Source organism: Xenopus laevis, chromosome 7S (assembly GCF_017654675.1).
Source record: "Xenopus laevis strain J_2021 chromosome 7S, Xenopus_laevis_v10.1, whole genome shotgun sequence".
In the NCBI taxonomy this organism is placed as follows: domain Eukaryota; kingdom Metazoa; phylum Chordata; class Amphibia; order Anura; family Pipidae; genus Xenopus; species Xenopus laevis.
Window position 1 is genome coordinate 28,358,488 of NC_054384.1, and position 132,390 is coordinate 28,490,877.

General features: G+C 41.5%; 4 protein-coding genes and 2 long non-coding RNA genes across 14 annotated transcripts; 2 read left to right on the forward strand and 4 right to left on the reverse strand.

The window, feature by feature from the left end:
- Window positions 1-240: 240 nt before the first annotated feature.
- On the reverse strand, window positions 241-2,702 carry LOC121396259. Of its 2 annotated transcripts, none has more exons than XR_005962920.1 (2): window positions 2,592-2,702; window positions 241-410 (listed from the first exon to the last, which is right to left on the reverse strand). It is a non-coding gene; the product is annotated as an uncharacterized LOC121396259 (long non-coding RNA). The 2 variants fall into 2 exon arrangements; XR_005962919.1 differs by having other exon boundaries at window positions 241-407; window positions 2,592-2,696.
- An 11,849-nt stretch (window positions 2,703-14,551) lies between these two features.
- On the forward strand, window positions 14,552-72,723 carry LOC121396258. Its single transcript, XR_005962918.1, has 5 exons — window positions 14,552-14,663; window positions 47,958-48,055; window positions 59,353-59,459; window positions 71,444-71,542; window positions 72,664-72,723. It is a non-coding gene; the product is annotated as an uncharacterized LOC121396258 (long non-coding RNA).
- Window positions 18,097-23,002, reverse strand: LOC121396257. Of its 2 annotated transcripts, XR_005962916.1 has the most exons (10): window positions 22,986-23,002; window positions 22,299-22,340; window positions 20,797-20,866; window positions 20,645-20,684; window positions 20,432-20,519; window positions 20,283-20,336; window positions 20,120-20,179; window positions 19,748-19,818; window positions 18,900-19,352; window positions 18,097-18,332 (listed from the first exon to the last, which is right to left on the reverse strand). XR_005962916.1 is itself a non-coding variant. In XM_041571054.1 (8 exons), the coding sequence occupies exons 1-8, from the start codon at window positions 22,329-22,331 to the stop codon at window positions 19,166-19,168; spliced, it is 603 nt and encodes a 200-aa protein (XP_041426988.1). In that variant the 5' UTR covers window positions 22,332-22,460; the 3' UTR covers window positions 18,840-19,165. The 2 variants fall into 2 exon arrangements, 1 of the variants encoding a protein (XP_041426988.1); XM_041571054.1 differs by lacking the exons at window positions 18,097-18,332; window positions 22,986-23,002 and having other exon boundaries at window positions 18,840-19,352; window positions 22,299-22,460.
- Window positions 41,168-46,112, reverse strand: LOC121396255. Of its 2 annotated transcripts, XR_005962915.1 has the most exons (10): window positions 46,096-46,112; window positions 45,409-45,450; window positions 43,863-43,932; window positions 43,711-43,750; window positions 43,498-43,585; window positions 43,349-43,402; window positions 43,186-43,245; window positions 42,814-42,884; window positions 41,971-42,423; window positions 41,168-41,403 (listed from the first exon to the last, which is right to left on the reverse strand). XR_005962915.1 is itself a non-coding variant. In XM_041571053.1 (8 exons), exons 1-8 carry the CDS (start codon window positions 45,439-45,441, stop codon window positions 42,237-42,239), a joined length of 603 nt encoding a protein of 200 aa, XP_041426987.1. In that variant the 5' UTR covers window positions 45,442-45,570; the 3' UTR covers window positions 41,911-42,236. The 2 variants fall into 2 exon arrangements, 1 of the variants encoding a protein (XP_041426987.1); XM_041571053.1 differs by lacking the exons at window positions 41,168-41,403; window positions 46,096-46,112 and having other exon boundaries at window positions 41,911-42,423; window positions 45,409-45,570.
- Window positions 72,724-83,345: 10,622 nt separating the features above from the next.
- LOC108705258 (MMS19 nucleotide excision repair protein homolog) lies at window positions 83,346-131,495 on the forward strand. 4 transcript variants are annotated; one of them, XM_041571047.1, is made up of 30 exons: window positions 83,346-83,406; window positions 84,065-84,563; window positions 94,858-94,956; window positions 101,547-101,616; window positions 102,329-102,457; window positions 103,041-103,102; window positions 103,229-103,315; window positions 104,051-104,125; window positions 106,232-106,309; window positions 106,393-106,531; window positions 108,276-108,430; window positions 112,080-112,172; window positions 116,573-116,648; window positions 116,739-116,864; window positions 117,881-117,962; window positions 118,167-118,264; window positions 118,418-118,573; window positions 118,767-118,922; window positions 119,929-120,022; window positions 120,159-120,261; window positions 120,871-120,945; window positions 122,060-122,186; window positions 123,033-123,133; window positions 123,585-123,641; window positions 124,264-124,450; window positions 125,671-125,753; window positions 127,189-127,353; window positions 127,967-128,026; window positions 128,945-129,045; window positions 130,790-131,495. In XM_041571047.1, exons 4-30 carry the CDS (start codon window positions 101,553-101,555, stop codon window positions 130,815-130,817), a joined length of 2,757 nt encoding a protein of 918 aa, XP_041426981.1. In that variant the 5' UTR covers window positions 83,346-83,406; window positions 84,065-84,563; window positions 94,858-94,956; window positions 101,547-101,552; the 3' UTR covers window positions 130,818-131,495. The 4 variants fall into 4 exon arrangements, with proteins under 4 accessions (XP_041426981.1, XP_041426979.1, XP_041426980.1 ...); XM_041571045.1 differs by lacking the exon at window positions 84,065-84,563 and having other exon boundaries at window positions 83,369-83,406; XM_041571046.1 differs by lacking the exons at window positions 84,065-84,563; window positions 112,080-112,172 and having other exon boundaries at window positions 83,369-83,406; window positions 130,790-131,494.
- On the reverse strand, window positions 88,370-93,241 carry LOC121396254. Of its 3 annotated transcripts, XR_005962914.1 has the most exons (10): window positions 93,225-93,241; window positions 92,538-92,579; window positions 91,068-91,137; window positions 90,916-90,955; window positions 90,702-90,789; window positions 90,553-90,606; window positions 90,390-90,449; window positions 90,018-90,088; window positions 89,172-89,624; window positions 88,370-88,605 (listed from the first exon to the last, which is right to left on the reverse strand). XR_005962914.1 is itself a non-coding variant. In XM_041571052.1 (8 exons), the coding sequence occupies exons 1-8, from the start codon at window positions 92,568-92,570 to the stop codon at window positions 89,438-89,440; spliced, it is 603 nt and encodes a 200-aa protein (XP_041426986.1). In that variant the 5' UTR covers window positions 92,571-92,699; the 3' UTR covers window positions 89,112-89,437. The 3 variants fall into 3 exon arrangements, 1 of the variants encoding a protein (XP_041426986.1); XR_005962913.1 differs by lacking the exon at window positions 93,225-93,241 and having other exon boundaries at window positions 92,538-92,699; XM_041571052.1 differs by lacking the exons at window positions 88,370-88,605; window positions 93,225-93,241 and having other exon boundaries at window positions 89,112-89,624; window positions 92,538-92,699.
- Window positions 131,496-132,390: the final 895 nt, after the last annotated feature.

Sequence of the window (132,390 nt, forward strand, 5' to 3'; positions counted from 1 at the left end):
AGGACACACATTGATCGCCAATGATTGGAAGGAACTACAAAATTGCTTTACTCCATAGGCCACAATGTAAGCATTTCCCTTCAAGTCCGTTGCCCCTTTCTTAACATTGGAATTCCATCCACTTCCCACCAGCCTATTTATCCTATACCAGACATTTAGTATATGAAGGTGCTTGATATTGGGGAACACCTATGCTGCATTTGTTTTTTGGTTTGAAGAAGCAAGAGGCTGGCACACGGAGCGATTTAAACCGGGGTCCTACCCCTGGTGTGTTTATTGCATCAAACAACGTTTCGGAGGGCGTTCCCCGTTCGTCAGGTGAAATTCCGCGTGAATTCTTTGCACTGTTTGTTTTTTGGTTACCACTCTCTCCAGGTTACGAGACATCCTTTTTGGGTGGGGGATTCCTGCTAAAGCGATGGAGGATTATTATATTTCTTCTTGCCCCCACAATGACACACTCCATTGTTTGCTAGGCGAGCAAGAGCTTTGAGGGGTAATAAGGAAGGTAGGTGCAAGTTGGGCCACCCTGCCACTGGACCCATGACCCCCCCCCACTCAGTACCAAAGTTCACATGGACATGAACTGGAACAGTAACTTTTGGTCAAGGTCGACTCTTTAAGCAGTTACCTAACTCAACCTAAATCAAATGTATTAGTAGAACTTTTCTGCATTTCTGATGTGTAAATATGAGGCAGTAGGTTAAATCCTTTGGTCAAACACTAGCCGGTCCTAATAAAGGCAATGACAAATGTGTTGCCCCCTGGAAATATGTGCTACTGTCAGGAGAGAATATACTCATGAAATGACCTTCCCCTTCTTTAAATCTTAAATGTTAAAAAACATTGGTGGCTTAGGGCCCTAAGCGTTAAAAACATTGGTGGCCTGGGGTCGTAAAAGTTGAAAACATTGGTCACCTGGGGTCCTAAAAGGTAAAAACATTGGTGACCTGGGGCCCCAAGAGTTAAAAACATTGGTGGCCTGGGGCCCTAAGAGGTAAAAATATTGGTGGCAAGGCACCATAAGAGTTAAAAACATTGGTGACAAGGAGCCCTAGGAGTTAAAAACATTGGTGGCAAGGGGCCCTAAGAGTTAGAAACATTGGTGGCAAGGGGCCCTAAGAGTTAAAAACATTGGTGGCAAGGGGCCCTAAGAGTTAAAAACATTGGTGGCCTGGGGCCCTAAGAGGTAAAATATTGGTGGCAAAGCACCATAAGCCCTAAGAGTTAGAAACATTGGTGGCACGGGGGCCCTAAGAATTAAAAACATTGGTGGCAAGGGGCCCTAAGAATTAAAAAACATTGGTGGCAAGGGGACCTAAGAATTAAAAACATTGGTGGCAGGGGGCCCTAAGAGTTAAAAACATTGGTGGCAAGTGGCCCTAAGAGTTAAAAACATTGGTGGCAAGGGGCCCTAAGGATAAAAAACATTGGTGGTAAAGAGGCCCTAAGAGTTAAAAATATTGGTGGCAAAGCACCATAAGCCCTAAGAGTTAGAACATTGGTGGCACGGGGGCCCTAAGAATTAAAACATTGGTGGCAAGGGGCCCTAAGAATTAAAAAACATTGGTGGCAAGTGGCCCTAAGAGTTAAAAACATTGGTGGCAAGGGGCCCTAAGGATAAAAAACATTGGTGGTAAAGGGGCCCTAAGAGTTAAAAACATTGGTGGCAAGGGGCACAATGAGTTTAAAACATTGCTGGCAAGCGGCCCTAAGAGTTAAAAATATTGGTGGCCTGGGGCCCTTAAAATTAAAAACATTGGTGGCCTGGGGCATAAAGAGCTAAAAACAATTGTGGCAAGGGGCCCTACTACTAATATCCTTATCATCTACAGTGGGGGTATATTATCCCTTATTATACATGAGTGATACTCAGAGTTCCCTGTATAACTGAACCTGCAGCGTTCTGTCTTTTTATGGTAACAAAACTCCTCAATGACTTCTAATATCCTTATCATCTACAGTGGGGATACATTATCCTTTATAATACAAGTAATAAGCAGAGTTCCCTATATAAGTCTGCAGCCTTGTGCCTTTATATGGTCACAGAGCCCGTCAGTGACATCTAGCATCCTTAATCCATATCATTATCCCTTATAATCAATCAGTGATAGTCCCCTGTATAACTCAGCCTGCAACCTTGTGCCTTTATATGGTTATAGAACCCCAGTCCAGCCCCCAAGGCCCACCCCAGATCCACCCAAGCCTACACCACAGTAAAAAGGCCACATAGATATCAGCGCTAAAAACGAAATCCCTCCCACACAAAATTTATAAAAAGCCATTAGTGGGTAAAACAAAAACATTGTTGGCTACGGTCCCACATAACAGTTTTTAAAAATCATTGGCGGTCAGGCCCCCCATAAGTTAATAAAAAAAAAACATTGGTGCCAGGGCCCCCCATAAAAGTTTAAAAGTTAGTGGTCAGGAACCCCAACAAGTTAAAAAAAATCATTGGTGGCCATGGCCCCATAGAATATTTAAAAAAAACATTGGTGGCCAGGGGCCTATATAGTATTAACATAATACATTGTGGACAGGGGTTTAATTAATTAAAAAAACAAAACTCATTTATGTTTAGTGGAACTTACCTTAGACTCCTTTCCTTACTTTGGGTCATTTCGAGGCTTCAGGACTTCAACTTCAGGTCTTTTCATGACTTTGGGTCTTTTTGCAGCTTTGGTCTGTGATTTCAGGTACTGCAAATCAACACATTTGCAGCATTCATTTGAGGGGCAAAGATAGAAAAAAATAATGTTCACCCCAGAAAACCATATAATTTTCAGAAGTAGACATTCCCCTGAATCCAAATTGGGTATGCTTGTCTTTCTACTCCAAGCTGCAAACATTTCGTAAATTTGTGATTTTGGTGACTTTTACAAAAATCACCTCATAACTTCTAACTGGCAGCATCTTATCTACCACATACTATTAGTTACCAAGATAAAACACCCCTTAATATGAAAGCCTGGGGTCCACTGAACCGTTTGATACCCAATGTACATAGGTTTATTGAAGTACATAGCATGTAAAGACACAAAATCTACCTTGTGCATACTTATTTGATGGCTTACACTTACACTCATGTATAAACACTGGCAGTTTTATGTGGAATAAAAGCTACAATTAGGGTGACCCCTGAAAACCATATAATTTAGTAAACTACACATTACGATGACTCCAGAATGGGTGAATATGTATTTCTACTCCAAACTGGGAAACTGCAAAAAAGCAATGTAAGAAAAAAACTGCAATAAAATCATAAAAAAATCAAATAGAATTAGGCAAATCAATAAAAGAACTGATCCGATAGCGTGATCAGAATACTCAAGGCAAAAGTCACGATATGAAATCAACAGTTTAAGGGGGAAAAAAGGGAAAATGATAAAAATTAAAAAAAGCCTTATATGGTCACATACCCCTCCGTGACATCGATTATCCTAATCATTTACAGTAGGGGGTACATTATCCTGTAAAATACATGAGTGATTCTCAGAGTCCCCTGTATAACAGTCTTGTGCCTTTATAAGGTTAGAGAGCCCTTAATGACATCTAATATCCTTACAATTTACAGTGGGGCAATATTATCCTTAAAATATATGAGATACAAAGAGTTGTCCATATATATCACATCCTGTAACTTATGTCTTTATATGGCCAGAGAACCCCATAGTGAAATATACTATCCTCATCATTAACAGTAGTGGGTACCTTATCCCTTATACTGTATATGGCATATGATAAGTGATTATGGCTTAAGAGAGGGGTTACATTATCGCCTATACTACAAAAGTGATACTCAAAGTCCCCTGTATAACACAGCCCGCAGCCATGCGCCTATATATGGTCACAGACCCCCTGACCTCTAATATCCTTATCATTTACAGTAAGGGGTATAATCCCTTACAAAAAGTGAGTGATACCCAGAATTCCCTGAATAACTAAGCCTTCAAATTGTGCCTTTATATAGTCACAGAACCTTACAATTTACAGTAGGGTACAATATCCCTTAACACACATGACTGATAGTCAAAGTCCACTATATAAATTAGTCCCCAGCAATGGTCACAGAATTCATTATAAAATGCTTATCATTTAAAGTAGGAAGTACAGTATCACTTATAATCAATGAGTGATAGTATTCTTCATATATCAGTCTGTAGCCTTGTGCCTTTACATGGTCACAAACCGTCAGTGACTTCTAATATCCTTTAATGTACGATAGGGGGAACATTACCCCTTATAATATGTGAATGATACACAGTGTTCACTTGCGGGTGGGCATTTTCCCTTATAATATAGCATTGATACTCAAGTGTCCTCTGTATAACTCAGCCTGCAGCATTGTGCCTTTATATGGTCACAGAACCCCACAGTCCTTATAATTTAAAGTAGGGGGGGGGATATGATCACTTATAATACATGAGTGACACACAGTGGTCCTAGAATAACTCTGTAACCCTGTGCATTTATCATTTCAGAGAACCCCTCAGTGACTTTGAATATCCTTATAATGTACAGTGGGGGTATAATATCCTTTATAATTCATGAGTGATAGTTCCTTAATTCAGCCTACAGCCTTGTGTCTTTATTTGGTCTCTTAACTCCTGAGTAACTTCTAATATCCCTACAATTTACAGTAGGGGTAAAGCATCACTTGTAATCTATGAGTGACTAACTCAGCGTTGTGCCTTCTGGTCACAGAACAGAACAGGGGTACATTATGCCTTAAATTCTTGCGTGATAAACGGAGTTCCCTTTATAACTCAATCTGCAGCCATGTGCCTTTATATGGTATGGGAACCCCTCAGTGACACATATTATCCCTATAATTATATTGGGGCAATACTATACCTTAAAATATATGAGAGATACAAAGAGTTCCCCGTATAAATCACAGCCTGCAACTTATGTCTTTATATGGCCACAGAACCCCACAGTGACATCTACTATCCTTATCAGTTGGAGGTACCTTATCCCTTTTATGTAAGTGACACTCAGTATACGGTAACTCAACTTGCAGCCGGTCTCCTTTAAATGGTCACAGATCGCCTTAGTGAATTCTAATATCCTTATTTACAGTAGGGGGGAAATTATCCTAACATTAAGTGACACCAAGAGTTCCCTGCATAACTAAAACTTCAACTTGTAGCTTTTTTTATAGTCAGAGAACCCCTCAGTGACTTATAATATCCTTATAATTTACAGTGGGGGTACAATATCCCTTATAATACATGAATAGTAGTTCTCTGTATAACCTTGTGCATTTATACAGTCACATAACCTCTCAATGACCTCTAATATCCGTATCATTTATAGTAGGGGGTACATTTTTCCTGTAAATTAGGTGAGTGATTGTCAAGCGTTCCCTGTACAACTCAGTCTGCAGTCTATTGCCTTGAAGTGGTCACAGATTTCTAACATCCTTATAATTTACAGTGCGGGGTACATTATACCATATAATACTTGGGTGAAACAGAGATCTCTTTATAACTCAGCCTGCAGCGTTGTGCCTTTATATGGTCACAGAACCCCTCAGTGACATCTGATTTAATTATTATTTAAAGTAGGGGGTACATTGTCTCATAGTATATGAGTGATGCTCAGCATTCCCTGAATAACTCAACCTGCAGCTCATGAATTTTTAATGGTCACAGAGCCCCTCAGTGAAAGCGAATATCCTTATGATTTACGGTAGGGGGCACACAATCCATATAATACCTGTGTGATACTCAGGGTCCACTGCATAACTTGGTCTGCAGTCTTGTCTCTTTATGGTCATAGAACTCCTCTGTTACATCTAATGCCCTTATCATTTAGGGGGTACAGTATCGCTTATAATCAATTAGTGAGTGTCCCCTGTAAGCCTGTAGCTTTGCACCTTTACATGGCCACATGTACATTTACAGTGGGGGTTACAGTATCCCTTATAATACATGAATGATAGTCAACAGACTAACTCAGCCTGCAGCCATGTGCCTTTATATGGTCCCAAACCCCTCAGTGACTTTTAATATCCTTATAACCGTAAGGGGTATATTATCCTGAAAAATACATGAGTGATTCTCAGAGCCCCCTGTATAAACTTAATCTGCAGCCTTGCGCCTTAAAATGGTCACAGTACCCCTTAGAGATTTCTAACACCCTTATCATTTACAGTGGGGGTACATTATACCATATAATACTTGGGTAACACAGAGATCTCTGTATAACTCAGCCAGCAGCCGTGTGCCTTTATATGGTCACAGAGACCCTCAGAGACCCCTATTATCCTTAAAATTTGCAGTGGGATATAATATAACATACATGATACTCATAGTTCTCTGTATAACACAGTCTGCAGACTTATGCCTTTATATGATCATATAAGTGACATCTAAAATCCTTATCAATGACATTTGGGGGTACAATATACCATATCATACATGAGCAATGTTTACAATTCAATGTATAACTGCAGCTGTAGCCCTGTGTCTATATATTGTCACAGAACCCCTCAGTGACATCTTATAACCTTATCATTTACAATAGGGGTACATTATCCCTTGATTTGTAATGAATGATCATGGGCCATTCCCTGTATAATTCAGCCATCAACTTTCTGCTTTTACATGGCCGCAGAACCCCTGAGTGACTTCTAATGTCCTTATAATTTACAGCGGGGGCACATTATCCATTTTAACTACATGAGTGAATCTCAGAGTTCCCTGTATAATTCAGCCTGCAGACTTGAGCCTTTATATGGTCACAGAACCCCTGAGCGCCATCTCATTTCCTTGTGATTTAAAGTAGGGGGTACATTCGTTATCCCACTTTGTAACAATTAATTGTTACTATTTTGATACTTAAGAGTCTAGTGTACAACTCAGGCCTGCAGCTTTGTGGCCTTTTTATGGTCACAGAGCCCCTAGGTGACATCCAACATCCTTATTAAAGTAGGAGGTACATTATCCCATATAATACATTTGTGATGCTCAGCGTTCCCTGTATAACTCAGACTGCAACTTTGCGCCTTTATATGGTGACAGAACCCCTCAGTGACTACTAATATCCTTATCATTTACCGAAAGAGGGTAGGGGTAAATAATCCCTTATACAACATGAGTGATACTCAGAGTTTCCCTGAATAACTCCGTCTGCAGCCTGTGCCTTTACATATCGTTACAGAACCCTTCAGTGACTTCTAATATCCTTATGATTTAAAGAAGGGGTTACATTATCCCTAATACTACATTATTAATACTCAAGAGTTCCCTGTATAACTCAGTCTGCAGCCTTGTGTTTTTATATAGTCACAGAACCCTTCAGTGACTTCTAATATCCTTAGCATTTACAGTAGGTCTTACTTATCCCTAATAATACATGAGTGATACTTAACCTGCAGCCTTGTCCCATGAGGCCCTAATTCATATATAATTTCAATAAATATTGTCAGTGTTGGACTGGCCCACCGGAATACCAGGAAAACTGCCGATGGCCCCAAGTGTCAGTGGCCCTCCTGCTTCTAAACATTTGGCTTATTTCATGGTCATTATCAATTTCTATGAGAACAAAGAAGCGAAATAGACGGATTAATAGATTATAGTATGTAAAGAAAAAAGACTAGGAGAATAGAGGTTGAGTGAGGAGAGGAAAAAATAATATTACTGAGAGTGGCCCCTGGTCTAAGGTTTTTGGGTGGCTCCTGTGTCCCAGTCGGACACTGTGTGCGGGCCCTGAGGTATCAGTCCCAGTGGGCCCAGGACCCCCAGTCCAACACTGAAATTTGGGTAAAACAAGCAGTGGGCTTAACTAGATGTACTGGCCCCAAACAAATTAACCCTAGGGCCCCCAACATATTCAAAGGTTGTCCTGTTTTATCCATATATGTTGAAAGTGCACATGAATTAGGGCCTTACGGGCCCCTAATAATTTATGGGCCCCTCTGCAGCCGCAGGGTCTACTTGCTCTGTTTCTCCTGATTCCCCAGCATTGGTAGTTCAATGGTTTCCAAGGCTCCGTGTCAGTTCCCTGAGAGATTGATTATCTTTTTTCCCTATTACCATTGGATCAACCATCATTTTTACCGGCCGGTAATCCTGGAACCCGCCAGCGACCCGAGGATTTGGTGCAGGAGTCGGCCAGAACCCACCCAACCCCGCGGGTTTCAGGCAGGTCCGGAATTCACCTGCACATTTTTGCTGCGCACCAGCGAGACCGGTGGGAAGTAAGGAGAAGGAGTGCAGGAAACGGGTCTGGGCCCAGCCAAACCCTGGGAACTGTCCTATCCTGAAACTATTGTGGAACATCAAGACAATTACTGATACAGATATCCCTCACACTTCAATCACAGTTGTCTTAAATATTCCTCCCTCTCTTGCTAGCTGTACAGAAATGATCCATTCCTGTGATACTGCAAAGGCCCTCATCCTAAATGAAACGGAGACAGACTGAAGCCTAAGAAAAACTGACCAATCAACTGCTGAAATCCAGAGTTTAGACCTACCTCAACAAAAAAAAAACCACAGAGGTGCAAATTAATTAGTTTTATTGGATTAAATTCACAAACATGACCCAAAATGTATAGTATCCCCTGACTAGTACAATTCAGCAGGAAACATCTCTAAGTGGTAGTTGCTCATAGGCTGTACAGAGAGTTACACAAAACTATAAACTATTACAATTATATCCCCTGTACTAAGCACAATTCAGCAGGGATAATTAGTACATAGTTATAGTTTTATGTGAACTCTCTGTACAGCCTATGAGCAAACTACCAAACTTAGGGACTGTTCCTGCTGAATTGTACTTAGTACAGGGGAATACCTATAATTTGTGGGTCAATGTTTGTGAATTACATCCAATAAAACTATTAATTTGCAAACCTCTGTGGTTTTTTTTAGTTGAGGTAGGTCTAAACTCTGGATTTCAGCCAGTTGATTGGGTCAGTTTCTTAGGCTATCAGTCTGTCTCCGTTCATTAGGATTGAGGGCCTTTGCAGTATCAACAGGAATGGATCATTTTCTGTACAGGCTAGCAGAGAGGGAGGAATAATTTAAGACAACTGTGATTGAAGTGTGAGGGATATCTGTATCAGTAATTGTCTTGATGTTCCACAATAGTTTCAGGATAGGACAGTTCCCAGGGTTTGGCTGGGCCCCAGACCCGTTCCTGCACTCCTTCTCCTTACTTCCCACCGGTCTCGCTGGTGCGCAGCAAAAATGTGCAGGTGAATTCCGGACCTGCCTGAAACCCGCGGGTTGGGTGGGTTCTGGCCGACTCCTGCACCAAATCCTCGGGTCGCTGGCGGGTTCCAGGATTACCGGCCGGTAAAAATGATGGTTGATCCCAATGGTAATAGGGAAAAAAGATAATCAATCTCTCAGGGAACTGACAACGGAGCCTTGGAAACCATTGAACTACCAATGCTGGGGAATCAGGAGAAACAGAGCAAGTAGACCCTGCGGCTGCAGAGGGGCCCATAAATTATAGGGGCCCGTAAGGCCCTAATTCATGTGCACTTTCAACATATATGGATAAAACAGGACAACCTTTGAATATGTTGGGGGCCCTAGGGTTAATTTGTTTGGGGCCAGTACATCTAGTTAAGCCACTGCTTGTTTTACCAATATTCAGTGTTGGACTGGGGTCCTGGGCCCACTGGGACTGATACCTCAGGGGCCCGCACACAGTGTCCGACTGGGACACCAGGAGCCACCCAAAAACCTTAGACCAGGGGCCACTCTCAGTAATATTATTTTTCCTCTCCTCACTCAACCTCTATTCTCCTAGTCTTTTTTCTTTACATACTATAATCTATTAATCCGTCTATTTCGCTTCTTTGTTCTCAAGAAATTGATAATGACCATGAAATAAGCCCAAATGTTTAGAAGGCAGGAGGGCCCACTGACACTTGGGGCCATCGGCAGTTTTCCTGGTATTCCGGTGGGCCAGTCCAACACTGACAATATTTATTGAAATTATATATGAATTAGGGCCTCATGGGACAAGGCTGCAGGTTAAGTATCACTCATGTATTATTAGGGATAATGTAAGACCTACTGTAAATGCTAAGGATATTAGAAGTCACTGAAGGGTTCTGATAACTATGAAAGCACAAGGCTGCAGACGGAGTTATTCAGGAAACTCTGAGTATCACTCATGTTGTATTAAGGGATTATTTACCCCTACCCTCTTTCGGTAAATGATAAGGATATTAGTAGTCACTGAGGGGTTCTGTCACCATATAAAGGCGCAAAGTTGCAGTCTGAGTTATACAGGGAACGCTGAGCATCACAAATGTATTATATGGGATAATGTACCTCCTACTTTAATAAGGATGTTGGATGTCACCTAGGGGCTCTGTGACCATAAAAAGGCACAAAGCTGCAGGCTGAGTTGTACACTAGACTCTTAAGTATCAAAATAGTAACAATTGAATTGTTACAAAGTGGGATAAACGAATGTACCCCCTACTTTAAATCACAAGGAAATGAGATGGCGCTCAGGGGTTCTGTGACCATATAAAGGCTCAAGTCTGCAGGCTGAATTATACAGGGAACTCTGAGATTCACTCATGTAGTTAAAATGGATAATGTGCCCCCGCTGTAAATTATAAGGACATTAGAAGTCACTCAGGGGTTCTGCGGCCATGTAAAAGCAGAAAGTTGATGGCTGAATTATACAGGGAATGGCCCATGATCATTCATTACAAATCAAGGGATAATGTACCCCCTATTGTAAATGATAAGGTTATAAGATGTCACTGAGGGGTTCTGTGACAATATATAGACACAGGGCTACAGGCTGCGTTATACATTGAATTGTAAACATTGCTCATGTATGATATGGTATATTGTACCCCCAAATGTCATTGATAAGGATTTTAGATGTCACTTATATGATCATATAAAGGCATAAGTCTGCAGACTGTGTTATACAGAGAACTATGAGTATCATGTATGTGTTTATATTATAATCCCACTGCAAATTTTAAGGATAATAGGGGTCTCTGAGGGTCTCTGTGACCATATAAAGGCACACGGCTGCTGGCTGAGTTATACAGAGATCTCTGTGTTACCCAAGTATTATATGGTATAATGTACCCCCACTGTAAATGATAAGGGTGTTAGAAATCTCTAAGGGGTACTGTGACCATTTTAAGGCGCAAGGCTGCAGATTAAGTTATACAGGGGGCTCTGAGAATCACTCATGTATTTTTCAGGATAATATACCCCTTACGGTTATAAGGATATTAAAAGTCACTGAGGGGTTTGGGACCATATAAAGGCACATGGCTGCAGGCTGAGTTAGTCTGTTGACTATCATTCATGTATTATAAGGGATACTGTAACCCCCACTGTAAATGTACATGTGGCCATGTAAAGGTGCAAAGCTACAGGCTTACAGGGGACACTCACTAATTGATTATAAGCGATACTGTACCCCCTAAATGATAAGGGCATTAGATGTAACAGAGGAGTTCTATGACCATAAAAGAGACAAGACTGCAGACCAAGTTATGCAGTGGACCCTGAGTATCACACAGGTATTATAATGGATTGTGTGCCCCCTACCGTAAATCATAAGGATATTCGCTTTCACTGAGGGGCTCTGTGACCATAAAAATTCATGAGCTGCAGGTTGAGTTATTCAGGGAATGCTGAGCATCACTCATATACTATGAGACAATGTACCCCCTACTTTAAATAATAATTAAATCAGATGTCACTGAGGGGTTCTGTGACCATATAAAGGCACAACGCTGCAGGCTGAGTTATAAAGAGATCTCTGTTTCACCCAAGTATTATATGGTATAATGTACCCCGCACTGTAAATTATAAGGATGTTAGAAATCTGTGACCACTTCAAGGCAATAGACTGCAGACTGAGTTGTACAGGGAACGCTTGACAATCACTCACCTAATTTACAGGAAAAATGTACCCCCTACTATAAATGATACGGATATTAGAGGTCATTGAGAGGTTATGTGACTGTATAAATGCACAAGGTTATACAGAGAACTACTATTCATGTATTATAAGGGATATTGTACCCCCACTGTAAATTATAAGGATATTATAAGTCACTGAGGGGTTCTCTGACTATAAAAAAAGCTACAAGTTGAAGTTTTAGTTATGCAGGGAACTCTTGGTGTCACTTAATGTTTAGGATAATTTCCCCCCTACTGTAAATAAGGATATTAGAATTCACTAAGGCGATCTGTGACCATTTAAAGGAGACCGGCTGCAAGTTGAGTTACCGTATACTGAGTGTCACTTACATAAAAGGGATAAGGTACCTCCAACTGATAAGGATAGTAGATGTCACTGTGGGGTTCTGTGGCCATATAAAGACATAAGTTGCAGGCTGTGATTTATACGGGGAACTCTTTGTATCTCTCATATATTTTAAGGTATAGTATTGCCCCAATATAAATTATAGGGATAATATGTGTCACTGAGGGGTTCCCATACCATATAAAGGCACATGGCTGCAGATTGAGTTATAAAGGGAACTCCGTTTATCACGCAAGAATTTAAGGCATAATGTACCCCTGTTCTGTTCTGTGACCAGAAGGCACAACGCTGAGTTAGTCACTCATAGATTACAAGTGATGCTTTACCCCTACTGTAAATTGTAGGGATATTAGAAGTTACTCAGGAGTTAAGAGACCAAATAAAGACACAAGGCTGTAGGCTGAATTAAGGAACTATCACTCATGAATTATAAAGGATATTATACCCCCACTGTACATTATAAGGATATTCAAAGTCACTGAGGGGTTCTCTGAAATGATAAATGCACAGGGTTACAGAGTTATTCTAGGACCACTGTGTGTCACTCATGTATTATAAGTGATCATATCCCCCCCCCCTACTTTAAATTATAAGGACTGTGGGGTTCTGTGACCATATAAAGGCACAATGCTGCAGGCTGAGTTATACAGAGGACACTTGAGTATCAATGCTATATTATAAGGGAAAATGCCCACCCGCAAGTGAACACTGTGTATCATTCACATATTATAAGGGGTAATGTTCCCCCTATCGTACATTAAAGGATATTAGAAGTCACTGACGGTTTGTGACCATGTAAAGGCACAAGGCTACAGACTGATATATGAAGAATACTATCACTCATTGATTATAAGTGATACTGTACTTCCTACTTTAAATGATAAGCATTTTATAATGAATTCTGTGACCATTGCTGGGGACTAATTTATATAGTGGACTTTGACTATCAGTCATGTGTGTTAAGGGATATTGTACCCTACTGTAAATTGTAAGGTTCTGTGACTATATAAAGGCACAATTTGAAGGCTTAGTTATTCAGGGAATTCTGGGTATCACTCACTTTTTGTAAGGGATTATACCCCTTACTGTAAATGATAAGGATATTAGAGGTCAGGGGGTCTGTGACCATATATAGGCGCATGGCTGCGGGCTGTGTTATACAGGGGACTTTGAGTATCACTTTTGTAGTATAGGCGATAATGTAACCCCTCTCTTAAGCCATAATCACTTATCATATGCCATATACAGTATAAGGGATAAGGTACCCACTACTGTTAATGATGAGGATAGTATATTTCACTATGGGGTTCTCTGGCCATATAAAGACATAAGTTACAGGATGTGATATATATGGACAACTCTTTGTATCTCATATATTTTAAGGGATAATATTGCCCCACTGTAAATTGTAAGGATATTAGATGTCATTAAGGGCTCTCTAACCTTATAAAGGCACAAGACTGTTATACAGGGGACTCTGAGAATCACTCATGTATTTTACAGGATAATGTACCCCCTACTGTAAATGATTAGGATAATCGATGTCACGGAGGGGTATGTGACCATATAAGGCTTTTTTTAATTTTTATCATTTTCCCTTTTTTCCCCCTTAAACTGTTGATTTCATATCGTGACTTTTGCCTTGAGTATTCTGATCACGCTATCGGATCAGTTCTTTTATTGATTTGCCTAATTCTATTTGATTTTTTTTATGATTTTATTGCAGTTTTTTTCTTACATTGCTTTTTTGCAGTTTCCCAGTTTGGAGTAGAAATACATATTCACCCATTCTGGAGTCATCGTAATGTGTAGTTTACTAAATTATATGGTTTTCAGGGGTCACCCTAATTGTAGCTTTTATTCCACATAAAACTGCCAGTGTTTATACATGAGTGTAAGTGTAAGCCATCAAATAAGTATGCACAAGGTAGATTTGTGTCTTTACATGCTATGTACTTCAATAAACCTATGTACATTGGGTATCAAACGGTTCAGTGGACCCCAGGCTTTCATATTAAGGGGTGTTTTATCTTGGTAACTAATAGTATGTGGTAGATAAGATGCTGCCAGTTAGAAGTTATGAGGTGATTTTTGTAAAAGTCACCAAAATCACAAATTTACGAAATGTTTGCAGCTTGGAGTAGAAAGACAAGCATACCCAATTTGGATTCAGGGGAATGTCTACTTTCTGAAAATTATATGGTTTTCTGGGGTGAACATTATTTTTTTCTATCTTTGCCCCTCAAATGAATGCTGCAAATGTGTTGATTTTGCAGTACCTGAAATCACAGACCAAAGCTGCAAAAAGACCCAAAGTCATGAAAAGACCTGAAGTTGAAGTCCTGAAGCCTCGAAATGACCCAAAGTAAGGAAAGGAGTCTAAGGTAAGTTCCACTAAACATAAATGAGTTTTGTTTTTTTAATTAATTAAACCCCTGTCCACAATGTATTATGTTAATACTATATAGGCCCCTGGCCACCAATGTTTTTTTTAAATATTCTATGGGGCCATGGCCACCAATGATTTTTTTTAACTTGTTGGGGTTCCTGACCACTAACTTTTAAACTTTTATGGGGGGCCCTGGCACCAATGTTTTTTTTTTATTAACTTATGGGGGGGCCTGACCGCCAATGATTTTTAAAAACTGTTATGTGGGACCGTAGCCAACAATGTTTTTGTTTTACCCACTAATGGCTTTTTATAAATTTTGTGTGGGAGGGATTTCGTTTTTAGCGCTGATATCTATGTGGCCTTTTTACTGTGGTGTAGGCTTGGGTGGATCTGGGGTGGGCCTTGGGGGCTGGACTGGGGTTCTATAACCATATAAAGGCACAAGGTTGCAGGCTGAGTTATACAGGGGACTATCACTGATTGATTATAAGGGATAATGATATGGATTAAGGATGCTAGATGTCACTGACGGGCTCTGTGACCATATAAAGGCACAAGGCTGCAGACTTATATAGGGAACTCTGCTTATTACTTGTATTATAAAGGATAATGTATCCCCACTGTAGATGATAAGGATATTAGAAGTCATTGAGGAGTTTTGTTACCATAAAAAGACAGAACGCTGCAGGTTCAGTTATACAGGGAACTCTGAGTATCACTCATGTATAATAAGGGATAATATACCCCCACTGTAGATGATAAGGATATTAGTAGTAGGGCCCCTTGCCACAATTGTTTTTAGCTCTTTATGCCCCAGGCCACCAATGTTTTTAATTTTAAGGGCCCCAGGCCACCAATATTTTTAACTCTTAGGGCCGCTTGCCAGCAATGTTTTAAACTCATTGTGCCCCTTGCCACCAATGTTTTTAACTCTTAGGGCCCCTTTACCACCAATGTTTTTTATCCTTAGGGCCCCTTGCCACCAATGTTTTTAACTCTTAGGGCCACTTGCCACCAATGTTTTTTAATTCTTAGGGCCCCTTGCCACCAATGTTTTTAATTCTTAGGGCCCCCGTGCCACCAATGTTTCTAACTCTTAGGGCTTATGGTGCTTTGCCACCAATATTTTTAACTCTTAGGGCCTCTTTACCACCAATGTTTTTTATCCTTAGGGCCCCTTGCCACCAATGTTTTTAACTCTTAGGGCCACTTGCCACCAATGTTTTTAACTCTTAGGGCCCCCTGCCACCAATGTTTTTAATTCTTAGGTCCCCTTGCCACCAATGTTTTTTAATTCTTAGGGCCCCTTGCCACCAATGTTTTTAATTCTTAGGGCCCCCGTGCCACCAATGTTTCTAACTCTTAGGGCTTATGGTGCTTTGCCACCAATATTTTTACCTCTTAGGGCCCCAGGCCACCAATGTTTTTAACTCTTAGGGCCCCTTGCCACCAATGTTTTTAACTCTTAGGGCCCCTTGCCACTAATGTTTCTAACTCTTAGGGCCCCTTGCCACCAATGTTTTTAACTCCTAGGGCTCCTTGTCACCAATGTTTTTAACTCTTATGGTGCCTTGCCACCAATATTTTTACCTCTTAGGGCCCCAGGCCACCAATGTTTTTAACTCTTGGGGCCCCAGGTCACCAATGTTTTTACCTTTTAGGACCCCAGGTGACCAATGTTTTCAACTTTTACGACCCCAGGCCACCAATGTTTTTAACGCTTAGGGCCCTAAGCCACCAATGTTTTTTAACATTTAAGATTTAAAGAAGGGGAAGGTCATTTCATGAGTATATTCTCTCCTGACAGTAGCACATATTTCCAGGGGGCAACACATTTGTCATTGCCTTTATTAGGACCGGCTAGTGTTTGACCAAAGGATTTAACCTACTGCCTCATATTTACACATCAGAAATGCAGAAAAGTTCTACTAATACATTTGATTTAGGTTGAGTTAGGTAACTGCTTAAAGAGTCGACCTTGACCAAAAGTTACTGTTCCAGGTTCATGTCCATGTGAACTTTGGTACTGAGTGGGGGGGGGGTCATGGGTCCAGTGGCAGGGTTGGCCCAACTTGCACCTACCTTCCTTATTACCCCTCAAAGCTCTTGCTCGCCTAGCAAACAATGGAGTGTGTCATTGTGGGGGCAAGAAGAAATATAATAATCCTCCATCGCTTTAGCAGGAATCCCCCACCCAAAAAGGATGTCTCGTAACCTGGAGAGAGTGGTAACCAAAAAACAAACAGTGCAAAGAATTCACGCGGAATTTCACCTGACGAACGGGGAACGCCCTCCGAAACGTTGTTTGATGCAATAAACACACCAGGGGTAGGACCCCGGTTTAAATCGCTCCGTGTGCCAGCCTCTTGCTTCTTCAAACCAAAAAACAAATGCAGCATAGGTGTTCCCCAATATCAAGCACCTTCATATACTAAATGTCTGGTATAGGATAAATAGGCTGGTGGGAAGTGGATGGAATTCCAATGTTAAGAAAGGGGCAACGGACTTGAAGGGAAATGCTTACATTGTGGCCTATGGAGTAAAGCAATTTTGTAGTTCCTTCCAATCATTGGCGATCAATGTGTGTCCTTAGTAGAACGAGGCACAGGAGCCCCTTCCCTCAATATTCACCATAGAGATTAAAGAAAAACGCTGAGACATATTTATGGGGAAACCTGGCAGGGAGCACAGGATTTATTAAAATGAATAGCTAATTTATATTTGGGCATCCCTAACGACCAATGATCCAGAGGAAGGAGAAAAACCCTAGAGTACTATGAGGACCAATCTGCACTGAAGGTAAAAATGCCTTCCTGACTCCTAGAAACGGCAGTCGGTTTTACACCCTGGATCATGCTAAGCACCCCCTCCTATACACACCCCTTCAACCTCTCTCTCCTATACATAACCATCCCTACTGTAGATATCCCCCCATCATTACTCCTACCCTCCCTCCTGTACATAACTCCGACCCTTCCTCCTGTACATAACCCCTCACTCTCCCTCCTGTACATAATCCCTCACCCCACTCCTGTACATAATCCCTCACCCCACTCCTGTGCATAACTCCCACACTCCCTCCTGTATATAACTCCCACCCTTCCTCCTGTACATAATCCCTCACTCTCCCTCCTGTACATAATCCCTCACCCCACTCCTGTACATAACCCCTCACTCTCCCTCCTGTACATAATCCCTCACCCCACTCCTGTACATAATCCCTCACCCCACTCCTGTACATAACTCCCACACTCCCTCCTGTATATAACTCCCACCCTTCCTCCTGTACATAACCCCTCACTCTCCCTCCTGTACATAATCCCTCACCCCACTCCTGTACATAATCCCTCACCCCACTCCTGTACATAACTCCCACACTCCCTCCTGTATATAACTCCCACCCTTCCTCCTGTACATAACCCCTCACTCTCCCTCCTGTACATAATCCCTCACCCCACTCCTGTACATAACCCCTCACTCTCCCTCCTGTACATAACCCCTCACCCACTCTTGTATACAACTCCCACACTCCCTTCTGTACATAACCCACAAACACACAGACAGACAGACACACAGACATACGCCCTTGGGAGAGGTAAACCGGAAGGATTTAGGCCATGGTGTTGGGTCGGCAGCAGCAGTTGAGTCTTTGGGTGGAATGCTGAAAAGAAAAGATTTAGAAAGTGTTGACATAAGAATAAAGACAAATACTTGTTTCATTATGATATTAAAGGCTCGGTCTTGCTTTAAGAACGCACTATTCATTGGGCCTGTGGGGACTGTTTGGGTCTCTCTACACATGGAATGCCTTGGCCTATTATGAATCTCAGTCTGAGCCTGCGCCATTTATTCTTTTATATGCTTTGATCACCTGGTGCCAGTCTATTACCCAGTAGCAACCCATTTCCAAAGGTGGATATCTAAGGCAGATGTCCAGCAGCCCTATAAGCATTACCTACCTCCCCTGTTATTGGCCTGCTATAGAATCAACACTTTATCTGCAGACTTCGATCTCTGTCAGCAACCTCTTACAACCTAAAGGCAGCCAAACATCGGTCTATGGGGTGCCCTCAAAGTAATCAGCCTGCGGGCTCAACAGACGGTGTATGATTTCCTTTTATTGTTCTGATTGAAAATGCTCAGAACTGCAGGAAGTAAAGTGGAGCTGCACTGGACAACATGAGGCATCTCTAGATAATGGGTAATTGTCAGTAAATTGATACATTACCCATACTCTCCGGAGCCTCTTCATGATGGCCTTCCTAAGCTGTTTTCGCAGGGTTGGCCTCTCCACCACCGGAGGATCTTTGATGATCTCTTCCACCTCAGGAGCTTCTTCTTCTCCATCCGCTCCCTCTTCTTTCTCCTCCGCTACAGGAGTTTTCTCTTTGTTTTCTTCAGGAGGTCCTACCTGTTCTTCTTCCCCTGCAGGAGACTGCGCCTCCGTCTTCTTCTCCTCCACTGCAGGGGCTTGATGTTCTTCTGCAGAACCTCCTACTTCCGCTCCGTCTTCTTTCTCCTCCTCTTCACGAAGTTGCTTATCTTCAGCGGGAGCGCTTTCCTCTTTTTCTTTATTGGAGCTTCCTCTTCTTCTTCTCCAGGAGCGGCTTCCTCTTCTGCTGCTGCTGCAGGGGCTCCATCATCCTCCTCCTCTTCTTCAGCTGCAGGACTTTGTTTCTTACTAGGTTTGAAGGGAAGAAAATGTAAAAAAAAAAAAAAAAAAGGGTCATTATTGTAATTTGTTTCCAAAGTATTGCAACTACAATTCTGATCACTGGAGGATTAAAATAGCCAGATAGCCTTGTACCTAAGAAATAACATTATGCCTGCTACACATCTGTCCCTACTGTAACACATTGGGCAGTTACTGAGCTGAGTAAGTTCCATGCTAGACTTCACCCAGTGATACATGCTGAAATACATGCTATGTTTGTAGGGACCTAAAAAAGTTCAACAAGTTTCTGTGCTATTTACTATTAGTATGGCCAAAGCACCCAGAGGTACGAGAAAACATCTATTTTTTGAACGTTATGTGCCAGTAAGTGTAATTGAAAGTGTTAATTGCAAAATACATACCGAGCAGCTTCCTGTAGCTTCTGCTCTCTCACAAACTCGTTGTGCAGCTGGTTAAGGTGTTGGTTGATGGTCTGTGAGCACATGGGAGGCACAAGGATAGGAGCAAAGGGGAAAGAAAGGAGACAGTTAGGATTATGCCTGTAGATGTGCTGCTAATAGTACCTTTATATGCTGAGGGCAGTGAGGGTGTGGGATTCCCTGCCGGCAGCTGATGATGTGATATTGTTCAGCCTTTTCTCATCATAGGGAGAAAAAACCCCAAATCACCCCGTGTGCAGTTGTCCTGATTGCAATGGACCAATCAAAGTTCAGTATCTAGTTGTTAAAACACCCAAGAAAAGCATCAGGGACAGTGATCCCAGGTGAACTTACATTCTCCAGCCGCAGATACTCAAGTTGCTGCCTCCGGTTTTGGACTCGAGTTGGATGATCCTGTGGAAGAAGAGAGTCAATGTTAAGCGCTTCTTTGTACCAATTATTATAGAGACACACAGTGAATAATAACCTCTCCCATAATAATACTAGTGACACTTACAGGAGGCAGCTTGGCAGACTTCCTGAGGGCGGCATATTCCCTCTTGATCACTTCCTGAAACATAAAGAAAGAAGCAGTGTGAGATAAGAGCTGGCAATCTAATATTATTTGTTCCCTATTTACCTAAACATCAATTCTGCATTACATACCAGTGAGTTGAGCATTTTCCAGTACAGGATAATGTTCTCCTTGGCCCTCATCCTCGGGTCCACTTCGCACGTAAGAAGGAAGTGCTTTCTGAAAAAGAAAGATATCACTGAATGTTAATTAAACATTTTCCAGCCTTATTGCCCTTGCAGTTACCCCTGGGGCAATAGCAAATGATTCCCAACATGTAACAAGTCCATTTATGGTTTACTTACAGGACGATGTTCTCGCTGTATTCGACCCGGTAGTGATGTTCTGCAGGAAAAACACATTTCTGTTAAATACTGAGCTATATGGGGAAAGGAATTCACATATGATAAAACAAATGGCACAACCTTAGGAACTGATAAATTATATAGGATTTTACCGTAATAAGAGGCGAGGGCCTCAAAGTCCGTATGTTCCCCCCTGAAGTCCTTCAGGACGGAGTACAGCGTCTGTAAGTGAAAAGAAAGAGCATTAGGGACAGAATACTAAATGGCTCTAAATGCTGCTCACAGTCAGCCTGGCTCTGAGGAGAAAAGAGACAGAAAAGGGTTTGGGTTTTTATGGGGCAAGCATGCCAGTAATAAGGGCATTTTATTCTGAAAATTAAATAAACGTAGTGATTGGATTCCCTGGATGTCAGTTCTACATGCACAGAGGCAAAAGGTTTGGCAGCTCCGACATATATATAATATATTTTTTTTATTTATTTTTTTTTTTTTCCATACAGCTGGAGCACTCTTGTAAATAGGCAATTGCCCAGGTGCAGGTTATAGTAAATTATACATAGAACAACGAAAAATCGCACACACAGGACTTATAAGGTGCAAAAAATAAAAAAAAGATTTATTGCAACGCTTCGGCTCCTGTACTCGAGCCTTCTTCAGGTGGCCTGAAGAAGGCTCGAGTACAGGAGCCGAAACGTTGCAATAAACCTTTTTTATTTTTTGCACCTTATGGGGCAAATTCACTAAGGCGCGAAGCGCCGAACGCTAGCGTTAATTCGCTAGCGTTTGGCATTTTCGCTACTGCGCAAATTCACTAACGAACGCTGCCGTAGTTTCGCTAGTGTTACTTCGCAACCTTACGCCAGGCGAATTTTCGCTAGCGACGAAACTACGCAAATTCACTAACTTGCGCAGTGTACTGAACGCTACCTTTTACGCTAGACTTCCTTCGCCACCTCAGACCTGGCGAAGCGCAATAGAGTAGATAGGGCTTGTTTAAAAAAAAAAAAATTTTTTCTAAGTCCCAAAAAACGCTGGCATGTTTTCTACATGATGGGTGATAGGCTGAAAAAGAAAGGCTCCCCTTCCTCCCCCCTACATTTCCTGACTCATGGCAACTTACCTAGACAGTGGGCACATGTGTAGGGCAAAATAAATTTTTTATTTGCTGATTTGAAGGTTTTCTAGGCATTTGTAGTGCAGATACGTATTCCTCCATTGAAATTTGAATTTCGCGCCGTATGCAAATTAGCCTTCGCTAGCGTAACTTCGCTTTATATAGCGAATCAACGCTAGCGCAACTTCGCAACCTTACTTTTGCCTGGCGAAGTGCGGCAAAGTTGCGCCTGGCGCAACTTCGCATCTTAATGAATTTGCCCCTATAAGTCCTGTGTGTGCGGTTTTTCGTTGTTATATCTATATATCTATCTATATATATATATATATCTATATATATCTATATCTATATCTATATCTATTCTATATCTATATATATATATATATATATATATATATATATATATATATATATATATATATATATATATATATATAAAAGAAGCAGTGCAGACAGACAGTTTAAGTAGAACTTATATAGAAGAGAGAAAGGGAAACACCAGTTCAGATGAGAGAGGATTGTTTTACACTGAGGCATTACCAGAAGAGATGGATTTCTCTGCACCTTGTCCATCGTTGAAACCTACAGGGACAAATAGACATAATCAGCCAAAGTGAAGGCAAGAGTTGTTTCCCTTTAAATGAACTTTTAGTATGATGCAGATAGTGATATTCTAAGACAATTTTCACTTGGTTTTTCTTTTTTTATTATTTGTGGGTTTTGAGTTATTGAGCTTTTTCTTCAGCAGCTCTCCAGTTTGCAATTTCAGCCATGTGGTTGCTATGGTCCAAATGACTCTAGCAACCATGTTCTTTGAAGAAAAGTAGCAATAACAATAAATGTGTAGCATTACAGACCATTTGTTTTTTGATGGGGTCAGTGACCCATTGAAAGCGGGAAAGAGTCAGAAAAATATCGAAAACATTTAATGAAGACAAGTGAAAAATTTGCTTAGAAGTAGCCATCCTGTAACATACTAAAATATACATTAAAGGTGAACCACCCATTTATGTATTTCCTTATCTATATTCTCCCATTTGTATGAAACAGTGTTCCAGTAAATGATTAAAGCCCATTATTAATGCTGCTGATGAATTGGCTTCTTATAAATACCATATACAGTAGCCGTATGGGCTCATATGCACAAAGCCGACCCCCCGAGTGAATTTACGACAGACTCTCTGAAGAAGAAATCATGTGCTGAATCAGTTGAATTTGCAAGATTACCTCTTAAAGAAGATTCTCCGATGGGGGGAAAAAAATAGGGGGCGGCACAAGGCCGGGGCACCCCAAGGGGGGTCTCCCTAAGGAACCCCTGGCTCTCTCTTTCACTGTTCAGATAAAGATGTAATTATATGAACAATGGAGAAGCCAAAAAAAAACTCCCAGGTGTTAATGGGCAGGTGTGAATCACCGAAGTCGCGGTCCAAAAATGCAGGAAAGGCACTGTAGCAATCTGTATAGAAAAGAGAATATAAAGGCAAGTTAAGGAATTTAGCGCTTAATATTTCCTATTTAATACAGAGGAAAGCAGAAATGTATTTTCCCCTAAACTTTGAGCTTTGTATCAGTTCCAGCAGGTACTGAGCCTCAGTCTCTAGAATGCTGGAAGTTTCCTCACACAGTCAATTAGCAGAGAGCCCTAAATAACTGCCAAAGTCTGTGTCTCCCAACCAGCACTAACATTAAAGGCTTCTCCCAAGCACATTTTAGGGGAAAAATCTCCAAATTCACTAAAATCAGGGAGAGGAGCAACATCTGCTAGTCTGAGGGGCGTCACCCAACCTTTTCCCCTCTTGTTTTTACTATAGTAAAGGTTATTTGGCAAAATATCTCTCAGAGGGAATATACACTTAACCAACGGACTAAACCAACTGTCAAACCCTAGGTGTAAAGTCTCCTCTCTTCTATGGGACCTGCTGTATGTCCCCCACTCATCACCCCCAACTGTCCCCATGGCACGTGCCTCTGCTTCCCACCCCTAGTTCCTTATGGTGTGCTGCAGGGTCCCCAAAAGTTTCCTTCTGAAGATAATGTGAATATTTGCTGGCAGCCCTGCATAATGCCAAATGCACAAAAAGTCTGTGTCTCCCAACCAGCACTAAGATTAAAGGCATCTCCCAAGCACATTTTAGGGGAAAAATATCCAAATTCACTAAAATCAGGGAGAGGCACACCACCTGCTAGTCTGTGGGGGACATTGCCCAAATTCCCTCCTCTTTTTCCATTAAAATAAAGGTTTTTTGGCAAAAAATCTCCCAGAGGGAAAGTACTCTTACCTCTCACCACAGGGCCAACCAACGGACTGAACCAACTGTCACACTCCCAGGGGGAAGTCACCTCTGTCCCCTGCTCTTAAAGGGGAAGTGTCCCCTGTTGATGAGTGAGGTTTATATGGCATTTATTTCTAATTAGATGTGCAGCACATACACAGACTATTAAGTACACAGAGCATTGCTTTGTATGTGTGGCCTATTGAGTCAGTGCAATTACTGCGCTGCCATATCTGTTGGGTCCATTCATTCATCAGCCATGGTTTTGGGGGGTCCTTTGCTTATAGGGGGCACCTTAGCCTAAATAGTGGGTAGAGATGGTGGATCTCATTGTTCTTGGTATTTATTGCTTATTGAGCATTTTGTGATTATTTGGAATAGTCCGGTAAGTTGGGGTGTTTGTGCTCCAACAAGACCTTGTACGTTAGAGAGAGAGTTTGTGTCGGTGTATTTATAGAGCTATATGTTTCAAAGCCGTTTAGTGGTCTTCACACAGTATTTCCTATTGATATAGACGTCATGTAATGTTTCAGCTGTCGGTACCTCCACTTGTCCCCAACTCACCGCTTTTCTTTGTTTTTTAGGAACATGGGGATCTGGTCTTTTTTCCATGCCTAGCAGTTGCCTCGATTGAAGATTCTGGAGCCCAAAAGCAGTTTCGTATCCCTTATGTTCAATCCCAGGTAAGTAGTCAGTGTTGTTTCTTATTGGGGTCAGTGGTGATGGATATGGAGCCAGTGAACAGTTTTTGTTTAGCTGGTGCCATATACTTAAAGGGGTTGTTTACCTTCCAAATTTTCAGTTCAATTGTTTTCAGATTGTGCCCCAGAAATAAAGACTTTTTTCAATTACTTTCCACATTATATGAAGAGCATATGTCAGATTAAAAGCCATCTACATGTTCTTCTCTAAAGCTACCACCTAGCATCTGCAGTGGTCTCTGCAAATATTGGGGTCCTTGCAACACATTTGGGAAGGGAGTGTGGCTTTGGGATAGCAGCTATAGTAGGTAGAGATGGTACCGTAGTTTTATGGGATCCCTCTGTACAGGCTATGAGCAAACATAGGGGCTGTTCCTGCTGAATTTTGCCAAGTACACTGGAATACCTTTAATAATTGAATAATCAGCCAGTTGATTGGGTCAGTTTCTTAGGTGGCTATCAGTCTGTCTCCGTTTCATTAGGATGAGGGCCTTTGCAGTATCAACTGGAAGGAACCATTTTCTGTACAGGCTAGCAGACAGGGAGGAATCATTGTGACTGTGATTGAAGTGTCCGGGATATCTGTATCAGTAATTCCCTTGTAGTTGTCTAAGTCTAGGTGAGGAGAGAAAGTAGGATTGCCAAATCTGGGATATGGAGAGCGGGGGCGTTAATCCACTTCCCAGTTTTAGAAAGTGTCCAGTAACGTCCCTGAACTAGTTGGCTTGTTACATTGTAGGTAAGGTGGTGACCTCATCACCTCACTTTACTTTGTATCACAGTGTTGGTTTCTAATTAGTTTCTATTTTGTCCCAACTTGCGGGGAAGTTGTAGAGTACACTGTCTAGTTCCATGTATCAATATATGTTTTATCTTGTTACCTAATAGTATGTAGCAGGTAAGATGCCGCAAGGTAGAAGTTATCTCCAAAATCGCCAAATTTATTAAAGGCTCGCAGCTTGGTGCTTCAGAGTAGAAAGACATGCACACCCAATTTGGATTCAGGGGAATGTCTACTTTCTGAAAATATATTTTTTTGGGTGAATGTACATTTTTCTATCTTTGCCCCACAAATTAATGCTGTAAATGTGTTGAATTTGCAGTACCTGAAATGACAGACCATGTGGGGGGTCTTCAAAGCTGCGAAAAGACCCGACGTCACGAAAAGACCCGAAGTTGAAGTCCTGAAGCCTCGAAAGGACCCAAAGCCAGGTAAGGAGTAAGGTCCACTGAACAGTGTGTTTTTTATTTTATTAAACCCCTGTATTATGTTAATACTATATAGGCCCCTGGTCACCAATGTTTTTTTAAAAATATTCTATGGGGGCCGCTGACCACCAATGTTTCTTTTAAACTTTTAAGAGGGGGCCATGGCCACCAATGTTTTTAGAAACGTTTTTGGGGAACCAGGTGCAAAGGTTTTTTTTTTTTTTTTTTTAACTTATAGCGGGAGGGCCCTGGCCACCAATGATTTTTTTAACTTGTAAGGGGGTCCTCACCACCAATTTTCTTTTGCAAAAAACAAACAAAAACAAAAAAACGTTTTGGGGGGCCCCTTGCACCAATTTTTTTATCTTATGGGGCCCTGACCACCAATGATTTTTTAAAAACTTGTATATGGGACCCTGGCCAACAATGTTTTTGTTTTAACCACCAATGGCTTTTTAAAAATTATGTGTGGGGGTTAGTTTTAGCACTGATGTCTATGTGGGCTTTTTACTGTGGTGTAGGCTTGGCTGAATCTGGGGTGGGCTTTGGGCACTGGGCTGGGGTTCTATAACCATATAAAGGCTGCAGGCTGAGTTATACAGGGGACTATCACTCATTGATTATAAGGGATAATACACCCCCTTCTTTAAATGATAAGGTTGTTAGATGTCACTGACTGGCTCTGTGACCATATAAAGGCACAAGGCTGCAGACTAAGTTATACATTGGACCCTGAGTATTACACAGGTATTATATGGTATTGTGTCCCCTACCGTAAATGTAACACAGAAAAATAGGGAGCCTATAAGTAAATAAGTAAGTAGCATTAAAGGACACCGCAGGTTTGTAGAGACATAAATTTATATAACAAAAACCATGGAGCTTGGGGGACACTAACATGTAAAAGTATCCATCCTACACTCCAAAAGCAAACCAGTTCAGTGTCAAATCTTAACAATGTATCCAATATTTAAAACGTAACATTTAATCAACTGATTAAAAAGTTGCAAAGCGCTCCAGACCACACACCCACTGCTGTTGAAAAGTTACAGCAGTGCTGGACAATTGTCCATAAAAACACTTAATTAAAAACTGCAAATGGTGGATCAATGAGGTAAGTATCGTCTAAAATGCAAGAGCCACAATAAGGCCAAATGTGCATAAATCACAGGGTAGCAACACCCACTCCCACCCTTCCGTTTTCTGCCCCACAGTGCTGACACTACCTAGCTACGTAGGGACAGGGTGAAAGCTAGACTTCTCACCGTCCACCAATGCCGCCCAACGCGTTTCGCCGATTAACTCGGCTTCTTCAGGGGCATTAGTGGCGAGCGCTCCTCGTCCCAAAGTTTAAATAGAGAGCCATTAATCATTTACTCGCGTATCGCGAGATTTCGCATATAGCCTATTTCCGGGTTTGTGACGTCGCGCAAGGATAGATTTAACTGGCCGCATACTTCCGGACACCTACGAAGATGCGGCTTAAGAGGGCAGGACTAGCGATGCGTCTGCAAAATCTTGCCTCACTCTTCCTTATTGCGCATGCGATGTCTGTAAGTGCCATAATAAGCAAAATTCTCCTACAGGGATATTATAAATAAAGTAAATAGCGTATAACACAAAATAGCTTGAGAAAAAAGTAATAGGTTATTCATATAAGGGAAAATAAAGGGTTTACATAAATCTCATCCAATTTATAGAAACGGCTTAAAAGTGAATCCCTCATTTAGACCATTGGGGGCCCTGCTGTTAAGCCAGTAAATCCATTTCGCCTCGCATTGCAGAAGTTTCTTATCAATGTCTCCAATTCTCGTAGTATGTTGAAAATGTTCAACCGCAAAAAATTTCATGGTGTCAGCCTTACCCCCATGTTTCTCGTTGATATGAACTGCTACCGAGGTGTTTCGTTTGTTTCTAACATCACCAATATGTTCAAGAATTCTTCTCCTAAATTCCCGGCAAGTTTTTCCCACATATAGTTTTGGACAGGGACACCTCATGATATAAACTACACCTGTTGTTTTGCAGTTCATAAAGTGTGATAACTTATATTCCTCTATGTCCATACGACCCTTGACACTCAAAGTTTTTTCAATATAAGGGCACGCTAGACAATTGCCACACTTATAGCATCCTATCGTACGTTGTGCCAACCACGAGGATTTGGTGGTAATAGTAAGATGGCTATGTACTAAATGATCCCTCAAATTCCTACTCCTCCTAAAAGTAATAGTAGGGCGTTCTCCTACATATTGTTTTAGGACATCGTCCTGTTCTAAAATATGCAGATGTTTAATTATTATACGTGTAATGGCATCATGTTCAGTACTGTAATCCCCAATTATTCTCACTTGATTGTTGTTTTTTTCTTCATTATTGATACTGCTAGTCAATTTCTTTGGAACCAGCAGAGCATTCCTATCGATGGCTAATGCTTTCTTATAAGCCCTCTTTAGAGAATTGTGACTGTAGCCCCTAGCTTTAAATCTATCATAAAGTTTTTTAGCTTCAATTTTGAAGTCCGTGATAGTATTGCATAGTCTCCTTACCCGTAGATATTGCCCTGTAGGGATCCCCCTAATCGTACTTTGTGGGTGTAAACTATTAGCATGTAGGAGGCTATTTGTAGCTGTTTCCTTACGATATACAGTGGTGTGGATGTTATGATTGATGCCTCTGTAAACACGTATATCTAGAAAGTTGATATTCTCCTTTTGGATTTCAGCAGTGACTTTGAGGTTGATATCGTTATTATTAAGTATATTTACAAAGTCAAAAAAGTCTTCTTGTGTACCCGACCAGATCAACATTACATCATCGATGTAGCGCAACCATAACGTTATAAATTGCGTATACTGATGTAGTTCATCATTGAAAACTCGATTATGCTCCCACCATCCTAAGTACAGGTTGGCATACGAGGGGGCACATGTACTACCCATCGCGGTACCCCTTAGTTGTTGATAGTATTTATTATTAAAGGTAAAGTAGTTGTGTGTTAAAATAAATTCCAACAACTCTATAACAAGTGAATTGTGGGTGCTAAATTGTTGGCCTCGTTGGCTTAATATGTCACTCACTGCTGTTAAGCCAACGCTATGCAAAATGCTTGTATAAAGCGACTCAATGTCCAAACAAGCTAACCACTGATCTTCCCCCAAAGTGATCCCATCAAGATGTCGTAAGGCATCACTTGTATCTTGAATGAAGGACGGGAGGCTATTCACAAAGGGTTTTAGAATTTCATCCACATAGATACTTGATGGTTCGGCCAGACTTCCTATCCCCGATACTATAGGACGGCCTGGCGGATGTTGTGTATTTTTATGAATTTTGGGGATGATATAGAAGGTAGGTATCACCGGAGTTTTGACTAATAGAAATTCATATTCATCTTTACTCAAAAGATCAATAGATCTGTATTTTTTCAGAATGGCACTCAGCTCTATTCGAAAGGTAGCAGTGGGGTCACCCTTCAAAGGGGCATAACATGTAGTATCATTAAGTAGACGTTTACATTCTTGTATATGTGCACTTCTATCCATGATAACTATATTTCCCCCCTTGTCACTAGATTTAATTATGATGTCTGGGTTCTCATTTAATACTTTCAAACCTTGCCGCTCTTTGAAAGATAAGTTGGTTACTTTCTGATGAGTCTGGCGGCTATTTAGATGTAACCTTTTTAAGTCTCGAGTACACCCTTCAATGAAAGTCCTCCACCTTAGTGCAGACTGCATTGGGGGGGTGAAAGTACTCTTGGGTCGGAGGTTAGTAAAGGGCCCTTTTGCTTCAGTCCTGAAAGTGTCATTATATTCCAGGAGGTGGCACAAGTTTTGTAGTGCCCGTTTTTCCTCTGATGACCACTGTTCTTGTGCATTTACTTTATTAAAATGTTTATGAAGTAATAACTTTCTACCAAACAGATGTAGATCCTTTATCCAATTAAATAAATTGAACGAACATGTAGGAGCAAATGAAAGACCCTTATGTAAAGCAGATAATTGTTCCTTTGTGAGAGTATACTTGGAGAGATTGAACACTTGTAACGCATCTGCCTTCACTTTTGATGGTGCGGATATGTCCCTCTTTTTCTCTCCCTTAGTTTGATTCTCCCTGTGCCATCTGACTGGCGTGGATCTAAAAAAGGCGACGAATGGAAAGAAACGGGGGTACTGGAGGGAGTCGATACAGACGAGATCGGCTTAGTATTATACACCATGTTTCTATCTGAACCAACTGCTCCATCGCTCAAATCACTGTCAGATGTCAAATCAATTGACATTTGATCACCCCCCATCATATGTATTTTGCGTCTAGGTTTAAATTCTGTAACATATATGTTACCTGAAGCAAAATCCCGTTTATCTCGAGTAAATTTCTTCCATTTACGGGATTTTAATTCAGAAGCCAATTTTTCTATGTTAGATTGTAATTCCATTTCTAATTTATCAAAGGACGTATTATTTCTATATTCTTGAACTTTTTTAAAGGGGTTGTTCACCTTCAAACAACTAGTTGTTATCAGATAATCACCAGAAATAACGACTTTTTCCAATGACTTTCTATTTTCTATGTGTCACGGTTTTTCTAATATTCAAGTATAAAGTGTCATTTCTCTCCTTCTGAAGCAGCTCTGGGAGGGGGGGTCGCCGATCCTGTAAACTGTTCTAAATGGATACATTTAGTTGATACATTTCTTATCTTTGTCCCTGCTGAGCAGAATCTCTGGGTTTCATTACAGGCAGCTGTTAGAATTGATACAATAGTTGCTAATATTCCAGAGATGATGCTGAGAAATGTATCAACTAAATGTTGCAAAATTGTAACCGTTTAGAGTCTGCACCTGAGTTACTGAGCTGTCAGACTCAAACACCAGAGACAGGAACATTCAACTTTAAACTTAGATTTTGGAAAAAACGTAAAAAATTAATTATGGAAAGTAATTGGAAAAAAGTCATTATTTCTAGGGAACAATCTAAAAAAAACTAAATTGAAAAAAGTGTTTGGAAGGTGAACAACCCCTTTAAGGTAATTTTCGACCTCTGTATTTACCCCCTCCAGCTCAGACTCCTCCGTCTCCTTAATTAATTGCATTAATTCAAGTGAACAGTTGGTAAGGATCTTATGCCATTTTGCTAGAAACTCCTTACTAGCCAAGTGTTCCGCTGGATTAAGCTTAATTCTAAGGCCTCTTGGTACTAGTGAGTGCCCCAAATATTTATCCAGAGTGGTAATCTCCCACCAAAGTTTAGTCTGCTTAATCATTCCCCTTTTTAAACTTTTGAAAGTGGAATCCATTGCTACACCCACATCAGGTATTTTAATTGGTTCAATTGTTTCATTAAACAACTGTTCGGCTTCTACCTTCCATTTATTAAAGTAGCCCGGATTAGAAAGGAAGCTTGCCATAGCATAAACTTCACCAATGTGTAATTCACAATAACAGAAACGCTCCAGAAAGAGAATAAACTCAAATATATGTAACACAGAAAAATAGGGAGCCTATAAGTAAATAAGTAAGTAGCATTAAAGGACACCGCAGGTTTGTAGAGACATAAATTTATATAACAAAAACCATGGAGCTTGGGGGACACTAATATGTAAAAGTATCCATCCTACACTCCAAAAGCAAACCAGTTCAGTGTCAAATCTTAACAATGTATCCAATATTTAAAACGTAACATTTAATCAACTGATTAAAAAGTTGCAAAGCGCTCCAGACCACACACCCACTGCTGTTGAAAAGTTACAGCAGTGCTGGACAATTGTCCATAAAAACACTTAATTAAAAACTGCAAATGGTGGATCAATGAGGTAAGTATCGTCTTAAATGCAAGAGCCACAATAAGGCCAAATGTGCATAAATCACAGGGTAGCAACACCCACTCCCACCCTTCTGTTTTCTGCCCCACAGTGCTGACACTACCTAGCTACGTAGGGACAGAGTGAAAGCTAGACTTCTCACCGTCCACCAATGCCGCCCTACCGTAAATGATAAGAATATTAGCTGTCACTTAGGGGTTCTGTCACCATATAAAGGCAAAAGGCTGCAGGTTTAGTTATACAGGGATCTCTCTGTACAGGCTTTGAGCAAACTTACGGACTGTCCCAGCTAAACTGTACTTAGTACAGAGGAATACATATGCTGCTGGGCCCGAGCCTGAAGGGGGGCCGGCAGTGCTGAACTTTTCGAAGAGCCGGGCCCCCCTTGACAGTGCCGAAGCCGTGCCGCTTCATCTCGAAGTCGCGAACAGCCGAAATGCGGAAGTGCGAAAGTTATGAGCGAAAAGACCTGAAGTCACGACAATAGCCAAAATTGGAGTCCTGAAGCAGCGAAAAGACCTGAAGTCACGGAAACAGCCAAAATTTAAGTCCTGAAGCGGCGTAAAGACCCAAAGTCACGAAAGGAGGCAAAGTTGAAGTCCTGAAGCCATGAGTTCAAATCCAACACCAATATCTATGAACAAACTTTGGGGACCGTTCCTGCTGAATTGTGCTTAGTAGACAGGAATACCTATGCTGCCATTGTTTATGGGATGTCTCTGTACAGGCTAAGAGTAAACTTACGGACTGTTCCTGCTGAATTGTGCTTAGTACAGGTGAATTCCTCTGTAAAGGCTATGCGCAAACTTAGATAATGTTCCTGCTGAATTATGCTTAGTACAGGGGAATACCTATGCTGCCATCATTTTATGGGATCTTTCTATACAAGATTTAATCCAACGTCAGTGATTTTCCTGCTGAATTGTTCTTAGTACAGAGGAATTCCTTTGCTTCCATAGTTATATGGGATCTCTCTGTACAGGCTATGAGCAAAGATAGGGACTGTTTCTGCCGAATTGTGCTTATTACAGAGGGATTCCTATGCTTCCAAAGTTTATTGGATCGCTCTGTGCAGGCTATGAGCAAAAGTAGGGGAATGTTCCTGCTGCTTGTACTTAGTTCAAGGGAATACCCATAGTTGAATGGTATCTCTCTGTACAGTATATTAGCTTATTTAGGGGAATGGTCCTGCTGAATTGTGCTTAGTACAGGGGAATACATATGCTGCCATAGTTTTTTGGGATCACTCTGTAGCTGTTATGAGCAAACTTAGGGACTACTCCTGCTGATTTGTGCTTAGTACAGGGGACTACATATGCTGCAATAGTGTTATGGGATGTCTCTGTAGAGGAGAGTGATCTGAGTTCCCTCTGACCCATGCAATTTGACACTTGACCTTTGACCCATGACATTTGACTATCATAGTTGTAGTCACTTATCTGCCTTGGTGGCTCTTGCCACCATCTGCTTTGATCGGAGTTCCATCTGACCCATGCCATATGACAAATACCATTTGACCCATGGCCTTTGACCTATGTCATTTGACCCATGATGTTTGACCACCATAATGGTTGTCACTTGTCTGCCTTGGTGGCTCTTGCAGCCACCTGCTTTGACAGTCTCCTCTGACCCATGACCTTTGACCCATGACCTTTGTCCTCCACAGTGTTTGTCATTAGTCTGCTTTGGTGGCTCTTGCTGCCATCTGCTTTGGTGGAGTGCCCTCTGACCTATGACCTTTGACCCATGACCATTGACCGTCATCATGAGGTACGCTCACCTGCCATGTGGATTCTTGCAGCCATCTGCTTTGTCAGAGTCCCTTTTGACCCATGCCATTTTGCACATGACCATTGACCGTCATCATGAGGCACACTCATCTGCCATGTGGGTTCTTGCAGCCTTCTGCTTTGGCGGAGTGGTTTACTTTTCTGCCTTGTCACTCTTGCAGCCATCGCCTTTGGCATAGTACACTCTTTTGACCCATGCCATTTGACCCATGACCTTTGATCTATGTCATTTGACCCATGACTATTGACCACCATAATAGTTGTCATTTGTCTGCCTTGGTGGCTCTTGCAGCCTTCTGCTTTGTCAGAGTCCCATCTGACCCATGACCTTGCCACCATCTGCTTTGAGGGAGTTACCCCTGATTCATGACCTTTGACCCATGACCTTTGACCACCATCATCGGGTTCGATATCTGCAGCCATATGCTTTGGTGGATTGCCCTCTGACCCAAACATTTGACCAATGCTATTTGACCCATGACCTTTGTCCCATACCATTTGGCACACGATCTTTGACCCATGAACATTGACCATCATGACGGTGGTCATTTTTATGGGAACTCTCTATACAGATTATGAGCAAAGTTTGGGAATGTTCCTGCTGAATTGTGCTTATTACAGGGGAATGCCTATGCTGCCATAGTTTTATGGGAACTCTGTTCAGGCTGTAAGCAAACTTATGGACTGTTCCTGCTGAATTTTGCTTCCCTATTTTTTGAGATCTCTCTGTACAGTCTAAAAGCAAACTTAGGCATTCCTTAGCTGCCTGTTTTCGTTGTTGTTCAGTTTGGATGCCAGGGTTGGGTTTTGGCTTTGTAGATTGTGCACTTGTACCCCCAGGGGGTTGCACATGTCCTATAATCTTTAGATCCTTTTCTCCGCTCCAGTTGTCCTCTTTATCAGTGTCTGGAGGTCAGCTTGTAGGAGGGAGAGGTCGGTCTTAACTGCCTCTATTTTTACAGATAGGGCTGCCCAGCAATCCTTTATTGCGGTGCATAGCAGCCTGGTCTTAAAGCATTGTGCCGCCATCTTGTGGAGCAGTCCAGTCATGGAGTTCCAGCCTGGCGGCAGCATCTGAGTCTTGTTGCCACCCATAGTGTATAGTGGTGTCAGGGGATTTGGGATTCGGCCAAATCCTAGAATCCTTAATTAAAGATTCGGCCGAATACCATATCGAATCGGAATCTAAATTTGCATATGAACAGTGACAGGAATGTAAAAAGTGGAAAAAATATTTTTACTTCCTTGTTTTGACAAACAGTTACGTGATTTCCCTTCCCACCCCTAATTTGAATATGCAAATCCTAGATTCAGTGCATAAAGCTTAGTACAAAGGAATACCTATACTTTTTAAAAATGACTGCCTTTTTCTCTAATAATAAAACAGTGTCTTGTACTTGATGGTAACTAAGTTAAAGTTTATATGTTTTTAGCAGAATTAAGAGATGGAGCTCAAAATCCCTTCTAGGGCTGGACAAGATTATACAGAAAATAGAATTTATACAAATCTCTCTCAAAATGTTTCCCCTGCTGGTAATAAAAAGTTCCTTAAGTTACCTGAAGTTGCATTTTGGGAACAAAGTGCCGAGTATGTTTTCCGACTGGCGATTTACTATATTGCCGGTGGCAGAACAACCCGGATGCACCCAATGAAGGAGAGAGCAATGGAGGGGAGGAGAATGCGACGAAGGGTGGGTAAAGAAAGCAACGGAGGGGAGGGTGACGAGGGAGGGGAGAGCAAAGGGGAGTAAGGGGTGGGAACCCGGCTAGGGGAAGGCAGAAGACATTTTTAAAGGTAGCTCCCAGCGCCCCGCTTTCATTGAGTCGTAGGACCTGCCTCTTCTGCCTGCTCCTAGTGCCCTGGCCAGTGGAAAAACATTTCAGGGATATATTTCACCCATGGTAGCACAAATTGAAACGTGGGGATCATATCTCCCAGTGTGCCATTAGTCTTTAAAGGCATTCACAAGTTATTGCAGTGTAATTACCAACTTCTGCTCCTAGATGGCAGTGTAGAGTTGTGTTGGATCTATGTTACCTGTGTATATATAGTGTTTGGCCACTAGAGGGAGTGAGAGTAGTGAAACACATAGAAAGGGGTGGAGTTTAGAAGAGAATTGGAGACAAGCCACAGGGACAGATGTGCATCACAGGATGAACATCTACTGAAGAAGCCACCTTGCAGAAGAACCACAACCAGGACCCAAGTGAGTAGGAAGTGTGAGGCTCTGTTAGCATAGGTTTAGTTTTCTTATAGTGCACTGTAGCAGTGTTATGAGTCAGGTCAGGACAGTGAGCCAGAGGTTTTTGTGTGGGCTAAAGGGTTATGGGCTCATATTGGTGGTTGTGTGTATTTTGCAAAAAAAAAGTTTTGGACTTGGAACCTAAAGTATGTTGATTTCTAAAGTGACCTTCAATTTAATCTTTTTCCCCTTCATTTTTTTAGTCTATATCTTGTTACAGAAATGGAATTGTACAAAAATGACGGCAGATTTGAAAAGTTTATGTTGTCAAAAAAACCCCATAATATAGGTTTTTTTAATGGATATTTTTACATTTGTCTTTATCAGGAATATGCAAATAAGAAGCCGAAGAAAAGAGAAGGATATAGCAGAAGGGATAGAAGAGAGATCAGAAGACAGAGGAAGACGTTTGCCTGGGACACTCTCATGGTAAGTATTATGGCTTTGGTCGGTACTGAACATGTTTGTATTTAGTCCAGCATTGCTGTGGGAGATATTGGGGGGTTGATATTGTGGGTTATTTTTAGCATAGAGCCCATTTTTTAGGTTGTTAGTGTGATGTGGTAGGTGTAAAATTCTACAGAAGGTTTTTTTCATGTTGTATATATTGTGGTAGTTCTAGGATCACTTGCTTAATTTGTTTTACAGGTATGGGATCTGTTATCTGGAAACCTGTAATCCAGAAAGCTCTGAATGTCAAGAAGGCTTTCTCCCATAGACTCCATTTTATTCAAATTATCCAAAATTTTAAAAACAGTATACTTTTTTTTCTGTAATAATTAAACAGTATATTGTACTTGATCCAAAATAAGCCTATTAGGTTTATTTATTGTTTAAATGAATTTCTAGTAGACTAAAGGTATGAGGATCCAAATTACGGAAAGGTTTGTTACCAGAAAACCCTGAGCATTCTGGACCGGTACCATACCTGTACTGGAGATTTTTACCAGTTGGGGAGGTAGGATTTGCCTGGATGCTAATCTGGATAAATAGGATAATGATTTTTTTGTTCTTTAAGAAAGCAATTTGGAATTTGGCCCAATAAAGCAATTACTTTTGAGACCTCATTTTGTGTGATTATTTGCAGAGGGTTGGGAGTATTATTTTTGGAGCGGCTGGGAGTATTATCTTCAGATCGTCTTGGTGGATTATGTTCAGAACAGCTGGGAGGATTATCTTCAGAGCAGCTGGATTATCTTCAGAGTGGCTGTGAGGATTGTTTTCAGAGTGGCTTGATTATCTTCTGAGAGGTTGGATTATCTTCAGGTCGGATGGGAGGATTATATTCAGGTCGGATGGGAGGATTTTCTTCATTGGGACTGAGAGGGTTATCTTCATATGGACTGAGTGAATTATCCGCAGTGCAGATGGGATCTTCAGAGCAATTGAGAGGATTAACTTCAAAGCTTCTGGGAGGATTATCTTCAGGTTGGATGGGAGGATTTTCTTTGTTTTGATTGAACGGATGATCTTCATATGGATTGAGTGAATTATCCGCAGCGCAGATGGGAGGATTATTTCTAGAGCGGTTGTGTGGATTATCTTCATAGCGGCTGGGAGGATTATCTTCAGAGTGGCTGTAGAGGTAGACAATTTTGTTGCTTTTTTTTAAATTGGCAATTCCGAGGGGCCCAGCGCACAACCCAGCCTCCCTTTAAAGGGGTGGTTCACCTTCAAACAACTAGTTGTTTTCCGATAGATCACCAGAAATAATGACATTTTCCAATGACTTTCTATTTTCTATGTGTCACAGTTTTTCTAATATTGAAGTGTAAAGTGTCATTTTTCACCTTCTGAAGCAGCCCTGGGGGTCGCTGACCCTGTAAACTGTTCTAAATGGATACATTTAGTTGATACATTTCTTATCTTTGTCCCTGCTGAGCAGAATCTCTGGGTTTCATTACAGGCAGCTGTTAGAATTGATACAATAGTTGCTAATACTCCAGAGATGCTGCTGAGAAATGTATCAACTTAATGTTGCAAAATTGTAACAGTTCAGAGTCTGCGCCTGATTTACTGAGCTGCTAGAATCAAACACCAGACACAGGAACTTTCAACATTCAACAGTAAAAAATAAATAATGGAAAGTAATTGAAAAAAGTTTTCAATCTGAAAACAGCTGAATTGAAAAAAGTCTTTGGAAGGTTAACAACCCCTTTACAGAGGGTCCAGTATATCCATTTAGCTGTAAATTTAGTGACATATTCAGGGGTTGTAGCTGAGATTTCCTCAGAATGGTATAATTCACTCATTTTGTTTATCCAGTCCTGGATTATTGGGGGCTGCAGCGATTTCTATCATGTGGGGATCAGCAGTTTTGCCACATTGAATAGATGAGGTGCTATAGTAGAGAGGGACGGTGAAACATTTCTGGGACCATATAAAGGAACAAGGATACAGGCTGAGTTATACAGGGAACAATGAGTATATTTTGTGTATTATAATGCATAATGTACCCCTACTGTAAATTATAAGGATTTTAGAATCCATATAAAGGCACACGGCTGTGGGTGAGTTATACAGGGAACTATCACTGTATAACTCATGTATTATAACAGAGACTGTGCACCCTATACTGTCATTCATAAGGATATTAGAAGTCACTTAGGGGTTATTTGACAATTTAAAGGCACAAGGCTGCAGGCTGAGTTATACAGGAACTATCCCTTATGTATTATAACAGATTCAGAAAGTATAATATCCCAAAAACGCTCTCCCTGCTTGGTTCAGGAAAAGGGTGCAATTTTCCTCGATCAGGTCACCGGTATCCTGATATCTGTAACTCGATTCGTAAAGAAATGAGGAGAGCACTCTGCAAGCAATTAATGCTGTGGTTATCTTTTTATTACTTGACTACAGTCAAGTAATAAAAAGATAACCACAGCATTAATTGCTTGCAGAGTGCTCTCCTCATTTCTTTACGAATCGTATTATAACAGATTCTGTGCCCTATACTGTAATTGATATGGACATTAGAAGTCACTGAGGGGTTCTTCTACCATATAAAGGCACAAGGTTGCAAACTGACTTATACAGGGAACTCGGAGCATTCGTCATGTATTATAAGGGATAATGTACTCCCTACATTAAATAATAAGCAGATTAGAAGTCACTGAGGGGTTCTGTGACAATATAAATGCACAAGACTGCAGGTTGAGTTACACTGGGGACTGTTACAAATGTATTATAGGGGATAATAAACTCCCATTGTAAATTATAAGGCTATAGACATCACATATAAATGCACACGGCTACAGGCTGAGTTATACAGGGAACTCTGAGTATTGTGTATTATTGTACCCCCACTGTAGATGATAAGGATATTTGTAGTAGGATATTGCCACAATTGTTTTTAGCTCTTTATGCCCCTTGCCACCAATGTTTTTAATTCTTAGGTCCCCTTGCCAGCAATGTTTTTTAATTCTTAGGTCCCCTTGCCACCAATGTTTTTAATTCTTAGGGCCCCCGTGCCACCAATGTTTCTAACTCTTAGGGCCCCTTGCCACCAATGTTTCTAACTCCTAGGGCTCCTTGTCACCAATGTTTTTAACTCTTATGGTGCCTTGCCACAAATATTTTTACCTCTTAGGGCCCCAGGCCACCAATGTTTTTAACTCTTGGGGCCCCAGGTCACCAATGTTTTTACCTTTTAGGACCCCAGGTGACCAATGTTTTCAACTTTTATGACCCCAGGCCACCAATGTTTTTAACGCTTAGGGCCCTAAGCCACCAATGTTTTTTAACATTTAAGATTTAAAGAAGGGGAAGGTCATTTCATGAGTATATTCTCTCCTGACAGTAGCACATATTTCCAGTGGGCAACACATTTGTCATTGCCTTTATTAGGACCGGCTAGTGTTTGACCAAAGGATTTAACCTACTGCCTCATATTTACACATCAGAAATGCAGAAAAGTTCTACTAATACATTTGATTTAGGTTGAGTTAGGTAACTGCTTAAAGAGTCGACCTTGACCAAAAGTTACTGTTCCAGGTTCATGTCCATGTGAACTTTGGTACTGAGTGGGGGGGGGGTCATGGGTCCAGTGGCAGGGTTGGCCCAACTTGCACCTACCTTCCTTATTACCCCTCAAAGCTCTTGCTCGCCTAGCAAACAATGGAGTGTGTCATTGTGGGGGCAAGAAGAAATATAATAATCCTCCATCGCTTTAGCAGGAATCCCCCACCCAAAAAGGATGTCTCGTAACCTGGAGAGAGTGGTAACCAAAAAACAAACAGTGCAAAGAATTCACGTGGAATTTCACCTGACGACGGGGAACGCCCTCCGAAACGTTGTTTGATGCAATAAACACACCAGGGGTAGGACCCCGGTTTAAATCGCTCCGTGTGCCAGCCTCTTGCTTCTTCAAACCAAAAAACAAATCCAGCATAGGTGTTCCCCAATATCAAGCACCTTCATATACTAAATGTCTGGTATAGGATAAATAGGCTGGTGGGAAGTGGATGGAATTCCAATGTTAAGAAAGGGGCAACGGACTTGAAGGGAAATGCTTACATTGTGGCCTATGGAGTAAAGCAATTTTGTAGTTCCTTCCAATCATTGGCGATCAATGTGTGTCCTTAGTAGAACGAGGCACAGGAGCCCCTTCCCTCAATATTCACCATAGGGATTAAAGAAAAACGCTGAGACATATTTATGGGGAAACCTGGCAGGGAGCACAGGATTTATTAAAATGAATAGCTAATTTATATTTGGGCATCCCTAACGACCAATGATCCAGAGGAAGGAGAAAAACCCTAGAGTACTATGAGGACCAATCTGCACTGAAGGTAAAAATGCCTTCCTGACTCCTAGAAACAGCAGTCGGTTTTTCACCCTGGATCATGCTAAGCACCCCCTCCTATACACACCCCCTTCAACCTCTCTCTCCTATACATAACCATCCCTACTGTAGATATCCCCCCATCATTACTCCTACCCTCCCTCCTGTACATAACCCCTCACTCTCCCTCCTGTACATAATCCCTCACCCCACTCCTGTACATAACTCCCACACTCCCTCCTGTATATAACTCCCACCCTTCCTCCTGTACATAATCCCTCACTCTCCCTCCTGTACATAATCCCTCACCCCACTCCTGTACATAACCCCTCACTCTCCCTCCTGTACATAATCCCTCACCCCACTCCTGTACATAATCCCTCACCCCACTCCTGTACATAACTCCCACACTCCCTCCTGTATATAACTCCCACCCTTCCTCCTGTACATAACCCCTCACTCTCCCTCCTGTACATAATCCCTCACCCCACTCCTGTACATAATCCCTCACCCCACTCCTGTACATAACTCCCACACTCCCTCCTGTATATAACTCCCACCCTTCCTCCTGTACATAACCCCTCACTCTCCCTCCTGTACATAATCCCTCACCCCACTCCTGTACATAACCCCTCACTCTCCCTCCTGTACATAACCCCTCACCCACTCTTGTATACAACTCCCACACTCCCTTCTGTACATAACCCACAAACACACAGACAGACAGACACACAGACATACGCCCTTGGGAGAGGTAAACCGGAAGGATTTAGGCCATGGTGTTGGGTCGGCAGCAGCAGTTGAGTCTTTGGGTGGAATGCTGAAAAGAAAAGATTTAGAAAGTGTTGACATAAGAATAAAGACAAATACTTGTTTCATTATGATATTAAAGGCTCGGTCTTGCTTTAAGAACGCACTATTCATTGGGCCTGTGGGGACTGTTTGGGTCTCTCTACACATGGAATGCCTTGGCCTATTATGAATCTCAGTCTGAGCCTGCGCCATTTATTCTTTTATATGCTTTGATCACCTGGTGCCAGTCTATTACCCAGTAGCAACCCATTTCCAAAGGTGGATATCTAAGGCAGATGTCCAGCAGCCCTATAAGCATTACCTACCTCCCCTGTTATTGGCCTGCTATAGAATCAACACTTTATCTGCAGACTTCGATCTCTGTCAGCAACCTCTTACAACCTAAAGGCAGCCAAACATCGGTCTATGGGGTGCCCTCAAAGTAATCAGCCTGCGGGCTCAACAGACGGTGTATGATTTCCTTTTATTGTTCTGATTGAAAATGCTCAGAACTGCAGGAAGTAAAGTGGAGCTGCACTGGACAACATGAGGCATCTCTAGATAATGGGTAATTGTCAGTAAATTGATACATTACCCATACTCTCCGGAGCCTCTTCATGATGGCCTTCCTAAGCTGTTTTCGCAGGGTTGGCCTCTCCACCACCGGAGGATCTTTGATGATCTCTTCCACCTCAGGAGCTTCTTCTTCTCCATCCGCTCCCTCTTCTTTCTCCTCCGCTACAGGAGTTTTCTCTTTGTTTTCTTCAGGAGGTCCTACCTGTTCTTCTTCCCCTGCAGGAGACTGCGCCTCCGTCTTCTTCTCCTCCACTGCAGGGGCTTGATGTTCTTCTGCAGAACCTCCTACTTCCGCTCCGTCTTCTTTCTCCTCCTCTTCACGAAGTTGCTTATCTTCAGCGGGAGCGCTTTCCTCTTTTTCTTTATTGGAGCTTCCTCTTCTTCTTCTCCAGGAGCGGCTTCCTCTTCTGCTGCTGCTGCAGGGGCTCCATCATCCTCCTCCTCTTCTTCAGCTGCAGGACTTTGTTTCTTACTAGGTTTGAAGGGAAGAAAATGTAAAAAAAAAAAAAGGGTCATTATTGTAATTTGTTTCCAAAGTATTGCAACTACAATTCTGATCACTGGAGGATTAAAATAGCCAGATAGCCTTGTACCTAAGAAATAACATTATGCCTGCTACACATCTGTCCCTACTGTAACACATTGGGCAGTTACTGAGCTGAGTAAGTTCCATGCTAGACTTCACCCAGTGATACATGCTGAAATACATGCTATGTTTGTAGGGACCTAAAAAAGTTCAACAAGTTTCTGTGCTATTTACTATTAGTATGGCCAAAGCACCCAGAGGTACGAGAAAACATCTATTTTTTGAACGTTATGTGCCAGTAAGTGTAATTGAAAGTGTTAATTGCAAAATACATACCGAGCAGCTTCCTGTAGCTTCTGCTCTCTCACAAACTCGTTGTGCAGCTGGTTAAGGTGTTGGTTGATGGTCTGTGAGCACATGGGAGGCACAAGGATAGGAGCAAAGGGGAAAGAAAGGAGACAGTTAGGATTATGCCTGTAGATGTGCTGCTAATAGTACCTTTATATGCTGAGGGCAGTGAGGGTGTGGGATTCCCTGCCGGCAGCTGATGATGTGATATTGTTCAGCCTTTTCTCATCATAGGGAGAAAAACCCCCAAATCACCCCGTGTGCAGTTGTCCTGATTGCAATGGACCAATCAAAGTTCAGTATCTAGTTGTTAAAACACCCAAGAAAAGCATCAGGGACAGTGATCCCAGGTGAACTTACATTCTCCAGCCGCAGATACTCAAGTTGCTGCCTCCGGTTTTGGACTCGAGTTGGATGATCCTGTGGAAGAAGAGAGTCAATGTTAAGCGCTTCTTTGTACCAATTATTATAGAGACACACAGTGAATAATAACCTCTCCCATAATAATACTAGTGACACTTACAGGAGGCAGCTTGGCAGACTTCCTGAGGGCGGCATATTCCCTCTTGATCACTTCCTGAAACATAAAGAAAGAAGCAGTGTGAGATAAGAGCTGGCAATCTAATATTATTTGTTCCCTATTTACCTAAACATCAATTCTGCATTACATACCAGTGAGTTGAGCATTTTCCAGTACAGGATAATGTTCTCCTTGGCCCTCATCCTCGGGTCCACTTCGCACGTAAGAAGGAAGTGCTTTCTGAAAAAGAAAGATATCACTGAATGTTAATTAAACATTTTCCAGCCTTATTGCCCTTGCAGTTACCCCTGGGGCAATAGCAAATGATTCCCAACATGTAACAAGTCCATTTATGGTTTACTTACAGGACGATGTTCTCGCTGTATTCGACCCGGTAGTGATGTTCTGCAGGAAAAACACATTTCTGTTAAATACTGAGCTATATGGGGAAAGGAATTCACATATGATAAAACAAATGGCACAACCTTAGGAACTGATAAATTATATAGGATTTTACCGTAATAAGAGGCGAGGGCCTCAAAGTCCGTATGTTCCCCCCTGAAGTCCTTCAGGACGGAGTACAGCGTCTGTAAGTGAAAAGAAAGAGCATTAGGGACAGAATACTAAATGGCTCTAAATGCTGCTCACAGTCAGCCTGGCTCTGAGGAGAAAAGAGACAGAAAAGGGTTTGGGTTTTTATGGGGCAAGCATGCCAGTAATAAGGGCATTTTATTCTGAAAATTAAATAAACGTAGTGATTGGATTCCCTGGATGTCAGTTCTACATGCACAGAGGCAAAAGGTTTGGCAGCTCCGACATATATATAATATATTTTTTTTATTTATTTATTTTTTTTTCCATACAGCTGGAGCACTCTTGTAAATAGGCAATTGCCCAGGTGCAGGTTATAGTAAATTATACATAGAACAACGAAAAATCGCACACACAGGACTTATAAGGTGCAAAAAATAAAAAAAAGATTTATTGCAACGCTTCGGCTCCTGTACTCGAGCCTTCTTCAGGTGGCCTGAAGAAGGCTCGAGTACAGGAGCCGAAACGTTGCAATAAACCTTTTTTATTTTTTGCACCTTATGGGGCAAATTCACTAAGGCGCGAAGCGCCGAACGCTAGCGTTAATTCGCTAGCGTTTGGCATTTTCGCTACTGCGCAAATTCACTAACGAACGCTGCCGTAGTTTCGCTAGTGTTACTTCGCAACCTTACGCCAGGCGAATTTTCGCTAGCGACGAAACTACGCAAATTCACTAACTTGCGCAGTGTACTGAACGCTACCTTTTACGCTAGACTTCCTTCGCCACCTCAGACCTGGCGAAGCGCAATAGAGTAGATAGGGCTTGTTTAAAAAAAAAAATTTTTTTCTAAGTCCCAAAAAACGCTGGCATGTTTTCTACATGATGGGTGATAGGCTGAAAAAGAAAGGCTCCCCTTCCTCCCCCCTACATTTCCTGACTCATGGCAACTTACCTAGACAGTGGGCACATGTGTAGGGCAAAATAAATTTTTTATTTGCTGATTTGAAGGTTTTCTAGGCATTTGTAGTGCAGATACGTATTCCTCCATTGAAAGTTGAATTTCGCGCCGTATGCAAATTAGCCTTCGCTAGCGTAACTTCGCTTTATATAGCGAATCAACGCTAGCGCAACTTCGCAACCTTACGCTACCCCTGTGCGCAACTTCGGATTTTAGTGAATTTGCGGAGCCCTGGCGAAACTTCGCCTGGCGAAGTGCGGCAAAGTTGCGCCTGGCGCAACTTCGCATCTTAATGAATTTGCCCCTATAAATCCTGTGTGTGCGGTTTTTCGTTGTTATATCTATATATCTATATATATATATATATATATCTATATATATCTATATCTATATCTATCTATATATATATATATATATATATATATATATATATATATATATATATATATATATATATATATATATATATAAAAGAAGCAGTGCAGACAGACAGTTTAAGTAGAACTTATATAGAAGAGAGAAAGGGAAACACCAGTTCAGATGAGAGAGGATTGTTTTACACTGAGGCATTACCAGAAGAGATGGATTTCTCTGCACCTTGTCCATCGTTGAAACCTACAGGGACAAATAGACATAATCAGCCAAAGTGAAGGCAAGAGTTGTTTCCCTTTAAATGAACTTTTAGTATGATGCAGATAGTGATATTCTAAGACAATTTTCACTTGGTTTTTCTTTTTTTATTATTTGTGGGTTTTGAGTTATTGAGCTTTTTCTTCAGCAGCTCTCCAGTTTGCAATTTCAGCCATGTGGTTGCTATGGTCCAAATGACTCTAGCAACCATGTTCTTTGAAGAAAAGTAGCAATAACAATAAATGTGTAGCATTACAGACCATTTGTTTTTTGATGGGGTCAGTGACCCATTGAAAGCGGGAAAGAGTCAGAAAAATATCGAAAACATTTAATGAAGACAAGTGAAAAATTTGCTTAGAAGTAGCCATCCTGTAACATACTAAAATATACATTAAAGGTGAACCACCCATTTATGTATTTCCTTATCTATATTCTCCCATTTGTATGAAACAGTGTTCCAGTAAATGATTAAAGCCCATTATTAATGCTGCTGATGAATTGGCTTCTTATAAATACCATATACAGTAGCCGTATGGGCTCATATGCACAAAGCCGACCCCCCGAGTGAATTTACGACAGACTCTCTGAAGAAGAAATCATGTGCTGAATCAGTTGAATTTGCAAGATTACCTCTTAAAGAAGATTCTCCGATGGGGGGAAAAAAATAGGGGGCGGCACAAGGCCGGGGCACCCCAAGGGGGGTCTCCCTAAGGAACCCCTGGCTCTCTCTTTCACTGTTCAGATAAAGATGTAATTATATGAACAATGGAGAAGCCAAAAAAAACTCCCAGGTGTTAATGGGCAGGTGTGAATCACCGAAGTCGCGGTCCAAAAATGCAGGAAAGGCACTGTAGCAATCTGTATAGAAAAGAGAATATAAAGGCAAGTTAAGGAATTTAGCGCTTAATATTTCCTATTTAATACAGAGGAAAGCAGAAATGTATTTTCCCCTAAACTTTGAGCTTTGTATCAGTTCCAGCAGGTACTGAGCCTCGGTCTCTAGAATGCTGGAAGTTTCCTCACACAGTCAATTAGCAGAGAGCCCTAAATAACTGCCAAAGTCTGTGTCTCCCAACCAGCACTAACATTAAAGGCTTCTCCCAAGCACATTTTAGGGGAAAAATCTCCAAATTCACTAAAATCAGGGAGAGGAGCAACATCTGCTAGTCTGAGGGGCGTCACCCAACCTTTTCCCCTCTTGTTTTTACTATAGTAAAGGTTATTTGGCAAAATATCTCTCAGAGGGAATATACACTTAACCAACGGACTAAACCAACTGTCAAACCCTAGGTGTAAAGTCTCCTCTCTTCTATGGGACCTGCTGTATGTCCCCCACTCATCACCCCCAACTGTCCCCATGGCACGTGCCTCTGCTTCCCACCCCTAGTTCCTTATGGTGTGCTGCAGGGTCCCCAAAAGTTTCCTTCTGAAGATAATGTGAATATTTGCTGGCAGCCCTGCATAATGCCAAATGCACAAAAAGTCTGTGTCTCCCAACCAGCACTAAGATTAAAGGCATCTCCCAAGCACATTTTAGGGGAAAAATATCCAAATTCACTAAAATCAGGGAGAGGCACACCACCTGCTAGTCTGTGGGGGACATTGCCCAAATTCCCTCCTCTTTTTCCATTAAAATAAAGGTTTTTTGGCAAAAAATCTCCCAGAGGGAAAGTACTCTTACCTCTCACCACAGGGCCAACCAACGGACTGAACCAACTGTCACACTTCCAGGGGGAAGTCACCTCTGTCCCCTGCTCTTAAAGGGGAAGTGTCCCCTGTTGATGAGTGAGGTTTATATGGCATTTATTTCTAATTAGATGTGCAGCACATACACAGACTATTAAGTACACAGAGCATTGCTTTGTATGTGTGGCCTATTGAGTCAGTGCAATTACTGCGCTGCCATATCTGTTGGGTCCATTCATTCATCAGCCATGGTTTTGGGGGGTCCTTTGCTTATAGGGGGCACCTTAGCCTAAATAGTGGGTAGAGATGGTGGATCTCATTGTTCTTGGTATTTATTGCTTATTGAGCATTTTGTGATTATTTGGAATATGTCCAGCCAATCTTGCTCAGGGATTGAGGTTTGTCTGTTTCCCAAGATTTAGTATAGTGAGGTAAGTTGGGGTGCTTATGTTCCAGCATGACCTTGTACGTTAGAGAGAGTCCGTGTCGGTGTATTTATAGAGCTGTATGTTTCAAAGCTGGTTAGTGGTCTACACACAGTGGGGCTCATTTATCAACACTGGGCAAATTTGCCCATGGGCAGTTACCTATAGCAACCAATCAGCGATTAGCTTTTAAAAGCCATCTGCAAGTAGAACAATGAATGCAGCAATCTGATTGGTTGCCATGGGTTACTGGCCATGGGCAAATGTGCCCAGTGTTGATAAATGACCCCCAATATTTCCTATTGATATAGACGTCATGTAATGTTTCAGCTGTCTGTACCTCCACTTGTCCCCAACTCACCGCTTTTCTTTGTTTTTTAGGAGCATGGGGATCTGGTCTTTTTCCATGCCTAGAAGGTGCCTCGATTGAAGATTCTGGAGCCCAAAAGCAGTTTCGTATCCCTTATGTTCAATCCCAGGTAAGTAGTCAGTGTCAGCCATATACTTAAAGGGGTTGTTTACCTTCCAAATTTTCAGTTCAATTGTTTTCAGATTGTTCCCCAGAAATAAAGACTTTTTTCAATTACTTTCCACATTATATGAAGAGCATATGTCAGATTAAAAGCCATCTACGTGTTCTTCTCTTCAGCTACCACCTAGCATCTGCAGTGGTCTCTGCAAATATTGGGGTCCTTGCAACACATTTGGGAAGGGAGTGTGGCTTTGGGATAGCAGCTATAGTAGGTAGAGATGGTGCCATAGTTTTATGGGATCTCTCTGTACAGGCTATGAGCAAACATAGGGGCTGTTCCTGCTGAATTTTGCTAAGTACAGTGGAATACCTTTGCTGCCATTGTTTTATGGGATCTTACTGTACAGGCTTTGAGCAAACTTTGGGGACTGTTCCTGCTGAATTGTGCTTAGTACAGGGGATATATTAGTACATAGTTATAGTTTTATGTGAACTCTCTGTACAGCCTATGAGCAAACTACCAAACTTAGGGACTGTTCCTGCTGAATTGTACTTAGTACAGGGGAATACCTATAATTTGTGGGTCAATGTTTGTGAATTACATCCAATAAAACTATTAATTTGCAAACCTCTGTGGTTTTTTTTTAGTTGAGGTAGGTCTAAACTCTGGATTTCAGCCAGTTGATTGGGTCAGTTTCTTAGGCTATCAGTCTGTCTCCGTTTCATTAGGATGAGGGCCTTTGCAGTATCAACAGGAATGGATCATTTTCTGTACAGGCTAGCAGAGAGGGAGGAATAATTTAAGACAACTGTGATTGAAGTGTGAGGGATATCTGTATCAGTAATTGTCTTGATGTTCCACAATAGTTTCAGGATAGGACAGTTCCCAGGGTTTGGCTGGGCCCAGACCCGTTTCCTGCACTCCTTCTCCTTACTTCCCACCGGTCTCGCTGGTGCGCAGCAAAAATGTGCAGGTGAATTCCGGACCTGCCTGAAACCCGCGGGTTGGGTGGGTTCTGGCCGACTCCTGCACCAAATCCTCGGGTCGCTGGCGGGTTCCAGGATTACCGGCCGGTAAAAATGATGGTTGATCCCAATGGTAATAGGGAAAAAAGATAATCAATCTCTCAGGGAACTGACAACGGAGCCTTGGAAACCATTGAACTACCAATGCTGGGGAATCAGGAGAAACAGAGCAAGTAGACCCTGCGGCTGCAGAGGGGCCCATAAATTATAGGGGCCCGTAAGGCCCTAATTCATGTGCACTTTCAACATATATGGATAAAACAGGACAACCTTTGAATATGTTGGGGGCCCTAGGGTTAATTTGTTTGGGGCCAGTACATCTAGTTAAGCCACTGCTTGTTTTACCAATATTCAGTGTTGGACTGGGGGTCCTGGGCCCACTGGGACTGATACCTCAGGGGCCCGCACACAGTGTCCGACTGGGACACCAGGAGCCACCCAAAAACCTTAGACCAGGGGCCACTCTCAGTAATATTATTTTTCCTCTCCTCACTCAACCTCTATTCTCCTAGTCTTTTTTCTTTACATACTATAATCTATTAATCCGTCTATTTCGCTTCTTTGTTCTCATAGAAATTGATAATGACCATGAAATAAGCCAAATGTTTAGAAGCAGGAGGGCCCACTGACACTTGGGGCCATCGGCAGTTTTCCTGGTATTCCGGTGGGCCAGTCCAACACTGACAATATTTATTGAAATTATATATGAATTAGGGCCTCATGGGACAAGGCTGCAGGTTAAGTATCACTCATGTATTATTAGGGATAATGTAAGACCTACTGTAAATGCTAAGGATATTAGAAGTCACTGAAGGGTTCTGTGACTATATAAAAACACAAGGCTGCAGACTGAGTTATACAGGGAACTCTTGAGTATTAATAATGTAGTATTAGGGATAATGTAACCCCTTCTTTAAATCATAAGGATATTAGAAGTCACTGAAGGGTTCTGTAACGATGTAAAGGCACAAGGCTGCAGACGGAGTTATTCAGGAAACTCTGAGTATCACTCATGTTGTATAAGGGATTATTTACCCCTACCCTCTTTCGGTAAATGATAAGGATATTAGTAGTCACTGAGGGGTTCTGTCACCATATAAAGGCGCAAAGTTGCAGTCTGAGTTATACAGGGAACGCTGAGCATCACAAATGTATTATATGGGATAATGTACCTCCTACTTTAATAAGGATGTTGGATGTCACCTAGGGGCTCTGTGACCATAAAAAGGCACAAAGCTGCAGGCTGAGTTGTACACTAGACTCTTAAGTATCAAAATAGTAACAATTGAATTGTTACAAAGTGGGATAAACGAATGTACCCCCTACTTTAAATCACAAGGAAATGAGATGGCGCTCAGGGGTTCTGTGACCATATAAAGGCTCAAGTCTGCAGGCTGAATTATACAGGGAACTCTGAGATTCACTCATGTAGTTAAAATGGATAATGTGCCCCCGCTGTAAATTATAAGGACATTAGAAGTCACTCAGGGGTTCTGCGGCCATGTAAAAGCAGAAAGTTGATGGCTGAATTATACAGGGAATGGCCCATGATCATTCATTACAAATCAAGGGATAATGTACCCCCTATTGTAAATGATAAGGTTATAAGATGTCACTGAGGGGTTCTGTGACAATATATAGACACAGGGCTACAGGCTGCGTTATACATTGAATTGTAAACATTGCTCATGTATGATATGGTATATTGTACCCCCAAATGTCATTGATAAGGATTTTAGATGTCACTTATATGATCATATAAAGGCATAAGTCTGCAGACTGTGTTATACAGAGAACTATGAGTATCATGTATGTGTTTATATTATAATCCCACTGCAAATTTTAAGGATAATAGGGGTCTCTGAGGGTCTCTGTGACCATATAAAGGCACACGGCTGCTGGCTGAGTTATACAGAGATCTCTGTGTTACCCAAGTATTATATGGTATAATGTACCCCCACTGTAAATGATAAGGGTGTTAGAAATCTCTAAGGGGTACTGTGACCATTTTAAGGCGCAAGGCTGCAGATTAAGTTATACAGGGGGCTCTGAGAATCACTCATGTATTTTTCAGGATAATATACCCCTTACGGTTATAAGGATATTAAAAGTCACTGAGGGGTTTGGGACCATATAAAGGCACATGGCTGCAGGCTGAGTTAGTCTGTTGACTATCATTCATGTATTATAAGGGATACTGTAACCCCCACTGTAAATGTACATGTGGCCATGTAAAGGTGCAAAGCTACAGGCTTACAGGGGACACTCACTAATTGATTATAAGCGATACTGTACCCCCTAAATGATAAGGGCATTAGATGTAACAGAGGAGTTCTATGACCATAAAAGAGACAAGACTGCAGACCAAGTTATGCAGTGGACCCTGAGTATCACACAGGTATTATAATGGATTGTGTGCCCCCTACCGTAAATCATAAGGATATTCGCTTTCACTGAGGGGCTCTGTGACCATAAAAATTCATGAGCTGCAGGTTGAGTTATTCAGGGAATGCTGAGCATCACTCATATACTATGAGACAATGTACCCCCTACTTTAAATAATAATTAAATCAGATGTCACTGAGGGGTTCTGTGACCATATAAAGGCACAACGCTGCAGGCTGAGTTATAAAGAGATCTCTGTTTCACCCAAGTATTATATGGTATAATGTACCCCGCACTGTAAATTATAAGGATGTTAGAAATCTGTGACCACTTCAAGGCAATAGACTGCAGACTGAGTTGTACAGGGAACGCTTGACAATCACTCACCTAATTTACAGGAAAAATGTACCCCCTACTATAAATGATACGGATATTAGAGGTCATTGAGAGGTTATGTGACTGTATAAATGCACAAGGTTATACAGAGAACTACTATTCATGTATTATAAGGGATATTGTACCCCCACTGTAAATTATAAGGATATTATAAGTCACTGAGGGGTTCTCTGACTATAAAAAAAGCTACAAGTTGAAGTTTTAGTTATGCTGGGAACTCTTGGTGTCACTTAATGTTTAGGATAATTTCCCCCCTACTGTAAATAAGGATATTAGAATTCACTAAGGCGATCTGTGACCATTTAAAGGAGACCGGCTGCAAGTTGAGTTACCGTATACTGAGTGTCACTTACATAAAAGGGATAAGGTACCTCCAACTGATAAGGATAGTAGATGTCACTGTGGGGTTCTGTGGCCATATAAAGACATAAGTTGCAGGCTGTGATTTATACGGGGAACTCTTTGTATCTCTCATATATTTTAAGGTATAGTATTGCCCCAATATAAATTATAGGGATAATATGTGTCACTGAGGGGTTCCCATACCATATAAAGGCACATGGCTGCAGATTGAGTTATAAAGGGAACTCCGTTTATCACGCAAGAATTTAAGGCATAATGTACCCCTGTTCTGTTCTGTGACCAGAAGGCACAACGCTGAGTTAGTCACTCAAGATTACAAGTGATGCTTTACCCCTACTGTAAATTGTAGGGATATTAGAAGTTACTCAGGAGTTAAGAGACCAAATAAAGACACAAGGCTGTAGGCTGAATTAAGGAACTATCACTCATGAATTATAAAGGATATTATACCCCCACTGTACATTATAAGGATATTCAAAGTCACTGAGGGGTTCTCTGAAATGATAAATGCACAGGGTTACAGAGTTATTCTAGGACCACTGTGTGTCACTCATGTATTATAAGTGATCATATCCCCCCCCCCTACTTTAAATTATAAGGACTGTGGGGTTCTGTGACCATATAAAGGCACAATGCTGCAGGCTGAGTTATACAGAGGACACTTGAGTATCAATGCTATATTATAAGGGAAAATGCCCACCCGCAAGTGAACACTGTGTATCATTCACATATTATAAGGGGTAATGTTCCCCCTATCGTACATTAAAGGATATTAGAAGTCACTGACGGTTTGTGACCATGTAAAGGCACAAGGCTACAGACTGATATATGAAGAATACTATCACTCATTGATTATAAGTGATACTGTACTTCCTACTTTAAATGATAAGCATTTTATAATGAATTCTGTGACCATTGCTGGGGACTAATTTATATAGTGGACTTTGACTATCAGTCATGTGTGTTAAGGGATATTGTACCCTACTGTAAATTGTAAGGTTCTGTGACTATATAAAGGCACAATTTGAAGGCTTAGTTATTCAGGGAATTCTGGGTATCACTCACTTTTTGTAAGGGATTATACCCCTTACTGTAAATGATAAGGATATTAGAGGTCAGGGGGTCTGTGACCATATATAGGCGCATGGCTGCGGGCTGTGTTATACAGGGGACTTTGAGTATCACTTTTGTAGTATAGGCGATAATGTAACCCCTCTCTTAAGCCATAATCACTTATCATATGCCATATACAGTATAAGGGATAAGGTACCCACTACTGTTAATGATGAGGATAGTATATTTCACTATGGGGTTCTCTGGCCATATAAAGACATAAGTTACAGGATGTGATATATATGGACAACTCTTTGTATCTCATATATTTTAAGGGATAATATTGCCCCACTGTAAATTGTAAGGATATTAGATGTCATTAAGGGCTCTCTAACCTTATAAAGGCACAAGACTGTTATACAGGGGACTCTGAGAATCACTCATGTATTTTACAGGATAATGTACCCCCTACTGTAAATGATTAGGATAATCGATGTCACGGAGGGGTATGTGACCATATAAGGCTTTTTTTAATTTTTATCATTTTCCCTTTTTTCCCCTTAAACTGTTGATTTCATATCGTGACTTTTGCCTTGAGTATTCTGATCACGCTATCGGATCAGTTCTTTTATTGATTTGCCTAATTCTATTTGATTTTTTTTATGATTTTATTGCAGTTTTTTTCTTACATTGCTTTTTTGCAGTTTCCCAGTTTGGAGTAGAAATACATATTCACCCATTCTGGAGTCATCGTAATGTGTAGTTTACTAAATTATATGGTTTTCAGGGGTCACCCTAATTGTAGCTTTTATTCCACATAAAACTGCCAGTGTTTATACATGAGTGTAAGTGTAAGCCATCAAATAAGTATGCACAAGGTAGATTTTGTGTCTTTACATGCTATGTACTTCAATAAACCTATGTACATTGGGTATCAAACAGTGGAACGGAAACGGTTTTAATGCCATGTGGGAGGGGGATGGTTGTAATACTGAGTATGGAGGTTATGACAATAATTATGAGTTTTTTCCTGCACATAGGCAATGGTATAACCAGAGGATGCCTGGATGGGCAATGGGACAAGAGTTTCCATATTGGGAGAGTTATCGGGTGCCGAGTCTCCAGTTTAGAAACAGGGAGGAAGAGGAGAGCTGGTTGCAGTGGAGGAGAGAAAGAACGCAAAGACAAGAGGAGGAGGCAGGCCCATCAACAAGGAGGGAAAAAGAAGCCTATCCAACAAATACAAGGATGCAGAAAGAGGATACAAGCACACAGAGACCAGTCGTGGCAACCGCTGCAAGGGAGGCACCTATGGGTGAGTTGAATGTGCAACATGACATACCAATTGATTTGGATTCTGATTCAGAGGATTCAGATAGTGAGTCAGAAGGGGGTAAAATGTTAGCCATACTCAAGAAGTATCTGAAAGGCAAAGAGAAAGGTGGGGGTATAGAGAAAAATCCAAAAGAAACCACTCCGGTAATGGTCCTAGCTGGGGCTGGGGATACATATGCATGCGCACTTACAGAGACTGCAGCACATTTACCTAAGAAAGCGAGAAAGTCTATAGAAGAGGGTAAATTTGTGGATATTTACAGTTTAACTAGGGAAGCAGTTCAAGAAAAGGAAGAAGGGGTAAAACAGGAGGAAAAAGGGAGAAGGGGAAAATCGATATTTGATTGGTTGAAAGGGTTTTTGGTTTTCTCAAGCGTATACCTAGTTAAAAAGCCGGAGCAGAGTTTGAATATCATAAAATACATTGATACAATAATTGACACATATCTGTTTTACAAGGGTACTTCATGGTATGATTATGACCAGGCTTTCAGGAAAAAGATTGTAAATAGTAAAATGTTATCTTTCGGGCAGAAGGACATAGATTTATGGACAAGATTGGTGTCTAAAGAGAGTAGTACAAGCTATAATGCGAACAAAGGGAGCTATACGGTCAAACCAAGGAACATGTGTTTCGCATACAACGAGAGGAGATGTAATAGAGGGTATGCATGCAAATTTAGGCATGCATGCTCTGCATGTGGATCTTCTCATGTTGTAAGTGAATGTAACAAGAAAAGGGAGACCCAAGCAAACAGGCAGCCCTTTCGAGGCGCTCAGCAAAAGAGCGGCAACGCCAGTGCAGATGGGCAAGCTAAGTGAGTCATTACTTGGTTACCCAGATAAAGAGGCAGCAGTATTCTTAGCAAAGGGTTTTTTGGACGGTTTTAAGATTCCTGTAGCGCAAACACCCCCCCCCTAGTAAAATCTATAAAAATTTAAAATCAGCTGGCCAGCATGAGGATGTTTTAAAACAAAAAATTGAAAAAGAAGTAAAAGCAGGTAGGATGGCAGGGCCATTTGAAGTCCTCCCCATAGAGGGCCTGGTGGTATCTCCACTAGGCGTAGTGCCCAAAAAAGAGCAGGGTAAATTCAGGATGATACAGCACCTTTCATATCCAGTAGGGGCATCAGTGAATGATGCACTAGATAAAGAACAGTGCAAGGTGCAGTACCAGTCTTTCGACGAAGCTTTAGAAATAGTAAAGGGACAAGGGGACAGGGCATTGTTAGCAAAGGTGGACATAGAGTCTGCATTTAGGCTTTTACCTTTACACCCAGAGAGTTTTAAGTTGACCGGGTGTTATTTTCAGGGAGCATTTTTTGTGGATTTATGCTTACCTATGGGATGTGCAATTTCATGTTCATATTTTGAGATGTTTAGCACATTTTTGCATTGGCTTATATGCCAAAGGTCGGGGAATGCGGCCATAGCCCACTACCTAGATGATTTTTTAATCATAGGGCCCAAACAAACAGGGAAATGCCAGGAAACCTTGTTAATATTTTTACAGATGTTAAAAGAGTTAGGTGTCCCAGTAGCGGACGAAAAGACAGTGCAGCCAACTACAAAGTTGACATTTTTGGGAATTGAGATAGATACAAAAGCCAGGAGGTGCAGGTTGCCAAGGGATAAAGTAGAGAAAAGCAAGCAGGCAATACATAATTTAATGGGGACTAAAAAAGTAACGTTGAGAGAAATGCAACAGGCTTTGGGGCTGCTGAACTTTGCATGTAGAGTAATTCCAATGGGTCGGATATTTAAGAGAAGGTTGGAAAAGGCTACGACAGGGGTTAAAAAACCATTCCACAAAATAAGGATAACTAAGGAGTTAAGAGCAGATTTGGGTGTTTGGGATAGTTTTTTGACAGAATTTAACGGAATAAGGTTATGGTTATCTGAGACAAAGAATAACAGAGAATTGGAATTGTTAACAGATGCGTCGGGTAGCATTGGTTATGGAGCTTACTTTGCAGGAAAGTGGTGCGCTGGAAGGTGGCCGCAAGCATGGCGTGAGTTGGGTTTAACTAAGAATTTGACTTTGCTAGAGTTATTCCCCATAGTAGTAGCATTAGAGCTATGGGCAGGAGATTTTAGGGATAAAGCAATTCGGTTCATATCAGACAATATGGGGGTGGTGTGTGCAGTTAATAACTTATCATCGGATTCAGCCCCAGTAATCAATCTATTGAGACAGTTAGTTTTAATTTGCATGAGGTTTAACATCTCATTCAGAGCGCAGCACATCTCAGGTGTAGAAAACACATTGGCTGACGCATTGTCAAGGGAAAAATGGGATCTTTTCTTTAAATTGGCACCCAACGCAGCAAAAACACCTCATAATTGCCCTGATAATTTATGGCAGTTGGTGAACCTCTCTTAGAAGAGCTGTACGGGAAATCTGTATCTGAGAGAACTCTTGCCGCATACAAAAAGGCATGGAAAAGATGGAAACTATTCTGCGAAAGCGGTAAGAGGGAGGGCAGCACTAAGGATTTGTTGTCATTTTTGGCGTTAATGTATAGGGAGGGAAAATCAAAAGCAGGCGCCAGCGCCACGCTAGCGGCGATTTCCCATTTTTCAGTAGCAGAAGGTAGACCTGAGATAGTACGCAGCCCAGTAATTAGGAAAGTTATAAAGGGATGGGCAAGAGCGGAGGGCCCTAGAGTAGATGAGAGAGAACCAATAGTGGAGAGCAGGCTGACTCTGGTCATAAGGGCATTAAAAAAGGTCTGTTTTGATCAATTTGAATATATGCTGTTCAGGGCAGCATTCACATTAGCATTTGGGGGGGCGTTGCGGTTAAGTGAATTGGTCCCCCCATCAAAAAAGGCAGCAGGGAAAGGTTTAATGGACAAGCACGTAGTGATACAAGAGGGGAAAGCTTTGGTCTATGTTAGTAGATCTAAAACCGATCAGGAAGGGAAAGGGAGGTGGATAGGTGAGAGGCCACAGGTAAAATAACATGTACGGTCAAGGCACTGGTGAATTATAGGACAGTCCGGCCCGGGGGTGGGCAGCTGCTACTACTGCACAAAGACTCATCCCCCCTTTCTGCTTTCCAGTTTAGCCAGGTGCTGAAGAAGGCAGTAATAGTCAATGGTTGGGACCCAAAGAAATTTAGTTCACATTCTTTCAGAATAGGTGCAGCAACGGAGGCAGCAATGAGGGGGGAGTGTATAGAGAAGATAAAAAAGATGGGGAGATGGAAATCAGAGGCATATAGGAAGTATATACGGCCCGTGGAAAAAATGAAAAATGGAAGCTAACCTTGCATATGTATTTACTTCGCAGCAAGGTGTGGATCTGCTGTCAACATATTGGTCATAGGGCACTCATTTATTTTTTGGGCCGAAAAGAATGCAGCAGGGCAACAGCTGGGGTTACCAAAGGAACACATGAAGTTGGCATGGCAGGGTTGGAGAGGTATGAGATGGGAGCAGCTAAAAGGTAGGTTCTATAACGCGCTCCATCGAGTTAATTTCGTGCATTTAGTTATAATTCATACAGGGGGAAACGATCTCACGTCAAAAAGACTCCAGCACTCATAGAGAACATGAGGGCCGACTTGTCGGAGATGCTGGAAAACAGGAAGGTCGGGGGGTTAGCTTGGTCAGACATTATACAGAGGAGCAATTGGAGGGGGGCAATTTCACCCAAAGGCGTGGAGAAAGCTAGAAAGAAAGTGAACCGGGCCATGCATAAATTCATGTGTTCCTTTGGAAAAGGTATCATAAGGCACGACAACATAAGAAGTAAGCAACACCAGTTCTTTAGGGAAGATGGAGTTCATCTGTCAAGTGAAGGTTTGGATCTGTTTTTAGGGAACATCGGGTCATTTATTCAGGAGTGGTGGAAGTCACAGGAGGTATAGGTGGGCCATGGAAAAGGACAAGGTGGTACCCCCCCCCCTTTTCCATTGGGTGGCGGCAGTGCGGCTCCAGGAGAAAAGACGGTTACAGTGCAGGCCTACCCTTTGGAGAGTCACTAGTGTGGAGCAGACTTTGACTGCACGGTCTTGTCTGAGTCATGCAAGGGGCTGGGGTTAGCGCCAGTTATGCACACGGTTGGGAGCAGGAGGATGGGCGACTGATTGGTCACAGAGGGCGCTTGGCCCCATGATCCCTGCTCCCTATGGTTGTCTATTACGGTGTGGGCACAATGCCCAGGTTGGTGATAGGAGCCGCAGCTGGGGGTCAGGGGGTACCTAGTCCTTTTAGCAAAAAGTAATAAATAAAGAAAGTGACTTCCACACATATTTTGCACCAAATTAAGTCTCTGTGTCATTCTTGAAGGGGATGTGAGATGCCCCAGGGGATAGGGGTATCCTTGGCCTAAAACTGCCAGTGTTTATACATGAGTGTAAGTGTAAGCCATCAAATAAGTATGCACAAGGTAGATTTTGTGTCTTTACATGCTATGTACTTCAATAAACCTATGTACATTGGGTATCAAACGGTTCAGTGGACCCCAGGCTTTCATATTAAGGGGTGTTTTATCTTGGTAACTAATAGTATGTGGTAGATAAGATGCTGCCAGTTAGAAGTTATGAGGTGATTTTTGTAAAAGTCACCAAAATCACAAATTTACGAAATGTTTGCAGCTTGGAGTAGAAAGACAAGCATACCCAATTTGGATTCAGGGGAATGTCTACTTTCTGAAAATTATATGGTTTTCTGGGGTGAACATTATTTTTTTCTATCTTTGCCCCTCAAATGAATGCTGCAAATGTGTTGATTTTGCAGTACCTGAAATCACAGACCAAAGCTGCAAAAAGACCCAAGTCATGAAAAGACCTGAAGTTGAAGTCCTGAAGCCTCGAAATGACCCAAAGTAAGGAAAGGAGTCTAAGGTAAGTTCCACTAAACATAAATGAGTTTTGTTTTTTTAATTAATTAAACCCCTGTCCACAATGTATTATGTTAATACTATATAGGCCCCTGGCCACCAATGTTTTTTTTAAATATTCTATGGGGCCATGGCCACCAAATGATTTTTTTTAACTTGTTGGGGTTCCTGACCACTAACTTTTAAACTTTTATGGGGGGCCCTGGCACCAATGTTTTTTTTTTATTAACTTATGGGGGGGCCTGACCGCCAATGATTTTTTAAAAACTGTTATGTGGGACCGTAGCCAACAATGTTTTTGTTTTACCCACTAATGGCTTTTATAAATTTTGTGTGGGAGGGATTTCGTTTTTAGCGCTGATATCTATGTGGCCTTTTTACTGTGGTGTAGGCTTGGGTGGATCTGGGGTGGGCCTTGGGGGCTGGACTGGGGTTCTATAACCATATAAAGGCACAAGGTTGCAGGCTGAGTTATACAGGGGACTATCACTGATTGATTATAAGGGATAATGATATGGATTAAGGATGCTAGATGTCACTGACGGGCTCTGTGACCATATAAAGGCACAAGGCTGCAGACTTATATAGGGAACTCTGCTTATTACTTGTATTATAAAGGATAATGTATCCCCACTGTAGATGATAAGGATATTAGAAGTCATTGAGGAGTTTTGTTACCATAAAAAGACCAGAACGCTGCAGGTTCAGTTATACAGGGAACTCTGAGTATCACTCACGTATAATAAGGGATAATATACCCCCACTGTAGATGATAAGGATATTAGTAGTAGGGCCCCTTGCCACAATTGTTTTTAGCGCTTTATGCCCCAGGCCACCAATGTTTTTAATTTTAAGGGCCCCAGGCCACCAATATTTTTAACTCTTAGGGCCGCTTGCCAGCAATGTTTTAAACTCATTGTGCCCCTTGCCACCAATGTTTTTAACTCTTAGGGCCCCTTTACCACCAATGTTTTTATCCTTAGGGCCCCTTGCCACCAATGTTTTTAACTCTTAGGGCCACTTGCCACCAATGTTTTTTAATTCTTAGGGCCCCTTGCCACCAATGTTTTTAATTCTTAGGGCCCCCGTGCCACCAATGTTTCTAACTCTTAGGGCTTATGGTGCTTTGCCACCAATATTTTTAACTCTTAGGGCCTCTTTACCACCAATGTTTTTTATCCTTAGGGCCCCTTGCCACCAATGTTTTTTAACTCTTAGGGCCACTTGCCACCAATGTTTTTAACTCTTAGGGCCCCCTGCCACCAATGTTTTTAATTCTTAGGTCCCCTTGCCACCAATGTTTTTTAATTCTTAGGGCCCCCTTGCCACCAATGTTTTAATTCTTAGGCCCCCGTGCCACCAATGTTTCTAACTCTTAGGGCTTATGGTGCTTTGCCACCAATATTTTTACCTCTTAGGGCCCCAGGCCACCAATGTTTCAACTCTTAGGGCCCCTTGCCACCAATGTTTTTAACTCTTAGGGCCCCTTGCACCAATGTTTTTAACTCCTAGGGCCTCCTTGTCACCAATGTTTTTAACTCTTTATGGTGCCTTGCCACCAATATTTTTACCTCTTAGGGCCCCAGGCCACCAATGTTTTTAACTCTTGGGGCCCCAGGTCGACCAATGTTTTTACCTTTTAGGACCCCATGGTGACCAATGTTTTCAACTTTTACGACCCAGGCCACCAATGTTTTTAACGCTTAGGGCCCTAAGCCACCAATGTTTTTTAACATTTAAGATTTAAAGAAGGGGAAGGTCATTTCATGAGTATATTCTCTCCTGACAGTAGCACATATTTCCAGGGGGCAACACCATTTGTCATTGCCTTTATTAGGACCGGCTAGTGTTTGACCAAAGGATTTAACCTACTGCCTCATATTTACACATCAGAAATGCAGAAAAGTTCTACTAATACATTTGATTTAGGTTGAGTAGGTAAACTGCTTAAAGAGTCGACCTTGACCAAAAGTTACTGTTCCAGGTTCAATGTCCATGTGAACTTTGGTACTGAGTGGGGGGTGGTCATGGGTCCAGTGGCAGGGTTGGCCCAACTTGCACCTACCTTCCTTATTACCCCTCAAAGCTCTTGCTCGCCTAGCAAACAATGGAGTGTGTCATTGTGGGGGCAAGAAGAAATATATAATCCTCCATCGCTTTAGCAGGAATCCCCCACCCAAAAAGGATTGTCTCGTAACCTGGAGAGAGTGGTAACCAAAAAAACAAACAGTGCAAAGAATTCACGCGGAATTTCACCTGACGAACGGGGAACGCCCTCCGAAACGTTGTTTGATGCAATAAACACACCAGGGGTAGGACCCCGGTTTAAATCGCTCCGTGTGCCAGCCTCTTGCTTCTTCAAACCAAAAAAACAAATGCAGCATAGGTGTTCCCCATATCAAGCACCTTCATATACTAAATGTCTGGTATAGGATAAATAGGCTGGTGGGAAGTGGATGGAATTCCAATGTTAAGAAAGGGGCAACGGACTTGAAGGGAAATGCTTACATTGTGGCCTATGGAGTAAAGCAATTTTGTAGTTCCTTCCAATCATTGGCGATCAATGTGTGTCCTTAGTAGAACGAGGCACAGGAGCCCCTTCCCTCAATATTCACCATAGAGATTAAAGAAAAACGCTGAGACATATTTATGGGGGAAACCTGGCAGGGAGCACAGGATTTATTAAAATGAATAGCTAATTTATATTGGGCATCCCTAACGACCAATGATCCAGAGGAAGGAGAAAAACCCTAGAGTACTATGAGGACCAATCTGCCACTGAAGGTAAAAATGCCTTCCTGACTCCTAGAACGGCAGTCGGTTTTACACCCTGGATCATGCTAAGCACCCCCTCCTATACACACCCTTACCTATACACACCCCTTCAACCTCTCTCTCCTATACATAACCATCCCTACTGTAGATATCCCCCCATCATTACTCCTACCCTCCCTCCTGTACATAACTCCGACCCTTCCTCCTGTACATAACCCCTCACCCCACTCCTGTACATAATCCTCACCCCACTCCTGTACATAATCCCTCACCCCACTCCTGTACATAATCCCTCACCCCACTCCTGTACATAACTCCCACACTCCCTCCTGTATATAACTCCCACCCTTCCTCCTGTACATAATCCCTCACTCTCCCTCCTGTACATAATCCCTCACCCCACTCCTGTACATAACCCCTCACCTCCCTCCTGTACATAATCCCTCACCCCACTCCTGTACATAATGTACATAACTCCCACACTCCCTCCTGTATATAACTCCCACCCTTCCTCCTGTACATAACCCCTCACTCTCCCTCCTGTACATAATCCTCACCCCACTCCTGTACATAACCCCTCACTCTCCCTCCTGTACATAACCCCCTCACCCACTCTTGTATACAACTCCCACACTCCCTTCTGTACATAACCCCACAAACACACAGACAGACAGACACACAGACATACGCCCTTGGAGAGGTAAACCGGAAGGATTTAGGCCATGGTGTTGGGTCGGCAGCAGCAGTTGAGTCTTTGGGTGGAATGCTGAAAAGAAAAGATTTAGAAAGTGTTGACATAAGAATAAAGACAAATACTTGTTTTCATTATGATATTAAAGGCTCGGTCTTGCTTTAAGAACGCACTATTCATTGGGCCTGTGGGACTGTTTGGGTCTCTCTACACATGGAATGCCTTGGCCTATTATGAATCTCAGTCTGAGCCTGCGCCATTTATTCTTTATATGCTTTGATCACCTGGTGCCAGTCTATTACCCAGTAGCAACCCATTTCCAAAGGTGGATATCTAAGGCAGATGTCCAGCAGCCCTATAAGCATTACCTACCTCCCCTGTTATTGGCCTGCTATAGAATCAACACTTTATCTGCAGACTTCGATCTCTGTCAGCAACCTCTTACAACCTAAAGGCAGCCAAACATCGGTCTATGGGGTGCCCTCAAAGTAATCAGCCTGCGGGCTCAACAGACGGTGTATGATTTCCTTTTATTGTTCTGATTGAAAATGCTCAGAACTGCAAATTGATACATTACCCATACTCTCCGGAGCCTCTTCATGATGGCCTTCCTAAGCTGTTTTCGCAGGGTTGGCCTCTCCACCACCGGAGGATCTTTGATGATCTCTTCCACCTCAGGAGCTTCTTCTTCTCCATCCGCTCCCTCTTCTTTCTCCTCCGCTACAGGAGTTTTCTCTTGTTTTCTTCAGGAGGTCCTACCTGTTCTCTTTCCCCTGCAGGAGACTGCGCTCCGTCTTCTTCTCTCACATGCAAGGCGGTTCCGATGTTCTTCTGCAGAACCTCCCTACTTCCGCTCCGTACTTCATTCTCCTGCCTCTTCCGAAGTTGCTTAGTCTTCACGGCGAGCGCTTTTCCTCTTTTCTTCTATTGGAAGCTTCCTCTTCTCTTCTCACGGAGGCGCTTCCTCTCTGCTGCATGCTGTCCAGGAGGCTCCATCCTCATCCCTCCTCCTCATCTCTCATGCAGCTGCATGACTTTGAATTCCTTACTAGGTTTAAAGGAAGAAAATGTACCAAAGCAAAAAAAAAAAAGAGATACATAGTATTGTAATTTGTTTCAAAGTAATGTGCAACCTACAATTCTCGGACACTGCGAGGATAAAAATAGGCCACGATAGCCTCGTACCTAAGAAATACATTATCGCCTGCTACACACCCTGTCCCTACTGTACCACAAGGTTATTGATGTCCATTGGAAGGCAAGCCACTGGAGTGAGGCCAACGTTACCTTGGAAAGAATTCCCCGCTGACTTTTTGATTGTTAAAGACTTCTCCACTTTTCGCAATTAGTCTGATGCTCCAGGTCGGAGTTACGAACGCCCCTGCCAGTCTCTTGCAGCTCCGGCAGGGAACAGCCGCAGATGTCAATGGTATCTATAGACTACCGAACACTGATGGCGAGAGACTTCCTGGTGAGAGTGATGGACGCTTACGAAGCGGAATAACTACCAAGGCCTACTCCTTTCCGCATCAAAGATGATCTCGCTCCAGAAGAGACTCCTGACACCTGAAGGACCTGATCGCTCTATCCATTAGGTACACTCGGCCACGAGGAACACAGGTGGAGAGAGAGAGCGCAGCAGACGATTTTCCTCCATGTTGGCCCCTCGCTTTCAAAGCCCCTGATCTGCAAACACCGCTGGTCCGTGACTCATGTGTCGACGTACTCCCCTGGAGGAACCTATGCAAGTAGGAAAGGACTCGCCTCTCCGAGCAGGAAAGACTCCGAAGACGATGGCAGTCTCTGTTAGACTGTGGTGGGGCATTTCCCATTTGCCAACGCCTGTCCTGCCAAAGCCAAGAGTTTTGTACCCCGGGTATGTCTCAAGGTTTCTCATAGCGGCATCACTCGAGGTTCCTCAGGAGGAAGTTCACTCTGAGAATATAACCAAATCCAAGCCCGAGTCCGCAAAACATCTAAAAGCCCGACCGGTGCAACAACTACCAATCTCACACGAAGAAATTTCGAGCTGGCGAGCCATTCCCATTGTCTCGCTAAATCAATACAACCTGATTCGCTGACAGAAGTCCCGCTTGCACAGGTAAGGATCTATCTTCGAGAGACCGGCGGGCCTTCCTCCGTTCGACTCCGGGCCCAAGGACAGCGGTGAGATGACAAGTATTCAAACAACACTCTATTTTAGATGCATATCAAAAATACTAACCTGATTGCTTCGTGTTCACCTACCAGTTTTCAATGTAGGTACTTGAAAGTGAAGTATGTCCGAAGCCGTTTGTTCATGCCGAACGCCTTTCTTTTGTCCCAACGGAAAACGCTTGCCAAAATACAATATCGAGTGTGCAGTTCCTGCTGAGCCCTTCTAGCAACATCTCTATATCAACCAAGATCCACCCCATGCTACCTCGTTGTCCTGTTTTCGTACGATTCTCACTGTGTCCTCTATGCGAATATACTTTAAGCCTGGTCTTGCTTGGTTTCGACTAGAAGTAGTCCGATAGGACTGAGAGACCCACCCAGTTGAGGGGGCTAACAAGGTAGTGTAGTAGAGAGGCAACTTAACAGGGTCACAAATAGGATTACAGAAAAGCATGGCGAGGGCGAATAAGAACAGACATTAGTATCTGTAGGACAATTATAGCCTGTAGTAGATGTGCGCTTGGATAGGTACCTCTGAATTTGGCCAAGATTGGGCGTGGCGCGATGGCTAGAAGAGAATGCATCGAAGGCTCGAAAAGACATTTCTCCCTTTCTTCATACATACCTCCAAACTGCCTCTAACCTCTACTTAACACATATGTATATTTTGAGAGTTCCGTAAAAAAGTCCAAAGGATAAGGTGGGTATACGTAATCGCAATTAAGTCGCCTCCTAGGCGACGAAGTATCATACTTATCGCACTCCTCATTGACCTCAAGGGCATTTTACAAAGCGGTAGAGCTGTGGTGGACCCTGTTCGAATACTTTGGTGCTGATTATGTCTCTATCTTGTCCGCTGTAGTCTTTTCTCCTAAGCATCTGGAATCCAAATAGGTGAGGACAAGAATCCATCTCTGTGACTGGTATGCCTCAAGTGTAAAAACCAATCCTCTACCCTATCTGAAAACGCCTGGACCTCGCAAATTTCCCCACTTTCCCCTCTTCGTCAATGACTTTATCTTGTGTCCTGATTGCACTGCATATCCTTTTATATATTGTATAGATCCATATATAATAATCTAAATAAGTAATCATTATTGAGTAAATAATTATATTACTATTAAGGATTATTAGGTTATAGTAAATTAAGATCAACACGATAATATAGAAATAAGAATATAAGTCAAGTTCATAAGGAGACAGTTGATCCCAGGTAAAGAATAAAATAGTATGAACTTTACATTCTCAAAACCAAGAGCCGCACCTGGTACAAAAACCACACACTCACAAGATTGCGCATCCTAGTTTTGTGGAGCTCGAAGTGGCAAATTACATATAAGTGCAGTGATAGTTCCGCTGCTAGGGCGGCACAATGTATAGGCGCGACAAACGTCGCCAGAGGCAAAAATACAGTAGTTGCCCGAACAGGTATGTGCTTGCCTAGCGTTAGTTGAATGGTTTACGGCGCTTCCTCTATGTTACCATATATTTATAATAGAAAACACAGCGATCGTAGAGTATAACTAATGACAACCTTTACCAAGCGAAGGACTAATTCATTACCGGCGCGTAAATATCTTAATTACCTAAGTGTGAGCACGAATTACTAGCAGAAAGAGTGCCGGCAGCTTGGCAGACTCCTAGGGCACCAGGCAACTTATTCCCCTCTTGTAATCACTTAACTGAACACATCATAGAAACGAAGCCAGTCTCATTCTAATCGCAAAGTGTAGAAGAGAAGAGCTGGCAATCTAAATAATTATTTTGTTATTCTCCACACCTATATTTACTCTAGACCCAAGAAGATGTACACCATACTCGACTGAATTAGTACCAGCCAGGTAACACATGAGAAGCTGTTGGAGCGGAATTTCCAGGGTAGCAGGACGAATAAGGGGTTCGCCTGAAGGCGCGCTGCATAGTCCTGGTCCATCTTTCGGCCAACGTAAGAAGGAAGTGGGCTCCTTTTACAGAAACACCAAGAAACAAGGATATACTAGAAAATGTATAATTAAACAATTCAGTCCAGCCTCTATATCGCCCTTGCAGTTACCCTGGAGGGCAATAGCAAGCTGATTCCAGATCGAATAGTAAACAACAAGTAGCCCTGATCAACCACATTGATGCTGCTCATCACGGTACAGCGAATTTCACAGTCGCCGTAGGTACTGAAATCGAACCGTAGCGGTAGTATGTTCTGCTCCCAAGGAAAAATCATTTCTGATTAAATACTGATGCGGAGCCCTATGGGGAAAGGGACAAATTCACAGTATGTAAGTAAGAACAAATGGTCAAACCGTAGGTGAACTTGATAAATTATATAGGACCTGTACTCCGTATCAACTAATAAGACGGCGAATGGGACCTCAAGCAGAATTTATGTGTCCCCTCCTAAAAGAAGTCCGTTCGAGGACGGCCAGGATACAGCGTCATGTAAGTGGAAAAAAAGAAGCAATTAAGGACTAGAATACTAAATGGCTCTAAATGCTGCCTCCAGTCACAAAAGCCTGCTCTGCAGAGAACCGAAGAAGACAGAAAAAAGGGTTTTGCGGTTTTTATAGGGGCACCAAGCATGCCAGTGATCTAAAGCGCGAATTTATTCTGAAACCTTAAATAAACGTAAGTGATTTGGATATTCCCCCGATGTCAGTTCTCCACATGCCACAGAGGCAAAAGGTTGGCAGGCTCCCGCACATATATATAATATATCCTTTTTTTTACCTTTATTTTTTTATCCATACAGCTGGAAGAGCACTCTTAGTAAATAGGCAATTGCCCAGGTAGCAGGTACTTAGTAAATTATACACATAGAACAACGAACCATCGCACACACAGGACCATTATAAGTGGTGCAAAAAAATAAAAAAGATTATCATTGCAACGCTTCGGCTCCTGTACTCGAGCCTTCATTCAGGTGCCTGAAGAAGGCTCGAGCACAGCGAGCCGAAACGTTGCAATCAACCTTATAATATTTTTTGCAGCCTTATGGGGCAAATTGCACTTAAGGGCGCCATGAAGCGTCGACGCCCCTTTTTAGTGAATTTTGCCCCTCACGACCACGCATCAGCCCCATCCCATATAAGTGCCAAAAATAAAAAAAGTCCGATTATCACTGGCCACTTAGCCGTTAATTCACACACGACAACACAACATCTCGCTAGCGTTGCATTTCGCTACTGCGCCAAATTCACTAACGAACGCTCCGTTTAGTTCGCCTAAGTGTTACTTCGCAACCTTGCCAGTAGCGAATTTTCGCTAGCGACCGAACTACGCAATCATTCAAACTTGACGCAGTTGTACACTGAACGCTTACCTTTACGGCTAACTTCTTCGCCACCTCAGACCTGGCGATATGCCGCAATAAGTGATTAGGGTTGTTTAAAAAAAAAAAATTTTCTAAGTCCCAAAAACGCTAGGCATGTTTTCTACATGATGGGGATAGGCTTGAAAAGAAAAGGCTCCCTTTCCTCCCCCCCTACATTCTGACTCATTGGCAACTTACCTAGAACAGTGGGCACATGGTGTAGGCAAAATCTAACAATTTTCTTATTTGCTGAATTTGAGGTTTTCTAGCATTTGTAGTGCAGATACGTATTCCTCCATTGAAAATTTGAATTTCGCGCCGTATGCAAATTAGCCTATCGCTAAGCGTAACTCGCCTTTAGTATAGCGACATCAACGCCCTAGCGCAACTTCGCAAACCCTTACTTTTGCCTGGCGAAGTGCGGCAAAGTTGCGCCTGGCGCAACTTCGCATCTTAATGAATTTGCCCCTATAAGTCCTGTGTGTGCGGTTTTTCGTTGTTATATCTATATATCTATCTATATAGATATATATATCTATATATCTATCTATATCTATATCTATATCTATATCTATATCTATATCTATATCATATATATATATATTATATATATAATATATATATATATATATATATATATATATATAAAAGAAGCAGTGCAGACAGACAGTTTAAGTAGAACTTATATAGAAGAGAGAAGGGAAACACCAGTTCAGATGAGAGAGGATTGTTTTACACTGAGGCATTACCAGAAGAGATGGATTTCTCTGCACCTTGTCCATCGTTGAAACCTACAGGGACAAATAGACATAATCAGCCAAAGTGAAGGCAAGAGTTGTTTCCCCTTTAAATGAAACTTTTAGTATGATGCAGATAGTGATATTCTAAGACAATTTTCACTTGGTTTTTCTTTTTTATTATTTGTGGGTTTTGAGTTATTGAGCTTTTTCTTCAGCAGCTCTCCAGTTTGCAATTTCAGCCATGTGGTTGCTATGGTCCAAATGACTCTAGCAACCATGTTCTTTGAAGAAAAGTAGCAATAACAATAAATGTGTAGCATTACAGACCATTTGTTTTTTGATGGGGTCAGTGACCCATTGAAAGCGGGAAAGAGTCAGAAAAATATCGAAAACATTTAATGAAGACAAGTGAAAAATTTGCTTAGAAGTAGCCATCCTGTAACATACTAAAATATACATTAAAGGTGAACCACCCATTTATGTATTTCCTTATCTATATTCTCCCATTTGTATGAAACAGTGTTCCAGTAAATGATTAAAGCCCATTATTAATGCTGCTGATGAATTGGCTTCTTATAAATACCATATACAGTAGCCGTATGGGCTCATATGCACAAAGCCGACCCCCCGAGTGAATTTACGACAGACTCTCTGAAGAAGAAATCATGTGCTGAATCAGTTGAATTTGCAAGATTACCTCTTAAAGAAGATTCTCCGATGGGGGGAAAAAAATAGGGGGCGGCACAAGGCCGGGGCACCCCAAGGGGGGTCTCCCTAAGGAACCCCTGGCTCTCTCTTACACTGTTCAGATAAAGATGTAATTATATGAACAATGGAGAAGCCAAAAAAAAACTCCCAGGTGTTAATGGGCAGGTGTGAATCACCGAAGTCGCGGTCCAAAAATGCAGGAAAGGCACTGTAGCAATCTGTATAGAAAAGAGAATATAAAGGCAAGTTAAGGAATTTAGCGCTTAATATTTCCTATTTAATACAGAGGAAAGCAGAAATGTATTTTCCCCTAAACTTTGAGCTTTGTATCAGTTCCAGCAGGTACTGAGCCTCGGTCTCTAGAATGCTGGAAGTTTCCTCACACAGTCAATTAGCAGAGAGCCCTAAATAACTGCCAAAGTCTGTGTCTCCCAACCAGCACTAACATTAAAGGCTTCTCCCAAGCACATTTTAGGGGAAAAATCTCCAAATTCACTAAAATCAGGGAGAGGAGCAACATCTGCTAGTCTGAGGGGCGTCACCCAACCTTTTCCCCTCTTGTTTTTACTATAGTATAGTTATTTGGCAAAATATCTCTCAGAGGGAATATACACTTAACCAACGGACTAAACCAACTGTCAAACCCTAGGTGTAAAGTCTCCTCTCTTCTATGGGACCTGCTGTATGTCCCCACTCATCACCCCCAACTGTCCCCATGGCACGTGCCTCTGCTTCCCACCCCTAGTTCCTTATGGTGTGCTACAGGGTCCCCAAAAGTTTCCTTCTGAAGATAATGTGAATATTTGCTGGCAGCCCTGCATAATGCCAAATGCACAAAAAGTCTGTGTCTCCCAACCAGCACTAAGATTAAAGGCATCTCCCAAGCACATTTTAGGGGAAAAATATCCAAATTCACTAAAATCAGGGAGAGGCACACCACCTGCTAGTCTGTGGGGGACATTGCCCAAATTCCCTCATCTTTTTCCACTAAAATAAAGGTTTTCTGGCAAAAAATCTCCCAGCGGGAAAGTACTCTTACCTCTCACCACAGGGCCAACCAACGGACTGAACCAACTGTCACACTTCCAGGGGGAAGTCACCTCTGTCCCCTGCTCTTAAAGGGGAAGTGTCCCCTGTTGATGAGTGAGGTTTATATGGCATTTATTTCTAATTAGATGTGCAGCACATACACAGACTATTAAGTACACAGAGCATTGCTTTGTATGTGTGGCCTATTGAGTCAGTGCAATTACTGCGCTGCCATATCTGTTGGGTCCATTCATTCATCAGCCATGGTTTTGGGGGGTCCTTTGCTTATAGGGGGCACCTTAGCCTAAATAGTGGGTAGAGATGGTGGATCTCATTGTTCTTGGTATTTATTGCTTATTGAGCATTTTGTGATTATTTGGAATAGTCCGGTAAGTTGGGGTGTTTGTGCTCCAACAAGACCTTGTACGTTAGAGAGTTTGTGTCGGTGTATTTATAGAGCTATATGTTTCAAAGCTGTTTAGTGGTCTTCACACAGTATTTCCTATTGATATAGACGTCATGTAATGTTTCAACTGTCGGTACCTCCACTTGTCCCCAACTCACCGCTTTTCTTTGTTTTTTAGGAACATGGGGATCTGGTCTTTTTTCCATGCCTAGCAGTTGCCTCGATTGAAGATTCTGGAGCCCAAAAGCAGTTTCGTATCCCTTATGTTCAATCCCAGGTAAGTAGTCAGTGTTGTTTCTTATTGGGGTCAGTGGTGATGGATATGGAGCCAGTGAACAGTTTTTGTTTAGCTGGTGCCATATACTTAAAGGGGTTGTTTACCTTCCAAATTTTCAGTTCAATTGTTTTCAGATTGTGCCCCAGAAATAAAGACTTTTTTCAATTACTTTCCACATTATATGAAGAGCATATGTCAGATTAAAAGCCATCTACATGTTCTTCTCTAAAGCTACCACCTAGCATCTGCAGTGGTCTCTGCAAATATTGGGGTCCTTGCAACACATTTGGGAAGGGAGTGTGGCTTTGGGATAGCAGCTATAGTAGGTAGAGATGGTACCGTAGTTTTATGGGATCCCTCTGTACAGGCTATGAGCAAACATAGGGGCTGTTCCTGCTGAATTTTGCCAAGTACACTGGAATACCTTTAATAATTGAATAATCAGCCAGTTGATTGGGTCAGTTTCTTAGGTGGCTATCAGTCTGTCTCCGTTTCATTAGGATGAGGGCCTTTGCAGTATCAACTGGAAGGAACCATTTTCTGTACAGGCTAGCAGACAGGGAGGAATCATTGTGACTGTGATTGAAGTGTCCGGGATATCTGTATCAGTAATTCCCTTGTAGTTGTCTAAGTCTAGGTGAGGAGAGAAAGTAGGATTGCCAAATCTGGGATATGGAGAGCGGGGGCGTTAATCCACTTCCCAGTTTTAGAAAGTGTCCAGTAACGTCCCTGAACTAGTTGGCTTGTTACATTGTAGGTAAGGTGGTGACCTCATCACCTCACTTTACTTTGTATCACAGTGTTGGTTTCTAATTAGTTTCTATTTTGTCCCAACTTGCGGGGAAGTTGTAGAGTACACTGTCTAGTTCCATGTATCAATATATGTTTTATCTTGTTACCTAATAGTATGTAGCAGGTAAGATGCCGCAAGGTAGAAGTTATCTCCAAAATCGCCAAATTTATTAAAGGCTCGCAGCTTGGTGCTTCAGAGTAGAAAGACATGCACACCCAATTTGGATTCAGGGGAATGTCTACTTTCTGAAAATATATTTTTTTGGGTGAATGTACATTTTTCTATCTTTGCCCCACAAATTAATGCTGTAAATGTGTTGAATTTGCAGTACCTGAAATGACAGACCATGTGGGGGGTCTTCAAAGCTGCGAAAAGACCCGACGTCACGAAAAGACCCGAAGTTGAAGTCCTGAAGCCTCGAAAGGACCCAAAGCCAGGTAAGGAGTAAGGTCCACTGAACAGTGTGTTTTTATTTTATTAAACCCCTGTATTATGTTAATACTATATAGGCCCCTGGTCACCAATGTTTTTTTAAAAATATTCTATGGGGGCCGCTGACCACCAATGTTTCTTTTAAACTTTTAAGAGGGGGCCATGGCCACCAATGTTTTTAGAAACGTTTTTGGGGAACCAGGTGCAAAGGTTTTTTTTTTTTTTTTTTTAACTTATAGCGGGAGGGCCCTGGCCACCAATGATTTTTTTAACTTGTAAGGGGGTCCTCACCACCAATTTTCTTTTGCAAAAAACAAACAAAAACAAAAAAACGTTTTGGGGGGCCCCTTGCACCAATTTTTTTATCTTATGGGGCCCTGACCACCAATGATTTTTTAAAAACTTGTATATGGGACCCTGGCCAACAATGTTTTTGTTTTAACCACCAATGGCTTTTTAAAAATTATGTGTGGGGGTTAGTTTTAGCACTGATGTCTATGTGGGCTTTTTACTGTGGTGTAGGCTTGGCTGAATCTGGGGTGGGCTTTGGGCACTGGGCTGGGGTTCTATAACCATATAAAGGCTGCAGGCTGAGTTATACAGGGGACTATCACTCATTGATTATAAGGGATAATACACCCCCTTCTTTAAATGATAAGGTTGTTAGATGTCACTGACTGGCTCTGTGACCATATAAAGGCACAAGGCTGCAGACTAAGTTATACATTGGACCCTGAGTATTACACAGGTATTATATGGTATTGTGTCCCCTACCGTAAATGTAACACAGAAAAATAGGGAGCCTATAAGTAAATAAGTAAGTAGCATTAAAGGACACCGCAGGTTTGTAGAGACATAAATTTATATAACAAAAACCATGGAGCTTGGGGGACACTAACATGTAAAAGTATCCATCCTACACTCCAAAAGCAAACCAGTTCAGTGTCAAATCTTAACAATGTATCCAATATTTAAAACGTAACATTTAATCAACTGATTAAAAAGTTGCAAAGCGCTCCAGACCACACACCCACTGCTGTTGAAAAGTTACAGCAGTGCTGGACAATTGTCCATAAAAACACTTAATTAAAAACTGCAAATGGTGGATCAATGAGGTAAGTATCGTCTAAAATGCAAGAGCCACAATAAGGCCAAATGTGCATAAATCACAGGGTAGCAACACCCACTCCCACCCTTCCGTTTTCTGCCCCACAGTGCTGACACTACCTAGCTACGTAGGGACAGGGTGAAAGCTAGACTTCTCACCGTCCACCAATGCCGCCCAACGCGTTTCGCCGATTAACTCGGCTTCTTCAGGGGCATTAGTGGCGAGCGCTCCTCGTCCCAAAGTTTAAATAGAGAGCCATTAATCATTTACTCGCGTATCGCGAGATTTCGCATATAGCCTATTTCCGGGTTTGTGACGTCGCGCAAGGATAGATTTAACTGGCCGCATACTTCCGGACACCTACGAAGATGCGGCTTAAGAGGGCAGGACTAGCGATGCGTCTGCAAAATCTTGCCTCACTCTTCCTTATTGCGCATGCGATGTCTGTAAGTGCCATAATAAGCAAAATTCTCCTACAGGGATATTATAAATAAAGTAAATAGCGTATAACACAAAATAGCTTGAGAAAAAAGTAATAGGTTATTCATATAAGGGAAAATAAAGGGTTTACATAAATCTCATCCAATTTATAGAAACGGCTTAAAAGTGAATCCCTCATTTAGACCATTGGGGGCCCTGCTGTTAAGCCAGTAAATCCATTTCGCCTCGCATTGCAGAAGTTTCTTATCAATGTCTCCAATTCTCGTAGTATGTTGAAAATGTTCAACCGCAAAAAATTTCATGGTGTCAGCCTTACCCCCATGTTTCTCGTTGATATGAACTGCTACCGAGGTGTTTCGTTTGTTTCTAACATCACCAATATGTTCAAGAATTCTTCTCCTAAATTCCCAGCAAGTTTTTCCCACATATAGTTTTGGACAGGGACACCTCATGATATAAACTACACCTGTTGTTTTGCAGTTCATAAAGTGTGATAACTTATATTCCTCTATGTCCATACGACCCTTGACACTCAAAGTTTTTTCAATATAAGGGCACGCTAGACAATTGCCACACTTATAGCATCCTATCGTACGTTGTGCCAACCACGAGGATTTGGTGGTAATAGTAAGATGGCTATGTACTAAATGATCCCTCAAATTCCTACTCCTCCTAAAAGTAATAGTAGGGCGTTCTCCTACATATTGTTTTAGGACATCGTCCTGTTCTAAAATATGCAGATGTTTAATTATTATACGTGTAATGGCATCATGTTCAGTACTGTAATCCCCAATTATTCTCACTTGATTGTTGTTTTTTTCTTCATTATTGATACTGCTAGTCAATTTCATTGGAACCAGCAGAGCATTCCTATCGATGGCTAATGCTTTCTTATAAGCCCTCTTTAGAGAATTGTGACTGTAGCCCCTAGCTTTAAATCTATCAAAGTTTTTTAGCTTCAATTTTGAAGTCCGTGATAGTATTGCATAGTCTCCTTACCCGTAGATATTGCCCTGTAGGGATCCCCCTAATCGTACTTTGTGGGTGTAAACTATTAGCATGTAGGAGGCTATTTGTAGCTGTTTCCTTACGATATACAGTGGTGTGGATGTTATGATTGATGCCTCTGTAAACACGTATATCTAGAAAGTTGATATTCTCCTTTTGGATTTCAGCAGTGACTTTGAGGTTGATATCGTTATTATTAAGTATATTTACAAAGTCAAAAAAGTCTTCTTGTGTACCCGACCAGATCAACATTACATCATCGATGTAGCGCAACCATAACGTTATAAATTGCGTATACTGATGTAGTTCATCATTGAAAACTCGATTATGCTCCCACCATCCTAAGTACAGGTTGGCATACGAGGGGGCACATGTACTACCCATCGCGGTACCCCTTAGTTGTTGATAGTATTTATTATTAAAGGTAAAGTAGTTGTGTGTTAAAATAAATTCCAACAACTCTATAACAAGTGAATTGTGGGTGCTAAATTGTTGGCCTCGTTGGCTTAATATGTCACTCACTGCTGTTAAGCCAACGCTATGCAAAATGCTTGTATAAAGCGACTCAATGTCCAAACAAGCTAACCACTGATCTTCCCCCAAAGTGATCCCATCAAGATGTCGTAAGGCATCACTTGTATCTTGAATGAAGGACGGGAGGCTATTCACAAAGGGTTTTAGAATTTCATCCACATAGATACTTGATGGTTCGGCCAGACTTCCTATCCCCGATACTATAGGACGGCCTGGCGGATGTTGTGTATTTTTATGAATTTTGGGGATGATATAGAAGGTAGGTATCACCGGAGTTTTGACTAATAGAAATTCATATTCATCTTTACTCAAAAGATCAATAGATCTGTATTTTTTCAGAATGGCACTCAGCTCTATTCGAAAGGTAGCAGTGGGGTCACCCTTCAAAGGGGCATAACATGTAGTATCATTAAGTAGACGTTTACATTCTTGTATATGTGCACTTCTATCCATGATAACTATATTTCCCCCCTTGTCACTAGATTTAATTATGATGTCTGGGTTCTCATTTAATACTTTCAAACCTTGCCGCTCTTTGAAAGATAAGTTGGTTACTTTCTGATGAGTCTGGCGGCTATTTAGATGTAACCTTTTTAAGTCTCGAGTACACCCTTCAATGAAAGTCCTCCACCTTAGTGCAGACTGCATTGGGGGGGTGAAAGTACTCTTGGGTCGGAGGTTAGTAAAGGGCCCTTTTGCTTCAGTCCTGAAAGGGTCATTATCTTCCAGGAGGTGGCACAAGTTTAGTAGTGCCCGTTTTTCCTCTGATGACCACTGTTCTTGTGCATTTACTTTATTAAAATGTTTATGAAGTAATAACTTTCTACCAAACAGATGTAGATCCTTTATCCAATTAAATAAATTGAACGAACATGTAGGAGCAAATGAAAGACCCTTATGTAAAGCAGATAATTGTTCCTTTGTGAGAGTATACTTGGAGAGATTGAACACTTGTAACGCATCTGCCTTCACTTTTGATGGTGCCGATATGTCCCTCTTTTTCTCTCCCTTAGTTTGATTCTCCCTGTGCCATCTGACTGGCGTGGATCTAAAAAAGGCGACGAATGGAAAGAAACGGGGGTACTGGAGGGAGTCGATACAGACGAGATCGGCTTAGTATTATACACCATGTTTCTATCTGAACCAACTGCTCCATCGCTCAAATCACTGTCAGATGTCAAATCAATTGACATTTGATCACCCCCCATCATATGTATTTTGCGTCTAGGTTTAAATTCTGTAACATATATGTTACCTGAAGCAAAATCCCGTTTATCTCGAGTAAATTTCTTCCATTTACGGGATTTTAATTCAGAAGCCAATTTTTCTATGTTAGATTGTAATTCCATTTCTAATTTATCAAAGGACGTATTATTTCTATATTCTTGAACTTTTTTAAAGGGGTTGTTCACCTTCAAACAACTAGTTGTTATCAGATAATCACCAGAAATAACGACTTTTTCCAATGACTTTCTATTTTCTATGTGTCACGGTTTTTCTAATATTCAAGTATAAAGTGTCATTTCTCTCCTTCTGAAGCAGCTCTGGGAGGGGGGGTCGCCGATCCTGTAAACTGTTCTAAATGGATACATTTAGTTGATACATTTCTTATCTTTGTCCCTGCTGAGCAGAATCTCTGGGTTTCATTACAGGCAGCTGTTAGAATTGATACAATAGTTGCTAATATTCCAGAGATGATGCTGAGAAATGTATCAACTAAATGTTGCAAAATTGTAACCGTTTAGAGTCTGCACCTGAATTACTGAGCTGTCAGACTCAAACACCAGAGACAGGAACATTCAACTTTAAACTTATGGTGGCCATACACGGGCCGATAAAAGCTGCCGACAGACTGTGTCGGCAGCTTATTGGCCCGTGTATGGGGGCCCCCGACGGGCTTCCCCGATCGAGATCTGGCCGAAAGTCAGCCAGATCTCGATCGGATGGGACAGAAAATCCCGTCGGATCGCGGCCGCATCTGTTCGTTGATGCGGTCCCGCGATCCGACCGCCCGTTTGCCGATTGCTAGGATCCGATCGTTGGGCCCTAGGGCCCACGATCGGATCTGCCCGATATTGCCCACCTCAAGGTGGGCATATCGGAGGGAGATCCGCTCGTTTTGCGACATCGCCAAACGAGCGGATCTATCCATGTATGGCCACCTTTAGATTTTGGAAAAAACGTAAAAAATTAATTATGGAAAGTAATTGGAAAAAAGTCATTATTTCTAGGGAACAATCTAAAAAAAACTAAATTGAAAAAAGTGTTTGGAAGGTGAACAACCCCTTTAAGGTAATTTTCGACCTCTGTATTTACCCCCTCCAGCTCAGACTCCTCCGTCTCCTTAATTAATTGCATTAATTCAAGTGAACAGTTGGTAAGGATCTTATGCCATTTTGCTAGAAACTCCTTACTAGCCAAGTGTTCCGCTGGATTAAGCTTAATTCTAAGGCCTCTTGGTACTAGTGAGTGCCCCAAATATTTATCCAGAGTGGTAATCTCCCACCAAAGTTTAGTCTGCTTAATCATTCCCCTTTTTAAACTTTTGAAAGTGGAATCCATTGCTACACCCACATCAGGTATTTTAATTGGTTCAATTGTTTCATTAAACAACTGTTCAGCTTCTACCTTCCATTTATTAAAGTAGCCCGGATTAGAAAGGAAGCTTGCCATAGCGTAAACTTCACCAATGTGTAATTCACAATAACAGAAACGCTCCAGAAAGAGAATAAACTCAAATATATGTAACACAGAAAAATAGGGAGCCTATAAGTAAATAAGTAAGTAGCATTAAAGGACACCGCAGGTTTGTAGAGACATAAATTTATATAACAAAAACCATGGAGCTTGGGGGACACTAATATGTAAAAGTATCCATCCTACACTCCAAAAGCAAACCAGTTCAGTGTCAAATCTTAACAATGTATCCAATATTTAAAACGTAACATTTAATCAACTGATTAAAAAGTTGCAAAGCGCTCCAGACCACACACCCACTGCTGTTGAAAAGTTACAGCAGTGCTGGACAATTGTCCATAAAAACACTTAATTAAAAACTGCAAATGGTGGATCAATGAGGTAAGTATCGTCTTAAATGCAAGAGCCACAATAAGGCCAAATGTGCATAAATCACAGGGTAGCAACACCCACTCCCACCCTTCCGTTTTCTGCCCCACAGTGCTGACACTACCTAGCTACGTAGGGACAGGGTGAAAGCTAGACTTCTCACCGTCCACCAATGCCGCCCTACCGTAAATGATAAGAATATTAGCTGTCACTTAGGGGTTCTGTCACCATATAAAGGCAAAAGGCTGCAGGTTTAGTTATACAGGGATCTCTCTGTACAGGCTTTGAGCAAACTTACGGACTGTCCCAGCTAAACTGTACTTAGTACAGAGGAATACATATGCTGCTGGGCCCGAGCCTGAAGGGGGGCCGGCAGTGCTGAACTTTTCGAAGAGCCGGGCCCCCCTTGACAGTGCCGAAGCCGTGCCGCTTCATCTCGAAGTCGCGAACAGCCGAAATGCGGAAGTGCGAAAGTTATGAGCGAAAAGACCTGAAGTCACGACAATAGCCAAAATTGGAGTCCTGAAGCAGCGAAAAGACCTGAAGTCACGGAAACAGCCAAAATTTAAGTCCTGAAGCGGCGTAAAGACCCAAAGTCACGAAAGGAGGCAAAGTTGAAGTCCTGAAGCCATGAGTTCAAATCCAACACCAATATCTATGAACAAACTTTGGGGACCGTTCCTGCTGAATTGTGCTTAGTAGACAGGAATACCTATGCTGCCATTGTTTATGGGATGTCTCTGTACAGGCTAAGAGTAAACTTACGGACTGTTCCTGCTGAATTGTGCTTAGTACAGGTGAATTCCTCTGTAAAGGCTATGCGCAAACTTAGATAATGTTCCTGCTGAATTATGCTTAGTACAGGGGAATACCTATGCTGCCATCATTTTATGGGATCTTTCTATACAAGATTTAATCCACGTCAGTGATTTTCCTGCTGAATTGTTCTTAGTACAGAGGAATTCCTTTGCTTCCATAGTTATATGGGATCTCTCTGTACAGGCTATGAGCAAAGATAGGGACTGTTTCTGCCGAATTGTGCTTATTACAGAGGGATTCCTATGCTTCCAAAGTTTATTGGATCGCTCTGTGCAGGCTATGAGCAAAAGTAGGGGAATGTTCCTGCTGCTTGTACTTAGTTCAAGGGAATACCCATAGTTGAATGGTATCTCTCTGTACAGTATATTAGCTTATTTAGGGGAATGGTCCTGCTGAATTGTGCTTAGTACAGGGGAATACATATGCTGCCATAGTTTTTTGGGATCACTCTGTAGCTGTTATGAGCAAACTTAGGGACTACTCCTGCTGATTTGTGCTTAGTACAGGGGACTACATATGCTGCAATAGTGTTATGGGATGTCTCTGTAGAGGAGAGTGATCTGAGTTCCCTCTGACCCATGCAATTTGACACTTGACCTTTGACCCATGACATTTGACTATCATAGTTGTAGTCACTTATCTGCCTTGGTGGCTCTTGCCACCATCTGCTTTGATCGGAGTTCCATCTGACCCATGCCATATGACAAATACCATTTGACCCATGGCCTTTGACCTATGTCATTTGACCCATGATGTTTGACCACCATAATGGTTGTCACTTGTCTGCCTTGGTGGCTCTTGCAGCCACCTGCTTTGACAGTCTCCTCTGACCCATGACCTTTGACCCATGACCTTTGTCCTCCACAGTGTTTGTCATTAGTCTGCTTTGGTGGCTCTTGCTGCCATCTGCTTTGGTGGAGTGCCCTCTGACCTATGACCTTTGACCCATGACCATTGACCGTCATCATGAGGTACGCTCACCTGCCATGTGGATTCTTGCAGCCATCTGCTTTGTCAGAGTCCCTTTTGACCCATGCCATTTTGCACATGACCATTGACCGTCATCATGAGGCACACTCATCTGCCATGTGGGTTCTTGCAGCCTTCTGCTTTGGCGGAGTGGTTTACTTTTCTGCCTTGTCACTCTTGCAGCCATCGCCTTTGGCATAGTACACTCTTTTGACCCATGCCATTTGACCCATGACCTTTGATCTATGTCATTTGACCCATGACTATTGACCACCATAATAGTTGTCATTTGTCTGCCTTGGTGGCTCTTGCAGCCTTCTGCTTTGTCAGAGTCCCATCTGACCCATGACCTTGCCACCATCTGCTTTGAGGGAGTTACCCCTGATTCATGACCTTTGACCCATGACCTTTGACCACCATCATCGGGTTCGATATCTGCAGCCATATGCTTTGGTGGATTGCCCTCTGACCCAAACATTTGACCAATGCTATTTGACCCATGACCTTTGTCCCATACCATTTGGCACACGATCTTTGACCCATGAACATTGACCATCATGACGGTGGTCATTTTTATGGGAACTCTCTATACAGATTATGAGCAAAGTTTGGGAATGTTCCTGCTGAATTGTGCTTATTACAGGGGAATGCCTATGCTGCCATAGTTTTATGGGAACTCTGTTCAGGCTGTAAGCAAACTTATGGACTGTTCCTGCTGAATTTTGCTTCCCTATTTTTTGAGATCTCTCTGTACAGTCTAAAAGCAAACTTAGGCATTCCTTAGCTGCCTGTTTTCGTTGTTGTTCAGTTTGGATGCCAGGGTTGGGTTTTGGCTTTGTAGATTGTGCACTTGTACCCCCAGGGGGTTGCACATGTCCTCTAATCTTTAGATCCTTTTCTCCGCTCCAGTTGTCCTCTTTATCAGTGTCTGGAGGTCAGCTTGTAGGAGGGAGAGGTCGGTCTTAACTGCCTCTATTTTTACAGATAGGGCTGCCCAGCAATCCTTTATTGCGGTGCATAGCAGCCTGGTCTTAAAGCATTGTGCCGCCATCTTGTGGAGCAGTCCAGTCATGGAGTTCCAGCCTGGCGGCAGCATCTGGGTCTTGTTGCCACCCATAGTGTATAGTGGTGTCAGGGGATTTGGGATTCGGCCAAATCCCAGAATCCTTAATTAAAGATTCGGCCGAATACCATATCGAATCGGAATCTAAATTTGCATATGAACAGTGACAGGAATGTAAAAAGTGGAAAAAATATTTTTACTTCCTTGTTTTGACAAACAGTTACGTGATTTCCCTTCCCACCCCTAATTTGAATATGCAAATCCTAGATTCAGTGCATAAAGCTTAGTACAAAGGAATACCTATACTTTTTAAAAATGACTGCCTTTTTCTCTAATAATAAAACAGTGTCTTGTACTTGATGGTAACTAAGTTAAAGTTTATATGTTTTTAGCAGAATTAAGAGATGGAGCTCAAAATCCCTTCTAGGGCTGGACAAGATTATACAGAAAATAGAATTTATACAAATCTCTCTCAAAATGTTTCCCCTGCTGGTAATAAAAAGTTCCTTAAGTTACCTGAAGTTGCATTTTGGGAACAAAGTGCCGAGTATGTTTTCCGACTGGCGATTTACTATATTGCCGGTGGCAGAACAACCCGGATGCACCCAATGAAGGAGAGAGCAATGGAGGGGAGGAGAATGCGACGAAGGGTGGGTAAAGAAAGCAACGGAGGGGAGGGTGACGAGGGAGGGGAGAGCAAAGGGGAGTAAGGGGTGGGAACCCGGCTAGGGGAAGGCAGAAGACATTTTTAAAGGTAGCTCCCAGCGCCCCGCTTTCATTGAGTCGTAGGACCTGCCTCTTCTGCCTGCTCCTAGTGCCCTGGCCAGTGGAAAAACATTTCAGGGATATATTTCACCCATGGTAGCACAAATTGAAACGTGGGGATCATATCTCCCAGTGTGCCATTAGTCTTTAAAGGCATTCACAAGTTATTGCAGTGTAATTACCAACTTCTGCTCCTAGATGGCAGTGTAGAGTTGTGTTGGATCTATGTTACCTGTGTATATATAGTGTTTGGCCACTAGAGGGAGTGAGAGTAGTGAAACACATAGAAAGGGGTGGAGTTTAGAAGAGAATTGGAGACAAGCCACAGGGACAGATGTGCATCACAGGATGAACATCTACTGAAGAAGCCACCTTGCAGAAGAACCACAACCAGGACCCAAGTGAGTAGGAAGTGTGAGGCTCTGTTAGCATAGGTTTAGTTTTCTTATAGTGCACTGTAGCAGTGTTATGAGTCAGGTCAGGACAGTGAGCCAGAGGTTTTTGTGTGGGCTAAAGGGTTATGGGCTCATATTGGTGGTTGTGTGTATTTTGCAAAAAAAAAGTTTTGGACTTGGAACCTAAAGTATGTTGATTTCTAAAGTGACCTTCAATTTAATCTTTTTCCCCTTCATTTTTTTAGTCTATATCTTGTTACAGAAATGGAATTGTACAAAAATGACGGCAGATTTGAAAAGTTTATGTTGTCAAAAAAACCCCATAATATAGGTTTTTTTAATGGATATTTTTACATTTGTCTTTATCAGGAATATGCAAATAAGAAGCCGAAGAAAAGAGAAGGATATAGCAGAAGGGATAGAAGAGAGATCAGAAGACAGAGGAAGACGTTTGCCTGGGACACTCTCATGGTAAGTATTATGGCTTTGGTCGGTACTGAACATGTTTGTATTTAGTCCAGCATTGCTGTGGGAGATATTGGGGGGTTGATATTGTGGGTTATTTTTAGCATAGAGCCCATTTTTTAGGTTGTTAGTGTGATGTGGTAGGTGTAAAATTCTACAGAAGGTTTTTTTCATGTTGTATATATTGTGGTAGTTCTAGGATCACTTGCTTAATTTGTTTTACAGGTATGGGATCTGTTATCTGGAAACCTGTAATCCAGAAAGCTCTGAATGTCAAGAAGGCTTTCTCCCATAGACTCCATTTTATTCAAATTATCCAAAATTTTAAAAACAGTATACTTTTTTTTCTGTAATAATTAAACAGTATATTGTACTTGATCCAAAATAAGCCTATTAGGTTTATTTATTGTTTAAATGAATTTCTAGTAGACTAAAGGTATGAGGATCCAAATTACGGAAAGGTTTGTTACCAGAAAACCCTGAGCATTCTGGACCGGTACCATACCTGTACTGGAGATTTTTACCAGTTGGGGAGGTAGGATTTGCCTGGATGCTAATCTGGATAAATAGGATAATGATTTTTTTGTTCTTTAAGAAAGCAATTTGGAATTTGGCCCAATAAAGCAATTACTTTTGAGACCTCATTTTGTGTGATTATTTGCAGAGGGTTGGGAGTATTATTTTTGGAGCGGCTGGGAGTATTATCTTCAGATCGTCTTGGTGGATTATGTTCAGAACAGCTGGGAGGATTATCTTCAGAGCAGCTGGATTATCTTCAGAGTGGCTGTGAGGATTGTTTTCAGAGTGGCTTGATTATCTTCTGAGAGGTTGGATTATCTTCAGGTCGGATGGGAGGATTATATTCAGGTCGGATGGGAGGATTTTCTTCATTGGGACTGAGAGGGTTATCTTCATATGGACTGAGTGAATTATCCGCAGTGCAGATGGGATCTTCAGAGCAATTGAGAGGATTAACTTCAAAGCTTCTGGGAGGATTATCTTCAGGTTGGATGGGAGGATTTTCTTTGTTTTGATTGAACGGATGATCTTCATATGGATTGAGTGAATTATCCGCATGCGCAGATGGGAGGATTATTTCTAGAGCGGTTGTGTGGATTATCTTCATAGCGGCTGGGAGGATTATCTTCAGAGTGGCTGTAGAGGTAGACAATTTTGTTGCTTTTTTTTAAATTGGCAATTCCGAGGGGCCCAGCGCACAACCCAGCCTCCCTTTAAAGGGGTGGTTCACCTTCAAACAACTAGTTGTTTTCCGATAGATCACCAGAAATAATGACATTTTCCAATGACTTTCTATTTTCTATGTGTCACAGTTTTTCTAATATTGAAGTGTAAAGTGTCATTTTTCACCTTCTGAAGCAGCCCTGGGGGTCGCTGACCCTGTAAACTGTTCTAAATGGATACATTTAGTTGATACATTTCTTATCTTTGTCCCTGCTGAGCAGAATCTCTGGGTTTCATTACAGGCAGCTGTTAGAATTGATACAATAGTTGCTAATACTCCAGAGATGCTGCTGAGAAATGTATCAACTTAATGTTGCAAAATTGTAACAGTTCAGAGTCTGCGCCTGATTTACTGAGCTGCTAGAATCAAACACCAGACACAGGAACTTTCAACATTCAACAGTAAAAAATAAATAATGGAAAGTAATTGAAAAAAGTTTTCAATCTGAAAACAGCTGAATTGAAAAAAGTCTTTGGAAGGTTAACAACCCCTTTACAGAGGGTCCAGTATATCCATTTAGCTGTAAATTTAGTGACATATTCAGGGGTTGTAGCTGAGATTTCCTCAGAATGGTATAATTCACTCATTTTGTTTATCCAGTCCTGGATTATTGGGGGCTGCAGCGATTTCTATCATGTGGGGATCAGCAGTTTTGCCACATTGAATAGATGAGGTGCTATAGTAGAGAGGGACGGTGAAACATTTCTGGGACCATATAAAGGAACAAGGATACAGGCTGAGTTATACAGGGAACAATGAGTATATTTTGTGTATTATAATGCATAATGTACCCCTACTGTAAATTATAAGGATTTTAGAATCCATATAAAGGCACACGGCTGTGGGTGAGTTATACAGGGAACTATCACTGTATAACTCATGTATTATAACAGAGACTGTGCACCCTATACTGTCATTCATAAGGATATTAGAAGTCACTTAGGGGTTATTTGACAATTTAAAGGCACAAGGCTGCAGGCTGAGTTATACAGGAACTATCCCTTATGTATTATAACAGATTCAGAAAGTATAATATCCCAAAAACGCTCTCCCTGCTTGGTTCAGGAAAAGGGTGCAATTTTCCTCGATCAGGTCACCGGTATCCTGATATCTGTAACTCGATTCGTAAAGAAATGAGGAGAGCACTCTGCAAGCAATTAATGCTGTGGTTATCTTTTTATTACTTGACTACAGTCAAGTAATAAAAAGATAACCACAGCATTAATTGCTTGCAGAGTGCTCTCCTCATTTCTTTACGAATCGTATTATAACAGATTCTGTGCCCTATACTGTAATTGATATGGACATTAGAAGTCACTGAGGGGTTCTTCTACCATATAAAGGCACAAGGTTGCAAACTGACTTATACAGGGAACTCGGAGCATTCGTCATGTATTATAAGGGATAATGTACTCCCTACATTAAATAATAAGCAGATTAGAAGTCACTGAGGGGTTCTGTGACAATATAAATGCACAAGACTGCAGGTTGAGTTACACTGGGGACTGTTACAAATGTATTATAGGGGATAATAAACTCCCATTGTAAATTATAAGGCTATAGACATCACATATAAATGCACACGGCTACAGGCTGAGTTATACAGGGAACTCTGAGTATTGTGTATTATTGTACCCCCACTGTAGATGATAAGGATATTTGTAGTAGGATATTGCCACAATTGTTTTTAGCTCTTTATGCCCCTTGCCACCAATGTTTTTAATTCTTAGGTCCCCTTGCCAGCAATGTTTTTTAATTCTTAGGTCCCCTTGCCACCAATGTTTTTAATTCTTAGGGCCCCCGTGCCACCAATGTTTCTAACTCTTAGGGCCCCTTGCCACCAATGTTTCTAACTCCTAGGGCTCCTTGTCACCAATGTTTTTAACTCTTATGGTGCCTTGCCACAAATATTTTTACCTCTTAGGGCCCCAGGCCACCAATGTTTTTAACTCTTGGGGCCCCAGGTCACCAATGTTTTTACCTTTTAGGACCCCAGGTGACCAATGTTTTCAACTTTTATGACCCCAGGCCACCAATGTTTTTAACGCTTAGGGCCCTAAGCCACCAATGTTTTTTAACATTTAAGATTTAAAGAAGGGGAAGGTCATTTCATGAGTATATTCTCTCCTGACAGTAGCACATATTTCCAGTGGGCAACACATTTGTCATTGCCTTTATTAGGACCGGCTAGTGTTTGACCAAAGGATTTAACCTACTGCCTCATATTTACACATCAGAAATGCAGAAAAGTTCTACTAATACATTTGATTTAGGTTGAGTTAGGTAACTGCTTAAAGAGTCGACCTTGACCAAAAGTTACTGTTCCAGGTTCATGTCCATGTGAACTTTGGTACTGAGTGGGGGGGGGGTCATGGGTCCAGTGGCAGGGTTGGCCCAACTTGCACCTACCTTCCTTATTACCCCTCAAAGCTCTTGCTCGCCTAGCAAACAATGGAGTGTGTCATTGTGGGGGCAAGAAGAAATATAATAATCCTCCATCGCTTTAGCAGGAATCCCCCACCCAAAAAGGATGTCTCGTAACCTGGAGAGAGTGGTAACCAAAAAACAAACAGTGCAAAGAATTCACGCGGAATTTCACCTGACGACGGGGAACGCCCTCCGAAACGTTGTTTGATGCAATAAACACACCAGGGGTAGGACCCCGGTTTAAATCGCTCCGTGTGCCAGCCTCTTGCTTCTTCAAACCAAAAAACAAATCCAGCATAGGTGTTCCCCAATATCAAGCACCTTCATATACTAAATGTCTGGTATAGGATAAATAGGCTGGTGGGAAGTGGATGGAATTCCAATGTTAAGAAAGGGGCAACGGACTTGAAGGGAAATGCTTACATTGTGGCCTATGGAGTAAAGCAATTTTGTAGTTCCTTCCAATCATTGGCGATCAATGTGTGTCCTTAGTAGAACGAGGCACAGGAGCCCCTTCCCTCAATATTCACCATAGAGATTAAAGAAAAACGCTGAGACATATTTATGGGGAAACCTGGCAGGGAGCACAGGATTTATTAAAATTAATAGCTAATTTATATTTGGGCATCCCTAACGACCAATGATCCAGAGGAAGGAGAAAAACCCTAGAGCACTATGAGGACCAATCTGCACTGAAGGTAAAAATGCCTTCCTGACTCCTAGAAACGGCAGTCGGTTTTTCACCCTGGATCATGCTAAGCACCCCCTCCTATACACACCCCTTCAACCTCTCTCTCCTATACATAACCATCCCTACTGTAGATATCCCCCCATCATTACTCCTACCCTCCCTCCTGTACATAACTCCGACCCTTCCTCCTGTACATAACCCCTCACTCTCCCTCCTGTACATAATCCCTCACCCCACTCCTGTACATAACTCCCACACTCCCTCCTGTATATAACTCCCACCCTTCCTCCTGTACGTAACCCCTCACTCTCCCTCCTGTACATAATCCCTCACCCCACTCCTGTACATAATCCCTCACCCCACTCCTGTACATAACTCCCACACTCCCTCCTGTATATAACTCCCACCCTTCCTCCTGTACATAATCCCTCACTCTCCCTCCTGTACATAATCCCTCACCCCACTCCTGTACATAACCCCTCACTCTCCCTCCTGTACATAATCCCTCACCCCACTCCTGTACATAATCCCTCACCCCACTCCTGTACATAACTCCCACACTCCCTCCTGTATATAACTCCCACCCTTCCTCCTGTACATAACCCCTCACTCTCCCTCCTGTACATAATCCCTCACCCCACTCCTGTACATAACCCCTCACTCTCCCTCCTGTACATAACCCCTCACCCACTCTTGTATACAACTCCCACACTCCCTTCTGTACATAACCCACAAACACACAGACAGACAGACACACAGACATACGCCCTTGGGAGAGGTAAACCGGAAGGATTTAGGCCATGGTGTTGGGTCGGCAGCAGCAGTTGAGTCTTTGGGTGGAATGCTGAAAAGAAAAGATTTAGAAAGTGTTGACATAAGAATAAAGACAAATACTTGTTTCATTATGATATTAAAGGCTCGGTCTTGCTTTAAGAACGCACTATTCATTGGGCCTGTGGGGACTGTTTGGGTTCTCTACACATGGAATGCCTTGGCCTATTATGAATCTCAGTCTGAGCCTGCGCCATTTATTCTTTTATATGCTTTGATCACCTGGTGCCAGTCTATTACCCAGTAGCAACCCATTTCCAAAGGTGGATATCTAAGGCAGATGTCCAGCAGCCCTATAAGCATTACCTACCTCCCCTGTTATTGGCCTGCTATAGAATCAACACTTTATCTGCAGACTTCGATCTCTGTCAGCAACCTCTTACAACCTAAAGGCAGCCAAACATCGGTCTATGGGGTGCCCTCAAAGTAATCAGCCTGCGGGCTCAACAGACGGTGTATGATTTCCTTTTATTGTTCTGATTGAAAATGCTCAGAACTGCAGGAAGTAAAGTGGAGCTGCACTGGACAACATGAGGCATCTCTAGATAATGGGTAATTGTCAGTAAATTGATACATTACCCATACTCTCCGGAGCCTCTTCATGATGGCCTTCCTAAGCTGTTTTCGCAGGGTTGGCCTCTCCACCACCGGAGGATCTTTGATGATCTCTTCCACCTCAGGAGCTTCTTCTTCTCCATCCGCTCCCTCTTCTTTCTCCTCCGCTACAGGAGTTTTCTCTTTGTTTTCTTCAGGAGGTCCTACCTGTTCTTCTTCCCCTGCAGGAGACTGCGCCTCCGTCTTCTTCTCCTCCACTGCAGGGGCTTGATGTTCTTCTGCAGAACCTCCTACTTCCGCTCCGTCTTCTTTCTCCTCCTCTTCACGAAGTTGCTTATCTTCAGCGGGAGCGCTTTCCTCTTTTTCTTTATTGGAGCTTCCTCTTCTTCTTCTCCAGGAGCGGCTTCCTCTTCTGCTGCTGCTGCAGGGGCTCCATCATCCTCCTCCTCTTCTTCAGCTGCAGGACTTTGTTTCTTACTAGGTTTGAAGGGAAGAAAATGTAAAAAAAAAAAAAAAAGGGTCATTATTGTAATTTGTTTCCAAAGTATTGCAACTACAATTCTGATCACTGGAGGATTAAAATAGCCAGATAGCCTTGTACCTAAGAAATAACATTATGCCTGCTACACATCTGTCCCTACTGTAACACATTGGGCAGTTACTGAGCTGAGTAAGTTCCATGCTAGACTTCACCCAGTGATACATGCTGAAATACATGCTATGTTTGTAGGGACCTAAAAAAGTTCAACAAGTTTCTGTGCTATTTACTATTAGTATGGCCAAAGCACCCAGAGGTACGAGAAAACATCTATTTTTTGAACGTTATGTGCCAGTAAGTGTAATTGAAAGTGTTAATTGCAAAATACATACCGAGCAGCTTCCTGTAGCTTCTGCTCTCTCACAAACTCGTTGTGCAGCTGGTTAAGGTGTTGGTTGATGGTCTGTGAGCACATGGGAGGCACAAGGATAGGAGCAAAGGGGAAAGAAAGGAGACAGTTAGGATTATGCCTGTAGATGTGCTGCTAATAGTACCTTTATATGCTGAGGGCAGTGAGGGTGTGGGATTCCCTGCCGGCAGCTGATGATGTGATATTGTTCAGCCTTTTCTCATCATAGGGAGAAAAACCCCCAAATCACCCCGTGTGCAGTTGTCCTGATTGCAATGGACCAATCAAAGTTCAGTATCTAGTTGTTAAAACACCCAAGAAAAGCATCAGGGACAGTGATCCCAGGTGAACTTACATTCTCCAGCCGCAGATACTCAAGTTGCTGCCTCCGGTTTTGGACTCGAGTTGGATGATCCTGTGGAAGAAGAGAGTCAATGTTAAGCGCTTCTTTGTACCAATTATTATAGAGACACACAGTGAATAATAACCTCTCCCATAATAATACTAGTGACACTTACAGGAGGCAGCTTGGCAGACTTCCTGAGGGCGGCATATTCCCTCTTGATCACTTCCTGAAACATAAAGAAAGAAGCAGTGTGAGATAAGAGCTGGCAATCTAATATTATTTGTTCCCTATTTACCTAAACATCAATTCTGCATTACATACCAGTGAGTTGAGCATTTTCCAGTACAGGATAATGTTCTCCTTGGCCCTCATCCTCGGGTCCACTTCGCACGTAAGAAGGAAGTGCTTTCTGAAAAAGAAAGATATCACTGAATGTTAATTAAACATTTTCCAGCCTTATTGCCCTTGCAGTTACCCCTGGGGCAATAGCAAATGATTCCCAACATGTAACAAGTCCATTTAATGGTTTACTTACAGGACGATGTTCTCGCTGTATTCGACCCGGTAGTGATGTTCTGCAGGAAAAACACATTTCTGTTAAATACTGAGCTATATGGGGAAAGGAATTCACATATGATAAAACAAATGGCACAACCTTAGGAACTGATAAATTATATAGGATTTTACCGTAATAAGAGGCGAGGGCCTCAAAGTCCGTATGTTCCCCCCTGAAGTCCTTCAGGACGGAGTACAGCGTCTGTAAGTGAAAAGAAAGAGCATTAGGGACAGAATACTAAATGGCTCTAAATGCTGCTCACAGTCAGCCTGGCTCTGAGGAGAAAAGAGACAGAAAAGGGTTTGGGTTTTTATGGGGCAAGCATGCCAGTAATAAGGGCATTTTATTCTGAAAATTAAATAAACGTAGTGATTGGATTCCCTGGATGTCAGTTCTACATGCACAGAGGCAAAAGGTTTGGCAGCTCCGACATATATATAATATTTTTTTTTATTTTTTTTATTTTTTTTTCCATACAGCTGGAGCACTCTTGTAAATAGGCAATTGCCCAGGTGCAGGTTATAGTAAATTATACATAGAACAACGAAAAATCGCACACACAGGACTTATAAGGTGCAAAAAATAAAAAAAAGATTTATTGCAACGCTTCGGCTCCTGTACTCGAGCCTTCTTCAGGTGGCCTGAAGAAGGCTCGAGTACAGGAGCCGAAACGTTGCAATAAACCTTTTTTATTTTTTGCACCTTATGGGGCAAATTCACTAAGGCGCGAAGCGCCGAACGCTAGCGTTAATTCGCTAGCGTTTGGCATTTTCGCTACTGCGCAAATTCACTAACGAACGCTGGCGTAGTTTCGCTAGTGTTACTTCGCAACCTTACGCCAGGCGAATTTTCGCTAGCGACGAAACTTCGCAAATTCACTAACTTGCGCAGTGTACTGAACGCTACCTTTTACGCTAGACTTCCTTCGCCACCTCAGACCTGGCGAAGCGCAATAGAGTAGATAGGGATTGTTTAAAAAAAAAAGTAAATTTTTTTTCTAAGTCCCAAAAAACGCTGGCATGTTTTCTACATGATGGGTGATAGGCTGAAAAAGATCGAAAAAATTTTGGGGCTCCCCTTCCTCCCCCCTACATTTCCTGACTCATGGCAACTTACCTTGACAGTGGGCACATGTGTAGTGCAAAATACATTTTTTATTTGCTGATTTGAAGGTTTTCTAGGCATTTGTAGTGCAGATACGTGTTCCTCCATTGAAATTTGAATTTCGCGCCGTATGCAAATTAGCCTTCGCTAGCGTAACTTCGCTTTATATAGCGAATCAACGCTAGCGCAACTTCGCAACCTTACGCTACCCCTGTGCTCAACTTCGGATTTTAGTGAATTTGCGGAGCCCTGGCGCAACTTCGCCTGGCGAAGTGCGGCAAATTTGCGCCTGGCGCAACTTCGCATCTTAGTGAATTTGCCCCTATAAGTCCTGTGTGTGCGGTTTTTCATTGTTATATCTATATATAGATAGATAGATAGATAGATAGATATAAAAGTAGCAGTGCAGACAGACAGCTTAAGTAGAACTTATATAGAAGAGAGAAAGGGAAACACCAGTTCAGATGAGAGAGGATTGTTTTACACTGAGGCATTACCAGAAGAGATGGATTTCTCTGCACCTTGTCCATCGTTGAAACCTACAGGGACAAATAGACATAATCAGCCAAAGTGAAGGCAAGAGTTGTTTCCCTTTAAATGAACTTTTAGTATGATGCAGATAGTGATATTCTAAGACAATTTTCACTTGGTTTTTCTTTTTTTATTATTTGTGGGTTTTGAGTTATTGAGCTTTTTCTTCAGCAGCTCTCCAGTTTGCAATTTCAGCCATGTGGTTGCTATGGTCCAAATGACTCTAGCAACCACGTTCTTTGAAGAAAAGTAGCAATAACAATAAATGTGTAGCATTACAGACCATTTGTTTTTTGATGGGGTCAGTGACCCATTGAAAGCGGGAAAGAGTCAGAAAAATATCGAAAACATTTAATGAAGACAAGTGAAAAATTTGCTTAGAAGTAGCCATCCTGTAACATACTAAAATATACATTAAAGGTGAACCACCCATTTATGTATTTCCTTATCTATATTCTCCCATTTGTATGAAACAGTGTTCCAGTAAATGATTAAAGCCCATTATTAATGCTGCTGATGAATTGGCTTCTTATAAATACCATATACAGTAGCCGTATGGGCTCATATGCACAAAGCCGACCCCCCAAGTGAATTTACGACAGACTCGCTGAAGAAGAAATCATGTGCTGAATCAGTTGAATTTGCAAGATTACCTCTTAAAGAAGATTCTCCGATGGGGGAAAAAAATAGGGGGCGGCACAAGGCCGGGGCACCCCAAGGGGGGTCTCCCTAAGGAACCCCTGGCTCTCTCTTACACTGTTCAGATAAAGATGTAATTATATGAACAATGGAGAAGCCAAAAAAAACTCCCAGGTGTTAATGGGCAGGTGTGAATCACCGAAGTCGCGGTCCAAAAATGCAGGAAAGGCACTGTAGCAATCTGTATAGAAAAGAGAATATAAAGGCAAGTTAAGGAATTTAGCGCTTAATATTTCCTATTTAATACAGAGGAAAGCAGAAATGTATTTTCCCCTAAACTTTGAGCTTTGTATCAGTTCCAGCAGGTACTGAGCCTCGGTCTCTAGAATGCTGGAAGTTTCCTCACACAGTCAATTAGCAGAGAGCCCTAAATAACTGCCAAAGTCTGTGTCTCCCAACCAGCACTAACATTAAAGGCTTCTCCCAAGCACATTTTAGGGGAAAAATCTCCAAATTCACTAAAAGCAGGGAGAGGAGCAACATCTGCTAGTCTGAGGGGCGTCCCCCAACCTTTTCCCCCTCTTGTTTTTACTAAAGTAAAGGTTATTTAGCAAAATATCTCTCAGAGGGAATATACACTTAACCAACGGACTAAACCAACTGTCAAACCCTAGGTGTAAAGTCTCCTCTCTTCTATGGGACCTGCTGTATGTCCCCCACTCATCACCCCCAACTGTCCCCATGGCACGTGCCTCTGCTTCCCACCCCTAGTTCCTTATGGTGTGCTACAGGGTCCCCAAAAGTTTCCTTCTGAAGATAATGTGAATATTTGCTGGCAGCCCTGCATAATGCCAAATGCACAAAAAGTCTGTGTCTCCCAACCAGCACTAAGATTAAAGGCATCTCCCAAGCACATTTTAGGGGAAAAATATCCAAATTCACTAAAATCAGGGAGAGGCACACCACCTGCTAGTCTGTGGGGGACATTGCCCAAATTCCCTCCTCTTTTTCCACTAAAATAAAGGTTTTCTGGCAAAAAATCTCCCAGAGGGAAAGTACTCTTACCTCTCACCACAGGGCCAACCAACGGACTGAACCAACTGTCACACTCCCAGGTGGAAGTCACCTCTGTCCCCTGCTCTTAAAGGGGAAGTGTCCCCTGTTGATGAGTGAGGTTTATATGGCATTTATTTCTAATTAGATGTGCAGCACATACACAGACTATTAAGTACACAGAGCATTGCTTTGTATGTGTGGCCTATTGAGTCAGTGCAATTACTGCGCTGCCATATCTGTTGGGTCCATTCATTCATTCATCAGCCATGGTTTTGGGGGGTCCTTTGCTTATAGGGGGCACCTTAGCCTAAATAGTGGGTAGAGATGGTGGATCTCATTGTTCTTGGTATTTATTGCTTATTGAGCATTTTGTGATTATTTGGAATAGTCCGGTAAGTTGGGGTGTTTGTGCTCCAACAAGACCTTGTACGTTAGAGAGAGAGTTTGTGTCGGTGTATTTATAGAGCTATATGTTTCAAAGCTGTTTAGTGGTCTACACACAGTATTTCCTATTGATATAGACGTCATGTAATGTTTCAGCTGTCGGTACCTCCACTTGTCCCCAACTCACCGCTTTTCTTTGTTTTTTAGGAACATGGGGATCTGGTCTTTTTTCCATGCCTAGCAGTTGCCTCGATTGAAGATTCTGGAGCCCAAAAGCAGTTTTGTATCCCTTATCTTCAATCCCAGGTAAGTAGTCAGTGTTGTTTCTTATTGGGGTCAGTGGTGATGGATATGGACCAGTGAACAGTTTTTGTTTAGCTGGTGCCATATACTTAAATGGGTTGATTACCTTCCAAACAATTTTTTCAGTTCAATTGTTTTCAGATTGTTCACCAGAAATAGTCGTTTTTCAATTACTTTCCACATTAAGGGGCAGATTTACTAAGGTTCGAGTGAATTTTCAAAGTTAAAAAACTTTTAATTTCGAAGTAATTTTTTGGTACTTCGACCATCAAATAGGCCATATTCGACTACGACTCAGACTTCGATTCGAACGATTCGAAAATAAAGTACTGTCTCTTTAAAAAAAAAACTTTGACTTCAATCCTTCGCCATCTTAAACCGGCCGAAGTGCTATGTTGGCCTATGATGACCTTCTACAACATTTTTGTTGAAGTAAAATCCTTTGATCGATCGCTGAAATCCTTCGAATCGTCCGATTCGAACAATTTAATCGTTCGAACAATTTTACTTCGTCTGCAGGATAGCCAAATTTGATCAAAAAAATTCGACTTCTATATTCGAAGTTGAAGTATTTAAAATAGATGGTCGAATTTCGAAGTATTTTCCATTTATAAATTCGACCCTTGATAAATCTGCCCCTATATGTCCGATTAAAAGCCATCTACATGTTCTACTCTTCAGTTAGCATCTGCAGTGGTCTCAGCAAACATTGGGGTCCTTGCAACACATTTTGGAAGGGAGTGTGACTGTGGGATAGCAGCTATAGTAGGTAGATATGGTGCCTATAGTAACAGTGGGAAAATAGTCTCTGGGAAGGGAGTGTGGCTATGAGATAGCAGGTATAGTAGGGAGAGATCGTTTTATGGGATCTCTACGTACAAGCTATGAGCAAATTTAGGAACAGTTCCTGCTTAATTGTACTTACTACTTGCGAATACCTATCCTGGCATAGTCTTATGGGATCTCTCTGTACAGGTTATAAGCAAAGTAGCAAGCTGAGGGTACTGTTCCGTCTTCATTGTGCTTAGTACAGCGGAATACCTAAGCTGCCCTAGTTTTATAGGATCTCTCTGTATAGGCTATGAGCAACACATAAGGGGCAGTTCCTGCTGAATTGTGCTTAGTACAGGGGAATACCTAGGCTTCCATTGTTGTATGGTATCTCTCTGTACAGGCTATAAGCAAACTTAGGGACTGTTCCAGCTTAATTTTGCTTAGTACAGAGGAATATCAATGCTGCCATAGTTTTATAGTATCTCTCTTTGCAGGCTATGATCAAACTTAGGGACTGTTCCTGCTGAATTGGGCTTAGTACAGGACAATACCCATGCTACCTTGTTTTATGGAATCTCTCTGTACAGACTATGAACAAACTTTGCCGACTGTTCCTGTTGAATTTGGCTTAGTAGAGAGGAATACCCATGATGCCCTACTTTTATGGGATCTTCTGAACAGGATATGAACAAAATTTGGGGGACTGTTTGTGCTGAATTGTGCTTTGTACAGAGGAGTAATCATGCTGCCCTACTTTTATGGGATCTCTCTGAACAGGCTACAAATAAACTTTAGGGACTGTTCCTTAATTGTGCTTAGTACAGGGAATGCCTTTGCTGCCTTAGTTGTATGGTCTATTTTGTACAGGCGTTGATCAAACTTAAGGGCTGTTCCTGCTGAATTGTGCTTAGTCCAGGGGACCACCTTTGCTGCCTTAGTTATAAGGTATATTTTGTACAGGCTATGACCAAAGAAATCGGCTGTTTTTGCTGAATTGTGCTTAGTGCAGGGGAATACTTATGCTGCCACAGTTTTATGGTGATTCTCTGTACAGGTTATGAGCAAGCTTAGGGTGCTGTTCCTGTTGAATTGTGCTTAGTATAGGAAAATTTTTATAAGGGATAATGAAACCTCTACTGTGAACTACTGTTCTGTGACTGTATAAAGGCAGAAGGCTGCAGGGAAAATATAAGGGATATTATACACCCACTATAAATTAGGGTATTAAAAGTCACTGAGGGGTATTCTTATGCAGGGATCTTTGTGTATCACTCATTTATTATACGGGATAATGTTTCTCTTACGTTACTTGATAAGGAATTTAGATTTCACTGAGGTGTTCTATGACCATATAGAGGCACAAGGCTGCAGGTTCAGTTATACAGGGTTCATCATTCATTGATTATAAGGGATACTGTACCCCTTGTGTAAATGATAAGGATATTAGAATTCACTGAGGGGTTCTGTGACCATATAAAGGCACAAGGCTTCAGGCTGAGTTATACAGGGATCTCTGAGTATTGCTCATGTATTATAAGGTTTAATGCTCCCCCTACTGCAAATGCTAGAAATATTAGAAGTCGCTGACGGGTTCTGTGACCATATAAAGACACATGGTTACAGGCTGAGTTGAACAAAGAATTGCCACTTATGTATTATAATGGATATTTTACCTCCTACTGTAAATTATAAGGATACTAGATACTGAGGGGTTCTGTGACCATATAAAGGCCCCGCCAGCCCAGACCCGCTCACTGCTGGCAGAGCCTCCTTGCTGATCGCCTCCCCCCGCAGCATGAAGAAATGGCGCGTACTGAAGAAGGTAAGCACTGCCAGGGGAGGGGACATTGTGAGCAGAGGGATATGCAGCAGGGGTGCATGCGGGTGGCAGGGCGGGTCAGATGCCCGTGTGGGTGATGGAGGGCGGTCGGAGGCCTGTGGGGGTGATGGAGGAGGGGGGTTGGAGGCCCGTGCTAGTGACAGAGGGGGGGTCGGAGGCCCATGCTAGTGACGGGGGGGAGGAGGCCCGTGCGGGTGACGGAGGGCAGGTCTGATGTCTGTGCGGGTGATGGATGGGGGTCGGAGGCTAATGCAGGTGACGGAGTGGGGTCGGGGACCTAGGCAGCAGATGTGGCAGCCCCGGTAGGCCCGCCCCTTCCCAGTCCGACAGTGGATATTAGATGTTACTGAGGGGTTATCTGACCAAATAAATTCACAATATTTCAGACTAAGATTTTGGGGCAAATTTACTTACCTCTGAAAATTTGCCAGCGACGGCTTAAATTCGCCAGGACAACGCTAATTCACTAAAATCCGTAGTGCGTCCAGGGCGCGGGTTGTGGGAGGACGGGTCCGGCACGGGTTTTACCCGACCAGCACATCACTAGTGTGTTATACAGGGAACTCTGAGCATCATGCATGTATTATAAGGAATTACATACCCCCTCGTTTAAATGATTAGAATATTAGAATTCACTGAAGGGTTCTGTGACCATATAAGGTCTCAAGGCGGAGTTATACATGGGATTATCACACATGTATTATAAGGTATAATTAATCCCCACTGTAAATTGTAAGGATATTAGAAGTTACTTAGCGGTTCTGTGACCATATAAAGGCACAGGGCTGCAGGAGTTATATAGGGGACTATCACTCATTGATTATAAGGGATAAGGTTCTCCCTACTGTAAATGATAAAGAGTATTAGATGTCACTGAGGGGTTCTTTGACTATGTGAAGGCACAAGGCTATAGGCCGGTTTATACTGCGTACTCTGAGTACCACTATTGTATTATAAGAGATAATGTACCCCCTACTGTACAATTATAAGGATATTCCATGCCACTGAGGGGTTCTGTGACCCTAAAAGGCACAAGGCTGTGTTATACAGGGAACTCTTGAGTATCAGTCGTGTATTATAAGGGATACTGTACCCCCACTGTTAATTATAAGGATATTAGAAGTCACTGAGAGGTTCTGTAAACATATAAAAGGCACAAGGCTGTGTTATACAGGGAACTCTGAGTATCACTCCTCTATTATTAGATATACTGTACCCCCTATTGTAAATGATAAGGACATTAGAAGTCACTGAGGGGTTCTCTGATCATATAAAGGCACAAGGCTGCAGGCTGACTTAGTCAGGGAACTCTGAGCATCACACGTGTATTGTAAGGCATAATGTCCCTCACTGTAAATTATGAGGATATTAGAAGTCATTGAGAGGTTCTGTGACTTTATAAAGGCTCAAGGATGGAGATTGGGTTAAACCGGGAACTCCCACGATCACTCATTTATCATAAGGCATAATTAAGCCCCTACTGTAAATGATATGGATATTAGATGTAACTGAGGGGTTGTGTGACCACATGATGACACGGGGCTTAAGGCTGAGTTTTACAGGGAACTCTGATTATCACTCATGTATTATAAGGGTAATGTACCCCCTACTTTCAACTACAAGAATATTAGAAGTCACTGAGGGCTTCTGTGACCATATAAAGGGGTTGTAGACGTGTGTCACTGTAGTTGGTAATGCCTGTCACTATCTGGCTGTCCCTTTCTGTCCTCTGAACTGCTGGTTCTGACTCCTGAATCAATGCAACGCTAAGCAATTTCCCAATATGCATTCATTCCTCATTGTTACTGGTTTAGTGTTACTGTCATTGGGAATGTCTATCACTTTACAAGGTGTTAAGCCCCAGATTTAGGGGGGTTTTTTTTGTTAAAGGGGAAGAAAAGACAGCTGCAACAGATACGCTGTTATTAGTCTTAGTATATTCCAATACTGATTACAGAGTAATATTGGAAGCACAAACTGCATGGTATCTCAGTATGTTAGATAAGAGCAGTTGAAGGAAGTAGTGCGTCTACGGCTGATCTGTAACTGAGGTTGGGTTCAAACTATTTTTAAGGGTAGGAGACTAAAAGTGCAGTCAGTTTTCAGGTTTGGCTCAATATCAAACCTAATCCAAAGCCTAATTTGCATATTCACATTTGGAGTGGGGAGCAGGGCCAGAACTAGGGGTAGGTAGAAAAGGCACCATCCTAGTGCGCATAGCTGTGGGGGCGCTGGGCAGGTGCCTGTTCAAGAGTTTTGTACCTACCCCTAGTCCGGGCTGTTCGCTCCCCTGCTCCTCTCCTTCCTTCTTCACTCCCCTTGTCACTCTCCTCGTCACTCCCTCCCCTCGTCATGACTCTGCCCTCCCTTTTCTTTAAATTTCCCTATTGCGTATGCGCACTCGCGCCTGCGCGCTGTCGCGAGTGTACGCACGCAAGCAAGATTATAAGGGGGAGGGGCAGGGGTAGCAGACCGAGCGCCTAGGGCGCCTTGTCCGCTTGTTCCGGCCCTGGTGGGGAGGGGCATTGAACCCCAAAGTACATATATACAGTGAGAGGCAGAGAATCCAGGCAAATACAAAAGGGGGGTTGTGGGAGCACCCGCATTGCTAAGTAGAAGTGTATATACGGATAAGGGAAGTGCCACTGACATAACCAAATGGGTCAGTGCACATTCCCTGAGAGTCCGGGCACCCAATAAATATATTTAAACCACCAAGAAGCAGTTGGTACCTCAAATACATTATATGTAGTGAGGGACGGCAAACTTTAAACTTAGATTTTGGAAAAACGGTAAGAAAGTAAAAGATGGAAAATGAATGAAAAAAGTCTTTAATTCTTATGAACAATCTGAAAACAATTGAACTGAAAAAAGGTTTTGGAAGGTGAACAACCCTTTATTAAGTGTCCTCAAAATGGCACCTGCCTGCTTGATGTGATTGTGATTTTCAAGTCCATAAGAAAGAGATTTAAATAATTTATATAGTGTTAAGTTTATTTTGCTTGACTTGCATCATAAAGTAGTAGTTGGAATTATTTTTAGGGTGACAGGTCCCATTTAATTATTAGTGTTACCTATCACCTAAACTTTTTTTCCAAACTGTAATGAACACACTCATACTGTGAGTAACTAACAGAGTTCACCTCTTTTAGCATGATTAAAGAGGCATAATAAACCTTTTATATCAAATTTTTCCCAGTTTGTTAAAAAGAATTATTAAGTATCTGTTACAGTCTGGGTGTACCTTTATATTACTGACAATTCCATTCTAATTTTTTTTTTTTTAATTATTGGTAATGGGTTCTGCCTGTTTCTATCAACTGAATTCCTTATGTCCTTGAATAAGGAATCACTGACACCAGCAATATATGAAAAAATGTTTTATTTTATTGTTAAGGTGGTCAGCCTGGTTTCTAGGTTAAGAAAACTTTGGCTTCAAAAACTATTTGCTATCTTGGTTGCTAGAGAGTTGCTGCTCAAACAAATATATGTATGATTTTTAAACAGAATACATAATTTTTTTGCTGTTCACACTATGTTGATGAATTAAAGACATTTTCATTTCCTAGTGTTGCTGGTCCTTATTTATTAATTTAAGGGGCACCTATCACAAAGTTTTTGTTTTGCCAACAGAGGTTGGGTCTAAGAACACACACACTCTGGATGGTGGAAAAAAAAAGTGCCTCAGAGTATGCACGTACGCATGACATTAGATCAGACAGTATTTGCATATATTGAACAAGCTAGGGCACTGGCTCATTATGCACTAAAAGTGTGGGAGGGGGAAGGGGCACAGCAGTCAAGTACTCTAATTTAAAAAAAACAAAAAAAAAAAAACAATACTATGGTTATCCCCATACAGAGTGTGGAAATTACATTTTTGCAGCAATTGCTCTTTAAGTATTGACATGATTTACTTTATAAATATGCTTCTAGTAATTGTCTGTACCTGACCGCATATTTTTTTGTTCCCTTTTAGTCTTTAATGCAGCTTGACCGACACACAGTCTACATGATCATCACCAATTTCATGAAGACGCGTGAGGAAGGTACAGAAATGAATGATTAATGTTGCAGGAAATATGCTTTTCATACTGTCCATAAAGCTTTAGATTGATTTTAAATAGAGTAGAAGCACTATTTCTTATAGGCTATAATTTCTTATGATTTTGGATGAACGTGATACCACAAACTATATCATATTGTACTGGCTGGCCTGTAACCCCCAGGACCCAGCAATACTTTTGTCCATCTGATTAATATCTAACCATGTATTTTAAAGGGTTTTTTGAATACTGTAGGGTTGGCATTGTCTCTCATTGTTGCTCATTATTCAGCCAATCATTTAGGCATAACATGTTGTGCATTTCATTGGTCATTCCATCACCAAAATGGTAGAACTTATTCTTGACTGGCCAACATTAGGCTCTGTATGTTATCTCTCAAGGGACAAGGGATTGCCTTTCATTTATTAAAAAAGAATTAAGAATACAGGTTATATACTTTAACATTACACATTATGTGCTTGAAATTATCTAGTTTAGTTTTTTTGCCATCTTGCCGTTTGATTCTGTGAGTTTATTGTACTGTGACTGGGCAGCTAAGTTTGATGAAATATCTGTTCTACAATGAAACAGTAAAGTTCAGGGCCTATTACACAATGTGCCAATAATCCTTGTGTAACACATATCTAGCCTGTCTAGAAAGCAATGCATCTCCATGGCATAAACTAATAATGCGCATTCTACTATCGACTTGTAGAGTTGAAAAATCTTGGAGCTGATTTCACTTATGGATTCATTCAAGTCATGGATGGAGAAAAGGACCCACGAAACCTCCTAGTGGCCTTCCACATTGTGCAGGATATTATTACTAAGAACTATGCACTTGGTAAAAATTCACTTATATCTTTCTAAACTGTTTTCTTGCCTTAATTTGTGAAGAGCAGTTTGTATTTATAATATTGCAGTACTTAAAATTTATAAAAAAAAAATTGACTATTTTCATTATACTATGTATACTATATTCTGTAAAACACAATAAAAATTATTGAAATAAAAAAAAAAAAATTGACAAAAATTTTAATTGTTGTAAAATGTATTTGTAAATGTAATTGCAATTTAAAGCAGAATCTTTGTCTCTTTCTGCGCTGCTGGTTTTGTGCCTTGAAACCCTTCACTGATCTTTAAATTATTTGGCTTCTACTACATTGTTTTAGCAGTCAGAACCACCAGGGCAGAAAGCACTAAGGGATATTCACATACTGTGTTAAAAGCAGCTATTATTTACAAAATAAAACTTACAATACATTTGTAATGAATTAATATTGAAATGTTGCTTGAGTTACAAATTACCTAAAGTGTTATTTTTTGGGGTTATACCCCCTTTAAAGCAGTAGGTGACATTTTTTTTGTATTACTTCTGAAGTTTATTTTTGTATAAAATGAGTTCTAATCCATTTGATTGTTTGCAGGTCATTTTCTAGAAGAACTGTTTGAAGTGACATCATGCTACTTTCCCATAGATTTTACTCCTGTAAGAGACTTATTCTTTTTTTGTTGTGTTTGTGGCTTGTTCAGACTTATTCTTTTTTGTTGTGTATATGGCTTGATCAGAATTATTTTACATATACTTATTCGTCTCTCTCATTTCCTGTTGCAGCCACCCAATGATCCACATGGCATTACTAGGGAGCACTTAATATTGGGCTTGAGAGCTGTCCTGGCATCTACATCCCGTTTTGCAGAGGTACACATTGAAAAATAATTTGTGAAATACTGATTTCTTGCTATCCCGAAGTGCTTTTATTGGTGCACTAAAAACCAAAATTTGTTTTTTTTACAGGCTCATTAAATTTAGTAGCCTGTAATGTGTTTTTTTTTATTTAGTATGGTGAAACTTGCAACAATATAAAAAAATGAAAGAGTGATCATCCTGGCTTTATAGCCTACTTTATGAGGAACACGGTGACAGTGTAAAATCTCTGTGTCCAAGACCTCAGTACTAAATTATTGTGTTATTATTATTACATATTGATAAAGTGCCAGCTTTTTATGCAGCACTGTGTATACATTAAACATAAAGTTTACATATAAAAAGAATCAACTGGGTAACAGGGACAGCTGCCATATTGCTTGAAAGAAGTACATTCTCCATAGACGGGTAATAAATGTACCTTTTTTCTTTCACCAATAGAAGTACTCCTATTGATTTGCTTATGAAGATGTCTTTTTGTCATGGCTTAATGATTACACTGTTATCCAGCCAAAGATGGACTATAAAGACAATTATGAATTAATATAGTACACAGATCTAAATGATAAAAAAACATTTGATGAAATGTATTTCTTTCTTGTATACTGTGTATGGGTCTCACTGAACCTTTCCTCTTAATTCAGCACTGGATTTTGTATTGTGTGGGTCAGAGGGTTTTGAAACCGTGATGGCCATGTTTTTATGCTAATCTTTTTGACGTGTTTGTAGTTCCTACTTCCACTCTTAATTGAAAAAATGGACTCTGATGTGCAAAGTGCTAAACTGGATTCCCTTCAGACACTGGTAAGTCTTTTTCCCTCCCTTCTTTTATGGCTGGGTTATCTCGCGGAAAGACACTGGGCAGGCTGTGGCTCCTTAAAGGGATACTGTCCTGGGAAAACATGTTTTTTTTCAAAATGCATCAGTTCATAGTGCTGCTCCAGCAGATTTCTGCATTAAAATCGGTTTTTCAAAAGAGCAAACAGACTTTTTTATATTTAATTTTGAGATCTGACATGGAGCTATATATATTGTCAGTTTCCCAGGTGCCCCCAGTCATGTGACTTGTGCTCTGATAAACTTCAGTCACTCTTTACTGCTGCACTGCAAGTTGGAGTGGTATCACCCTTCTCACCCTCCCCCCCCCCCAGCAGCCCATCAGCAGAACTATGGGAAGATAACCAGATAACAGCTCCCTGGTAGATAAAGTCATATGAAAAAGTTTGGGAAGCCCTCTTAATTCTTTGGAGTTTTGTTTATCATTGGCTGAGCTTCCAAAGTAGCAATTTCCTTTTAATATAGAACATGCCTTATGGAAACAGTAGTATTTCAGCAGTGACGTAAAGTTTGTTGGATTAACAGAAAATATGCATCATAACAAAATTAGACAGGTGCATACATTTGGGCACCCCAACAGAGATACTTCATCAATACTTAGTTGAGCCTCCTTTTACAAATGCAACAGCCTCTAAACGCCTCCTATAACCTTTGATGGGTGTCTAGATTCTTATGGTGGTATTTTTAACCATTCGTCCATACAAAATCTCTCCAGTTCAGTTAAATTTGATGGCTGTTGAGCATGGACAGCCTGCTTCAAATCATACCATAGATTTTCCATGATATTCAAGTTGGTTGACTGTGACGGCCATTCCAGAATATTGTACTTTTCCCTCTGCATAAATGCCTTTGTAGATTTCAAAGTGTGTTTAGGGTCATTGTCTTGTTGCAATATCCAACCCCTGAGTAAATTCAACTTTGTGACTTATGCTTGAACATTATACTAAAGAATTTGTTGATATTGGGATGAATTCATCTGACCCTCGACTTTAACAAGGGCCCAATCCCTGAACTAACCACACAGCCCCACAGCATGATGGAACCTCCACCAAATTTGACAGTAGGTAGCAGGTGTTTTTCTTGGAATGCGGTGTTCTTCTTCCGGCATGCAAATCGGTTTTTGTTATGACCGAATAACTAAATTTGTGTCTCATCAGTCCAAAGCACTTTGTTCCAAAATGACTGTGGCTTGTCTACATGAGCTTTTGCATACAACAAGCGACTCTGTTTGTGGCGTGAGTGCAGAAAGGGCTTCTTTCTCATCACCCTGCCAGGTCTTTGGAGGTGATCTTTGGGTTGTCTGTAACCATTCTCACAATCCTTCGCATATGCCGCTCCTGTATTTTTCTTGGCCTGTCAGACCTGGGTTTTACAGCAACTAGGCCTATGGCCTTCCATTTCCTGATTACATTCCTAATAGTTGAAACTGACAATTTAAATCTCTGAGATAGCTTTTTGCAGCCTTCATCTAAACCATGATACTGAACAATTGTTTTCAAATCTTTTAAGAGTTGCTTTGAGGATTCCATGCTGTCACTCTTCAGAGGAGAGTCAAACAGAAACTGGAATATGAATAGGAGAGGACCTGAATAGAAGGATCAGTAATAAAAAGTAACAATAACAATACATTTGTAGCCTTACAGAGCATTTGTTTTTTAGAAGGGAGTCAGTGACGCCCATTTGAAAGCTGCAAAGAGTCAGAAGAAAAAGGCAAATAGCTATAAAACTATAAAAATTAAATAATGAAACCAATTGAAAAGTTGCTTAGAATTGGCCGTTTTATAACATAATAAAAGTTACCTTAAAGGTGAACCACCCCTTTAAATACATTTTGTCATCTGTGTCGAAATAGGGACCCTTGAGCTTTCCAGAGGACCTGACTTCAAGGGTGGGTCAGTCCTACCCTTTGTTTAGTACAGAAATGTTATTGTCAAATGGATTTTCTATAATCTTTATCCTTTAATACGTGTCTTGTGGCACAGAAAGTGTTAATATTATGACACTGTGCATATATGTGTTATTAATGGTTCTTTGAGGTTGACAACCCATAAAAAGAAAGTGTGTGTTTTTCAGAGTGCCTGTTGTACAGTTTACGGACAGAAGGAGCTAAAAGAATTCCTTTCTGGGCTCTGGTCATCCATACGACGGGAGGTACGTGAGAAGATATATCGAACATTTTCTATCCCTGCTCAGGTTCTGCTGTTTGGATCCATGTTCTTTTGTCCTCATTTCAGGTATTTCAGACAGCAAGTGAAAAGATTGAAGCAGAAGGTCTGGCTGCCTTACAAGCACTCTCTACCTGCCTTTCCCGTTCAATACTCAGCCCTGATGCAGAGGACTTGCTGGACTCCTTTTTAAACAGTGTTCTGCAAGGTGGGTTAGAGATTTTTCTAATTATGATCTTAAAAGTATGCCTTAAATTGCCCACAAAAAGTAATGGAATAATGTTCCTTCAACATACAGTGGTACTTATCACTTAGCCCTATTAAATCACTGTCTATTGCTTTTATGTACAGCAAAGATTCCTAGCCTTACCCCTCAACAGGGTATGTTATAACAATATATATTCACGTGACCATATTTGAGCTATTTGAATAGAATGAGTCTTCTACCTGGGCTACCATCGGAAAGGACATGTGGGAGCCCAGCTAGGGGCACAGAAAGATGTGTTTGTGCCAAAAAGTGTGCTTGGTCAGGCAGGGTAATAAAAACTATTCTCCTTGGGGGGGCTCTGGCAAGTATGTTGTATGGGACCCTGTGCTTTCTACTAGCTGCATTGCCACTCTGTAATCTGGTCTAAATTATTCAAATGCTTTTAAACTCATGAGATTTCAGTTACATTTTAGAACTTTGTAATTTCTACCTTTACATTACATTGTACCTCGACACTGACAGGCTTTGTTAGAAATTTTTCATTCATAGGTACAGGTATGTTACCTGTTCTCCAGAATCCTCTGGAACTGGAGTTTTCCAGATAATGAATCTTTCTGTAATTTGAGTCTCTAAAAAAAATGAAACATTAAATAAACACTATCGGATTGTTTTGCCTCCAATAAGGGATATGTGTACAAAGCACTGTTTTATTTTTACAGAAAAAAGTGAAATCTTTTTTAAACATTTTAATTATATAAATCGCGCAATTCTGAGCTTTCTGGATAAACGGTTTCTGGATAACAGATCCATATCTATTACTAATCCAGTTCTTTACAAATAGGGTTGTTGGTTTAAAAAAAGGATCCATGCGGTCCGAAACATGTAGTGTTAAATAAAAGATTTGCAGCTGAGACTGCGGCTCGTGTACCCCTTCCTACCCTTCGTTGGTCCATGGTTATGTGTCAGAGTAGATTTTCCAAGAAAGAAGGCAAAACATGTTACCAATACATGTGTACTGCCTTAATATATCATCTTTCTATGGTGGTTGCACATTCTCAAAGCTGCTACACCTATGTATTGTCTTTGTGTGTGGTTTAATATGCTTAGTTTGGGTGCAGTTTTTTTGTTTTGTTTTTTTACTTTTGGAAAGTGCTTGGGTCAATCAGTATTAAACATTTAAGTTCAAATCCATATTTGGCCTCATATAAACAGAAGATACAGAAATGAGCACGCACTCCTGCCACACACCAAATTGGATAAAAACTCGATCTTTATTCCATAGGTTAAAAACAGATGTCCTAACGCGTTTCGTATCTGTTTTTAACCTATGGAATAAAGATCAAATTTTTATCTAATTTGGTGTGTCGCAGGAGTGCGTGCTCATTTCTGGATTTTCTTGCATCTCACCCCAAGATACGGGTTTGGGGCGCTGCACCCGTGCCAACCTATCCTCATCGGCGAGTCAGAATAATGCTTATACTGTCTGATTTAATTTGCTGTTATAGCCGAACCCCTTAAAGATGGACCTGGGGCTTTGCACCCAGGTAAATTTTTATATCGGGTGAGCTTTAGTTTTTTACTATGAGTTGTTGAGAATTTCACACTTGGATATAGCCATGTTTTTTTTCTTGTTTGTGCTCATGTAAACAGAGACCAAAGTACTTCACACTAAACCTCGTAAATGCCCTTGTCTGGCCCAAATGTGTTAAATGTTGTCTAACGCCAACATTTCTTCATATTTTAGACTGCAAACACCATCTGTGTGAGCCGGATATGAAATTGGTGTGGCCCAGTGCCAAACTTTTGCAAGCTGCAGCTGGTGGGTCTTCCAGGGCCTGTTGGAAAGTCACAGCCAATGTTCTTCCTTTGCTTTTGGAACAATACAACCAGCATGCTCAGGTAGGGGATCCCAGGAGGACAGTGCAACCTTGCCTGCTTTTTATTCTTCTGCTTCACATCTAATTCTAGCAACTTGTTACCTGTATTAACTACAATGTACAGGATCTTTGGAAGTAATAATAATACATAACTATTCTATATGCAAATATTATTCTGACTGCAACATAAGACCTCATTCTTTATTGTATTAAAGGCGTTGTTGGCCTTTAAATTAACTTTTAGAATGACGTAGAGAGTTATATTCTGAGGCAATTTGCAATTGGTTTTCATTTTTTATTATTTGTGCCTTTTGAGTTATTGAGCTTTTTATTGAGCAGCTCTCAAGTTTGCAATTTCAGCAATCTGGTTTCTAGGATCCAAATAATCCTAGCAATTATGTATTGATTTAAATGAGAGACTGGAATATGAATAGGAGAGGGCCTGAATAGAAAGACTAGTAATAAAAAGTAGCAGTAACAATATATTTGTAGCCTTTCATAGCATTTGTTGTTTAAATGGGGTCAGTGACCCCCTTTTGAAAGCTGGAGAGAGTCAGAAGCAGAAGGCAATTAATTTGAAAACTATATAAAAAAAAAATAATAAAGGCCAATTGAAAAGTTGCTTAGAACTGGTCATTCTATAACATACTAAAGGTGAACCACGCCTTTAAGAGAACATTTCTTCTGCATAATCACTTTCATATATGCTAAAATAGAACAACTGAATAAAGTAGTAAAAGCCCCCATAGAGCCTGCACCTGCTGCAGCACTCGCATTATGGCAAGCTGGCTCTGTTACCATTTATAGCACCATGTGCATAGTGACGCTTGCTGCTCTTGGTGACGTTCTATAGAGCAAACTTATGTGCACTCTCATCTCCATGCATGTGATTGTAAAAGTGACAGAAGCGTTTTTGCATTATCCACCTTTACATGCCAAGTGCTTATAAATATAGTACATTGTTGTTTTTCATTGAAAATGTACTTCTGAATGTGTTATAAAAATACCGGAAGGAAATGTTATTTTAGAGCTCCGTTAATGTTATATCAAACCAGTTAAAAATAACCATAATTTTAAAGGGGGGGGTTCACCTTTATATGACGTTTTAGTGTGCTGTAGACCTTGATATTCTATATATTTGAGACAATTTGCAATGAGACAATTTGCAAAGTCTTCTTTTTGGTGGTGTCATTTAGTACAGTAGAACCCCAAATTTACGTCTTTCAAGGGACTATGAAAAAAAAAAAAAAAAGTAAGACCCGGGAAAATGTAAAATAAGGGAAACATGTTAAGGATACAGAAAAGTGTGGGAGTCTTTTTTTTTTTTATTTTAAAAAAGAGATAGTAGCTTAGTTATTTAACATGTTTCAGCAACAAAGTAAAGATATTTCACCATCTTTATCACTTTCTCCCGTTCCTTCCTTTTCCAGTCTTGTGCACTGGTCCCTTTCTCTGCCTTCCCGTACTGCTTCTTTCCCCCACCTTATGCAGCAGCCACTTCACTTGTCTTTTCCCCCGGTCCCTTCAGCCTGCCTCTCCAAACGGCTTTTTACTCTTTCCCCCCAGCCCTCTTTCTCCAGAACACTAGCTGTTTCTGTATCTACTCACAATATTGTGCCCCCGAGTCTCTATCTCCAACTTAAGCCTGCCCGCCTGTCTTCTCAAACGGTTCCTTGTCACTCTCTCACCCCCTCCTTCTTCAATCGAGCAGCTGCTTCCCGTTCCTAGTAGTGTTCTTGTGTCCCGGCCCTTCTGCTCCTCCAGCACAGCACGTCCAATGAGTGTGCCGGGACACACATGCGGCTGCATGCATTAGAAACTTTACAAGGAAGTACGAACGCTGAAAATAACGGGTATTTTGCGAATAACATATAGCGCTTAACAAGTGACAGTGCTCATTTATCAACCTAAAATCTTGGAAACCAAGACATAAATCCTGTAAATAGCCCCCAGACAAATGCACATACAAATGGTGGGACCGCAGGAAAACGTAGAATCTGGGGACGTAAATTCGGGGTTATTCTGTATTTGTTCAGCAGCTCTCCAGTTTGATATTTCAGCAGCTATCTGGTTGCTAGGGTCTTATTTACCCAAACAACAAGGCAATGGGGGGCGGAGCCAACCGCTGATGCAGTAAGACGCTGAGTTAAGAGCTCCGTGCGGGGGAATTTTATATAGCAGGCTGGAGCGACCTAAACGACAGCCCAAAGGTCAGCGACCCGACTACAGGCAACCGGACATCATGGGGAAACTTAGGAAGCGACCGTCTCCGCAAAAAATGACGGCTTTCTACCCAAAATCCGGACCGCTGCCTGAAGCGTGTCTGTCCCTCCAAGATGGCGCCGACTCTGGCAGCAGCAGCCCTACGCGCGCAGCAACAGAGGCAAGTGCTGAATTACTAACTCACCCTGATGCACGGTCCCCGCAAGCCATAACTCTGCCCATACTCAAAAGTCTACTTACCTCATTGAGATCAGACCTTCAGGCAGACTTCAAGGGCGCCATTGTAGAGCTCCATAAGGAAGTGAGGCAGATAGGTGACCGGACTGACCATCTGGAGGGGAAGATGGCGGAGTTAGTGAGCTCCCATAATGAGCTCATAGATTCTAATGCAGCACTTGAGCAAGAAATCTCCCAACTGAACAATAAAATGGCGGATTTAGAAGACAGAAACAGGAGGAATAACATTAGACTACGGGGAATCTCTGAACAAGTGCAGATGGAGGACCTGCATCTATATCTGACCAGCATGTTCCAAGAGTTGTTCCCAGAAGTCAATCCTGATCTCCTCCTTATAGACAGGGCCCACAGACTGCCCAAAAATAAAAATGCTCCCCCTAATGTGCCTAGAGAGGTGATATTGCGGCTTCATTTTTTCCACATAAAGGAACTCACTCTAAAGGCGTTTAGAGATAAGCAAGGCATACCTGAGAAATACAATATGCTTCAATCCTATCCTGACCTCTCCGCTCACACGATGAAAAAACGCAAGGACTTCCTTCCTATTACCACGGTGCTGAGAGCTGCACACTTACCCTACAGATGGCTGTTTCCTGTGAAGCTTATGGTCGTTTACAACGATACACCCTATATTATGGACTCGCCACAACATGGGGCCCGGTTATTGAAGCAATGGCAACTCCTGCCACACCGAGACGCAATACCACAAACAGCCGCTAAACAGCCTAAAATTCCGCAGGAATGGCATGCACAAAAATCTGCACATCGCAGACAACCAACCGACCAGGTCACCCCTGGCCCAAGCCAGGAGGACGCCAATGATGACACCTGAAGCCCTCTGTTGGCTGCGACGCAGTTCTAGCATTCACCAAGGCATTATACTCCACACCTGATGACATGCAATTGAATTGACTTTTCTCCCCCGAGAAACGGAACTCCCTCTGATGCGCAGATCCTCCCCCCAGACCATGGCTTCACAGTGCAATCTGTTGCATGATACCACCCTAACGACAGGCAAAATAACTTTTGACACTAACCACCTCCCAGAAGCCACTCTGATTGATGCTACTCATAGTGTTGATGTACATAATTTTGTATTTGTTGATGTTCTTGCATTACTGTCACTAATGTTCTTCCTTTTTCCTACCTTTTCTGCTCTTCTTCTCCCCACCCCCCCCAACCCTGCCCGAGGTTTGATGGCTCCCACTCAGATGGCGCTGCACACCAGTGCAAGCATATCCAAAGAGAAGATTCACCCACCCAGCTCCTGGCTGCAATACTCATGCTTCGCCGAGCAACAAACAGTGAGTACCAAACAGCAACACCTCACCCACACAACCACAAAATGGCAGTCACTGTGACCACGTTAAATGTCAATGGGCTCAATAGCCCGAACAAAAGATCCCACTTATTGCTCTGGGCTAAACAAACAAAACCGTCCATACTGTGTCTCCAAGAAACCCACCTGGCCAAAGACCAGCCCAATAGATTGGCTTGCAAAGAATACCCCCTACAACTTTATGCGAGCAGCTCAGTAAAGAAAAAAGGGGTGGCACTCTGGTTCCACTCTAGTATCACACCCCGAGTGCTTCAACAACAAACAGACGCACATGGCAGATATATTATAGTCACGCTGGAACCGCAGGACAAAATATACACTGTAGCATCAGTTTATGCCCCAAATGTTAAACAATCCTACTTTTACCGCACCTTCTTTAGGACTCTGGATAAATTGAAACAAGGGAAAGTTATAATAGGAGGTGATTTCAACATACCATTGACTCATTCTATGGACACTAGATCTGACAAAGACTACACGCCTAGAAGGGAAGCACTCACCCATGCGCTAAACTTGAAAAACCTCCTAAAAAAGCATAACCTATTCGACGTATGGAGATCTTCACACCCAACGGAAAGAGACTATACGCATTATTCCCATTCGCATATAAAATATGCTAGATTAGATTACATTTTTACAGATAAGGACACTCTTCAAGCCGTTACAAACATACAAATTGGGCTGATGACTTGGACGGATCACGCCCCAGTGACTATGACTAGTAACTTTAATGAAACCACGCCGTCCACCTCACACTGGAGACTAAATGAATCTCTGCTCCTTAATAAGGCGATAACTCAACAGTGTACTCAAATACTACAGGAATACTTTACCCTCAATGATAATGGCGAAGTTTCGCTACCTATGGTTTGGTGTGCACATAAGCCAGTACTGCGAGGGCACCTCATAAAACATGGCTCGCTACTTAAAAAACTGCGTGAGCAGAAGAGGCAGGAATTGACAGAGCTGCTACTAGACCTAGAAAAACAAAACAAGATACAACCCAACAAGCAAAAGTCTAAACGAATTAGAGATGTAAGGGCACAACTGTGTGAGATGGATCTTTTTCGGATGCAATACCACCTTCAACGATTACGCCTTACCCAATACACAAAGGGCAACAAAGCCTCAAAATTACTGGCGAATCTTCTTAAACAGAAACAGAAGAAACAAGCCATAGACCATCTGCTGGACAAAGATGGAGGGAAAATTATAAACCCCAAGGGAATAGCAGACGAATTTGCAGAATATTATGCAACTTTGTATAATCTAAACCACGATGTGACTACTCCCCAACCGACACTACCAAATATTATAGACTTCCTAGCACGGGCCAATCTCCCACAACTTTCACAACCACAATTAGATTTATTAAACGCTCCTATCCAACCTGGGGAAATCCGAGAGGCGATTGACTCCACCCCAACGGGGAAGGCCCCGGGACCAGACGGCCTATCTGCCGCATATTATAAAACCTTCAAATCTATCCTGATTCCTCAACTGACACAACTCTTTAACCACGTCCGCCAACAAGGCAAGGTACCGGAAGAAATGCTGAGGGCTACGATAGCCACTATTCCTAAGCCAGGCAAAACCCCAAATCAATGCCCAAATTTCCGGCCTATCTCACTGTTGAACGGAGATATCAAACTGTATGCTAGTGTTGGCGAATAGACTTAAAGAAATCCTGCCAAGCATCATCCACAAAGACCAATCTGGTTTTATTACAGGTAGACATGGGGCAGACAACACCAGAAAAATCATTTCGCTTATAGAAAAAACTTCACGCCAAAAATCACCTGCACTATTACTAGCTCTGGACGCCGAGAAGGCGTTTGACAGGGTCCACTGGCTATATCTGGAAAAGACCCTGCAATCATTTGGCTTTCGTGGTCCCATATTGCAATCAATCTTAGCACTATACTCCGCACCGACGGCACAAGTTACCAACATGGGATTTTTCTCTCACCCTTTTTCTATCACTAATGGCACGAGACAAGGGTGCCCACTGTCCCTGCTTATATTCAACCTAGTCCTGGAGCCGCTGGCAAAAACGATAAGGGACTCGCCAGACATCACGGGTATATCCTCCACTCAGTCAGAACATAAAGTAGCACTTTTTGCAGACGACATTATGCTAACACTTACAAACCCGGAGCTGTCTCTATCAAAGCTTACCCAAGTGCTTACTTCTTATAGCCAAGTGTCCTATTACAAGCTCAACGTTAGTAAAACACAAGCCCTCTTGCTAAATGTCCCTTTGGCAACAAAGAACGAACTGCGGAAGCTATATTCATTTCAGTGGAGAAAAGACACTATTTCTTATCTCGGAATAGATCTGGGCAGCACAGTGGCGAAGACTTATAACAGCAACTTCCCAAAATTGTTGAGGGAAACCCAAACCCAACTAGAAAAGTGGACAACCTCTTATATCTCTTGGCTGGGACGAATAGCAGCAGTCAAGATGATGGTACTGCCCAAATTCCTATACATGTTCAGAACCCTCCCAATCACGGTGCCCAAAACCTTTCTCCTTCAATCGCAAAAAACCATAGACATGTTCATCTGGGGTGGTAAGAAGCCTAGACTCAAACGCAGTATAATGCAACTTCCCCAAAAAGCAGGAGGGTTTGGTGTCCCAAGTATTGAATACTACTACAAAGCTACAATATTGGAGCAGCTCACCCTATGGAATCTTCCAATTGACAACAAGCACTGGTTGGCGATAGAACAAGATCAAGCTCATCCATTTTCGCTACCACAACTAATGTGGACCAAATCTCCAGTACACAGAATTGACCTCAATTCATTATACCACACTACCAGGACTGCTCTGACGGTCTGGAATTTGCTGAAGAAACATGAACGCATCCATATATTCCCCACAAAGCACTCTCCTATAAAGATACTGGAAATGGAAATTCCAGATATCTCCCTAGCCAATTGGGAGACTCTAGGAATCACGCGCATAACACAGCTGTATTCGAAAAATGTCTTAAAACTCTATGAGACTCTCCAAACTGAGTTCAACCTCCCCAAACAGGATTTTTATAAGTATCTACGTATCAGACACTTCTTGAGTCCGCATACAGATAGCATGTCCAGACCTCAAACTCCCTTCGAACGCATATGTTTCAATAATGCCGGTGCGAAGAAAGGCCTTTCTAAAGTATATCGCGCCATTATGCCAGACATTGGGACAGCAAAACCGTTACATATCCAGAGATGGCAACAGGACCTCAAGATTGATCTCCCAATAGCACAATGGTCACGACTGGCGAATATTGCTTCTAAATACACCAAGTGCACTAATCATATCGAAAACTGCAGGAAAATATTTTTCAGGTGGTACAAAACACCTGCAACACTACACCAAATGTTTCCCAATGTGTCAGACCAGTGTTGGAGATGCAACAGTGCGAAAGGCAGCATGCTGCATATCTGGTGGACATGCCGGAAAATATTGCCTTTCTGGCACACGATTGACGACTTACTCTCAGAACTATTCAGCGCTCCAACACATGTAACACCAGCCATGGCTCTATTAAACCTTGGAATACAAGATTTACCTCCAGAAACAAGGAAATTGACTTTCCATGTTCTCACTGCAGCCCGTCTTTTAATACCAAGACACTGGAAATCTACTGAAATACCTGATAGAGATGCGGTAACCCACTTAATAGACTCTAACCTGTCCCATGAAAAATATGCTGTAATGTCTCTCGCGCAAATTTCCAAAGATTTAATGACTCATAAACTATGGGAAAGATGGAAACAAAATTGTCAGCTACCCAAATGTGCCGGATAGAACGGATTTACAAAACTTAAACCCATGTTGTGGTTTCATTAGCTGCTTTGGTCAACCCATGGACACCGGAAATTAGGAAGAACATCAAACCTCCCCCCCCCCTTTTCATTCAAGATATGTGCTAAGGTTTCATGGACTCTAAGCGTTATGACCCACCTACACCCCCCCCCTCCTTACTCCTACTTACCTTTCTGGCTTCGCCACTCTCTTCTTTCCTCTCTTCTCTTCCCCAGTCTATACTGGAACTTTTCATTGTTGTCTAAAAATCAATAAAAACCTCAAATTAAAAAAAAAAAAAAACAACAAGGCAATGGTTTGAATGAGAGGTAAGTAATAGAAATTAACAATAACTTGAAATTGTAGAGGAATAGTTTTTTGGTATCCATGATCAGGGAGCCCATTTGTAAGCTGGTTAGAGCAGATGAGGAAGGCAAACAGAGGACATTCTATAACATGCTAAAAGGTAAACTAAAGGTGAACCACCCTTTAATATTATTCATAGACTTTTTTTAATGGCAGATTAAACACTGACCAGATATCCATTGTTGGCTTTTCAGAGCAACCATCGCAGGACAATCCTAGAGATGACACTGGGATTTTTAAGGTTGCAGAGCAGGTGGCTTGATGAAGAAGGTAATTCATTTACACTATACTGTCACTATTTCATTATACAGAGCATAGACCAGTGCATCATTCATGTGCTTGTTCTTTTCTTTCCTGCAGATGAAAATGGTCTGGGGAGTTTGAAGGAAGCCCTGTGCAGCATGGTATTTTCAGCAGTGACTGATTCCAGTACTCAGCTACATCTAGTGGCTGTGAGAATCCTGACTGCCCTAGCGATGCAGCAAGGTTTCTGTTCTATTTACTTATTGAGTCATATATGCCTCTTGGCATTCACTCTCTAGTATTGGAGGCTGCAGGAAACATGGGGATAACACCCTGGCAGCCAGAAAGGCATTAAAAAGTGTTTTACTCTTCCTGTCCACCTTAGACCCTACCAGACTACTCCTCTCTTCAATATATATTTTTTAATGGCCTCAAAAAGAAGGGCTCTTCTTTATCCTTTTCCGTATTTCATTAGCTAGAAGCCCCTTGGTTCAGCTGGGTATATCTGCTTTCCCCTCAGCCTATCCCTAAGGTTACACAAATATTTTTTTTCCCTTTTATGTTGTATACTTTTAATTTTAGGGCTTATTCCCACCTCCCCTATATACCAAATAACTCATTCTTGACTTGACTAGTCCTGAATCAACTCCATGACCCAAACATTAGTTTATAACCGCTGATGTATCTTGGTTTATTAGCTGTAGGGAAACATATTTCCCAACCCTTAGATTTATGGCAGTATACAACTGTATATGCCTTTGTTCAACATAAACATAAATGTTTACTGTATTAAAAGTGTGTTGTACATTTTCTTTGTAATGAATGTAAAAGGTCAATATTGTCTTCTTTGTCATTGTTTTGTTTTTATCCTTTCTACTGCCCTCTCCTTCCCGGTATAATTAAGAAAATGTAACTCTGTATATTAGAAGAGATAATTAGATCTGTTTTTACACCCCTACCTTCCCCATCTACTGCCCTATGCTCAGGCTTCCTAATAAACCCAGAGTTTGTTATATACTGGGTGTTTGTCTGTGAACTACTAAGTTGTTTAAGTGCTCTTCCTCCTACTGCAGAATCAGGAAGTTGGAAAGTGAAAGCACTTTATGTTTCTGTTTAATGAAAGAAAAAGTATAGATATTTCTTAATTAAAACAAACCTTGTTGCCTGAACTGTGTTACTAAGAAGGGTTAAATATGTTTTTAGCCCCAAAAGCTTTGATTTGCCTGTCTTACACAAGCTTGTGTTCCTGTCTCTCTAAGGCTTCTTGTCATCCAGGGACACTGACCTAGTCGTTGATCATTTGACAAGACTCATCTTACAGGAAAGCGACAGTGAAAGCTGGTATTTCTTTTCTTTATTATGGGATAAGGGGGATATATTATAAGTTTACATCAGATTTTTATCTGTGCATCTCTCTTTGAATGTTCATTAAGACTTGAAACTTCTGAGATGAGAGGGTGATGAGATGTATGGATAACTTTTCTCCCTGTACTTCAGTGCAGTTGAAAATGTACTTGTTTACCTTTTTTTCAAATATCTTTGCAGTATGGCAGCAGTTGAGGCCTCGGGAACCCTGGCTAAAGTTCACCCCTCTGCATTCATCAGTAGGATGCTGCCACAACTCTGTGCAAACTTGCAAACAGGTAAATAATGTATTTATCTTTGTTCCTTTAAGGGTAGACCATATAGGCAGCAAAGTCATTTCCGTTTATTTTTATGAAAGTGAACGCATGCACCATTGTAACCAGCAGCCATATGTGTTATTCAATGCTAATCCCTTTTATTTTTCATTTTAGAGCCAAATGATATTAATCTGAATGAAAGCAGAGTGGTCTCTGAGCATTCCGTAAGGCGGCATTGTCTAGAGGCATTAGCTGCTGTGTGCACACATCAGAGTATTCTTAAAGAAACTGTTCCTATCCTACTGGACTATATAAGGACAGCGCCCAATGGTATGTGAGTGCTGGGCCCCAGGCTTTGCAAGGACTTAAACAATCTGATGTATTTCTTCTGCACAGTTACATCTCTCACAATATACACATATATAACTTTAGGTAATGACGCCATGTTAACACAGATAAGAAAAATGTTGGGGTTTCCACTCTGCTTGAAATTTATATGTTTATATCTTGTTTTTCTGTCAAGGAGAAGGGGAGACAAATGCTGAAAATGTGGTGTCTGTATGTAAGAGCCTATATCGTGTTGCTGTACAATGCCAAGAAGACTCTGAGTCTCTACAGTTTTACCATCAAACTGTGTTACCCTGCCTACTGTCTTTAACTGTACAAGCTGCAACACAAGGTACGTTGTGGGTGTGAAATACCACAAAAGGCTAATAATAATTAACATACTACTTTCAATGCCCTCTACGTGTAGTAATGTTTTATGTGAAATAATTCTCGTGTTTATTTCTGTTCCATGCTCTAATACTAAGACAACCCCCAATCCTTGTTAGTTGTAATCAATATGACTTTAAACAATACTCATTTATGCCCTGAGATAGAAAGCCTCACAAACTGCAAGTATTATTTATACCCATGATACTTTACTATGAGGCTTTTCAGGAAACATGCAGAAATGTGCAAGTATTTAGACTAAGTGACAGTTGCTGGCCATTTTAAAGACAAAATATTATCCTTGTAAGGGATCCTTGTGTTCTGAATTTTCACAGATAAGGATCAGTCAGCCAAGGTGACGTGTTTTACAAGGCAATCACATTTCAAGCCTATGTGAAATTCATACAACTTGTTGTCTTCACACATTTTCACCCACAAGAAAATGCTGTCTGATCAATAAACATGTTATGCGCTCAATAGATAAGCTTTTCCTCCTGAGGAAGCCCTATTGAGCGTGAAGGGGCTTTTCAAATGTCGATGAGTCTTTTATTCATTTACTTTGATGTGAGCGCATTTTTAAACTTTTAAATAAACACGTTTATAGTATCATACTTGGAACGCTCCTCTTTTGCTGTTTTTAGGGTCCGAATTACCCTAGCAACCAATATAAGAGCCTGGAATATGAATAGGAGAGGGCCAGAGTGAAAGATGAGCAATAAAAAGCAGCAATAACAATAAATGTGTAGCTTTACAAAGCATTTGTTTTTAAATGAGGTCGGTGACCCCCTCCTGACCCTTTCAAAGCTGAAAAGATTCAGAAGAAAAAGGCAAATAATTCAGAAACTATAAAAGATAAATAATGAAGGCCAATTATATAATGTACTCAAAGTTAACTCAAAGGCAAACTATAGTATTTATGCCTTCAGATTGTTTATATTTCTTTTCCTTATCATGTCTTTTGGTTTTCACAGACAGCGAAACATCCTCCCATGTTCTGCTAAAGGATGACATTCTCACTGCAATGGTGCCAGTTATTAGTGCAGCCTGCACCCATCTCAAGCCCGAGTGAGTATGCTAGAAGCTGATATAATACATTAGGAACATATATATATCCCCGGCTAATCTGATATGCTCTAGACCTGTTCACCCTACCAGTGTGACGTCCACTACTTATTGTTCGCTCATTATTTTTCTTTGCCAGGTTAGCCTCAAAAAGCGTCTCCCAGATTGTGGGTTTATTTCTTGATGGGGACGTTTCTCTGCTGCCTGAAAACAATTTTTCAAGCAAATTCCAACCCTTCCAGGTAAGATATATATTTACCTGTATATTTACATGTGAAAGGAATTGTAAACTCAGAAATAAGAATTTGCAGAATGAAAGCAAAGGCAATTTAAATTAGCTTTCCAATATACATTAACTGGACCTTTTGTAAGGTTATTTGTTAACATGATGACTATTGATAACCATTTCTATCTGCACTTTTGCTATTTTCTTGCACTGATGGTTCTGACTACATGTATCTTTAAAACCATGTTGCGGTAGTCCACTTTGTTATCCACCATTCCTAATGTAATGTAATTGTACCTGTATTGCTAGCTGCTGTGCTGCAGTTTTCGATACAAAGTGGTGGGTTGTAAATGGTGTCAGTAATACATTTGAGTGTACTGGCTGAGCTCCTGTAGTTATTCTTTAACAACACATTAAAATAAAGAAACATATTTGTACCCTGAAAATACTAGTGAGCCCCCTTTTTGACTTGGCATGATTCTGTTCATGGCTGGTGAATATTTGTATCTGTATTATTGTGTCCTGGTCAACCATAAGCAGTAATGCTATATCTGTAGTACACTAAATATGATGAGAATAGAGCTTTAGCAATGACCATGTAATTAACCAAGTCTGTATTTTGCAGGTAAATGGTCCCACAGAGCTGCAGAACCGCTTAGTGTCATTGTTAATGGCATTTGTTTGCTCCTTGCCAAGGAATGTGAGTATGAAACAAAAAAGCCTTAATTACAATTTGCTGGATTCTGGGCATACCCTGCAGGCTAATTTGCAGAATATACTCCCATTATGAATGGAAAATGCAGGAATGATAAAGGGAAAATAAACTCTCTAAACAGAGTTATTCATCCTTCTGCTCTTTTTTGCAATGCAGCTTTATAACTTTTTAATGGTGTAATTATATTTTATTTAGTTATTTTTATTTGCATTGTATCAGACCTGCAAAACTTGTTGCAGTTAATAGGTTAACAGCCCCCCCCCCCCGAAATATTTTGCCTGGAAAACTGTTGGTTATATAGATGAGAAATATTGCAGCCATTGAGGTAATGAAGTTAGACTTTCACAATGCTTAGCAAGTTGGCATTTATACCTTTATACGTAGGCTATTGCCATTAGAGCTGCAGTTGTGTTATGGACTAAAGACATGAAAATGCATTCTAGCTGTTTTAATTTAATGCCATGTTGTGAAATAAAGGGGATAATGGAATTAATGGAACAAATGGGGTAATGTAATAAAATATCTGTAACCCATAGGGTCTATTTGGATATGAGTTTTGAAGTAGCCAACAAGTATGTGCTAACTGCTGGTTACTGGTCTTGTAAGCAATAGCAACCAATCAGGAAAAAGTATATGATCAGTGGATTGGCATGTAAACTGTATGTACGGGTAAATCAGTCTGGGTGTTGACACTTGCATGTAACCCAAGTTTTTCCTAGGACTGTCTCAAGCCTGCTTGCTGGCCTTAATGTTTAATCAATCTGACAGATGTAGCATATTTGATTTGTTGCTATATGTTACTGCAGTGACACATTTTTTTGTCTTGTCACTTTTTTCTGGGGAAAGATGGAGACTGTTTCATAATCTAGTAATGCACTTTACTGCTATGTTTCTTTTAATGAACAAAGGAAACCAATACGTTTGCACAATCGTTCTTTCTATAAAAAAATACAGTTCCTTATAATAAACAAGCCCGTAAACATTATGCATGTCAAAGAACCTCATAGCTATCTTTTGTATGGCCTCACAAATTCTTAATTGTAATATTGTCTACACATTCTACAACCACTTACATGTTTATACCTCATTTTACTGCCAGACTGAAATTCCACATCTGAGACGATTGCTGCAGCATTTGTTATTATTGAGTCTCGCCGGTTGCTCACCATTTGCATATTCCTCTGCCTCAAAGTGCTTTGCTGGTCTAATAAATAAATGTCCCCAAGGTAAGTTCTGGGTTCCTCGTCTTTTATAAACGTTCCTCCTTGTCTTTTCTGAAAACAGAAAGTAGGAACAGCTCCTCCCTGTCATTTCCTAAAAACGGAGAGAAAGAACTGTTCCACCGTGTAATTATTTAATAACTGAGAGTAGGAACAGTTCCTCCCTGTCATTTCCTAAAAGCTGAGAGTAGGAACAGTTCATCCCTGTCATTTCCTAAAAGCTGAAAGTGGGAACAGTTCATCCCTGTCATTTCCCAAAAGCTGAAAGTGGGAACAGTTCATCCCTGTCATTTCCCAAAAGCTGAAAGTGGGAACAGTTCATCCCTGTCATTTCCTAAAAGGTGAAAGTGGGAACAGTTCATCCCTGTCATTTCCTAAAATCTGAAAGTGGGAACAGTTCACCCCTGTCATTTCCTAAACGCTGAAATTGGGAACAGTTCCTCCCTGTCATTTCCTAAAAGCTGAAAGTGGGAACAGTTCCTCCCTGTCATTTCCTAAAAGCTGAGAGTGGGAACAGTTCATCCCTGTCCTTTCCTAAAAGCTGAGAGTGGGAATAGTTCATCCCCGTCATTTCCTGAAAGCTTAGAGTGGGAGCAGTTCATGCCTGTTATTTTCTTGAAAGCTGAGAGTGGGAGAAGTTCTTCACTTCATTTTCTAAAAAGTGAGAGTAGGAACAGTTCTCCCCTGTCATTTATTTGTTCCAACCGAACTTTATGATTAAGAAAATGATGGGTCAAGTCACCTAAGGAGAGAACAGTTGCCTTGTACTGAATTAGGGTAAGATTTATTGGTTAACACTCCACACCTGCATTAGTGCTGCACTGAGCTGGACATTTGTGTTTTTCCCACTAGGGGACCTGCTGGATGATATACTTCAAGTAACCACTCAACGGATAGATGTGGGGCTGGCAGATGAACCCAGCAGGAACCAGGCCATTACTCTTCTAGTCTGGGTAAGAGCAACAGTTAATTGGCTGGACAGATATCTCTAGGACAGTTGCCAAATTTGCAGATGCTTAATTTGAGTGCCCAAATGATGCCATGATAATGGACAGGCTGCCTTAAAGGAGTTGTTCACCGTCCCAAACAATGTTCTTTTTATTATTTTGTTATGAAACTATAATACTTTGCTTTGACAGGGTAGTCAGCCATCTTTTTTTTTTATTCTGATATGATATGGTGGATTAGCATGAAAGAAAATACTTGAGTAAGCTATTCATTTTGAAAACAAATGCTTGCGGCATCTTCTTAAGCAGACATGGGCAACCTAGGCCTGTCAGCATCTCGTCTGAGGGATTGTGAGAAAGAAAATGTTGCAAATACCTGGATTTATGAACTGGGAATAATAATAATACTAAAAATGTGTTGTTGGAGGAAATACCATTGTCATTTTTCTTCATGTAGGTAACCAAAGCCTTGATACTGAGATACCATCCTTTGAGTGGGCAGCTCACTGATAAGGTAAAAACTTGCAGGAAGATGTGAAAATCTCTTTTTCTTATTTCTGCTTATCCATGTCTGTGTTGCCATACTGTTCCTCATCAGAGAATCTAGTTTAAGCTTGTTCATTCTCTAGTAAAATATTGGCCATAGGCTTCACTGTGAAGGAAAATAACCGTTGGCAAGTACTAGTTGTAATAGCATCGGTTTGCTTGACTAATACACTGGCACAGTAGAAACAGGTAAGTGTAGCCGATAGTATCTAGCAAGCTGTTTTCATGAAGGAATGTAAGGGTGGATTCTAGCCCAGTAGATAACCGATCTTTCATTCGGCGGTGTGCCTATGAATTGAATAGCTTTGGTATCCTGAATGGGTTTAACCTCAACCTTACTGCACCTTTAAATTGGATTCTGTGATAATGATTTTCCATGTTTAAAAACTGTATTTCATTATTTCTGCTCTTCTAATGATTGTGGGGTCAGATTTATGATGTTTCCATTAAGACTGTATACAGTGGATACATAGATTCCTTGACTTTTTATCTGGGCTCTGGGCCTGTATCCTCATATTGATAAATTGCATTAATCTCTCGCTTCCTACTTTACTAAAGTTCAAGTCATTTCTTTATGTGCTTTTCCCCAGATGATTGGTTTGCTGTCTGATAAGCAGCTAGGTCCTTCAGTGGCAAACATGTTCTCCTTGCTGGTATCAGACTCACCGGATGTCCTTAACAAAGCCTGCCATGCAGATGTCCGCATCATGTTCCGGCAAAGATTCTTCACAGAGAATGTCCCAAAGCTAGTGCAGGGATTTAACTCTGCAAACGGAGGTAACTTGTTTTGTACTGCTTCACATTAACATAAGCAAAAAGCAATTACTTCCATACCATGAAGATTATTCATTTATCATTGTAACTCTGTTAAATGTGCCTCATATGATTGTGCTCTGCGTAGATCCAATGAATATTACTTGCAGAAGGCATATGTGCTGTGCATGTACTAATGTCCTCCAGAGAGTGGGAGGTGAAAGAAAAGACTAATCAAATCTCTTTCTCCTCCTCATGAAACTCTTTTTTTATTTTCTTTTACCCTACTGAGGCATGACTGGGGTGTTTCAGGGTCATGGTTGTGCATGCACAGGACATTTTTTTCAGGTAAATTTGTAATACCGGCCCTGGCAGGGACCCTAGTGAGGGCCCTAGTAACTTATGAATATGGGTAAACCTAGTGTGTTTGCTTCAGAAACTCAACTATAGTTTATATAAACAAGTTGCTGTGTAGCCATGGGGGGCAGTCCTTCAAGCACAGGATACACAGTAGATAACAGATAAGTACAACTATAGTTTATATAAACAAACTGCTGTGTAGCCATGGGAGCAGCCATTCAAGCACAGGATACACAGTAGATAACAGATAAGTACTACTATAGTTTATATAAACAAACTGCTGTGTAGCCATGGGGGGCAGTCCTTCAAGCACAGGATACACAGTAGATAACTAAGTTCTGAAGAATCCCATTGTATACTAAAGAGCTTATCTGTTATCTGCTGTGTATCCTGTGCCTTTTCTCCTTTTACAGCTTTGAATGGCTGCCCCATGGCTACACAATAGATTGTTTATATAAACTATAATTCTGATTCTGAAGCAAAGACCAGTTTTACCAGTGCAGCACAACAGTATATATTCTTTACTTTAAGACATTTTAATTTTTTGGTGTTACTGTTGCTATAAGTTGTAGTGAAAAGAGCTGAAGTTCTGCATGTTTGAATTCCCAGTTCAGTTTTAAGTGGTACTTAATTGGCAAAGTTCTATTGGGGGTATGTCTGATACTGAAACATTTGTCTACCATTCAATATACATTTTTAATCAAACATCTTTACCTCTTTTCAAATGGTTTGGGACTGCTTGAAGACCACGTGTAATCCTGCAGGAGTCATTTACTGATATCATGATTCTTGAGTTCCACTGTAATATAGATATTTCTCAAGCTGCTGCTTATACTTCCTTTGTTCATAACAATAGTTTCTCTGTCTCATTCTTTTCTGAACAGATGACAAGCCAAACTACTTGAAAGCTCTCTCCCACGTCCTTAACACATTGCCAAAGCAAGTTCTCATGCCTGAGCTTCCATCGGTGAGCACTTTAGATTTCCTTGTGAGGGTGCAATGTCCATCCTTCACCATCTGCCCTTCCAGCCAGTCATCCTTTTGCTTTATCTTTTGGCACAAGCAGGGACAAGAATCTGTGCTCTTCAAGCATATGTGAAAAGAAGACTAAGCACAGGATACAAATAAAGTTCCCTGTACAACAACCATTTTTCCCTTGAAATATAAAATCAGGTTCCTGTTGCACTTGTTTTTCCCTTTCTAACAGGTGTTATTTTCCTTCATCTTTCCCCAAAGTTAATCTGTCATTTCTTATATTAGAATCTTGGAAGAGTAGAATGATGTAGGGTTATTCCTTAGTATGCGTCATTGACCTGTGAGAACATGGAGCTGAGCCTAGTGTATGGCCTCCCCGGGTGAAAATGGCATATTTTATATACTGAATCAGTCTAAAGGTACAGAATCTCTATAGTATAATGATCCAGGCCTTCAAAGTTTACACAGGCGTTTCCCATCTTGAATTTTGTTAAAAGTGTCTGTGACACGCACATGCTAGAGTCCTGCACAGGTTCATTTTTTGGATCCCGTACCCGCAACCTGCAATCCGCAACCTGGACCAGCAACCCGCATTCTTACCCGATTGGACCAGCTACCCGATCCGACCCGCAAATACCTTATCCGCAACCTGGACCCGCTGACCATCAAGAATCCGGAAGTACTGTCATTGTAAACCGGAAGTGACATCATCGGAAGTAGGAGTTATATAAAAAAAAAAGAGTAAAAAACGCTATTGAGAAGACCCGCAGAACCGCCGACCCACGTCTATACCTGCACCCCGAACTTCTACTCGCAACCTGCAGTGTACCGCAGATTTTTGAGGGTAACCTGCGGGTACCCAACCCGCTGCAGGACTCTAGACAGGTGCTCAGAACAAACTGAGCATGTGCTAGACACCAAACTTAGGGGTTGTTGCAAATTATAAAGCATAAAATCATGTGTGCCTGTCATGTAAGCTGATGCTACAGGGCTGACTATTAAATGTCTGCTAATTGTGCTGGTTTGTGAGCTGCCATGTAGCTAATATGAATTATCAGCCTTATATTGTCTGTAGGTCACTAAGCTCAGTAATTGACAGCAACACAGAGCATGTGCAGTGACTCGGCAGAAAAGAAAATGGGGAGCTACTGGGGCATCTGGAGACACAGATCTTTACTTCTAAAGGGCTGTGGTTGCCTTGGGCTGGTACAGAAGCCCAACACATACAGAACAACATTTATACCGTACTTCTTTAGTTAAGCTTTAGTTCTCCTTTAATCACACTAACACATTTTATGTGAGTTGAGTTCAAGTACTTTTAAGACAACAAATATGCCAAGTTTTAGAAAATGGCTTTGAATAATATAAATGGTCTTTGTTTCTTTGTGTTCATACTGACATTTATTCAATCTCTGTCTGCTTTCTAGTTGTTATCCCTGTTGCTTGAGGCCTTATCCTGTGCCGACGAGGTTGTTCAGTTATCAACTCTGACCTGCTTAGAACCTCTGCTGCTAGAGGCGCCCGAGACACTGAACGTTCACATAGATGGTCTTATTTCTAAGCTCCTCCGTCTGACCTCTAGTCCTGCAATGGTATGTATACTGACCCAAATCTGGTACTTTGCACAAAGGACATTAGAGGCTACCTTGCTTTGGAAAGATCAGAAGCTCTGTGGTGCCAAAGGACTAAGTAGCAGTCATCACTCAGGCCTCTCTTCATATCACCAGCCCTCTTAACTTTTTCTTCTGTGCTCAATACTGTAGGTAGTAATAGCTTCCAACCAACTCAACACATCCTATACAGGCTATTTTATTATAGCCCGAAGTCCATAATACATTAGGCTGGACTTGTGACCATAAAAACCCTCTATTTTTGCATGAGCGTGATGCATTCCTGAGTGGGCAAATTCACGTTTATATAATGAAAGTGTTGAGTACTATTTGTTGTAATGATTCTGTGCTTGATGTAATGGGACAGATGTACACCGCTCCAGCTCCTGGGAATGGGAGCAATATATTCCTCATTCCTCAGGCACCCAGCTCAGGTTAACAAAGGCCCATGAATTTACTGTTCGTCTCACAGCTGGAAAGGGAACCTCTGGCAATTAAAGTGCCTTTGGGCAGACATTGTAGAGCAGTTTGTGTTGTGATCTTGTTTCCATTGAGAAAATAAAAGGCCATTTATTTGTTCCCTTTCCTTTTCTAGGCTGTTCGGATTACATCTTTGAAATGTATACGTGCTCTCATCAAGCTCCCTTTGCACATGGTAAGAATGATTCCTCTAGTGCAGTGCTGGCCGACATTATTCTGGCCTACATAGTGGAGGGCTGATAATGGAAGCCAGTGATGACCACTCCCTGTTTTTAAACCGCACTCACTTTAAACCACACCCATGTTACCACAAGACCATGTCCACATTAATGGTGGTAGCACACCAAAAAACCAAATGGTTGGTGCTCACTGCAGGGATATCACTTATCACTCATATGTGAAAAAAGTTGTCATATTAAGACATACCCTTAAATCCATATGCTTCCCCTTGGATAACACAGCACCCCCAGCACATGATTACACGCCTTAGGGGCCCCTAACAATAATTTATTTTCAACAAACCCCCAGAACAAATACCAGGCTTATCCACAGGCAGAGTAGGGCACACGCAGGCAGAGCAGGGCACACGCAGGCAGCATGTGGAAGGCAGAACAGAGCAGGAGACAGGAATCAGGACCAGTCTAATATGTACTACATACAGTGACACAGTGCTGGTGCCCCATTAGCATTTTGTATAGAGTGTGAACAGGTGAACAATGTGGGCAGTTTCAGTCTGGGCCTCAGGTAGAACAGTACAGGCCTTTAGGATATAAACAATAGAGGTGTCACAAGTGTGAACAATGCAGGGGGATCACAGGTGTGAACAATACAGGGGATTAGTCTGAATTTGAGGTTCAAACAATACTGGGGCCATATAATCTCTGTAGTGATACCATTTAAGGTTTACACATGGTAAACAGACACAGCAGGTAGGTGGAGGGCCACACAAGGGGCGGTGGCGGGTCACCAGTTGGACAGCCCTGCTCTAATGTGTCACTGCAGTTCTACTCTGTGCTTAGCGTATATCTGTGATTAGACTTGCAAGTCTGTATATGTCTTATGGATCACAGAGTTGATGTATTTCTTTTGCTAGCTTCTGCCTTATAAGCAACAAGTGATCCGTGCCTTAGCAAAGCCGCTGGATGACAAGAAGAGACTAGTCCGGAAGGAGGCAGTAGAGACTCGCTGCCAGTGGTAGGTTCACAGCGTCTCCTAATTTTGTTCTATTTTGCATATGTTCATGTTGTAAGAATACATTCTATTCTCTTGTTTACATGTTTCAGGAGTTTGTAATTGTGTATGTGTAAAACAGGGCCTCTCACTCACACGCTTGTCATCCCATTGACTGAAACCCCCCAAACTCTGATTTCACCTTCAAATTATATGAAAATCCTAAGGATTCACTTACTTTTGCCACATGCAGACACAGATATGTTTGTTTTTTTTGTTTTTTTTTAAATAAATAAATGACCAAATATAATAATTGTTTTTCAGGTTGTTTTGATTCTTTAGATTCTTAATCTACTTTTACGACTTGTTTGAAAATCAGATGATGTTTTAGGTCACATTCCTATAACAATTTAGAAAATGTTAAAGGGTTCACAGAAGTTCAAGCACCACTGTATATGTAATATAGAATAATACTAAACAAGGACTAGTCCTAATAGGGCTGCATATAACCTAAATCAGGGATCCCCAACCTTTTGAAATCGTGAGAAACTTTCAGAGGTAAAAGGAGGTGAGGAGCAACACTAACATGAAAAATGTTCTTGGGCTGCCAAATAAGGGCTGTGATTGGCCATTTAGTAGCCCCTATGTGGATTGTCAGCCTACAGGAGGCTTTTTTTGGCAGTACACCTGGTTTTTATACAACCAAAACTTGCCTTCTATCTAGGAGTTCAAAAAAAAGCCCCTGCTTTGAGGCCACTGGGAGCAACATCCAAGCAACATGTTACTCACGAGCTACTGGTTGGGGATAACTGACCTAAATTTACACTCCCTAAAGTGGCTAATTAGCTTATTTAATAAAAAGTGTAAAATATGCTGCAAGTCTAATCCCCTGTAGCAAATTTCTTGGTCGCCAGTTTTAAAACAAATACATTGAAGCATGTCAGGTATGTAAGCTCTACAACTCTGGATCAATGCACACTCATATTCATATATTCAGCTATTAGATGTTAATTGGAACAGTGAAATAGCCTAAGGTTGATGGTACACACAGAGCTCTTTGTCACCCTCAGAAAATAACACTTTCCATGTGCCATCACCCTTAAGGTAATGGTGATCCAATTATGACAAAGAAAACCACAGACCCCAAGCATTCCAGACCCCATTCCTGTATTATGGACTAGCCTTTCAGCACATCAAAATGGGAATAGGGTTTAAGCCAAGTTCAATTTGCTCCGCCCATGGAATTTTAAGAGCCAGACTCTTTTATTAAAGGCTAATGGCACATAGGGCTGACGTTGGGCTTTTCCACCCCTGTGTGCCATTAGCTTTAAATCTCAGTATATTTTGTGAATGTAAAATTGATGAGAGTGATATTCTAAGCATTTTTGCAATTTACATTCATTATTATGAATGGTGCTGCCCAGTTCACCCCTAAGTAGGGATGCAACGAATCCAGGATTTGGTTCGGGATTCAGCCTTTTTCAGCAGGATTTGGCCGAATCCTTCTGCCCGGGCCGAACTGAATTTGCATATGCAAATTAGGGGCGGGGAGGGAAATTGATTGACTTTGTCACAAAACAAGGAAGTACATTTTTTTCCCCTTTCTACCCCTAAATTTGCATATGCTAATTAGGATTCGGTTCGGTATTCGGCCGAATCTTTCACAAAGGATTCGGGGGTTCGGCCGAATCCAAAATAGTGGATTTGGTGCATCCCTACCCCTAAGCTTTTTCTTTTACATTTGTGGGGTTTTTTTTATCCCCTTTAGGTTCTTGCTTGGAAGCCCAGGGAGCTGAGACCGCACTGAAGTTTAACTTTGCACGGAGACAATCTCACCAGGATGCCGCTAATTCTTACAACTCGATCAACTCCATGTGACATCTTGTTTTGTCGTCCCTCGAATACGGACAACCCTAAAATAGCGCCAGGACCTGCTGACGCCATTAACTCCCTGCGGGATGGATCACAAAGGTCCGGCAGCTTTATATTGCACATGAATGATATTAGTACAAAATGTACATCAGATAAAGGACTTGGCATGAGGGAGAAGATTACTGATCTATAAAATATATAAGATGTATATTATATAGTTCTGTGAATGAATAGCTATGCCAGTCTTGTGGCCTGGTTTTAAGTTGGACATGAAAGGTCTTTTTTTTTTTTTTTTTTTACTGTGTGAGTAGTAAAGTCAAAGGGATGCTCTCCTGCTGTTGTATAATAAGAACTATATCTAAAAACATGAGGTACATTGCCCTTGAGTCCAGGTAAATACGGATTCTCTTGCCCATTTTAACTTGATGCTGCTATTCAAACCAGATTCGTTCCCTGCCTGAGGATTAACATAGGAAAGCAATTATTCCTTTTACAGTACAGGTATGGGATCTGGAAACCTGTTATCCAGAAAGCTCCAAATTATGGAAAGGCTGTCTCCCATAGACTCCATTATAATCAAATAATCCAAATTTTTAAAAATGATTTCCTTTTTCTCTGTAATAATAAAACAGTACCTTGTACTTGATCCCAACTAAGATATCAATAATCTTTATTGGAAGCAGAACCAGCCTATTGGGTTTATTTAATGTTTACATGATTTTCTAGTAGACTTAAGGTATGAAGATCCAAATTACGGAAAGATCCGTTATCTGGGATAACCCAGGTCCCGAGCATTCTGGATAACGGGTTCCGTACCTGTACTGAGCTAGCTAACAAAGGTATTTTCCATTCTCTAAACCATCAATACTGCAAATGTATACATTAAAACTAGCAAATTTGTCTAATGTGTATTTTGTGTTTACCAGTGTTTTTTTTTTTTTTATATATTTTTTTAAAGAGCACTTTGAGGTGCTTGCTAGAAAAAACAGGAAGGCTAATCATTAAAAAATCGTATTAACCTATTGGGTGTTGATTGAATGTTATTGAGTGAACCCCCCCCCCCCCATCTTGTAGGCACTAATGTAAAATATCTAGAACTGAATAAAAAAAAAAATATTAATCTTTAATAGATGCTCTCTGATCCTTGCCGTGTTTGAAATGAGGGGTGAGACTGATGAAGCACAATAAGAGGGGGATAGCCAATCACAGCCCTGCAGTTGCACAAAGAGAGTTCCAGTTTGGTTCCCTATCAGTACAAAAAAATAGGATGAAGTACTCCAGATAATCTGCTTCATGTAGTGTAAAATGTGCCCTTCCTGCAAGCTGTATATGGGGGTGGTAAGGGTATCTGAAGCAACAGGGGGTAAACTGTCATGGACACCCCCTTGTTATCTTTAGGGGCATCAGTTGTAGCTTCATACCAACTGTATGTTGCATGGCAATCTATGGTATGTGATATTTTAGCGAAAAAAAGAGCTTCTCTTGTCTAAACCAAGT

Coding starts and splice junctions, on each gene's coding strand:
- LOC108705258 (XM_041571045.1), top strand. Junction 104,126..106,231: donor TGGATTCCCTTCAGACACTG/GTAAGTCTTTTT, acceptor TGTGTTTTTCAG/AGTGCCTGTTGTACAGTTTA. Junction 123,134..123,584: donor CCATTACTCTTCTAGTCTGG/GTAAGAGCAACA, acceptor TTCTTCATGTAG/GTAACCAAAGCCTTGATACT.
- LOC121396257 (XM_041571054.1), bottom strand. CDS start 22,331: ATGGACAAGGTGCAGAGAAATCCATCTCTTCTG. Junction 20,685..20,796: donor GGCCCTCGCCTCTTATTACG/GTAAAATCCTAT, acceptor TTTTTCCTGCAG/AACATCACTACCGGGTCGAA. Junction 20,520..20,644: donor TACAGCGAGAACATCGTCCT/GTAAGTAAACCA, acceptor TTTCTTTTTCAG/AAAGCACTTCCTTCTTACGT.
- LOC121396255 (XM_041571053.1), bottom strand. CDS start 45,441: ATGGACAAGGTGCAGAGAAATCCATCTCTTCTG. Junction 43,933..45,408: donor AGAGAAATCCATCTCTTCTG/GTAATGCCTCAG, acceptor TTTCACTTACAG/ACGCTGTACTCCGTCCTGAA. Junction 43,586..43,710: donor TACAGCGAGAACATCGTCCT/GTAAGTAAACCA, acceptor TTTCTTTTTCAG/AAAGCACTTCCTTCTTACGT.
- LOC121396254 (XM_041571052.1), bottom strand. CDS start 92,570: ATGGACAAGGTGCAGAGAAATCCATCTCTTCTG. Junction 91,138..92,537: donor AGAGAAATCCATCTCTTCTG/GTAATGCCTCAG, acceptor TTTCACTTACAG/ACGCTGTACTCCGTCCTGAA. Junction 90,956..91,067: donor GGCCCTCGCCTCTTATTACG/GTAAAATCCTAT, acceptor TTTTTCCTGCAG/AACATCACTACCGGGTCGAA.